This window comes from Aulonocara stuartgranti (genome assembly GCF_965226115.1).
Source record: "Aulonocara stuartgranti genome assembly, chromosome: 15".
NCBI lineage: Eukaryota > Metazoa > Chordata > Actinopteri > Cichliformes > Cichlidae > Aulonocara > Aulonocara stuartgranti.
The window spans coordinates 14,830,967-14,951,683 of record NC_138951.1 but is presented as its reverse complement, the minus strand read 5'-3'; the positions used below and the strand labels follow the sequence as shown (position 1 = coordinate 14,951,683).

At 40.1% G+C, this 120,717-nt stretch overlaps 8 protein-coding genes and 1 long non-coding RNA gene across 13 annotated transcripts; 3 read left to right on the top strand and 6 right to left on the bottom strand.

Annotated features, from left to right (window-relative positions):
• Positions 1-676: 676 nt before the first annotated feature.
• slc35b2 (solute carrier family 35 member B2) lies at positions 677-6,327 on the bottom strand. Its single transcript, XM_082506634.1, has 4 exons — positions 6,014-6,327; positions 3,921-4,108; positions 3,662-3,822; positions 677-2,636 (listed from the first exon to the last, which is right to left on the bottom strand). The coding sequence occupies exons 1-4, from the start codon at positions 6,031-6,033 to the stop codon at positions 1,704-1,706; spliced, it is 1,302 nt and encodes a 433-aa protein (XP_082362760.1). The 5' UTR covers positions 6,034-6,327; the 3' UTR covers positions 677-1,703.
• Positions 6,328-9,955: 3,628 nt separating this feature from the next.
• nfkbie (nuclear factor of kappa light polypeptide gene enhancer in B-cells inhibitor, epsilon) lies at positions 9,956-18,454 on the bottom strand. Its single transcript, XM_082506810.1, has 6 exons — positions 17,600-18,454; positions 14,382-14,484; positions 12,833-13,043; positions 12,419-12,507; positions 11,397-11,645; positions 9,956-10,824 (listed from the first exon to the last, which is right to left on the bottom strand). The coding sequence occupies exons 1-6, from the start codon at positions 17,920-17,922 to the stop codon at positions 10,756-10,758; spliced, it is 1,044 nt and encodes a 347-aa protein (XP_082362936.1). The 5' UTR covers positions 17,923-18,454; the 3' UTR covers positions 9,956-10,755.
• A 5,268-nt stretch (positions 18,455-23,722) lies between these two features.
• tmem151ba (transmembrane protein 151Ba) lies at positions 23,723-30,211 on the top strand. Its single transcript, XM_082505149.1, has 2 exons — positions 23,723-24,398; positions 26,564-30,211. Exons 1-2 carry the CDS (start codon positions 24,309-24,311, stop codon positions 28,004-28,006), a joined length of 1,533 nt encoding a protein of 510 aa, XP_082361275.1. The 5' UTR covers positions 23,723-24,308; the 3' UTR covers positions 28,007-30,211.
• A 90-nt stretch (positions 30,212-30,301) lies between these two features.
• drc5 (dynein regulatory complex subunit 5) lies at positions 30,302-38,301 on the bottom strand. The gene is made up of 5 exons (XM_082505150.1): positions 38,253-38,301; positions 36,740-36,870; positions 36,082-36,650; positions 34,456-34,905; positions 30,302-32,640 (listed from the first exon to the last, which is right to left on the bottom strand). The coding sequence occupies exons 2-5, from the start codon at positions 36,834-36,836 to the stop codon at positions 32,461-32,463; spliced, it is 1,296 nt and encodes a 431-aa protein (XP_082361276.1). The 5' UTR covers positions 36,837-36,870; positions 38,253-38,301; the 3' UTR covers positions 30,302-32,460.
• Positions 38,302-41,972: 3,671 nt separating this feature from the next.
• rnf8 (ring finger protein 8, E3 ubiquitin protein ligase) lies at positions 41,973-48,756 on the bottom strand. Of its 2 annotated transcripts, none has more exons than XM_082504870.1 (10): positions 48,519-48,756; positions 48,172-48,300; positions 45,622-46,076; positions 45,309-45,516; positions 44,250-44,312; positions 44,047-44,136; positions 43,849-43,956; positions 43,524-43,728; positions 43,366-43,401; positions 41,973-42,395 (listed from the first exon to the last, which is right to left on the bottom strand). In XM_082504870.1, exons 1-10 carry the CDS (start codon positions 48,642-48,644, stop codon positions 42,187-42,189), a joined length of 1,629 nt encoding a protein of 542 aa, XP_082360996.1. In that variant the 5' UTR covers positions 48,645-48,756; the 3' UTR covers positions 41,973-42,186. The 2 variants fall into 2 exon arrangements, with proteins under 2 accessions (XP_082360996.1, XP_082360997.1); XM_082504871.1 differs by having other exon boundaries at positions 42,322-42,395; positions 43,517-43,728; positions 48,519-48,755.
• Positions 48,757-49,725: 969 nt separating this feature from the next.
• Positions 49,726-59,754, top strand: aida (axin interactor, dorsalization associated). 2 transcript variants are annotated; one of them, XM_082504718.1, is made up of 11 exons: positions 49,726-50,095; positions 50,832-50,898; positions 50,985-51,038; positions 52,527-52,581; positions 52,927-52,990; positions 53,294-53,397; positions 53,558-53,569; positions 56,042-56,164; positions 56,328-56,450; positions 57,313-57,430; positions 57,527-59,754. In XM_082504718.1, the coding sequence occupies exons 1-11, from the start codon at positions 49,989-49,991 to the stop codon at positions 57,624-57,626; spliced, it is 927 nt and encodes a 308-aa protein (XP_082360844.1). In that variant the 5' UTR covers positions 49,726-49,988; the 3' UTR covers positions 57,627-59,754. The 2 variants fall into 2 exon arrangements, with proteins under 2 accessions (XP_082360844.1, XP_082360845.1); XM_082504719.1 differs by lacking the exon at positions 53,558-53,569 and having other exon boundaries at positions 49,731-50,095.
• Positions 59,755-61,080: 1,326 nt separating this feature from the next.
• mia3 (MIA SH3 domain ER export factor 3) lies at positions 61,081-82,494 on the bottom strand. 2 transcript variants are annotated; one of them, XM_082504639.1, is made up of 28 exons: positions 82,298-82,494; positions 80,158-80,291; positions 79,989-80,075; positions 76,945-79,897; positions 74,984-75,292; positions 74,110-74,240; positions 68,988-69,119; positions 68,748-68,769; positions 68,570-68,658; positions 68,401-68,478; positions 68,170-68,280; positions 68,013-68,084; positions 67,808-67,912; positions 67,590-67,712; positions 67,396-67,483; positions 67,235-67,299; positions 67,043-67,133; positions 66,740-66,878; positions 66,384-66,546; positions 66,239-66,274; positions 66,064-66,131; positions 65,639-65,724; positions 65,262-65,375; positions 64,656-64,715; positions 64,523-64,569; positions 64,341-64,409; positions 63,524-63,902; positions 61,081-61,848 (listed from the first exon to the last, which is right to left on the bottom strand). In XM_082504639.1, the coding sequence occupies exons 1-28, from the start codon at positions 82,416-82,418 to the stop codon at positions 61,589-61,591; spliced, it is 6,132 nt and encodes a 2,043-aa protein (XP_082360765.1). In that variant the 5' UTR covers positions 82,419-82,494; the 3' UTR covers positions 61,081-61,588. The 2 variants fall into 2 exon arrangements, with proteins under 2 accessions (XP_082360765.1, XP_082360766.1); XM_082504640.1 differs by lacking the exon at positions 64,341-64,409.
• A 1,792-nt stretch (positions 82,495-84,286) lies between these two features.
• Positions 84,287-90,802, top strand: taf1a (TATA box binding protein (TBP)-associated factor, RNA polymerase I, A). Of its 2 annotated transcripts, none has more exons than XM_082506632.1 (11): positions 84,287-84,548; positions 85,983-86,156; positions 86,463-86,626; positions 86,727-86,840; positions 86,935-87,133; positions 87,362-87,483; positions 88,394-88,552; positions 88,853-88,919; positions 89,140-89,263; positions 89,356-89,510; positions 90,046-90,802. In XM_082506632.1, exons 2-11 carry the CDS (start codon positions 86,030-86,032, stop codon positions 90,126-90,128), a joined length of 1,314 nt encoding a protein of 437 aa, XP_082362758.1. In that variant the 5' UTR covers positions 84,287-84,548; positions 85,983-86,029; the 3' UTR covers positions 90,129-90,802. The 2 variants fall into 2 exon arrangements, with proteins under 2 accessions (XP_082362758.1, XP_082362757.1); XM_082506631.1 differs by having other exon boundaries at positions 84,287-84,552.
• Positions 90,803-90,958: 156 nt separating this feature from the next.
• LOC309689929 lies at positions 90,959-118,999 on the bottom strand. Its single transcript, XR_014271559.1, has 6 exons — positions 118,674-118,999; positions 118,340-118,596; positions 118,119-118,155; positions 114,374-114,435; positions 92,975-93,039; positions 90,959-92,277 (listed from the first exon to the last, which is right to left on the bottom strand). It is a non-coding gene; the product is annotated as an uncharacterized lncRNA (long non-coding RNA).
• Positions 119,000-120,717: the final 1,718 nt, after the last annotated feature.

The following is a 120,717-nucleotide window of genomic DNA, read 5'->3' as shown; positions in this document are numbered from 1 at the left end:
TCGCTTCCGCTTCTCCTTTTCAGGGTCGCGGGGGGCGCTGGAGCCTATCCCAGCTGTCATAGGGCGAAAGGCGGGGTACACCCTGGACAGGTCGCCAGTCTGTCGCAGGGCTAACACATAGGGACAGACAACCACTCACACTCACATTCACTCGCACATTCACACCTAGTGACAATTTAGATTAATCAATTAACCTATCCCCACAAGCTGCATGTCTTTGGACGGTGGGAGGAAGCCGGAGTACCCGGAGAGAACCCACGCAAACACGGGGAGAACATGCAAACTCCACACAGAAAGACCCCGGCCTGATGGAGGAATTGAACTCAGGACCTTCTTGCTGTGCGGCAACAGTGCTAACCACCGTGCCACCGTGCTGGTTTTACCCAATTTGATAAAAAATGATAGCTTCAAAGAAATTGCTCATTTACACAAAAAATGGAGTGTATTAGATAAAAATGATTCAAACCATTGCAATGAACTCCCTGTAAATACCAGGTTCTAAGATTGTGGTCAATGCCATTGAATGTCGGGCTGAGGCCAAACAGGAAAAATGATAGGTGACGTCCAATAACTCTTTGGCGACATGGCTGGTTCAATTTCTCCAGATGTTACTACCTTCTTTTCAGTCTCCTCTGGTTAAATAAAAACAATGTAAACATCACTGCAAAACACTTGATAGTATTAAGTTATTTTAATATTAATCCAGTTACCAGAGGAAATAGTAGAATGATAAAAACAAGGTACCAGTTACATTGCATTTCCCTTGTATGCACTCCATTCTGCAAACTGACCCCTGGGTCTACAGTATCTTCACATCATTTGTGACAGCAATGAGGCATCAGAATCATCCATTCAGTGTTCCCCAAACATTCACATCAAAGCAGTCCTTTTACAAAAGTACACAACTGACAAGTTGGCTTGAAAAAACTGATTTAAGATATATATATATATATATATATATATATATATATATATATATATATATATATATATATATATATATACACACACACATTTTTTTTTGCCCAAAGTTCAAAACATTAAGTAAAACATAGTGTGGAGAAAAAATTCTAAAACAACCCACAGCAGCATCTGATTCTTTCATTATGACCCAGAATTTTGTCTACCTGAACCCTAACTGATGCTAGCCTATGTGACATGTTAATATATTTTAAATTAAACTAAAATGTATGCAACATGTTTTGACACCATCTTAAGCCACATAAAGACCCCTGCTCTCCAACACAATAGGTTGATAGATAAACATCTGGCTGCTGCGACTGAAGGATAACCCAACAAATGGTGCCATTAGCCTGGATAAAGTTAAATAAGGGACAATATCAGTAACGCTTGGGAAATAATGCCTAGCTATTAAACTCGTACATTTTCCATGGTCATAGAAACCCTAAACTGGATGCATGGGCAACGTATGGAGGTTTAAGGAAAAAAAAAAGATAACAAAGAGCTGAAGAGGCAGTTTGCAGGCACTCAAAACTTCTCTGACCTAACGAATCACATGAACCCCTTGGGGGTACCTTGGTGTAAGAGTAAAAACTGCAGAATCCCTTTCTGTACCATTGCTAATAAAAATAAAATTAAAAAGAACTGAACGGTAAAAAAAAAATTAATAAAAGAAAGAAAGATGCACACAAATAGACAAATAGCACCACAGAAAACGTGGTCTTAGTTCCCAGTTTGGAGCGCTACACCTTCTGTGCAAGCGGCTGCGCTCCCCGCCGACCTGACTTCATACGGCTACGTGCATACACCCGTAGGAAAAGTGCCAGGAACACTACAACGACACCAAAGCCACCTACTAAGGTAACAGTGTGACCGTAAAGGAAACACGAGAGAAGAATGGCGAAAGCTTGCCGTAAGGTCATAATAATGGTGAAGACGGCAGCACCAAACTGGCTGATAGTGTAAAAGATGAAGAGCTGACCGCATGCCGAGCACACGGACAGCAGCACGGCATGAAAGGCAAACTCGGAGTGGCGGGTCATGAAACCCAACGACTCAAAGAAGGCACCCTGCTCCAGCAGCGACCCGACGGTGAAGAGGCAGGAGAACAGGTTGACTCCAAACATCATCTGCACTGATGACATTTTGTACTTGAACAGGTTGTCCTGCCAGTTGGAGGTAAAGCTGTCGAAGACGATGTAGCCGATGAGGATGATGACCCCGCTGAAAGTGGTGACGGTGGATGGATGTTTGTCGGTTGTGCTTGAGAGCAAAAACATGCTGACGCCAACCGAGATCAGCACAGCAGTGAAGTACTCCCAGTATTCGTAGCTTTTATGGGACACGATCTTGCCCATGAGCATGACAGGAATGACTTTGGAGGCCTTGGCCAGGACTTGAGTGGGGAAACTGATGAACTTGAGGGCCTCGTACTGGCACCAACTGCTCAGGATGTTGGAGAGCGAGGCGAAGGAGTACTTGTACATGGGTGCTCCATGGCGAGGCTGCTTGAACATGACGCACCAGATGCCTGACACAGTCAGAGCAAGGATACGGTTCATGAAGACCAAGAACTGCGAGTCCTTAAATTTCTCTCCCTCCTGATTTGTAGTTGCGGCTCCGTAAGAACGAGTCATCACCCTCTCCTGGAGGACTCCCCATGTCAAATATGAAACCTAAGATAAGAAAAGAAGTTTATTCTTAACACTGAGTTAAATCACTTTATCAAATAAGAGCGTTAAAAGAGTTATTTCAGGTGGTGTGAATTCTGACCCCAGTTTCTGCCACTGTAGTATTAAAAGCAGGAATCACACTACTACTACTCAAACCCTTTACTCTTTTTACATTTAACCGTGTTACTGTCAACGGCTGAATTAAATCCATCATTTCCCCTATTATAAACTCACTGCCTGTATATTGAAAGGAAAGCGGAAGTATTCAGGCCCTTTACTGAGTACTTAGCTGAAGCTTTGAAGTTTTGTACACCTCGTTTTTGGAAATGTTTTGCCATTCTTGACTGCAGAGTATCTAAAGCGCTATCACAATGGAAGATGAGTGTCAGAAATTTGAGATCTCACCAGCGATGTATGTTTCTGTTTGAGAAGGGGGTTCAACTGTGCCGCTCAAGAGTTATCCCAAAGCCACTCCAGTGTTGTTTTAAAGTCACTCAGACAACACTGGAGTGGGCTTACGGTCACTCTGTTTTTAAACAAAGAGGAGAGCCTATCTGAGCTATCACTGGGTGAGAGGCGGGCACACCCTAAGCAGCCATCCCCGGTCGCCAGTCTAATTCAACACAAGTGAAATTTATGGTCGAGCAGGTGTGGCGTGTTTGCGATCTGCTTTAATCTGAGGATGTCCGGTCTGCCTGTAGTGAGCTCTGTTATCAATGAAGGCAGAGAACAAAGTATCCAGTACGACTGGTCTGTGACGACATTACCATCATGCCGCCTTTAAAAAAAAAAAAAAAAAAAAGAATTATACAACCTTCACTCCTTGAACAAATCTTGTAAATAACTAATTTGTCTGCATGGATCAGTACCTTTATTGCTGTACTGCACTGTGCTGGATGTTGCTCTAAATACAGTATCGACAAACAGTGGCATACTTCAACCTCCAAACATTGGGTCCTCAGAAATAGGACATAATGTGGTAGCATTAGCATATGCAATTAATGACTGAAGGTTTTGGGGGAGGATACCTGAAGTCCGGCAGCGCAAAAGATTAACTTTAACGCCTGTTTGAGTGTTGAACCCGAATCAGCCTCATTCCTGCTTGCTGCAGACGTGTCATCCAACAAGCTGGTCTTGGCCTCGTTTCCAAACACGCAGGTCTTTATGAGAGGAAAGCAAAACCCACTCCCTAAATAAACGTGAGAAAGACAAAAGCCCAAGGAGTTTTAGATCAGCAGCTTTCGTGCATTTAAAAATAAGACAGTAAAATTCTCTCAAAACCCGAACCTGTTTCTGCATAATTGGTGCGCTTGAAATAGCTAATGAGGAGGTAGCCAGGGATGATAATGGTTGAGTATCCCAGCATGTTGACGAGAAAGCGGAAGAGCCAGACATCGTGCCAGCCATCCAGCAGCGAAGGCTCTTCTGCAGTCACAGCGGAAGGGAACAGGAGCAACACGAGTGCAGGCCAAATCCTACAGGGTGACACAAAACTACCAATCAGGCTACATAACAGAAACAATATCAATGAGAGTCTGCTGGTGATTACAGCTTATACACATAAACAAGACAGCTTACATTACTTTCTATTTTAACAAGGCTGATGATAAATATTAAATGAACAATACACAAATGTTGTTTATGTCTGCTCATTTAAGCATCTAAAATTAAAGCTAATTTGTGAGCATTGCAATGGTTATTCAATTTTCACGCACTTTCATTAAAATCTAATCAATCCTCTACACGGAGTAGCGATTCTTAGCAAAAATGAAAACATGCCCGTAAAATGACATATGTGACCTTGTCCCCAATCACAGTTTGGGTGAAGGTTTGATTAAACTGACGAATACTGCAGAAGAAAACACCATCACATTATGCATCTTCACAATATCTTTAATTAATTATCTTTCCCTGATCTGTCTGTCTGTAGGTGGATCTGTCTATTTACAGATCCACCTATATGACGGAACCACTACACCCTTATTCTCCAAACTGGGTTATCAAGTCCTCAAATATCTCCCTTTCTCTGAAACTAAGGGGGATTCTGCCTTCCTTCCAGACCTGAGCTCCAAAACTATGGGGCAACTTACCACTATCGGTGCATTTAACTCTGTAGCATCCTGTAAAAAAGCAGCTTTCTCTTGAAAATAGTTATAAACTTAACTTGCTATCTTTTAAATGCAGTTTGTAGCATGTTAAAACATTTTAAAAAAAATAAATAGGGCAGTTTTTTCAGAAAACCTCCTCCAGAGCCATAAATCCCACCTTAAAACTTTTTTCCAAGCTAATAACATAATAATAAAGCATCAAGCATAGTGTAGTCTGGTTGTGGCTACAGCATGAGAGCACTGGATGATGAAATGAGCTGATGGAATCAGTTAAAACAACCAACTTGCTAACTGAGCCGTGAAGACATCAGATGTTCTTCATCACCCATTCCCACAAACAGCTTAAGTGTTACTAATGACTAAAGGACACCTGTGGTGAAACTCAGGCTTCCTGTGAAAAGGTGTGTTCCTTGCCGACAACAGCACTGAGATGTATCCCATTTGGAGTGAGGCAGGGCCTCCTCCTGTGGGGGCCTGTGAGCCCGGCTAACACAGAGCCTCTTTGTGTTGGGACTCTGCAGCGCCCTGGTCAGCCAATAGCCTACTGCAGGGAGACCTGGGCCCTGAACAAGAAGCTTATTACATGAAGGAATGCACTGCACCAGACAAGCCATCCTACATGCTGCTACGCCATAGACACACAAACAGAGAAAATGAGCACTTGTTTAGATTGACGTGTGCACATATATGTACCACTAAAACTGGAGCAACAGGTCTTCATTACAATAACGGAACTGTTTCTCCCAAGTTGCTAAAAAAAAAAAAAAAAAAAAAGGCTGGTGGGGTAGATGTAGAAAGTGTAGAGTGGAAAAACACCAATACTTGTACCAGTATTAGGTATTTTTCAATAGGTGTTGGAACCATTTATTAAACCTTTAATGAATGCACACATAACTCTTGGGCTAGTTGCAGTAAACTGACTTAGATATGAAACATATTTCAACATATTTGCCTGCAGACAGACACGCCCACTATCAAACGGCCGTAGACTGTACAGAAAAAGCGGACTCTCTCTCTCGCTCGCTATAAAACTAAATTAACCCAATTATGGTAAAGGCTGGCAAACGAAAGGGTGTTTAGGTCGGACCGTTAGTTGCTAAATTAGTGTAAGCTAATACCAGTTCCGTAGGCTGCTTACAGCTTCAAAAATCTGCCCCCGTAAGGCTGCATCACAGAAAGGTTCACCGTGAGCTGAATGAGCCCATACCTCAAACTCATCTTCAGCGTGACACATTTTCCCAGTTAGCTACACTTCTGTCTGAAAAATATTACCTCCGTGAGAAAGAAGGCATTTTCCCTGCACTCCGTGGCCGACACCCGGCGTAGCACACACGCCGACAGACTCAAGCGTCCCCGCTGTGACACACCATGAAGCCCCGTGGGTCCGCCAGGTGAAAAATGACTAAATAATGAGATGCTGTTTTCTTTCAGGCTAGTCGCCTTTAGATCAGAGGTCTTCGACTTTTCCTCAATAGCCGATGTGTTCACTTTAGCAGGAAAGGCCACCTCCTCTTTACTCAGCAGCATCACCACAGGATGCTGGCGAGAGATAACGGCGCCCTCCCGGCGGCCCTGACCCCTGTCGGTGTGGAGGAGGAACTGCAGAGCTGTTGGGCTATGACGTGCACAGACAGCAGGGCACTGAGTGGGCCCACCATAGCCCTGTGATCAACTATTGTGATTGGAATGCCATGAATTTTCACCATGGTGATCTTTTGTCCAGTATATCCACCATCTCTCCTGCGCACATGTCCAAACCACCTGAGCCTCGCCTCTCTTTGTCTCCAAAAGGCCCAACCTAAGCTGTCAGTCTGATCTACTCATTTCTAATCCTGTCCATCCTGGTTACGCCCATCTTCAGCTCTGCCACTTCCAGCTCAGCCTTCTTTTTATCAGTGCTGCTGTCTACATCATCGTCTTGTAAACTTTCATACTATTGCTGCTGACACTTATCCTGAGCCAATCCTCAGCCCTGACACTCATTTACACTCACTCCACCTTGCTTGCACTCTCTCCTGCACTTCTCTTGTGCATTGTCCTTTGCTTTGGATGGTTAACTCCAGAAGTAATTAAACTCACTTCCACACTCTTGCCTTTCTTTCCCCCTCTCCTCTTTGGCCAACAGTAGCACAAGTTTCTCAACCAATCTAATATTGAAATCTTCTTTGGGCCAAGATTTTACACCAGATGGTGGAAGCTATAGTTTGGAAGTATTCTACTCTATACTCCGTGTTATTCATTTTAAAGCTTGACATACATACTATTTGTCACATTTTAAAGTATAAATATACCATATCTATAAGATGGCACATGAGCCTGAAATAATTATCTGCTCTAGTTAAAGAAATACCTAAATTTGGACCAAAACATATCATATTTGTGGTGTAAATGTAAATGCATAACATAAGAAAATTAACAATTCAAAGATTCAGATCTTTGAAAATGAATCAAACAAACAAACAGGGGGAAAAAAAGATTAAAATGTAAAGATACAGGTCTTTACTTTGATGCCAGTGCTTCCCACTGCTCAGTGTCTGAAAATCTTCATAGTCTAAACTTTTAAGCTGTTGTTGTGTTTCTTAATTTGGCTTTTCCCCCCCTGCTCATAGAGATGACTGTCTGGATGACATTCCTTATTTTTATTGATATGTAAGTAAATACAAATAAATGCAAAAGCAGCAAACAGATCTTCTCTTCTTTACATGTAATGACTCATTTCTGCCGTTTCTTGGAAACATGAAGCATCGCATATAAGACGTGACATACCGTTTTTATATGTATATATAAGAAAAAATGATTAAAATGTAAAGATATATATAGTTTTTGAAGAGTTCCAGTATAAAAGACAGTAAACAAGGCCCAGACAACCAAGACATCCACTCTATGCATCTCTGAAGAAGGTTAAGCTGTGCTGGAAAGCCTTATGCATGAGGCATTTCAAATGAATCCTACTTCATAAACACGTGCACAGTAAAGCACTTCCTTCATGCCAGTGAGTGAGCATCGAAATAGGCTGCTGTCATTGTTGCTGATAAACACATCTGAGCTGCTTCTTCAACGACGCCACAGTGCCTGCCGTACCCCTGACTCACTTCTAAAACAGGTCACCAGTAAGGAATTCCTTTTATTTTCACGCAGGGGAATGTGTGCCCTCGTTCCACTACACCTCAGTAGTAATTCCTCCAACGTTTGTCTCGTCTTTGTTTCCTTCTGACTGCAAAAGTGAAGAGAGACATTCCGTCATAAAAACAAATTCAATACAGCAGCTAATCATTAACTAAACCAAGATATTACAGCGAAACCGTATTTCAAGATATCACATAATAGCAGCTGATATATTTATCTGAATAATATCCCACGTAGGCTATGTCCACATAGGTGGATGTCTGCAAGAATGGAAATTCCGGCATTCCATTAGAAAGAAATGTTATTTCCAGGAGTATTAGTCAGACCTGATGAGATAATTGACCTGCTGAGTGTATTACGCATACTATCATCATAGATGTTGATTGAGAAGGATCGCACAGAGCGGAATACATGACTTGAACAAACCATTTTTAAAACCTTTTGCAGCACTAGCATGGTCTTTACTGTACATAACACAACAGTATCAGTTTTCCAGATTACACTTGAATGGAGAAGTAGACTGGTATAGTTTCATAACTCTGTTCTAGCTACTGACCACAGAGGTTTGTCGGTTTGGTAGCTGTTGCCATAAGTTTTGTTTGTGCACATGTGATAATGAAAGATGAGAAAATCCCATAAAATTAACTGTTATATTCAATATAAAACTTGAGTTGTGCTTTGCAACCATACAGCTAATTTGACCAGGAAATAGATAAAGACAAATCTGCAGCTACTGCTTCTGCTGTCATGTTTACCTGGTCAAAGGAAAGTAATTTTGTAATTGCCAGGTAGTTAGTCAGGTCAATATACCTGTATGAACATGAAGTGAACCTGTTCTGCGGTGGGTAATGTGTTTATAATAGAAATCCAACCAACTGGAATTTCCACAGTTCCACCGGTCATTGTACTGTAAGACCCACAAGGAAGAAGCCACTTACAGGAAAACAAAAATAAACCATGTTTCCAGTCAGCTGATTTTTTGCTGTTAGGAGCATTCCTGTACAACATAACATTTAATCATCTCATCTTTACTTTCATTTAAGTGGAAGCTAAAATATATCTGCATCACCTGTCTCTGTGCGTATTTGAAACACCTTCTTTTGAGGCTTTCAACAACTTGGAATTGCACATGTAAGACCGTTGGTAAACCGTGTCAGGCTTGTGCACGTGCACACATTAGATAGAGATGCATGCTTGAGTAAGATAGGACACCCTCTTTCAATTCTACGGTTTTACATATGAGGAGATTTTAAAAAATCCAGTTTTTAATCAGGTTTTAAATTAGGTAAACAGCAACACGTGGCATACTGGCAGCATGTGAGAAATTCGGTATTCCCCATGATTCCATAACTTGTAGAAGCATTTTTGTTTCCATTTCACTATCACCCGCTCACATCGTTACGGAGGAATTTTGCCTCTCCCTTTTTACAACGTTGCCTCAGGAGGTCTGTGGGGATTCGTTTAGGCCCCGCCTAGGCATTTGGCAGGTTCAGGTCTGGACTTTGACTCAGCCATTGCACTCCCTTGATTCTTTTCTGTTGTAGATTTGCTGCTGCGCTTGAGATCATTGTCCTGAATAAGCTTTAACCGCTGAAAAGATGGTGTCATGTTCGGCTCTAGAATACTTTGGTAAACAGAGGATTTTACAAGTGACTCAGTGAGTGCAAAACAAACTCAAATCATGACTCCTCCACCACTGTGCTTGACAGCTGGTCTGCACAGTTGTGAAGAAATGGCTGTATAATCCTTCCCAGATTTGTCCTCCTCTGTCATCATGTTAACACACACCCTAAGGTTTCAGAGCAGCAAATTACCAAAGCTTCTATTTTCATAGAGGTGCTTACACTTGCCCGTGCTACTTGATTGGCTGCTGTTTATCTATTTAGTTCCTAAAGACGTCAGACTGTACTTAGTTTTTCCACACATAAATAATGAAACCGTGCCACATTTTGTAGTTTATCTGAAGCTGTATTCAGCTAATTTTAAGATCTGATTAGTTTTTTTATTAAGTGCTGATATGTAAAACCTTCAAAATTAAACACGTACTTTACCATGACTGTTTTTGCAATTAAAAAAAGACAACATTCATGAATTTCCTGTCTTTTTATTACAAAATAAATGAACTCTTAACTAGACAGGCCAGTGTAATTACACAAAGAACAGTTTCTGCTGATGAAAGCTAGGTTGAGATAAATAGTTTCACTATTCCAAGCAAAAAACAAAAACTACAAATCAAAAAGATCAAGCTGCATTTCCTGTTATATACATTACATTTTTAACCACTTGTCACTTTTTTTTTAGCAAAAGCAGAGATGAGAATAGTTTGTTTTTTGCAGGATTTACATTTTTTTAAATATCTGTTCACACCTCTGATTGCATTCTTCCAAAAATCTCTTTTATGCACTACAGTGAAAGGCCACATTTTCAGAGTTAAAAACAAAATTTAAAAAATGAAAACTTACTTCAATTTCAATGCAAAGTCACTGATAAAGTTTGAGAAACCGAAACTATGCATTTTGCATACTCTATTTGTAGCCACTGAAACCAGGTCAAAATGATAAAGAGGTAGATTTTTTTTGTGGGCACTGAACAGGTTTAGAGACAGTCTGGTACTCACAGTGAGGTGGGGTTTTACAGCTGAGTACAACCATCTCCAGAGGCATGCAGAAAGAAGCAAAATAACCAAGCTTGTAAAATCTTTCAATTAAGCGGTACTACTCTGTTTAATCAGAGCGAAGTGAGATTTATACTGTGCACATACTTGTCTAAGCATATGTATACTAATCAACAATGTTAGCTCAAAATATAGGTTTTTAAAATTTTTATTTATATGAGCTGCAGTGAGGCTCCAGACAATTAGAGGACTGTTGTTCAGCCCGTGACTCAGCTCAAAACTTCACGCCAACCAACGACCTTCCAGAGATCTGGATGTCATCAAAAGGAAATAGAGCCAGAATCTGAAAGACAAGAACAAGAAGCAGGTCAAACTTTACTGATCCTTAAATAATGATTAGAAAAAATACCAGAGAACAGCATTTATACAAGCGCTGCCGTACAGATGACTTATCCCTTATCTAAATGTCTTTCTAGGAAACCCAGAACTAAGCAGAGCATTTAGAGCACAAGAGGTCAAAATTGAAACCATGAATAGTGTTTGTCTGTGAGCTTCATACAAACTGGAGTAAAATAAATGAAAACAAATGAACCAAATCCACTTCTGCTGTGACTACTCTGCTTTTTAAAAGAGTACCAGGTCCCCTGCTTGTATGCTTTGGTAGGTTATTCTGAACTGGTAGGTTAGTGATGTTAAACCACTTAAAGAGTAAACGAAGAATGAGTTCAGTCAGGCAGTAGGAGGAGGCTTGACAGATTAGGTTTGTGCGTTGAGTTAGTGCACAGTTACCACTGAAAGTCTGCAAAACATACATATTGCTGGTTTTGTTTTGTGGGGTTTTTTTTAAAACAGGATTTAAGTCTTATTATTTAAACTATGTACAACAGTGCATTTCAACCCTTAATATTTGCTTACATCATCATTGCCGTCAGCCAAATCCAACGCCGTCTCGTCCTCCATGTTTCGCAGCATTTTGTCGGCGCCATTCTGACAGAGGATGGTGGCGATGGTGGCGTCCTGTCTCCCCACCGCAAGATGCAGGGGTGTGCAGCCATTAAACATTGCAGCGTCCACGTTGGCTCGGCTGCCGAGCAGCAGCTTCACAGATGTGATGTCATGCAGCTCCACAGCGAGGTGAAGAGGCGTTTTGCCGCTGGTTCCTTCCTACGAGGGGAGCGGACGAAGAAAAGCGATGAGAAATTCCACAAAAAGGGCAGAAATTCATAATGAAATTTAAACAGTTTCACAGTTTTATTTTTGCAATTCCACATTCTTGAAATCAGCTAGTAAAAAGGTCAAAGTACATTCTAATTAGAATAATGAATAATTCAATACATCGGACGTGAGGCAGACTGATATGTTAGGCCACTGATTTAAACTAAGAGGAATGTCTGGGGTGGTTTCGGGACTGCCACGTTCCCTACCATCAATAGAAAGTTAAGAGCGGCCGGCTAGTCTGACCTAATCATATCTCAAATCTAATTATGTCTCACTGAATCCTGCAGGAAGCCCCGAGCTCAGCTCATATCACTATCAGCATTGCACAGGTGCAGCTGATTTATGATAGGAACGCAACATAAGGTCCCGATGTGGTAAACACAGTTTAAACAGGACGTATGTGATTATAAATGCAGACATATGACTGGATTAAACAAGTACGGAAAGCCCTCTTAGGGGAAAAAAATAAATAAAGACTGCAGCTTTGCTTCCACAAAAACAAACTCTTCATCCGGTCCTTCAACCTTTTCCTTTTCAGTGTTATGAGTTGAAGTCTGCAAGTGGAGCTGCACTGTTTGTGATCATTTCAGGCTGAATTACACGAGTGCAAAAAAGGCTTTCTGTTTAGTGTGAATTCTGCCTTTATGCAAAACTTAATTACACAAATACAGCTCATATGGTGCATTGACTTGGGGGGGGGGGGGAATCCACAGACTAACCTGTATATTCAGATCTGCGCCCTTTTTGATCAGGAGCTTCATAATTTCATGTTGCCTGTTCAGTGCAGCCAAGTGAAGACAGCCAAGACCTGAAATTACAAATGTTGTCTGAAATCTGCAATGTGGAGCTCACTTTTAGGTCAAACAGTTTTTACAAACTTCAAGCAGAATACAGACCAACACTGTATCGATACAACACAAAACATGTTCTACATCAATGCTAAATGTGGGCGTTATTTCTTCTGCTACTGTCCAAGAAAATCCTCATGTATCTTTTAGGAGGACATCAGGGAAAGACAAGCTAGTTAAATATTTCTGCGACATTAAAATGTAAAACAAAAACAACTTTTGACTTTAATGCATAAAAACTCGCATAAACAGATTTAGTAGCAGCCATGACTGTTTTCCCCTCACCTCTCCAGTTCTGGGTCTCGAGGACCGGAGCCAACTTGCTGGGAGAAACGTCTTTGGTCATCTCGGTTGCACACTCTAACTGCCCGTGCTGGCAGGCCACGTGGAGCGCCGTGTTCCCGTCCTGGTCCTGCAGCTCTATGCTGACCTGTTTCTCCATCAGACACTGCACCACCTCTCTCAGGTTTAGGTAGGTGGCGAGGTGCAAAGGGCTCTGAGGAACAAAACAAAAACTTTACCTGTGTGTCTCTGGTCAATATAAACAAAAACACGTCAGAAGTTCATATTTAAGTTGAGATGTTAAATAATCTACTAAAATGTTGAGTTGATATTAAGCAAAGACACACAAAAAAAATACTAGCTGTCCATTGATTCATCAAACATACTGACAATAACAGGTTGATGGTGGTCTTATATATTTCTTCAGCTGTTGTCCTTATACCCTGTCACTTCTCCTTCACAGCTGCAGCTTCCCTGTATTTCCAAGAATGCTCTTATCCTCATTTCTAACTCCTCATTATTATTTTTGGACTCTAGTAGAGTAGCTTAGCATGAATGATGATTCTGAGCGTTAGAGTAATCCAAAGCTTCACTAAAATTTCGGCTCATTGAGATTACCGACCTCATTATACCAAACTTTTGCCATGTTTAATGTGAGCACCCATTACTGAAGTGGTATAAATATGAGAGGAAATAGGTAAAAGTCTAATAGTTCCCTTTGAAAATCCCCAGAGCGCAGGCCTGTACCTGCTGCATTCAGGTACAAGTGAGGAAAACCCTTTCCGAGAAATTGAGTTTTATCTTTAATCCACAACAAGTGATGCGGTTACTCTGCACTGTGGTTTACTGAGACTGCTGTAGGTGTAGAGTATGATAGTGCTGTCTCTCCCTCCCTTTTTTTTTTTATGTGTTTTGCAATTTTTTGTGTTATCAGAATTTTGCTGCGAGACTGTACTCACAGGACCACGTGTTAAAATATGGCAAAAATCCCTAATCCATTTGTTTTCCTTTTCCTTCAGAAATGAAGATGCATTTTTATTTTAAACCCCCTGGGTTGCAAACAAATTTCTTCTTGGTAATGTGTCCAAATGTGAAATCTTAGAATGACTACTAAGAGGAAATTAGGAAACCAAAAGAGCCCAGCACAGAGCTAACTGAGTCACTACGTGAAGTGCTGAGTCTCAACTTCATATGTTTCCTTTTGACAGTTCTGCAAGTTCAAGTTAAGTCTCTGGTCGGACTTCTTGAAGGACTGGAACAACTCCTCCACCCACATCCACACAAGGATACACTCCACAGCTCCCTGTGGTTCTATTTCTACATGAAGTAGAGGAGGGGAGTTTCCATTCAAAGTCCCTTATGAGTTAACACTGGAACCACCCACAGTGACGTCCCGAGTGAGGACGGACTGCAAATAAAGAGGAACAAGAGTTCTCTGGAAGTACAGAGATATAAATAAAGCCACCGCTTCCACAATCAAGGTGCAGATGAGGAAGTATTTGTGGATTAAAAAATTCCAGCAGAAGCAACTTGTAGGACCTGTTGTACCTACCTGATATAAATTATTTTGGATGTCCAGGACTTCTGTTGGGAATATCTGTATCAACTCCTTAGCAAGTGGTGATATTTCGTGGATAATTGCTAAGTGCAGGATTCTACGGGAGTGAGAAAGAAAAAGAGAAGATGAACATTAACCGTTACGTCTGGAAAAATCTGCAGCCCTACTTTATCTCAAATTGAGCAACTTACCCCCCCTCAAAAAAAAAAAAAAGCAGTGCTGTGAATTTCAACAAATGTTGCCTAACAATTTTCCTCGGTATTCATTTCAAGAGACTACCTCGAAATGTAACACTTAGTGGGCTGAATGGCAAGACTGAGTCGTTGGGGTATTGAGCAATACAAAAAAATTCTAGACAGCACAGCAAGGTGCTGGTGGTTTAAAAAAAAAAAAAAAAAAAAAAAAAAATCAAACATCTGTGAGCAGATATAATCGCACAGGCTTCAGTTTAAACGCTTACAGCAAAAGACAAAACAAAACAAAAAGCACGCCACCCAAAAAAACACAGTGGGAAGTTGTAGCAAACAAATGTGTGCGCAAAGCAGGAAATGGAACTGAGCATTAGTGCTTAATTTAGACTCAACAGCAACATAGCGAGGGCCCCATCTGGAAAAGGGATCTTAACAGATTAAAATCAAAGTTTGAGGCTTCAAGTTCTTTAAACTCACTGCTGAGTCCAAATTCTGCGGACATCAGGTTTTATCTTACGGGCTTGAAGCGTTGATGTTTTACTGCTGCACGATTCGCCGCAGCAGTTACTTCTCTGTTAGTTTAGCAGCGAGACGTTCTGCTTTCAGAGTAAATGTCATTTAACCCAAAGCTGGACGCCGCGGGCTGCTTCAGACGCAGACAGAGTGGGATCAAAAGTTCCCACGACGTCTCGCTGTACACTCAGCTTTGAACACTTACAGTGCCACATGTCTAATTATACAAAGTAGTAAACAACGTGGCATTTATCGATTTGTTAAATGGTAAATTTGGTTACTTTATTTCAAAAGACCCACACCAAAGGGGGGGAAAAAAGAATTCAGTTTTATTTAGTCACAAATTTAAAATATCAGCGTTTCAAAAACTAATGTGCAGCGGTAGCGATAATACAGCTGCTTTTTTAAAGTGATCAGTTATTGAAATCTATAAGGATTAATCATGCAACTGAACATTTTGTTTGCAGCTACTGACACTGAGAAACAAAGAAAAAAAAAAGATAAAGTACCTGCATAAGGTTTATTTTAAAAAGGTGACAATATTTTACGCTTATTTTTGGCACAAAACAAGGGGAAAAAAGCATTTCTTGTAGTTACTGCCATAAATACATAAAACGTATTACTACTTTACTATTATCAACACCGATTAAGCATATAAGTTGGCTTTTTTTCCCCACTGAATTAAATATCTTTGGGCTGTTTGAGAAGAAGCAATGAGGAAACAGATGTGGGGCATTTCTCACTGTGAGTAAATTAGGAAGGCTGCAGGTGACAAAGTGCATGATTCCTTGTGCATTTCTAGGAATGTAAAATTCCCAAAAACTGTAGAGAAAATGAAAATAAATGTAAAAATACAAAGCTGCTTGTGAGTGTTAATCCATCGCTCGAGTACCCCAGTAATGGTTAAGATGAGAGGATACTGCACGAGAAGCCACATTACATTTTTGTGATGCTTAAATGTCAGCTACGTCTGCAGACTGATGGAGCTGCACTGACATAAACCTGTCAGCAAATGTCTTTGTGTGAAAGGGACTTCCTGGTTTGAGTAAGACTTGAATGAATAAGAACTTTAAAAAAAAATCCCACAGGGGAAAATTAGTGTTTGCATGATTCTGTCAGTCGAAGCAATGCACTGTGGTGTGTTTCAGGTGTTTTTTTCCCCCTCCACCAGGTATCTATAGTTAGGGTGTGAGAATGAAACCATGTGGCCCCAACAATCAGCAAGCGGAAATGAAAAGAGGTCAGAGACACAACAACACTTGCGCAGTGTGATGTGACTACATCAGGATCACACCGGCTGGTCGTGGCTGCAGGATTCATTAAATCGGTCTGCTGGTTGATGACGCTGCAACTCTAGATGAGTGGGTCACATAAGAAACAAGAAGGTCTGCATGGGCTGATAAGATTGTGTGTGTGTGTGTGGAGGTTGAGGTGTTTAGATTGTGTGCAAAAGTTTCACTGACTCAAATTGAGAAATGAAGAGCAGCGAAAAGCCGCTCAGTTGCAAATGATTTTTTTAGCTGTCTGGAAGAAGGAAGGGGGAAGAAAGTAAAAAAAAAAAAAAAAAAAAAAAAGCAAGGGGGAAAGAAAGAAGCCTGTGAGGAATGAAAACATGCGTACACACTGTCCTGTCCTGATCAACAAGTTTCTTGGATGAAAAGCGGGCCACACAGCTACCTCACAGCATGTGCTTTGTCTGTGCTGCATGGGGGAAGTCCAGACCTATCTGTTTCACTTCTGTTTTCTGACTGAGAGTCGACAACTCAATGGAGACCGGTCACATATGCGACAAGGACAAAGTTCATTATAAAAGTCTGCAGTATCACACTCTTATGAAATCCCCTTTAAAACCTGTATCGCCATGGGAAAAACTGTGCCTGAAATTTAATGTGATTTACAGACTCCAGCTGCAGTAGAAATGCCATTCATGACGATTTTAAGTTCATCAGCTTACAGCAGACTTAAAAAAAAAAAAAAAAAAAGAAGAAGAAGAAAAAAAAAAGTGAGAAGCTACTACCCTGCTCAAAATTAAACCAGCAACTATTCTGGTAACCTTTAAATTATTCTGTGCAATATTTAGAACAAATACACAAAAAGATTTCTAATTACAGGTCACCAATTATAAAAAAATATATACTTTTTTTCTTGTTTTAAATCATTTTGAATCGTACATTGTCTAATAAATCCCCATCACTACATATCAGGCAGTGATCCAATTAAAACTAATGTGGTGGCATTAATGTACAAATCACTAGATAATGGAAATGATAATCATAAAGAGCTTTGCAAACTAACTGTAGGATATTGCCAACCATATCAACTAAGGATAAAAATCACGGGTGCCAAAAAAGCTGGTGAAACCTCTAAGAGAGAAACAGTTAAAATGCAAAAAGGTTTGTATTCACCCACCAGTGTGCAGCAGCATTCCTTTCAGCAAATATTCTAGCAAGATGAGCAAGAATTTTTTATTTTTGATGGAAATTAAATGAATAACAATTAAAAACCTACGTGTCTCCATCCTCTGTAATAGTTGTAAGCAAGTTCTCCTCCTGCTCCTGCTCAGAGAGTTCAGAGCTCTGTACTTGCTGGTTGCTGCTGGAAATCGTGCAGCCCTCCACTATATCCGACAGGCTCTCTACCGTGAGAGACGAGGAACCGTAGGCTGAGTCCAGCCATTCCTCCCCGCCGGAGAACTTGTCCCTCGGCCCGCTGAGGTCATTGCTCGGCCCCCGGGGCTCCTCCGACTTCACTATGGAGCGGTACGAATCAATGCCTGAGTCTGTGCGGTTATCCTCCGGCAAGTGTTCTTTAGTACAGTCATGGCTCGCCATGGTAGTGCTGCTGTGGTGATGATGATGGTGGCCTCGCTGGGTTTCCCCCTCCCGCCTTCCCCGAGGATTTAAAGGCTTCCTGCGGGCGCTGTAGCCGCTCGGTGCTCGGTGATGTGACCGGACAGCCCGGTGACACCTGTGATAACCGCCGCACCGTCTTCGTGAAACCAGAGGAACGAGCCGCTGCGTATCATGCCATTAACCGACAACACTGTGCCCTCTGTGTAGGAAGAGGCGTTCACTTTTTACCGATTTAACGCGTTTTAAAAAGTTTCGAAAACATGGTGTATCGGGTTTAAAACGAGTGAAACGAGACACTAACGACTACCCGTCGACTAAATATCCGGTAAATGCGTGAGCTCCAGGCGGAGAGCATATGAGCAATGAAAGGCGAGAAGGGGAAGAGCTGACATGTGAAAGGCAAAGCTGTTTTTGTCACGCGGGGGAATCCCCAGTGGCGTGATCGAACGCACACACACAGTATGTTCCCTCGCGAACACGCGCGCGCAGAAACGCCGGAGAGTCGGGTGTGAGAGCGGAATTACTTTGTGATTATCAAAATAAAAGCACACTATCTAAGGCTTTGTATATATATATATATATATATATATATATATATATATATATATATATATACATACCCATTGATGACTTTCCATTTCGTGTCTTCTCATTTTTTTTTGTTAAGTTCATTTATTAATAATATAGCCACAAATCACAACAGCAGTCTCCTCAAGTGGTGTAGAGTAAGGTAAAGACCCTGCAATAATACAGGGTAAACCCCAAAATTAAAACAACCTCCCTGGGCAAGCACTTGATGACATTGGGAATTAAAAAAAACTCCCCTTTAAAAGAAAGAAACCAGGCTCATGGAGGAACAGTCATCTGCAACCATCTTCTGAGAGCGAGCGGAGGAAGACGGGACAAAAGACTAAATACTATGGAAGAGCGTCAGAGATTAGTAGTAACTAATGATTAAATGCAAAATGGAGTGTGAGTACATAATGAGTGAAAAAGATGAGTGAAGAAGAAATACTTAGTGTATGGGAAGCCCCCAGCAGCCTAGGACTATTGCAGCATAACTAAGGGGGGATTCAGGGTCACCTGATCCAAAAGAGTGCCTGTCTCCTGAATCCAAACTGGGAGCTGGTTCCACAGAAGTGTAGCCTGAAACCCGACGGCTCTGCCTCTCATTCTACTTTTAAATATCCTTGGAACCACAATTAAACCTGCAGTCTGAGAGCAAAGTGCTCTATTAGGATGACATGGTAACAGTTCGCAGGCTTCTGACTAACTCTTACTGGAATTTATTTTCAGGGGCATGTCCAGAGGGGGACATAGGGTGACATCTGCCCCCCCCCCCCCCCCCCTCAAAAGAAATGACTGCTTGTTAATCTTGCAGTGCTAAACATAGATAAGACCTGTTGTCTAATGTAATCATGATATCTACAATCACGAGGTCTGGGTAGTGGCTGAAAGAATGAGATTGTGGAAGAAGTTCAGTAATTTGGGAGGGATTTGGAGATCAAAGTGATAAACACATTAATAAAAAATAAGGAAACGACTAATAACTATTATTTTTAAAAATGATAATGATTCTGAAGAAGGACGATTCTGTATAATCTTCATTTTCCATTAAGTGCACTTTGATGCCTCGCTGCACAGTCACAGTGGAAAAACCCCAAAAGTCAAGGGGATAAGGAGGAGTACAATCAGTAGCTTTTCCCACACCCTCTCCTTTTCCCCCATCGGTCTTTATCTAAGAGTAAAGTTGAACTATTAAACTCCAGCTTCCCTCAAATGACTTCAGTAAGCTCATCATTCATTTCTGACTGTCGGCAGTGTCAGGAGAATCCCCGCTCATGGGTTTTTGCAAAGTTGAAATACCTTTAATGCAGATTAGTGTCTATTCACATCATCCAGTGCAAATTTCACTTTGTGGCTAACATGAATACATCTTTAGGCTAAGAAATATGAAACATGATATTCGCTTACACAAAGAGTCTGTCATATAACATCATTTATATTAGGGCATAGAGCTACACCAGCCTCAAATTGTATTTACTTCTGATCAAATATTCTGATTTCCAGCCTCCCCTCTTCCACCCAACCTGCCCTGTTATTCTTCTATCCTGTTCCACCCCATTAACGATTCCTGGAAACACCCCTGTTGCGCGATATGGCAGCCTCGCTTCTGTCAGTCTGCCCCAGGGCAGCTGTGGCTACAACCGTAGCTTGCCTCCACCAGTGTGTGAATGTGAGAGTGAATGAATAGTGGCATTGTAAAGCGCTTTGGGTGCCTTGAAAAGCGCTATATAAATCCAATCCATTATTATTATTATATCAACATTCAATGAGGCCAACAAACGCGCAAAATAAGAAATATACAAAATGCTTAATAACAATACCCCCCCCCCCACACACACACACACACACACTATGAAATCAACCTTGTCTAGTGTGCTAATAAAAAAACAGTAAATATATAATCAAATAAATGAACTGTGTTGGTTTGCATTTCCAATTTTTGATGTTTAAGTCTCAGTTGTTCTGAGAACCTTAGTCTTCACTGTGTACCACAGCTGCAGGGATACTGAAAGCAGCAACATCACATACAATAACGAAAAATGAAACAATAGAATCAAAAAACCAAACAACTTGTTTATGTGATTATTCCCCGCTTGAGTTGTGTGATTATTACTGCCTCTGAATGATGCATGAGCCCATGCACACTTTCATAAACAGCATTAAATGAACTGCTTTAACAAAACAATTACTCAACTGTCAATAAAACCAATTAAGTATGCAAAATCTGACCACAGAACTAAAACTTGCTAACACAATGACATGTTCCTTTAAGCCCTTTTGGAGCATATGCAGGCCTCACATCTTCACAACTTGTAATCCTGGTGACACCCTGTGCAATACGATTTACCACAGAGGCTCCAAATACTTTGGAAGGTATGCTTGTCTCTACATGGACTAATTACATCACCACAATAGCATGTGTGCAACATGCACTTATCAAACTTCACATGTGTGCAGTAGATATCAAAATAAAGTTTGACCGCGGGTGTTATCTGAAGCATAGAAAGGAAGGAAGTTCTATTATTTTTGTTTGAAAGACGCCATATAAAGTAACCTTCATTTACAAGATCAACACAAAGCCCATTTGTGTTTATTTATGATTTTTTTTATAAATAAACCTGTTGGCCTATTCATTAGGTGAGATAGTTGAGCTTATCAGTCTGAGTCTGTCTGCGTCAAAACAATCACTCGGAACTGTGCAAGGTGCACTCATGAAACCTTATTGATGTGTATTTGGTATCAAAACAGCGGGGGAGTTCAAAGCTGAGCGTGGTTCAGAGCACAATCACAGTAAAGTGTGATAATCTAAGTATGGGATCTAAGTCTGACTTACATAGAAGTATCAAATCTCATTAATGTACTCATTCAGAACACAACAAGCATCCCACTGTGATACTCCGTTCATCTGGCTTTTATTTTTGAAGTCCACAGCGGAAGTCTCGGTTTTCAGGCTTGTCACTGGTAGCAACAATAAACCACAAGCACATTATTATTCATTGAGCTTTAGTCCTTTTTCTAAGAAGCTGCAAAACCAGAGCTTGGTTTATAGAAAACTCATTTTGCTGGATTTAAAAGTGAGGAGACATTAAACATGAGCAGCTACTGATATGTGCTGAGGGGTCCTGTCTGTAGCAGCAGGAGCTCACAGTGTCAGTCTGTAGTTGTTTTGCATGCTTTTGGGATTGATGCAGTCAAATAAACAGAAGAAAATATTCAGAGCTTTTCTTTTTTAATCATCTGTATTTTTACTTTTACTTTTTTGAGACGCTTCCTGTGGTTTGGCCTTTAGAGGGCTCACTTACACAGCTGCTTCTGTACTTTAATGGGAGGGGGGTAGGTCCATGATGAAAACAGTCTACAACATAAAACAATGCTGACTGTTAGAGGGAAGCATTTAGTGCTGTTAAGAGTTACCATCTGTTTTTCTCTACTGTTGTGTTTACTTTTTCCACTTTACACCAGGAGTCCAGTCCAATGTCCATACTGTGCTCTGTGATAAACACAGGCCGGTGTTCCAGGATCATACAGGAAAGTGTTCTTGTTTAAATAGGGCTGTGCACAACAAAAGCAAGGATAAATATTCAGTTTTCCCTACTTGGTCTTCTTATGGTCTCTTCTTTCACAAAAAACAATGAAATAATGACAAACGCTTTGGGGCAATTCTGTCTTTTTGCCCTCTTCTCCTTATTCACAGCATTAAGTAAACCATATCTCAGCTTAAACTTGAACTTTTGTACTCTTTTTCTTTTTGTCTGAAAGCTATATTTGGTGGAGTGGTGAGATTAATTTGCTAAGAATTTAAAATACAACTTTATTGTGGAATCATCACATGTTCTTTAGGAAGTTTATTTGAAATGAAAAGTGGAATCATCCAATCACATGACAGCAACTCAGTGCATTTAGGCATGCTGACATTGTCAAGATGACCAGCTGAAAATCAAACTGAGCATCAGAATGGGGAAGAAAGGTGAATTAAGTGACCTTGAAAATTGTATGTTTGTTGGTGCCAGATGTGCTGATGTGAGTATTTCAGAAACTGCTGGGATTTTCCCATGCAACTATCTCTATGATTTACAGAGAAGAAAATGAGAAAATATGCTTTGAGCAGCAGTTCACTGGGTGGAACTGCCTTGTTGATGTCAAAGGTCAGAGGAGAATGGGGAGACTGCTTTGCACTGACAGGAAGGCAACAGTAACTCAAAAAAATCACTCGTTATAACCAAAGTATGCAGAAGAGCATCTCTGAATCCACAGGACATAGAACCACGAAGCCGATGGTCTAGAGCAGCACAAGACCACACCGGATGCCCACTCTAGTCAGCTTAGAACAGGAAACTGAGTGTATAATTCACACAGGCTGAACAAAACCGGACAACAGAAGATTGGAAAAATTTTGGCTGCTTTGATCGATTTCTGCTGTGACACTTGGATGACAAGAACTCGACATAAACAACATGAAGGCATGGATCTATCCTGCCTTGCATATAGAGTTCAGGCTGCTAATGGCGTGGGCCACTTTTGGCCACTTGAGCGTCACTTAAACATCACAGCATGTAGCCGATTGTGTCCATCCCTTTATGACTACAGTGAAATTATTTTCTAATGGCTCCTTCCTGTGATAAAAGCTATTAAAGTCTGACCAAAGTGTCTAACTAAAACACTTTTCATCGCAAACGCTGTCTCGTGTTTCATCTTGTACAGCATGTCTTCAAACTGTGGTGGTGTCCAGGGTGGAAGAGAGGGACCCAAATGCAGCACACATAGGCAGACTAAAACGAAAGAGAGACATTTATTGACCCATATAAAGTCCAAATGGATAGATCCAGGGAATATCCAATATACACAAACAATACATAACAAAAACCCACAGAAATAAAACAGCTGCAAAAAAAGGAAACATGACCTGGGAATTATATTTGCATTATATTATCTGATGATTAGGCCCCTACTCATAAGATGTGGTTAGCTTTTGGGGAGTCCCATTTAACAAATGGCTATCTTGTCTATTATGTTGGAATTTGTATTTTTGATTGATTTGTGAATAAACTAAACTAAACTAAACTAAACTAAACTAAACTAAACTAAACTAAACTAAACTAAACCCTTTGACAAAAAGAAACAAAGCCAAACAAGCCAAAAAATCATACCATCTGAGGAGCATCACAGGTGGCTTATTTAATTTCATAACGAATTTAAACCCTACGTGAGCTTTTACTATTACTGTTTTTCAAAGAACTTGCTTAAATACAGATCAGAATAAAGATCTCTGCTGAGAGGAGCCACCCCCTCCTCAGCAGCGGCAGCAGCAGCGCCCCTCTGTGCTGTTGTGAGTTACGTGGACACGTACGTGCGTGTTATTTACATCGTGGTGTCGGGCTGGCTGCTCGCATGTGCCGCTGCCCGTCTCCTTTGTCCTGCTTCACAGCTTCACTGGGTGTCATGGGCTCTGCCTGCAGGGAGAGGAGCTTTGTCACTTCCCTCATCACACTGGATCCCTCGCCGCAGCAGTCCTCATCACCATCACCATCGCATCGCGAGAAGAGTCACAGCCTCTCAGTCTTCTTCGGAGGCACAATGACCGCGTTCCCGTAGGCTACACCATGCGAAGTGTGCCCACCTGAAACAGGCTGGGGATGCAGCATCCTTTGAGCCCTTCTGTTTGGGTTCCTGCTGCACTGGTTTCCTGCGGATGATGCGCGGAGGAGTTCGCGGCGTGTTTATGTCTCACTCTGCTTTGGAAAGCCCCCATCCCATCAGGAGATCCATGCACCACCGGTCTTTGTGTTGTTGTTATTACCATGTCCCCAGCATCGGCTGCAACGGCAAGTGAAAGCGCCACCGCCACCACCACCGTCCCCGAGGAGGAGACGGAAAGCCCCCGGGAAGAGGTAAGAATTGTTTGCAGTAAATTAAGGCTTTTGAGTAGTGTGGCATGTTTAAGTGACAGGCTGCCTTTGTGCATGCTCACTGTAATAATCTCACGGTAATAATCATTTGGCTTTTTTTTTTTTTAGATTCTGATTTAAGTGTTTGCACAGCACTTAAAGCGCTTTATTTGCCTATTATACGAACCCATGCGCGCACTCGAGCGTGTGAACGCCATGATTACGCTCCTGTGTCCTCCGGGCAGGCTTCCAAAATTAGGTTTAAGAATCTATCACGGTCCAATCAGGTACACGAAAGTGTTAAAACAAAAAAACTTACTTTGCTCATATCTTTCCAGAAGATATTGAAAGTCACGCAGCATTTAAAAGACATCTTGACGTTACTAGGGCTGGGAGAAGTGAGATGTTGTATGGGGGGGGGGGGGGGGGGGGGGGGGGGGGGAGTCTGTAAATTTCCCTTAAGGGAAAAACTAAAACAGATTTGGAAACATAAGGACTCAACAGCAGTTTTCCTGAATTAAACTATAACACCCAATTCCTCTCCTTCTTCTCCAGTCTTCCCCTACATGCACACATGCTGGGCAAGTTACATATCCATTACACAAGAGAGTCTTTTTATATAACCTAGCTGGTCTTATTATGTCAAGAGAAAGTGTCCATGACTGCGAGAGGCACTAAAGGCACCACGGCAGCCTCCTGAATGTGAAGACTGTACAGATTTGAACCTTCTTGAAACTGTTTTTCCTTTTAACAATAGCCACTTTCATATTAAAATCTATGACTCCTATGAGTGCAAACTGTAAAATTACATTAGGATATAAGCACGTAAGGTGGCGTGCTGAAGTGATTCTCAGTTGTTGCTTTCATGCAAAGGGAATTTTCACTAAATACAAAACAACACTGAAACCAAATATTAAAAAATGATACAAGAGCCTTCAGCTAACTGTACACAGAAGACTTTTAGAGCTGTTTCATACAATAACTGCCTTAAATATAAATGTAACTCACTAAAATTAAATATGGATTCTCCTTTCATATTTTAGGACCAGCGCAAGGTTTTTCTAACACATTTTTAATCAGATTGTAACATGCAGAGATGCATTTGCTTTGCAGGCACATAATCAGAACGATATCTCCTACTGCACAACTGTTCATCATTAACCTCGAGCCTGTAAAATGTAACACTGGCCACAAAATGTGCCACGTAGTATTGATTGTAATTTTCGAACGTGGCCAGAATGCTGGTGAGCGAGCACTCCTCCTGCAGGAGGTTTATCTCAGTGGGGAATTTCACTGTTAATCCCTTTTGCTCTGTGGGGTGTAGCCTTGGGTTGGCAGTGTGCTTGAAGACCATGTGACCAAGGTCGGGAAGTTAATTATGATGTAAGAACATTGATTATTTATGCTCGTCTATCACTCGAAGAGCACAGAGCTGACATGTCGAGTTCAATAAATCAGCGCTGTGATAGAGCAGATGCTTTTTTTTTTTTAAATGTGGTGTTTAGAGGCGACCTATAGATCAAAATCTAGACATTTACAGTCTAATCTGAAGTGTTAGAAGTGAGGTCTGTCATGCAAATTTTTTTTGAATGAATTTAGTGATAATCTTCCCCTTCCTGGGACTTTTGAATCTCTGCCAGGTTTTGTGTGGCTGTGCTCCTGCAGGGCGTAACCAGCTCTCGAGCTCTTTGATGCAGCCGCTGGGGCTTGCTGTGCCCCGAGGAGATAAAGGATGGCACCATCTAAATGCTGCCCAAGTCAGACTACAGCCTTTTTTTCTGCCTGTCTGCCTAAATGTTTTTGACTCTTTAAAATCATATCAGTTCTTTCAAGTCTTCAACTCTCACGTGACAACAGGATTTCTTTTACATTTTAATGGTAATAATGAAGGAATCGTCTGATTATAACATGCACAGAGCAAGAAATGAGCAGTTGGCTCTTGGCTCATGCATAAACTATGCAAAAGCACTTGCAACGAAGAATATTTCCTTAAATATTTTATACACATGAGCCGCTGCTCCTTAACTTTTTGCCTACAGGTATTTAGGTTGTGTTCATCAATGCCACATTAAAATGTGCCATTCATTTAAATCTTCAGGTATAGGTTACTCCTTCTTATATTATTATGTTAATACCTGTGTTTGTAATCATTTTTTTCTCTTTTGCAGCAACAGCCTCAGAAACAGTCTCTGGCTAAGTCCTTGTGTCAGGAAACTCACTGGAAATGCCTGCTGCTGTCACTGCTGATGTACGGCTGTGTCGGGGTGATGGCCTGGTGCCAGGTGACAGAGGTCACACGCCTCACCTTCAATAGCGCCTACAAGGGAAACTCTATGATGTACCATGACAGTCCCTGCTCCAATGGCTACATCTACATCCCCCTGGCCTTCCTGGTCATGCTCTATGTGGTCTACCTGGTCGAATGCTGGCACTGCTACACCAGGAATGAGCTGCAGTACAAGGTTGATGTGGACAGCGTGACGGAGCGCATACAGCGCATGCAGCAGGCTACGCCTTGCATCTGGTGGAAGGCCATCAGCTATCACTATGTCAGGAGAACGCGACAGGTGACACGTTACCGTAATGGAGATGCCTACACCACTACACAGGTCTACCATGAGAGAGTAAACACCCACGTAGCCGAGGCGGAGTTTGACTACGGTAACTGCGGGGTTAAGGACATCTCGAAGAACCTGCTGGGCCTGGATGGTTTCCCCATCACCAAGCTGAGGTTCACCAAGTGCTTTAGCTTTGCCAATGTGGAGTCTGAAAACTCCTACCTGAACCAGCGGGCCAGGTTCTTTACAGAAAACGAGGGCCTTGATGATTACATGGAGGCACGTGAGGGGATGCACCTGAAGAATGTCGACTTTAAGGAGTATATGATTGCCTTTTCTGACCCTGATCACCTTCCATGGTATGCTTCCAACTCCACCTTCTGGGTAGCGGCTGCTTTCACCTTGTCCTGGCCTATGAGGGTGCTGACAGAGTATCGTACTTCCTGTGTGCACTACCATGTGGAGAAGCTGTTCGGCTTTGACTATGTGCCAGTAACGCCATCTGACGAGCGGGTGTATTGCAGACACATCCCACGGGTCAACACAATTGACAGCACAGAGCTCGAGTGGCACATCCGCTCCAACCAGCAGCTAGTGCCCAGCTACTCTGAGGCGGTTCTCATGGACCTGGCCCAGCTCTCAGGGAGCTGTAATAGCTACTCCTTATCCGGAGGCTACGGCAGCTACAGGCAGAACTGCGAACGCTGCCACCGTGCCATAAGCAGCTCCTCCATCTTCTCCCGAAGCGCCCTCAGCATCTGCAACACTGGGAGCCCCCGCATCCCGTTCAGCGCCAGCCGCTTCTCGCTGGGTCGGCTGTACGGCTCCAGGCGGAGCTGCCTGTGGAGGAGCAGCGGGAGCCTGAATGAGCAGTCGTGTCCCACAGAGAGCACGCGCTGTCTGTCAGGCCAACAGGCCAGTGAGGAGAACCCTCCAGCCTATCAGGACGCGCTGTACTTCCCAGTGCTCATCGTGCATCGCAACGAAGGCTGCCTCAACCACGACCACCGCTCGCTGCACAGAAATGGCTCCTGTGTAGAAACTTCACTCTGATGACACGAGCTAAGGCCAAGGAAACTCTTCATACATGGACTCTTGTGTCTCTTTAACACAGAGATTTAAAAAAAAAAAAAAGAGCATTCTCTGAGTTACCACAACAAAGGATTTGTTAACATTTCTAAACATACTGTCACCTGACACAACAGCAATTACAACAAAGTATGTGTGTGGAATTTATCACTCAATACATCAGGGAAAAACAGACCCGATGAGACTGTTGTTTAAAATACAGCGAGGCTTTAAAGGATACTGCCAAAGTGTCATGTGCAGCCCTAAAGAGTCTGTTGAGATTCAGATAACCAATGAAAATCAAGGGCCATCCCATCCTAGTGTAAATGCCATATTTACAGATCTTAGTCACAGACAATTTACAAAGATATGAGTAACATTTCCCGGTATATGAAGCCTGAAATGGGCTTTGACTCAGCAGCAAATGAAAAAATTAAATGGATGCCAAACGAGAAATGGAACGCAAAGATAAGCAACCTTGTCAAAACACACTAACGAGACTAAGTAGTTTTGCTGAAACCAAACACCCTAACCCTCTCATGGCTCTTATCAAAGTGAAGTCAGTACAGTCGACAAATACAGAAATCTGCATGTTAACACATTTTGATCCTGGATGATTTAATGTCTCCATTCAAAGTTAATGCTCATGGAAATCCATTCAAAGAGAAAAAAACTGAAAATAAATGTGCGGATAAAACATTCAGTCAGCTGATATGTGCTTGGCTGCAATGACATTAAACTCCATGGCTCGCCAAATATAGCACAGGAGGAGTTTGAATAATTTAGCAGACGAGGGCTGAAGGACACGAGGATTTAAAACTGATTCATAAACACTTCTTTAAACTGTTCAAACTGTACATTTTGTAAAGCAGTAAAAAATACCCTCACTGCACTGCTGAGAAATCAGTGTCAACTCCGCCAGTTTAAAATCTTAAAGATCCATTTAGGTTCGTGTTGGGCAATATTTTCATTGAGCCTACCTCTTTATTTAAGTGCCTAGCATCAACCGTTACTGACAAGCACAAGCTGCAATGACTTCTCATCTCATCTCACTATCCTCCCATTAAAACAAGCAGAAGAACACATCAAGGTTATTGAAAACATAGGCAAAAATCCACAAGTTTGTAAGAATCAGACACAAAATGCTTTTCAGATTTCTTTTTCACATTACTCACACAGCCAGCCCTGTGCTGCTGCTGCTGCTGATGCATATCAGAGAGACAGCTAGAGAGCTGGCCATCGAAAACACTCGAAATAGGCAGAGGCCTGGATTCACTACTGATAGTGTCAGATTTAATTATATAAAAGGATTACTTTAAAACACTAAAACCTACTTCCTCTCAGCTGAGTGCATGCGGTATCTGATGGGAAATTTACTTTTGCAGCCAAGAACCGAAGCAGTGTTTAATGCAAACAGTGACAAAAGCCACTCCCCGCAGCACAACCCATCGCTCAAAGTTTGGTTTATTTCTTCCAGCACTCCTTAATATTTTTGGACAGTCATTTAGCCACTTGAAGGAATGGAGGTTAAGCATAGAGGACGTCCATAACGACGGATATACATGGATCATACTGCCATTACGGCCATCACTGAATACTATGAACCTCACCTGCGTTTAGACATTTGGTGTTGAGATTTGCCTTCCCGATAAAGTGATCAATCAGCCATACTCATTACATTCCATGTGTGTTGTTGTGTTTGGAGCTGTGGACTGAGACACAACCCCCTCATAACAGGCTGAGTCACGTTTAACTAACAATTTTAACCTGTTTTCACAACTCAAGGTCATCTATGCAACCTCACCCCAAACTCAGGATAGTATTCAGGTCAACGATTCTGCTTGCAACAACATCCCGATAATCACTCATGTTCTCATCTGCACATAAAGAAGGCGGAGGTGCAGATGCAAACATCTCCAGTCATTGAGTTTCACTTCTGCACTCGCTATTCATAAATCCATCACTTAGTCTGTGTGTAAAGGTCCGGTAAACTGCAACGTTTTAAAGTTGATTTTTGCTAAAATTGATTCCACCATGAAACACAAGAAAAATGCGGTATCTTAGCATGAAAAAGAGGTTATTACCAGAGAAATCTTCCACTAGAAAAAACATCTGCATTATCAAAGAAAACAAAACAACTCTTCAGAATAATACGTCTCATATTACCGCTCTAACAACTTAATGCGGTGGGTTATGAACAGCTTCAGGCTCCTGTATTCAAGATGCTAACACCAAAATCTCACCTGAAATCTTGAGATAGGGGGACATTTATGACAAGTGTTTGAAATAAATTAGTTTAATCACAGAAAAACTGAAGTGTACAAATGGCAAGTTATTATTTTAGGCTCTCTATACATCTTCAGTGGTTCCAGTGTGTATGTTAAACTATTCACAGAACAGATGTCAGTGATCTGAGCTAAAATGGCTGGGAATCAATTGAGCTAACAAGTTAATTTTTAGCCCATTCAGATTCTTTACTTATTTTGTAGCTGTGAAGGACTGGATCACAACCGAGCTCGTGCTGGTCAGAAGTCAGAGACTCAAGTGGACTTGCATGACTCAGAGGACAACACAAATAACAGCATGCAGTCTCCACAGGGCATTTAAATGTACCGAAATGTCTTTTTTGTTATGTTAATCAAAATATAGGAGGATGCACCGGATGTCAATGCTAAAGTCACTGTGCCACTCTGAAATCATCACAATCTCTCCTTCATCATCATCATCAAGCCTCTCAGGTGGCTTCACTGTGATATTCATACATAGTCCCATGTAAGAATAGAAAAATGTGTTTACCCGTGAAATGTTTACGCAGCAACAGAAACAAGCTATTTGACCGATTACAATCTGACTGAAAGTTTTAAAGCTATACACTTTTCCTCTATAGATGACTGTTAGAATAACATTTCTGCAAAGAAAGCAGCTATAGCCGTTATCATGTCTTATGAGGTAGATTAGGCTCGTACGATGATTTGTATTCTTTCACTCAATGATGCTTTGGGCCTCATCTTTTATACTTCCATAAATCTGTGGATTTTTAACATTGTAGAGCAGGATGGCTTTGTACTGTAAATAAATAGAGACAGGAGTGTAGAATGTCAGTCGATGTGGATATTGTGTGCACACATGCACACAAACACACACTTAACTGGAGCAGGGACAGATTTGATGTGTTGCTATTAAATGGAGAGAAGCAGAACAGTCCCCCTAAAAAGGCTGTTTTGGGATGGTTTTGTTTCCCTTTAAACACGTTTTTAATCATTTTAGAATACTTTTTTAAAAATACAAATGCTGTTGGTGTGATTTGACTGCTTTGGGATAAGGTATATCTAAGCATAAACATATGCTTAGTGATTACTAAGGATCTAAATATAATAAATCAGTATTCTGTCATAGATTTTTCTGCTTTTTGGCTAAATTAGTCCAGAATAACCTCTCTTCAAATGGCTCTGGAGACTGATTTGTGATTTTAGGTGTGACACCTGTGACATACACCTGATTCATGGCTATGACTGTAAATTACATCTGACTGATAATTTTGTTGCCGCCTAGTTCAAGAGTTACACTATTTACCAGTAGATTATAGGTAAAAATAAAACAATGCAAGTCTGTATGTATTCCAACACCATCACGACGTTGCCTTGATGTTACATAAGGACTGAATACCAAACATGTGTATCAAAGTAGAACAAAAAACTCAATAAACTGAAATGCTCACTAAAATATCTGGTCTATTTGTTTAAAAATACACAACAGACATGCCAGAAAGACTATGATCACTGATCTGAGGTCAACTGATGCAACCAGTGTTGCATGTTTGTCAGCCAAAGGAAACTTTTGATACTGTCAACAAGTGTAGTAAATAGAACAGAAGCAACAGTGTGCTGGTCCATCCCCTCGGTCCCAAGCTCATTGGTTCCTGTTGCTTCATAATCAAAACAGGACATATTTTTCACACTTACTCATTGTCTAAAAAGTCTCAGCTGGAAGATTTCTGGAAATGTTACTCGAACTGGAGTAAATGTGAGTTGTGATGTTGTGATCCCTCCCCCTGCTGGCTACGCAAAGTAGGTAGATCCCGATATAAACTTTGCTCAACTTGCAGGAGACTGTTTGAAACAACAACTAATGACAGCGCAGGATACCCATGATTGATACATGACCTGGTCTGCCAGCAACCAATCATCTGCTTCAATCATTATGAATTAAGTAGATATCAGACAACTCATTTGAGATAGTTTAAAGATCTTAATGACACATCATATCCTGCATTTTTCTTACGTTAGAATTAATGTAGGGCTCACTTACATCTGTTGTGTTTTAGACCAAATTTGGTTGAATTTTGCTGCATATTTTCGTTTATTGTGGTTTTAGATGAATACGTTCATCTATTGCAAAGACAGACAGCTGATAAAGATGGGTTTATATTATAAAAACCATCAGTTGGCATTCTCAGTATTCTTCTCTCTTGGGTTTGTTTCTTGTTTTCTAAACTGGTTGTTCCAAACCATTTGGTTAATGACGGAAACTCTCCGCTCTTCGATGTCTGTCAGGTGGATATTGCATTCTGTCACACTGGTGTTGTGAGACATCGCCTCCTCCAAAGCGTTCCCTCCAACCTGCACAAATGCAAACATACACACACCTAAAAGCTCTGCTGATGGCCTCAATAACCTTGAAAAACATCTCACTGCTAACCTTGCAGTTCGAAATACGGCACACTTTATAAGCTCCCCTTTGCTGCTGCTACCAGTCTTTTGCTGTTTTTTGTAAAACAGGCATTTCTATTTCTGAAACCAAGGTCAAAAATATTGATGGTACTGCATGTTGGATTTCTGCTATGTGGGTGATTTTTGATCCTCCGCAGTGTATTCCAGTCAGAGATACAATATGCAGTTAAAATCCGAAGAAGAGAGAGCATGAGAAGGGGGAATTCAGATCTACCTCTCTTGGGGAAACAACACTTACTCAGTTTTCCATTATTACATGTTTTCCCACACATATCTATGAATAATTGAAAATCCTAGTACTTTACAGCTGCTCTGTTGACTTCACTATGCTGTGTCTGCACAGGCGTTAGCATGCTTTGAGAGTTTTTCAAAATGAACCAGCATTCCAAAGCTGACAAATTTAACAAGAAGAAGTAATAAGTGGTTACAGTGAAACCATAACTTAAAATAACAATTTCACTCTTCCTCTCTGTCAGTTAATTTTTGACAGTTTTTAATCTGCATGGCTTTCGGGATAACAGCAAACCTATCTATCTATCTATCTATCTATCTATCTATCTATTATTATTATTATTATTATTATTATTATTAATAATAATAATAATATCTTTGCAACTACAAATTATTTTCTTTCTTTTTTTTTAAAATCAATTATCAGTTTTATTAACTTATTGATATACTGTTTATGAGCCATGTTGACTAAATTAAAATAGGTTCTTTGGTCTAAACAGCAGTCAAAACTAATTAAAGAAGAAATAATATCACAGAATAAAAAAACGCATACACTTTAGTAGCTCGGACAGATGGATGTTTTCAACGCTATCCTTAATTGTTGCTGAGTAAAGTTCTAATAAATGAATAATCAGTTAATTATTTTACACATGAAATTACATGAAACGATATGATGTGGTCTTTACAAGCCTACGATGGCAATAGCCTCCTACATGGCATAGAGGACCTAGAGGGCGAGATGAAGAGAAGGGCACTATGCAAATAAAATCATTTTGCATCTACTTCTAGACAATAAGAAGAAATGTATCAACTGAATGTCTGAATTTAAAGGAAACTATTCAAATGTCTTACTTCTTATGCAAAGACGCCCAATTTGTCCATAAAATGTTATGTTTGTTAATGGTCTTTTAAGGATTCACTTTCTTGGTGGCACTTGCTTCCAGATTCAAAATACAACGTAGTTAAATCAAAAGAGAAACTTGGATGTGCATGTGAAAAGAAGGAAAGTTTTGAAGTCTAGCCTTGAAATTAAAGAGTGTGTCTGTCGCCTGATACACTATATTGCCAAGTCTTCAAGATATGAAGGGGCATGGTCATTCAGGACTTTGTATGTAATTTGTATGTGCGGACAAGGATTTTAAATTCACTTCTGGATTGAATTAACTAACAAGGCAGAAACACAATCTTTCTATTCCTGTTAGTGCTTTCTTGAATATAGGGCTGTAGGGTTTTAATGTAGATTTTATCTTTGTCAACGCAAATTTCATAGGATGGTTAGGGTGCGGAATTTATACATTTTGGATAAAATGTATTCTGCAGTCCGGAGGAATGCAATCCGTTTTCTTTCAATAATAAAACAGCCACATAATAAGGAATTACAATAGACTTCTTTTTCAGCATCTTTCTGAGACAGCATGTTTCTAATTTTAGCAGTTTTCCTTGCTGCGAAAAGTAGACTTATTTCTCTCTTACCTCACCCAGTGTGTTGCAGGAGAGATTGATGCTCTTCAGGGTGTTATTCTGTGCTAACATACTAGACAGGGAAAGCACAGTAAGCCAAGTTACCCCATTGGCTCCCAGTTGCAGGTGAAGTAGGGTTTTGTTGTTCAACAAGGCCTTACAAATAGCCTGACCACCCTCATCCTTCAGACGGTTCAGACATAGATTGAGGGACACAAGAGTTGTGTTCTTGGACAAGGCATGAGCTATAGCCTTGGCCCCAGGGCCGCCAATATTGTTGTCATACAGGTTAAGGATCTCCAGCTTGCTCTTTGTGAGCAATTTGCCGATGGCTCTGGCTCCGCTGTCTCCAATCACGTTGTGAGAAAAATCTAGAGTGCGCAGGGAGGGGTGGTCTAAAAGGTACTTCACCAACAAACGACACTTTTTATCTTCAAGGTGGCTTAGATGGAGCCTAAAGAGCTGAGGAAACAGTAAGAACCTGTGATGGGTCTTTCCAAGCAACACACAAAAAATAACATGCTTACACATCAGCACCACACGATCAGATAAGTAATGTTTTATGGGTAAACATTGAAAAATTAATCAGGACACCCTCAGAATATGCTTGCCTTCATTTTTAGTGCTACAGGCTCTCAAAGTACAAAGTGGATGCTGGAAATTTGGCACTTTTTAGATCGGATTAAAATTTATTTTTTGGGGGGGATGTACCATCATAGCATTGTGTTTCTGTTGGATAAGTAGAAGAAAAACGGATGGAATAGATGTTCGGATAGACTTAAAAACTGACTATCCATACATACATCCATACATAAAAACAGTTAAAAACTATAATAAGATCAAATTTTTATCAGCTTTTTTGTTCAGCAAAATTTCTTCTATAATCAACTTTGAGCATCAGTATTGGAATATGAAATAGATAGAACTTGGTTATTCAGTCAGAAGAGTAGCAGCTCTGAGTAGAGCTGCTACTCTTCCACATTGAAAGTCCAGGTCAGGGGCTTCTGGCATCTGATTAGGATACCTAATGGATGCAGGTAAGGTATTTAGGTGTGCACTAGTAGAAGAAGGTGCCAGGGCAGACCCATTACTCACATGAGAGATTACATCTCTTGGCCTGCTTAAGAATGCCTTGGTGTCCGCCCAGATGAGCTCTGAGCGTCTCTGCTAAGACTTCTGCCCCCCGCAGCCAGAACCCAGATAAAAATTAATGGATAGATTGCAAGTATTAAAATATTACAATATTACACAAAATACATTTTTGCATTTTTTTTCTGCAGAACTCTTGACATATCCTTTGATGTTGATGCTCAAAGTTGGTCACAGAAAAACAACTGCAATGAGCAACAAGTAGATTTTGACTCCTGAGTGCAACACTTGTCCTGGGTTTTAAAACTGATATTTTGCTGTAGCTTTTTGAGCTTTTTTGTTCCAAAAATATCCTGCAGCTATCCTGCAGCATCAAAATGCTGGAAAACAAAATAAGGTGCCAAATTTCAACCCAATCCCACTCCTGTTATTTGAGGGCTTGAAAAAACGTACATAGAATGGGGATTTATTTCTGCACGAAGTCGGGCGGGAGCTTTTTTCACATAGGATATCTGGAATGGGTACTATGTAATTTAATGCAATACTTACCTTTAATGTCTTACAGGACTTAAGTGCCTTGGCAAGGGACTCACAGTCCCGGTTGGTCATCTCAAACATGCTCCATTCAAAGTTCATACCACATGATTTGACTTTGTACACCAAGTGCAGCTCTTCCAGGTTTGTAAGCTTGTCAAGCAAGATCCTAAAGTCAAAGTGGTCCATACCAGATTTATCATCATCATTTGCAAGTGTCAGCTCTGATGCTTGCTCCTCATCCTCCGTCTGCGGCTCCTTGACAGGTGGCAGAAGCTGAGCAATGTTTAGCTTCTTGATGTGGTCTTTACAAAGCGTGACCATGTCTAGAACTGTCTTTGGCTCTGTTATGCCTGGAACGAAAAGTTCAATGATGTTCTCCAGCTGCCTTTCAAAAAACATTCGTTTCCAGCTTTCGCCGTAATTAGAGACGTCACAAACTTTCCACTTCTGCTCACAGCATCGCTTCCAGTAAACGCCATCTGGGAAAACATTGGCTGCGAAATGCAGAGGCAGGGAAAGGGACACTCTGTTCTGAATGAAGTCCTTCTCACTGGATGTAAGCTCTTCATATATTGGCCTTTCTGCAACAGGTATACATTTTGCAATTAAGTTCCAGCTTTATTACAAGTGAGATTATAAACTTGTGGATAATAGCGATACTAAAAACCACCTTCAAAGTTGTTCACTATGCACTGGAGAGAGAGGTTTGACAAACTGGACACTGTAGCCAGTGACCAGTCTAGATATTCAGCAATGATCCTCCTCATGTTACTGCAATCTTCACTTTGGATAAGATTAGCCCTGGAGGATAAAGAGAGGCATTATAGTATAGAGATACGGCACTTAAGTGAAATGTATGGGGAAAATACAGTGCTGTATTTGACCCCTTCCTTATTTCTAACTTTTTTTGCATATTTGTAACATTTACATATTTTGGAACATCAAACTAAGTTTAACATTAGACAAAGATAGCCTGAGTAAATACAAAATGTAGTTTTTAAATGATCATTTCATTTATTAAGGGAAAAAGCTATTTAAATCTATCTGGCCCATCACCTTACAAATAGCCTGGTGATGTGAAAAATCTAATACCTGGTTATGCAACCCTTGGAAGCAAGAACTATAATGAAGCATTTGCAGTAACTGGCAATGAGTCTTTCACATCAGTGTGGATAAATTTGGACCCTAATTTTGGATGAATATTTTCCCAAAAGTCTTGGGGATCATCAAGGTATTTTTTGGCAAACGCGAGACGAGCCTTTGTGTCGTTTTTGTTAGCGGGGGTTTTCTCCTTGGAACTCTTGGAATGAGTCGTCACTGTCCTCTTGGAGTAACTTTGCTATGGCGGCAACTCCTGGGAAGGTTCATCGCCATTCCGAGTTTTGTCTATTTGTGGATAATGGCTCTCACCGTGGTTTGTTGGAGTCCCAAAGCCTTAGAAACTGCTTTGTCATTGACTGATAGATCTCAATGACTTTGTTTCTCAACAGCTTTTTTCAACCGTGGCATGGTGTGTTACTTTTTGTGGTCTTTTAGTCTACTACAATGATCACTGCAGTGATCAGTCCTGGGTGTGAATAGAAAATTGAACTCAGCTTTCTGAAAATGTGGTTAAAATAATAATTTAACAAACGGGGTGGCAGGCAGGCCAGGTAGGTTCAAATAGCTTTCCCCCCTAAATAAAATAATAATTTATGAACTGCATCAGCTTAATTTAAATTCAGTTAACGAACTCACTTACTTTGATTACATTTTGCGATTACGTGCAGTTTTTATTTCCTAACAATGTTCGAATAAAGTTATTACAGTAATTTTACAAAATAAGTGCCAGAAGTGGACTAAAAAAATAAATAAATAAATAATGAATAATAAAAAAGAATAAGTCAATAAATAAATCACACATTTAAAATTTCCTTCATAGACAGATATTATATTTTCAATTGTAGTTATATGGTGAGTCTAAGTAGCTCAGCTATTGGGCTATTGAGTTGCTTTTGAAGTTGGGCAGAAGTTGCTAGCTTCTGACCAATACGGTATCTTACATAGTTAGCTTAAGAGCATGTAGTCCCACCACTGTTATAGCTATCGAATAAAAACTTCTTCACGGAGCTATTTAATATTTGTTTTATGTCATTCAGTTAGATATACACAGCCTAATCCTTGTCGTATACATGCTAACATACCTGCAGTACTGGTTTAGGGTTCATCTGTTCCCATGGGAACGGAACGCAGTGAGTTTACTTTAACGTCTCTGGGAAATTTGAGTTTTTACTCTGAATGTTGACCGATACCTCGATGTACGTATAAACGTAATGTTTATACTGTTTACTGCTGTGTTTAGGAGACAAAAAAAATAAATACAAAATTTAGTAAGACACATGGAAATACGCATTTCACATGGAAATCATTTTCATTTTTGTGAGTCACCGGTTCGGGAAAACAAATTTCCGAGTTTCATGAAATGAAACAGTTTTTCTTAAATACACAAGACAGACAATGACAAGCTATAGTATTACTACTACCACTACTACTACTACTAATATTAATATTAATAATAATAACAATGAGCTGTAGAAAGAGAAGAAGAGTACAATCATAAGTTGCTTAATTTGGGAATCAAAGCTACCTGGAACAAATCGCATGTTTAAATAACATCCAGTATTTATACAACCACAGCTTTATTTTCACAGAGAAACGAGTGCTTTGTGTTTAGGTTTGCATCTGAGGAAGCAGTGATCATGCTGTGAAACACTCAGATGCCACCAAACTGCCAGATGGACCTTGGGTCTGGACCATGGGCCTTTTGGAAAAGAGCACACTGGAGTGGATCCATCTGTCTCACAAGCAACACAAAACAGGCGCAAGGCTACTGTGTAGGAGGTGAGAAATCTGTAAATACCACCTTAAGAGATTCATGGTTGTTATTAAGCAAAACATCATTTAAGGCCAAGTTATTTTACATGGATAGAGATGGAGTCACAAATTTTAGAGTCGGCTGTAGGAGCTAATTGCACTGAGAGAATGAGATGTTTGAATTTGACACCACTGTTATCACATAAGCCACAAATTACACTTAGAGCATTTTTTCATAGTCTGAAAAGCATTGTAGCATAGTAAAGACGGAACGAGAGTGTGTAGACTTGCTGCTTTGATGCAGTGGAAAGATGTAACACTTAATTTCATACATTTGTGTGAATCTTTGCTTTAAAGTGCCCGAATCAAATACCAAGTAGATGCAGGATAAATTTGTTCCTTGAATTAATCATCTGTGGACTTCATCAGCTTTCATCAGTTGTGTAACATTCAAGCATGGATGAAAGCAGGTACATGATGCTGCAATCCTGACTCTGCTCCCCATATGCTTGGGCAGAGAGAGCGTGACTGAGTAACAGTTAGATAGCTGTTACTGGCATCGTGAGGTTGCTTCCAGGAGTCGGATGGCGGCTCGGATGGAGGAACGAGAGGCTCCAACTGTAGCCCCAAGGCAGTCCATCACTGTCGTCCTCGTGTAACGCGGTCCGACAGACACACGCGTCCCTCGTACTCCGGCTTTAATGGACTGGCGTGACATCAGGCATCCACAGCACAGAAGGCAAACTCACTCTGTGGGCTGCTGTCCCAGTGCTCTCTGTGGAGTGAATCACAGTGTTCGAAGGGAGGGGTTGTCACTGCACCACATAAGAGGTGCACATGTTTACTGATCAAAGTGGCATCTCTGATGTTTTGGCATGAAGCAAACAAGAGAAATGGGAAAAACCAACCAGCTATTCAACCCTACTGTTTGCCAGAGGTATCGAATCAGAAGATGCAAAAGAAAGAATAACATGCCTGGGTACTTTTACTTTCTGGCAATGTAAGTATTTTATTTTTAAGATATAATAATAATTAATTTAAGAATGTGTGAATATTTACATTGGAATCTACCTTTTCCCCCCTAACAAATAGTGCAGCGCGGCAGGATATTTGCTTATACATCTTCCTGAATAATTGCTGTTTCTCAGGGATAATAAGTGATTTAGTTCAGGAGCATTAGATAGATGAAGTGATTATAGTGCAATTAAGACCTCAACCAAAGCCAGGCCATGGAGTTAACACAGGATCAAAGCTGTCTGTCTGCAGTCTGAGGACTGTGTGCATTAGCACCGGAGCAGCCGGTGCCATCTCTCTTTCATTTTCTTTCAGATCCCAAGGAGCTGTTGCATTAGTTACCAGGCAACAGAGCGTGTGTCTAATTACTAAAGGATAGAAGGATTTAGCAAAATAAAGTGCTTCTTTCCAAGATGGAAATCTATTTTTAAATGTGACGCCCACCGCTGGTAGATTTAGAAGTGTAACATTGTGAAGTAACTCATGATCTCATGATCTTTTTCAGATGACAGCTCTAATGGTCAAGGGGCATGATGACAATAAAGCCTTTTGGAAGTGGTGCCCTTTAAATATTGCCCTGTACGCTTCAACAGCCCATGTAAACATCCTAATTTTAAAAAAAGAAACATAATCTCAGCAACTATGAATCATGCGAAGCTACTGAAAATTCCCACACTATGTTAAGACTTGAAGTCATTCAGTTGTTTGTTTATATGAGGCTGAAGCAGTGAGAGCTGAGGTAAACTGTGGAGTGCTGCCAGACTTTTCTGCAAGCCTCCCAGCTCCACAGCCTGTCTGCAAGGCAGGGCGACTCCCAGGTGACTCAGGGCATGAATTGAAGGCAGGGAGCCACAGAAAACAAATGACAGTATGTCGTTTTAAAAACATGTTGCCTTTATTTTTTCTAACACACTGAGACTTGTTAATTTTGTTAACCTATTAAATGCAGGAGGATGTTTTCCAACTGAAGAACAAAAAGCTTAATGGATTTATGCTAGGTAACCAGCATTGATGTGCTTTTACCTCTTTTTCTTTTAATGGAAAAACAAACTGAACCAACAAAGCTGACGAAGGAGATTATGTTTGATCTCAACACTTCTATATAAGATTCAGTTTACTGGGGTTCAGTTAGCAGATCTTCTCCTGATTTCTAATCCCTGACTCACAGCCAGAAACCATGGCAGGCTATAATAAATGAGAGTAGCTCTGGTGTTACTATTACAGCATTACCACATTATAAACTGTGCTGCAGCCCATCAGCATAGAAATATTTCATCATAGGAGATTTATATCCATCCGTATATATCCATTCTCTTCCCCTTATCCAATTCAGGGTCACAGGGGGCTGGACTCTATCCCACTTGAAAGGCAGGGTCCTGATAGGTTGTCAGCCAATCCTGAGACTAACATAGAGAGACAGACCACCATTCACAGTCAGCCAATTAAGATAACATGCATTTCTTTGGACAGGGGGAAGAAGCCGGAGTACCCATAAAGAAGCCAGGCAGGCACAGAGGGACCATACAAGATGGATTTTTTTAAATAACTTAATAACTCCACAGTATTTTTTGTCATTATGTTGTGAAGTTTTTTGTTTGTTTTTTTTAAATCTGAATGCTCCATCTGCCTATCACTTTGCTGCTGGACCACCTGAATTTCCCCAATGAGGGACAATAAGGGATATTTCTATTCTAATCTAATTAAACATCCCTTTTCCAAAGCATAAAAGAGCCACTAGATCCCCTTTTTCTGCCTTTATCTGCTTTTGATAACACAATCATTGTCTGGTCATAAGGGACTGATGTTGCTGTGGTACCAGCAACATCAGTTTAAACACATTGTTTGAACTGTGAGGCTGTTTGCGAATGTAACTTAACACCAAGGTGGCGACTTTCAAAACACAGCAGAATTTTTAGTTACCTGGGCCAGTAAATGTTAAAGAAGTAAAACGTGTATCACCAAACACACGCAGGATTTCTGTGCCACTGACAAAAGTTTGAATTCCCAGGTTTACTTGAAATATAAGGAAACAGAAATTGAACTTGAAATGCATATGAATAAACTTTATTCATTTAGTTGAAAATAAAGACAACACAAATGATTATTTTACAAAAAATAACTAAACATAAACCTCCCTGGACCAAACTTTGCATCCTCTATCCTAAATGTCCCGGGAACATTCCATGGAAAAGCGAAACTCAACAGCAGAAAAGTCTAATTCCATATTACAGCCCAGAGGAGAAAAAGGGGCTAATCCTCATCTTCATCAGAACTGTCATCAGAGTATCCGCTGTACGGAGAGCTGGACTCCAAATGGATGCTACTGTCCGTGTCCACAGACAACACGGAGCTGAGGCTGCTATCTATGGACACCATGCTGCTATCGCTGTTGCTGTCGCTGTTGCTGTTGCTGCTACTGTCATCATCGGGGATCACCATCACCTCTGCAGATTCAGCTGCTGTGAAACACAAAAAGGCAAAAAGTTGCATTTTGCAAACATTTCACGAGGGACTCTCAAGCTCTTTGTCAAACTTTAAAAAGATGAGATCAGCATTGCTCTGTCTTTCAAATTGGAAACAAATCTGATGAAAACTAAAACCACCAACATCAGGACCAGACGATGCTCATTTTCACCACCACTATACCGCACATTAATACACTAACTCAACTATACATAATGTTGTAGCTCCTTCTGTAGGAAAGCTCAATTTTTTTGCAATTTTAATACAGAGAAAATGCTTCATTGTGCTGCCATCTTGTGTTTGAAAAATCCACCTCTCCTCATCACAACCCCACCTGGTGCTATAGGGTGATGATTTGGGGTTGTTTTAGAGCTACGGGACCTGGACACCCTGCAGTCTTTGAGTCGACCATGAATCCTCCGTGTACCAAGGCAATCGAGAGTGAAATATGAAGCCATTTTTTGACAGCTAATGCTTGGCTGAAACTGAGTCATGCAACAAGCAATGATCACAAGCACAGCAGCAAACTACAACAAACTGTATCTGAAAAAGAACAATTAAGGTGCAATAGCCCAAAGTCCAAACCTAAACAACTGAAATGTTACAGTGGGACATTAAGAGAGTTTTGGATAAACAAATACCCACGAACCTCAATAAACTTAACAACACTGTAAAGAACAGTGGGTCAAAATTCCTCCACAACGTGAGAGACTTAAAGTCTTACAGAAAATGGTTACTTCAAGTTATTGCTGCTAAATGACTACAAGCTATAAGCTACTGAATCATGGGGTACACTTAGTTTTTCATAGGACTGAACAAAGTTTTATTTTTCACTATGAACTAAAATGTGACATCAGCATATAAATCCACAGACACCCACAGATGACACACTACTGAACTCCTCCCTGTTGAATAACCCGACCGACTCAACAGCATCAAAGAAACATTTCACTGCTTTCCACTGACCTGATCTGATGACTTCATGGTCAACAGCTCGCTTATCTGAAACAAGGAAAACTTACTCTGAGTGGTTTGTGTTTGTAAGTGAAAGCAGACGTCATAATGCCACGCATGCATCTCTGACTGTATTTGATGTAGGACACCACTGTTAACGCACCTCTCACCTTTCCTCTCAGAGATGAGGGTCTGCCGCCTCGCCTTCATGTCCAGGCTCAGGTTTTCCACCATACGGTCGATGCAGTTGTCCAGCGCCAGACAGCGGGTCTGAGACTGGATGGCCTGCCGGCAGATGGGACACTCATCTTTCTTTTTGCGCCACTGATTGATGCAGTAACAGCAGAAGCTATGAGCGCAGTTCAGAATGACGGCCTGCAGGGGATCAACCAAGGTGATGACAGTTAGAGGCGTCTAGTATACAAATCAGCTCAAACACAAAACAACGTATAATAAGTTTCATAATAATTGCTTTTAAACTGTAATCAGCTCTACCTCAATGAAGAGCTCTGAGCAGATGATGCACTGAAGCTCATTCTCCAGCACTTCGGTCACTTGTGTAACTACTTCCTCTTTTTGGGCTCTTGCCTTTTCCTTTTCCTCCTGTAACAGATGAAATGGAGTGAAGCCTCGAAAGCAAAAGCAGGTGGAAATATGTGAAGGGAAAAAAATAAATGCATTAATTAAATATACCTTTGTCACCTCCAACTCCTTGTTTTTGGCCAAGAGAATCTCTTCAAAGCCTTGTCGGGAGAGCGCAAGTTCACCTATCACTTTCTTTTGCTAAGGATTTGTGGAAAACAAATTCACATATTAAAATGTATTCTGCTTTACCAAAATGCAAGCACTCTAAATAATAACAGCTACTGCACACAAATTAGTTTGATCCGACATACTTCTTGCAGGGCCTCTTCAAGCTGCTTTTTTAAAAGCTCCTCTTGTTGCTGCGTTTTCTGCTCCTACAAGCATAAAAGGGTGAAAGAGAATATTTTGAGTTTTGCAATTATTTATGCAAAAATTGTATTCTTTGGATTATAGGTGCAAAAGTATTGGGCCTACACTGCTTAATCTTTGGTATTTGTGAAAGAATGGACCTTTCAAGAGAGCTCACTGAATTTGAGTGTGGTGCTATTGCAACAAGTCAAGTTGGATTTATTTGTACAGCACCATTCAGACACGAGGAAATTCAGAGCACTTTGCAGAGGAATAGAAAGACACATAACCCCCCAATATGAATGCATACTCACATACAATCATGATAAAATATAATAACACTAATAACAGTGGGAAAAACATCCAAGACTAGTTTTTGTCCATCTGCTGTAGAACTGCTCATCACCATGAAACATGCTGAAAGCGTATCAGCATATCATCCCAATATCTGTGCATCTACTTTCACACAGAGGCTGTATTTACTCTCTATGTGAGCGTAGAGGCCTCTATGTTCCTCAATGGATATGCCTCCACAGACCATCATGAACGCAACACCAAATCAGTTGTGCTAAACAATGTTACAGGCAGCACAACATTTTCCAGTGTCTATCATTCGTGCTTTGGGTGAACTGCTCTCATCCGTGAAAAGGAGAGACCTACCAGTTCTGGTATTCTATAGCTAATCCCAATCGGGCACCACAGCGCAGGGCAGTGAGCACAGCCCTCAGCGGAGGACGTCAGCCCCTCAGGCCACCCTTATGAGTCTGTTTCTGACTGTTTGGTCAGAGACACTCACACCAGAGGCCTGCTGGCTGTCAAATAACTAAAATTTAATGACAGATTTGATTTAAAATAGCATCTTACAAAGCAGTGCCAATCAAGCATGAACTGTCACTTGTAGGAGCTTTAAAAAAAAAAAAAAGTAACAACAAGACAACAAACAGAGGCTATTTTTAAAATGGGTGCTAATGAAGGAACTCCTGTACATAAAAGACACTACAACAAAACAAAAAACAACTCACCTCTAGCAGCCTTTTAGTCTCACTAAAAGACTTCTCTAATGTCTCCATCCTGTGCATTTTAGCTCTGAGTGTATCTAGTTGACCCCGCAGCTCCCTGACCTGCTCCTCTCTGAGCGGGTCAGCCTGTCGGGGCTCCCCCTCCAGGGAGGCGACCTGCCTCTGGGTGTTATCCACCTGCTCCCTTAAGAGCAGAATGTTCTGACTGTACCTGCAGACAATAAACAAGGAAAATAAAACTTCAGAGTAGTATTTTTCACTCATTCTTTTATTACTGGGTACATTTGTTTCTTATCTTGCTGTTACTCTGGCTTACATTTGCAAGTTGTCAAAGTCACGGGTAGCACTGGAGCCATCTGAAGGTCGTTCTGCTTGACGGTCATCTCTGCCAGGTCTGGTTCCCTCTGGCTTTATGTGACTGAGTCGCTGCTGACCTTTTAGCGGAGATAAAGGGCAGGGCACTGCCAAGGACTTGTCTGCAGAAGAGCAGCGGTAGAGTTTGGGCTTCGAGGTAGATGGCTCCACTTCTTCCATGGTCAATTTCCTCTTGGGCTTCTTGGATATGTGGGCAGATTTTGAAGTTACTCGCTCTACCAGTTTCTTTGCCAGGAAGCGTTTAATGTCTCTGAGGGGCTTCTGGACGACGACATAGTCAAACTCTGCTTTGTTTCCAATTACAGGAACTCCGAGCTGTATGGAGTCTCCGAGCCTGACCGGATGGGCTTCATCGGAAGGCAGACGAGTTCCATTCACCCAAACACCATTAAGACTCTGAGGGAAAAAAACAGAACCAAAATAATACTCTGGTACAGAAACATATTTAAAACTGAATTAACTTGAGAATTTAAATGTACTTTAAAGTCACAAATGCCCAAACTTAAGCTCAGACATATTGCCATTTGCTGGAAATAACAGGACTGTAAAAAGGCATCTATGGATAAATACAAACTCATCACACGGCTGAAAGGCCACACATGCAAATATTAAGTGACCCACTAAATTTCATGGACTTTGTAGCATCTGGTATGACCCAGAGCCGTATCCCAGCTGGGAGACAGGAGTCATTTTCATGTGGTGGCATGACAGAGGTGGTCGACAGATGTCACGAAGGTACCGTGGATTGTTTGTAGTTCATGTGTCTTGTACGGGATGTTCGCACAACAAGCCTACACTAGTTAAACATCCTGTCTCCAAGACATTTACACATGGTGGAGAGTAAACTGTTTAAGGATATTTCCTCACACCGAAACAATTTCAGGAGCCGTCTCAGCAGGTGATTCCACTCCTTCGTGTCCAGGACACTGAAACTCTTTTCAAACATGCAACATTTTACAATGATGTCATTCTGCCGTTCAGACTGTAGGTCATGTCCACGTTAACGTTCCCCACCACAGCTTCATTCAGAGACACATACAAAAGGGATGGGCGACAGAGCAGTTACTAATTTTTGTACATGAGATTACCAAAGACTACATAGTTGAGTTCAGAAAGCAAAATGAAAGCAAGTATGAAAGACAGAGATTTATTCATGAACTGCACGCGGATAGGCTGAGGCTGAAATGGAACAAACCGACAGGTGTTACAACCGAGAGCTTACAGAGAGAAATTTTGGACTTTTTAAGCAGATCCCAGATAAAGACACTGAAATGAACCCATAACTGGAACTGGTATTTTTCCATTGTATTGTACACCAGGATGTGTTGCATAAGTCAGTGCTAAAAATGAACACATTACTGATGCTTGTTGCACTTTTGATTCCCTACTGCAGAGAACTTCGAGTCAGTATCAGCGCTGGATTTGAATTCTTCTCTCAAAAAGGAGAACTTTCAACACATAAGGAGGCATGCACAGAAGATGTTGGTCCTCTTTGAATCTAACTTCATACGTAAACAGACATTCTTATTAATGAAGTTTATCAAATCCCACCTTAGTGCTGACAGTGAACCGGACTTTAACACACTTGTTAAAGGCCAAAACAGACTAGATTTCATTCACGAGTAAGGAAGAAAAAGACAAAACTGCAGATGAAGAAATTTACACTACAAGTAAAATACCATAGCATGGAAAGTTTGCATAAGGATGCACACTGTCTTAACAATCTTTGGGGAAATGTTCATTAAATAGTAATGATAAAATATTGGCAGTTTAACTTAATCTATTTCACATTTTCAATGCCTAACATCTAATGTGATTTGATGTTGCTGTTGAAGGTCCTGAACCTTTGGCCTTCTGCATTTTAGTATACCTCAGAACATAAAACAGTATATGATTAGTATGGTATTGATGTTCACCTTTCATCTCATGTTTCTAGAGTTATAAGGGTTTGAAACTTTTGCTATTTGTGTATGTATAATTTGTGGTATCTGTTGCACAGTTTGACTTGTTGCAATACTTATTTTGCCGTTATTATATAAAGATGTGCGTGACAGATAAATACCACGAAAAGATTTACAGAATAACATAAACTTCCTACAACACAAATGGGCAAAATTGGCATTCCCTGACATCCTTTTTTTGTGATGAACACATAAATACATAGAAAAGTTGACAATGCTGATGCTCAAGTGTATTTATGGCTTTATGTCACAGTAAACCAGACTGACTCAAAACTTCACCAAATGCCAACATAATACTGGTGGGTTTTAAAACATGAACCCATTCTTAGCTTTTAGATATTCGCACACTAATTGGGTTTGGCATAATTTAGTAATATGCGCATCATGTTTTAATTTCGTGTGGCTCTATTTATTTTATCCACGTCAGCATGCCTCCCTTAGAGAAAGTGCTGCCCATCCCTGCACAGGACTTGTACCAAAGACCTCTAGCACAGCTGTAAAATATATTTCACAATAAAGCTCGTTGTCACCTTCTTGTCTGTCACTGTCCAGTGGCCGTCTTCACTTTGCCTGAAAGTGCAGTGCAGTCTGGAGATCATTAGGGGACAGGTGGGAGAGAGTAGTTGGTAGGTTACATCCACACCACGTCCAATGGTGATCTGCACAGCCAAAAATAAACATGTTAGTTAGCTCCAGTCTGCATCTCCGGTTTTATAAAAACGGACAGGGACACTCTTCAGCTTAAAACACTTCTTAATTATTAACCATAAATTGGGGGTAATGTTCCCCCAACATGTAAACTGGAATCTGCCGTGAACTTCAGCAAGCTTCATGTTAGTATAAATATAGCACGTTAGCTAACATTAGCAAGCTGCACCTCTGTGTTTTCGAACAAGCGAAGCCAGTCTGAGTTCCTCCCGACTCTCATCAGACAAAAAACCTCCGAGTCCGGATATTCATCGTCTTCAGCCGCACAGCAATCCGCCGCCGTCTCTTTATCCATCTTATCTCATTCTGTCAGCGGCCAAGTCGTCCGAAAGGACACCACTAGCTGCGCTGTTTCAGCTCCTCCGCCACATCCCGACATACTGGGAGAAACCGGAAGACATTTCGATTTCTTTCAAAATAAAGGCCACAGATGTGCTTCAACGCTCATCTTTGGACAGCCCATGAATCACTTGGATCCCTCTAAAATCATTTAGTTGTTTTTTTTTATTAATTCAAAATTTATTCAGCTTTTGCAGACCCAAAGTAGAAATATTACGGTGTCCATGAACATATTACAGTAGGGAGAAAACAAGACGTAGAGTTTTACGTGCGGGAAACGTTTCGTCACTCATTCAAGTAACTTCTATCTTAGCTGACTGCAGGTTTCATTCTAAACAGTGTATTCACATAATGCGAATATACTGTTTATAGAGTTGCTAATAAGGTCTAGGATTTCATTGCCTGCATGACTGAGCAACCATCAAGACAAATAAATAAATAAATAAATAAATAAATAAATAAATAAATAAATGAAATAACACTTTTAAATTTTATAATAAAAGGTAATCATGTGGACCCTGTTAGTGTTGTAATAACACATGTTTAACTTGAAACCTTTTAATTATTCCTACATATAATAAGTTTGTGTTCGTTAGCTTGCATTTTGTATTGCCTTAAGACACTGTAGACGTCTATGATTTCTCTTGTTTTGATCGCTTGGTAAGCACATTGAGTATAAGTGTAAAGAATGGTGCAATATAAATAAAACAGTCACAATCATATTGTATTTTATTATAAATATTATTTGGGGGGTTTTCGTTGGAGCTTGTGTTTACTGTTTTTTAAAATTCAAAACAGTGTAGTGAAAGATCCTTATACCTAAAAAGAAAAGAAAAAAATAAAATAAAAAGTGGAGAATACATAAAAAAACAAAACAACCCCAAACAGCCAAACATGAACACTGTTACTTTGCAGTATTTTAACTGTAGTACTGCTTCATAGCTGTTGCTGGTGTATACAGTTGTTAAAAATCCCTGCACCTTTAAATAAAATAGCTCTTCTTTCTCCCCGCAGCACTCAAACCTCAAACGCGCCGCGGTGCTCTTCGCCCATTCGGGCGACCCCGAGTCCCGAAACGCGCGCACCCCGAGCTCCAGGCGGGACTTCCTTTCTCCTGCGGATGCGCTGATATTAGGGTGAGCAGGCAGAAAGGGCTTGGTCGGAGTGTCACCGGTCTATCCGCGCGCCTCTGGACAGCAGATGACCTGGCCGACGACTCCGCTGCAGCTGAAGCCCCGTAGATGAATCTCCTCCTCGGCTATGCTGCCCTGAGAGCGCCGCGAGTATCCGCCCCGCCAACATGTCTGATGTCAACAAGACTATTCAGAAATGGCACGCCAGTTTTAAGAAAGGCACAGACTTTGACTCGTGGGGACAATTAGTGGAGGCTATAGATGAGTACCAAATGTAAGTTGCATTCAACATGTGTGTCCTGTGTGTCCACAGCGCTGGTTTAACCCGAACGCAGTCCGGGCGCTGTGCTTCTTCTTCTTCTTCTTTTTTTTAAAAAATTATTATTTTTCCCTTCTCTGGGTCGCCTGTCCCTAAAATCTGCGGGGAAACATGTAGGAGACAGTAGGTGCAAGAAGTTAGCCCGTGTGCTGTCAGTCAGCTCTCGGAGCAGTAAATAAACCCTACCATCCATGACGTGATGTGGCAGTTGTTGCAGTGGGGAGCAGATGTGTTGCCTGATGCATCCTAGCTCTGTCCACAGCAGCACTTTAGAGTTTAAGGGAGAGTCCGTCCATGTAGCCTGTCATGGAAAATCGGTCGGAGCTGCGAGCAGTCTGTTTCATTATGTGTCATGCAATGCAGAAACGGGCCAGTATTCCTCAGAGTGTTGGGAAACAGTCAGCCACACCCTCTCATTGTTATGGGTGGGTTTCATCTGCTGAGTGAGGAATGGTTTCTGCTTCTCAGACCAGATCTTTGTCTTTGCAATTTCCTTAAAATGCGCCCAGCTTCTCTCCCAGTTAATAGTTTATTTAAAACTGCACTAACAATGCAAAAATCTAGATCACTGCAGCGGCTTCTACTGTCCGCAGGGGGGCGCACAGACACACACCTTACCTTATAGGAGTCTTGCAGGGTCTTGCAGTGAATCATTAACGCGTCTGACTGTGTTTCATGTGGGTTCGTTTAGTTTGGCAAGACAACTGCAAAAAGAAGTCCAGTCAGCAAATTCATCAGACTTCACCGAAGAGCAGAAGGTAATCATTACATCCGCCTGCAGCTTCTGCACCGGAGTGCCTGTCACTTTACTTAAACTAACGAGTGTTTTTTTTTTCTTTTAAAGAAAACTCTGGCAAAGATTGCAACATGTCTGGAGATGAGAAGTGCCAGTTTGCAGGTTTGTATAGGAGTCTGCGTGATTAGTAGCTACAAAAAGGAGGCCGTATCCAGGTTTTCAGAGATGCTGAGGTCATCGTTATTATATAAAAGTAAAATTTGAGCATCGGCAGTTTTACTTATGCATATAACACTTTTGAAAGTGGTCTTGAGCAATAGTTTTCCAGGCTTTCTGAAGGTCTTTCAAAGTTTGTCTTTGGACATTGGCCAATGGTCAGGTCCACTCCTTGTACCTGACCATTTCCAAAGGGAAGTTTTTCCTTGTTAAGTCACTTAACACTAACCAGTGACTCATTCAAGCATAAAAAGGCACCTAATTCAAGGGGTAAAACGGTCTTGTATCTACACATAACAGGCAACTTAGCAAATAAATGATTTAAAATGTTATCTTTAGACACTTTGAGTTTTAAAAGGCATAAAATTGTGATTGTTGGACTAAGTGATTCCCAAAGAGCTATAACTGAAAAGGTGTCCTTAAAATAAGATAAGGAAAAGTGTCAAGTATAGAAGAAAAGAAGTGAGAGGCCTAAAATACAAAACAGTACTTCAAAGCCTTAAGAAACCAGAAAAAATCCATCAAAAACCTGACACATGGACCTGAGAGATCCATCTGACCCTTCAGCTGAGCCATGTACTGTTCAACAAAGCCTCATCAGAAATGGTCTCAGTGGAAGGGTGGCTGTCAGGAAGGCGTTCTTAAGGAAAGGAAACGGGGAGGAAAGGCTGAGGGATGCCAAATTAAACAAGAACTGGACTCGAAATCAGTGCCAAAAGGTTTTATGGAGTGATGAATCCAAGTTTGACATTTTTGGTTCAAATCATCATCGGTAAGTATAGAAGGGGTCAGGAGAGAGGTGTAGCGGTGGGTGTCTACACCCATCTGTAAAACCTTGTAATGATTTGGGGCTGCGTTTCTGCCAGTGTGCATTAGGGATCTTGTTAAAATCGATGGAATAAGAACACAGAAAAGTACAATCAGATTCTGGTCCGTCCAGAAAGTGTTTGATAATGGCGTTATTTTTCTGCCCAAACACACTGCCAATGCAGGAAAAGTATTCCTGAATAGAGAAACACACAAAGAGTCACTGTCAGTCGTGGATTGACCTCCCCTGAGCCTGAACCTCAACATTAATGTGAGATAAGTGTGAGATCGTCTCACATTGAACAGAAGACGACCAACTTCCAAGAAAGAGCTGTAAATGTCATTCAAGAAGCCTGGAGAGCTGTTTCTGAAGACTACCTAAAGAAACCATAAGAAAGCTTGACTAAGAGACGTCAGTTCATGATGAATAAAAGTGATCATAAATCTTGGCTTTCAAGCTCGTTAGAGTTGTTTTTGCCTTGTATGCTGTATGTTTACACACTTTTCTATTTCCCATTATGAATAAATTAGGGGTGGCTCAAGACTTTTGCACAGCGCTGCAAAAAATTACATTTTTTCCTGAGGAAAAACAAATACTGAACATATCTTTTGTCTGGGTTTCTTCAGTGCACTCAGTCAAAGGAAGAGTTCAACTTAGAAGACCTGAAGAAACTGGAAACCAGTAAGTGTATGACTGGGTTTTTTCCTGGCTCGAAATGGGCCTCTAAGGGGCGACTCTGCAGAAAAACATGATTGATGTGTGTACAGTAAAGGTGCTGAAACTGTGTGGCCTTATTTGACAGAACTCTACATGCATTTCTGGGCATTTTGCAAACAAATGTTTATTACACTTTAGTAAATGAAAGACGAATTTAAAATGTTGATCTGGTGATTTTTCTTTTTTCCTTTTGCTCTGGCCTGTGGAAACAATTTCTCTATGAAGGAAAAACACTGATGGACAATTTACTGGATATTCTGACATGTTTTAATAGTGATATAATCAACCTAACTCCTTTTTCTTCAACAGTAATTAGAAATGTACTCACCTACAACAAAGAGTTTCCATTCGATGTTCAGCCGGTGCCGTTAAGGTAAAAATCCATCACTGGTGTTATTACTGCTTTGGGCTCGTGCTGCATGTGTCATTGTCTCTCAACATTACTGGATTTACAGATTTTTGTGAATTAATACAATAAAAGAATAACTAATAGATCAACATGAGTCATGTAATCACACACAAGCGTTGATAATTTTATCTTCAGGTCTCTAAAAAAAAAGTGTGTCTGTGAAGGGGGGCACACGCTTTAAATATTTTCCTTACAGGGATATGTAAACTTTATCAGTCCAATGAATCAGGTGTTTTGGGGGGGCGGGTTTGTGTTCCTTGCCATCAGGAAAATCTTTGCTCCAGGTGAAGAGGAGAACCTCGAGCTGGAAGAGGAGGAGGATGCCACAGCGGGAGCAGGTTCAACAGAAGCTTTTCCGCCACGGGCTCCTGGTGCGTTACACCTGTTTATCACCCGCTTGAGTTCACATGTCATTGTTACATGTTGTCGTGTTTTGGAGGATCATCTGACCGTGTGTGTTTGCTTTTTTTTTTTGTCTTTTCTGTTGGTGCCGTGCATGGCTTCACCGCTCATTCCCGCCTGCTTCATTAGCAGCTTTGCAAGGTACAGCTTATGAATGAAAGGCGTTTGAATCTGTCCTCTATTGCATGACTGTGAATAATCCTGCCTCATTCAGAGTTAATTTTAGAACTAGATGCGTATATGTGACTGGAAGGTGAAGTTAATGATTCACTCTTTCACCAACAGAAAGCTTTTCCACTGATCAAGGTAGCCTGATTCCATCAGCTTTGGCCAAACAGATTTTTTTTCAGAGCTCATTTATTAAAATCAGAAATATTTCCTTTATTAGAGTTAAGTACTTTATGGTAAATGTGATGATTTGGCTCTGAGATCATTTCTGTCCTCAGAGGATGTGTTATACCCAACCTAACATCTCCTTGTTCCATCATCATTCCAAAGTGAGGTTTCGAAAACTCTAAATATACAGTTGTGGTCAGACGTTTATACATAGTCATCATGGGCATAAATGTCATGGTAATTTTGGGCTTTTAATAATTTCTTTGACCTGTTATTTTTCCAGGGTGGATGGATTGTACAGCATGCAGCTTTAGTGACTTTAAAAAAGCAAGATTTGCTTGCACAAATTTTTATTTATTTGGTATTTTGTCGAATCCACACAGGGTCCATGCACCTGCAATGACATTTTGTTAAATGTCCCTTAAGTTGCACCTTAAGCAGACGCTTTTGGTAACCACCAAGAAGTTTCTGGCATAATTCTAATTGGATATTTGAACACTCTTCTCAGCAGAATTAGTAGAGTTTATTTAAATTGCTTGATTTCCTGGAGGAGAGCTGGCTTTTAAGCGTAGTCCAAAAATAGGGAAGTTTATTTTAAGGGCTTAATGTTAGCCTGCTTCCCATTTTCCTAGTTTTGATTTGCATTTGGGAACATTGTCCTGTTGGAACACCCAACTGTGACAAAGTTTCAACCGTCTAGCTGCTGATTTGAGGTTAGATGGAAGGATTTGGAGGCCCTAGCGCGTGATGCTCGACAGTCGGTACAATTTTCTTTGGTTTGAAAGCCTCACCGTTACGACCCCAAACATACCTCTTGTCATTGTGGCCAAATAACTCAATCTCTGTCTCGTCTGACCATAACAGTTTTCTCCAGAAGGCATTTGGCTTGTTCATGTGGTGCAAATTTCAGTTGTGGGTTTTGGAGCAGGAGCTTCTTTCTTGGTCAGCATCGTCTCAGTCTATGATGATTGTGTCACCGTGGACAGAGATGCTGGTGTTTCAGACGTTTCCAGTTCATGTGAAGTTTGCGCCTCATTGGTTCCTGGTTTTAAGTTGTTTGATCCAGGAATCTGCAGTTGTTTAGAAATTTCTCCAAGAGACCTTCTTAACTTGATCAATCTAATGAGTCCCGTCAAACAAATCTTTGTTTTATGCCGGCAAAGATTTTCTGCTAGTTGTAGTCAATAACAACTGCTAACGAGAAGTTAGAAGGCCTCAGCCTTGCTAAGTTAAAAGACATTGTTGATTGTATGCGGACGTATGTATAGATTTGAGCCTGTTTGTATACCTTTGACCCTATGGAGATGAGAAAAAAATGCAAAATATATTAAAACTTGTGTTATTAAAGCTGTATGCTGCACTATTATTCTATCCTGGAAAAAACAGTTCACAGAAACTATTAAAAAGCCAAAAAACTACCACGGCATTCATGCCCATGATGAGTGTGTGAGAGTCATTGATGACCTTTTCTAAAAGTGTTCACATAGGATGCTGCGAAATTTGATCCAACAGAAAAGAAGCACAATAAATTCTGTGTCCAATTTAATCATAATGAAACCAAAAGTACGTGAGATTCTCGGGATGGGGGCGAATAGAGGAACCCATATTTTTGTGCTTACAATAGCTCAAACTATATATAAATGTGAGTAATGTACAAGGAGCAGCAGACTTCTTGGCTCAAATCCCAGCAATTACTTGCAGCCCCAATTTTAAATGAGCCTTAACTTTGATTTAAGTAGTCACAAGGGCTTAAAACACATGTGCAGGACTGCCAGTCAGATCCATTAAACTCCACAGTGTACGGTGGGAAACTTTGCCCCCAAATTAGGGTCAAAACGACAACATAATTTGGTCACGTGTTTCCTATTTCCACTGTTGATTGGCTCGTTGGCTGTGTTGTATTCCCTTCTGTTTTAATGTGTCTTTATCTTCTTTCAGATGATGGTTTTTGGTTCACAGCTACAGCTTTGATATTTTTTTGGTTCACTTTATTTCCTCTCGCCAGCTTTGTTTCCTGCTGTAGTTCAAACTTTATTTAGCTAAAGAGATTTAAACCTCTGTAAACTAACTTTTTACTGGCAAACTGCCTGTAGACAAAGCCCCAAAGACAGATATCCATCAGGAAGTGATAGGGACTTAAAGGAGAATGGATTAAACGCATCATTCCTATGGATTGATCAAAATGTGTAAAACTGGTTTGCCAAAATCCCCAACTTGAAACCAGTTTTTAAAACCAGTTCTAACTGCTAATATCTTCTGACCTTTGTCCTTTTATAGGTACCTTGTTACCACGGCTACCCTCAGAGCCTGGGATGACGCTACTTACAATAAGGATTGAAAAAATTGGGTTAAAGGACGCCGGACAGTGCATTGATCCTTACATGACCATCAGTGTCAAAGGTACAGATCCCACAGTGCACGCCTTCAGCAGGCTGGCCTGGAGTTGCTTTTATAACCTTCACAGCTGCTGCTTTCAGATTGGACACACCCTCTTTTCAGCTGTACTCCCACGCTCTCTGTCCCCTGTACATGAAAACCTCTCCGCCTTTTCCTGTGGCTGCAGATGTAAACGGTGTCGATCTGAACCCGGTGCAGGATACCCCCGTGGCCACCAGAAAGGAAGACACGTACATTCACTTCAGTGTGGACGTGGAGGTCCAGAGACATGTGGAGAAATTACCAAAAGGTAGTCCCCGCCACACGCTGGGTTCACAGCATGCCAAGTAATTTGTGTGATTTTTTTTTTTTTTTTTTTTTTTTTTTTTTTTTTTTGCTCAGCGTTCTCCGAGTAGAGGCAAGAGAGCTCCTGCGGGGAGGAGCGGACGACTAGAAAATAAACCTGCAGTGAAAATAAAGCTGTTTTTACACATAAACAAAAACTCCAGGCAGTCCTTCTCACATGTAGCAGATATAAAGAGATGTCTGTGTAGTTTGTGCAGGAGCCAGGAAAGAAGACCACTTGCTGGCTATGAATTCTCCACACTTTACTATTAGTTAATGGTTAATTATTACTGCATAGGTGGCACCTATGTGACCTATGTGGCACCTAAGTTAATTCAATTCAATTAATTTCAGTTCTATTTATATAACGCCAAATCACAACGGCGCCTAAGAGCGCTTTATATTGTAAGGTAAAGACCCCAACCATCAAACGCCCCCCTTTGAACAAGCACTTGGCGACAGTGGGAAGAAAAAACTCACTTTTAACAGGAAGAAACCTCACGCACAACCAAGCCCAGGAAGAGACAGCAACCTGCTGCAAATTTAGAAATATTGTCACCTAGGATTTTGAAATTGATACCATGGATGTATCGCTTAAAAAAATCTCATGCAAGTTCTTATCTCAGTTAACTCGATCTCAAGGTCAGAGGTTATGTTTTCTGAAAATCTTGTGAATGCGATAACTTGGGAACAAGGGGAATTTGAAATTGATACAATAGGTGTATCCCTCTGGCCAGCACCAGTATTTTTCCTGATTTAATGTGACTATTAAACATATTCTCTCATATCCTCCTTTAACATTTGAGGTACGTTTACATTTTTTCCAGGAGCAGCTATCTTCTTTGAATTCAAGCACTACAAACCCAAAAAGAGGTTCACCAGCACAAAGTGTTTTGCCTTCATGGAAATGGACGAGATCAAACCCGGGCCGATCGTAATTGAGCTGTGAGTCTCACCGTCCAATGAGCGTTTTCCAGCGTGAACTGGAGAAAAATCTTCTCTCGATTGTGGAGTGAAAACTGCTCCTGTGTTTCATTTCAGGTACAAGAAGCCCACGGACTTTAAGAGGAAGAAACTGCAGCTTCTCACAAAGAAACCACTTTATCTCCATCTTCATCAGACGTTACACAAAGACAGCTAAGTCGGACCACGCTTCGAACCTTCGAAGGCCTCTCTCACATCCACATCCAGCAAAATGTGGTGTTCCCCCTCATCGCATCAAGCAATACTAAAAAAACAACAACAAAAAACCTGTGGTATTTATTTTTTATTTTTTCCATGAGTATTTGAAGAAAGTAAAGTGAACAGAGCTGGATTCCTGTCGCATCAGCTCACACTCAGATTTTAAAGTCTTTGATTTTGTTGTGAAGTGTAGGAAATACCAAGTTTTCCAGAATCCAGAAGTAGCATGTTCAAACCACCTCATTTCAGTCTTCCGTAGCTCACTGATTTTTTTTCTTTTTTTCGGGGGGTCAGGAAGAGGCCGTGAGCATCTGCATCTGAATCCTTCAATGTTCAGTTTAGACTTTTAAGTTCGGCAAACCAAGGAAGACATGAAATAAATTAAAGACAAAACAGCGACAGCTTGTTCCATTGAGCCACAAAAGAAGTGCTTTTTGTAATCCGGGTGTATTTATGAAGTCCGGAGTGCACTACAATAATAAACTTTTATCATTTTTAGTTATGAACGGTTCATAATCACACATCTAAAACAGGTATAACAGACGCAAGAGAGACGAGTCCTGACGTTTCCTCATTTTGTCTTAAAACTAGTGAATTAACAGAAATTTAAAGGGGCACTAACCTGACAAAGAATCTGTTTACTGCCTGTCGCAGACTCTGTCTCACAGTTTTGTTTCCTGCTTTAACATTTACAGTTCCTGACATTTAGCAGCTTTGAATTAAAGGTGGCTTATTTTGCACAGATTCAGCTGCCGCCAGCTCACTAAGTAACATGTTGTAAGTTTCCCCGCTCAAAATGTCAAACTGTATCTGTTTAAACTTACACTCACTGGACACTTTATTAGGCTATATCTTCTTTTCTTTTTTTTTTCAACTGCACATCCACGATGCAAATGCCTGTGAGTTGTTCCACCACATCCTAAAGGTGCTCTGCTGGATTGAGGTCTAAGGACTGGAGAGGCCATTTGAGTGCAGTAAACCTGTTGTCATGTTCGAGAAAGCAGTTTGAGATGGTTTAAGTTTTGCGATCTGGTGTGGTATCCTGCTGGAAGCAGCCATTAGTAGATGGGAACACTGGTCATAAAGGGATAGACGTGGTCAGCGACAATACTCAGGTAGGCTGTGGTGTTTAAACAATGCTCAGTTGGTACCAAGGGGCCCAAAGCATGCCATTCCATTCACCAGCATTTGAACCAGTGTACCTAACGAAGTGCAAGTCATGCAAGAATTGTGCCATCGGAAGTAAACGTGCATATCATTTGAAAAGTACATTTTTAATTTTCATTTGTAATTAAACACTAAGCAAACTCAGTCTGCACTTCATACTGGTTTAGTGAGTAGTCACATTCAGGTTTATAATGACTCAAGTGGGGCCATCACAGGTAACATCTTCAATTTAATCAATGTTTTTTTCTTTTTAAACTTGTAGCACATGTAAAGTGATACTGGTTTTAAAAAAAAAAACGGTTGGGTTTTTCAGAAAAAATCACAAAGGGAGACGTTTAATGTCCCTATAAATCTGACAGTGGCCACGTGTCAGCGTGGATTTAGAAACATAGAGGGAAAGAGATGCAGCACGGTCTGCATACTGTGGAAGTGTCTCGCCATGAAGCGGATGTTTAGCACCGGTTTCCGATACGCAGTGTTGGATCACATGCTGTCGTAACCACACAGAGGGTTTTAATCCACTGTTACGTTGCAGATTTCGTGTTGGCTCTGTGTGAATGGGATTACGTTCAGAACTGTTCTCATGCGCTTGTGCTCTTCTTTTTATTCTAGAGACCTCTTTCTTTTCTCGAGCTTTTCACATCTTTCTTTCCATTTTGACTCTATAGATGTTCTTCACTAAAACGTCTTGTAATTTTTGATTTTTAGATTTTATTTTTGTAATGTCACAAAAAAAATCTGGACTGTAAATTAACTGTAAGATACACTAACTGATGAATATACAGTAACCGTGTGTATGTGTGAAGTGCTCTGATGTGGCAGGAGTGAGAACTGTGGAGTGTTTTCGTTTTGGCAGAATGAAGGAAATTGTATCAAACATTTACGGCGTGTTTAATTTCTAATAAACTACAAATGAGGCAGTGTGTTGATTTATTTGAACTGATATTTTTCGAGTGAGGAAAAGTTTATACATTAATATACTGAAATAGAAAAGTTAATATCAAGAAGTGATGCTATTAAGTATTTCAAACTCTACGAATAAAAATGTTTAATGTGAAGATGATGTAAAGACAGAAAATTGAGTTATAATTAGCACAGATCAGCACGGACGTATGACTTTATGTAGCCGAGGTATCGTGTTTTGCTTCTTTAACATTTTGTCAGATTTACAAACCAAAAAAAAAAAAGGAAACAGGAAGGTTCCTGGTTCAAATCCCCTGCTTTGGCCAGGGTACTTTCTGTGCAGGTTACCTCTGGGTATTCCAGCTTCCTGAATATTCGGGTAAATGTGGTTTGTAAGATGGTGGTCAGTAACACCATATCCAAGAATTTCCACCAAAAAGCCAACACCACAATGTTACTACCACTGACATCAATGGCTTTAGGAGGGGCTACTTGGAGAAATCTACCACCGAGTGCCAGATCCAGCCCACAAGACACCCTAGTTTCTATCACATAGCATACAATCCTCAGAGCACAAAGGCAGAAGTGGCCCAAAGCCAGCGCTGAATCCGAGATGAAGCATGAATGAGAGTCTCCTAGGACAGTGAGAAGCAGTGTTGTGTATTTACTCCTTACACATTCTTTTGGTAGTGGAGTAAGCGGAAAAAGACTGAAAACTCACATGAACTCCCACTCGAGCATAAAAAAACGTCTTGGGAAGTCTGAGAAACTTTTGTTGCACAGGTGGCCAACTTATTGACGTCATACTCAGACACACGGCGGGTCAAAGTAAATATTTGGTTAACTAAGAGACGTTTTTGATTAATGGAGCAAATTCACGTATTTCAAATAATTTTTTTCCCCTCATTTTTAATTTGAATTATGGCATTCTGTTCTAACACTTTCCCTCCACATAGAGGGACCTGGATTAGCTACAAAAGTTACATTTTAGCTGTAAACCAGAAAAAGAAACCCCAGGTAATTAAATAACAAAAACTGTCATCATCACTCTGAGCAATAAAAATGCAAACACATTGTCTCTGTACGTTTTCACATTCTGACTTAAAAGCACATTAACATGTTGGTGGAACGACTTCCCAGCTCAGCAAATCAGATTAACCGAGCAGCTTTTTTGTCCTTGTCCCACCAACAGCACAATCACTGAGCAGTAGACAGCAAATACGAAACAGCAGCTTTCGGACCAACATGTCTGTATAACAGCACAGATGTACGCCTTATTTCTTCACATATATTCTTCATCGCACACCCTACAAAAAACATCCTCAGTATTAACGTACCACACACAGCTTTTATATTCTTTATTAATAAAAGTTCTACCAACATAGTAAAATAAGTTATACATCTGGCCGTCAAATTACACATTTGCTTTGAAATTTGTACGTAAAGCAAGAGCTTTGGGAAAAATCATGGTATTCCTGAAATGCTAGAAGCTAAACCTCCCTCCTGTTTCTCAATTTTAAAAAACAATTTCCACAGGAAATGACATTTTTAAAAAAAAAAACTGCCCCTTTAAAAATCATAGCTATATAATTTTCTTAAAGATCAACACAAATGAAAATCTGGCATAAAACGAAGTGTTATTGCACAGGCTGTTTAGAAAAGTGGCAACCCTTTCAGCTCACATTTCAGACATAACTGATCATTCTTTAATCTGCGGGCCTCGCTGTAAGAACATTTGCATCTGGACTATGAAAATAATCATGATCTTTGTTTGTACTGGATCTGGGTTGTTATTGTGACAGGTTTAGTTAACGGGGGTGTTTGAGTCCTCTGCCATAGCTGGTGGCATATTTAAGGCTTGACCATTTCTGGCCTGGCTGAGTCCTGAGGGGCCTCCTGCTTCATGTGCAGGTCTTGTCTGGGGACGCTGTGAGCGGCTACAGAGTTCTGGAGGGCATCGGGTGCAGGCGGGCCATAAGCATCACCAGGATGTGCTGGATGAGGCGGGGCACCTAGAGGCAGGTCCACAGGTTGGCCAGGGTGGTCACGTGGTAATGGGAAGCGCATGTCAGGAGGGAAGGGTGGACGAGGTCCCATGGGCCCACGGACACCTAAACAGGAAAATCGCAGGGAAATGATGGTCACACAGACAAAAAAGACCAAAGACCAGGTCTGTACTTCTTTCAGGAAATAAAGAAGCCTTTGCCTTCTTCTGCCTCAGGGTCTTCTTACACAGACTTTAGTAGCCCAAGTAGATGAACAGGGACCAGAATATATTCTGCAACTCAATTTTTTTCTTTTCATTTTTAAATCAGCACCAAATTAGCATCTGCATTTCATTTACTTGTGGACAATCCCCTCCCACCTATTCTGAAAGTTCAGCTACTGCTGACCAGCTCGCCCCGGCCCTTCCTGTTTCATGTTAGTCAGCCAGGATGAAAACCACAGCAGCAGATTATGTTATTTGCCATTTTTAGAAGGGAAGCATAAAGTTGGCATTATTTAATAAGAGATAAGCATTGTGTATGTTCATCTCGTAAGTCCAAGGAACCCCTCAGCTGCTACAAACAGAATCTAAATCTGCCAAAAGCTGAGTATTAGAAAGCCAGAATGCCACCTTAAACTAGTTAAAACCGAAGAGTTGATAAGGCGAACTATATGAATGGCTTCCCTGATCAGTTTATTATATATTTTTTAAGTCCAAGTAAGATTGGCTTGTATGACTAGAAATTAATGGTGGCAAATGTGAGAAAATGTCATGTATAAACATTAAAAAAAATATATATATATATTTTTTTGTTAAAGCCGTAACTCCTCTCATCATGTGGTACACTGCACTACTTTCTGCTCATTTACCATCATGCTATTATCCGCTTTGTTTATGAATGGCTGCTCTTCATCAAATTTTAAGCATTGCAAGCGGCTACAAATGGAGTCCATTTCCGGGCTTTACCATAACACTGCCTCTACGTCAATCTATCTGGACTCACTCAACTCCACTGTGAATCATGTCTAATAGCTTGCTGCTCTTCTTCTGCATGATGAATTGGAATCTGAAGAATACTAAAGATGATGACAACAGACTGTCTGTTGGCAGTTCAACTGATCTAAGTATGTCCCAGAGTTTGTGTTTTACTAGAAATGACAGTTTTCCAATTCTATTTTACTAGTATTAAGCAAAGTCGTATAGATGAGTTTGTCCTGTAAAGAGACTCATCCACCTCTCAAATGGCTGAAGTCATGACAGAGAGCATCTTTAGCGTGGTTTTCAACAGCTGGGGACATCATCTCAAAGATATGTCCACTGCAATCATGAATTCATGAACTGAAACATCTTGAAATGTGTTATTTTGGACTAGAAATTAAATCTTTTTGATTTAATCTTTATTTGACCTTATGGACAAAAGCCATTTTTAGTTTCCTATTTGCGCGTTATTTTTTTTAATTTATTTCATTTTTATTCTGACGGTCCTGTTGAGTAATGTTGAAAATATATTTGATTATTTTCAAATTCATGCTTCCTGGGTCATTGTAATTTGTTGAGGGAAGTGGAGATAAGAGTTATGGAAATAATTGTTGACTAATCAAAGAAAAATTGGCAGCTTAGTCGACTACATAAATAAACGTTAGTTACAGCCCTACTCAGTACAACTATAACATTTTAGTGAACTTTTCCCATTTTGGCTAAAACTAAAATGAGAAAGTCTGGCATATAAAGAGGTCCACATCAGGTTTATATGGACCTAAAAATATAGTGTTATAAATATAACAAAAAGTTGAACGTACCCTGTGGAGGAGGCATCGGTCCAAAGTGATGAGGTGGAGGGGGACGGAATTGCGGTGGGAGCGGACCCCGGGGATCAATGCCTGGGCCAGGGCCTTGCCTGGGGGGAATTGCAAGTCCATTGGGGGGTCCAAACTCTCCTCCCATTGGTCCAGGCAGGGGCATACCTGGGTGTCCATTAGCTGGTAGGGGAGGACCTTGAAGAAGAGGAGGGCCAGGTGGGAGGTGATATGGGCCAGGTCGCGGTGGTCTGTAAGCTATGGGTGGTGGCAGACGGCCAGGAGGGAGCATTGGATCATAGGGTGCAGGACCAGGTGGAGGTCCGTGGACCATGGGTCCAGGTGAGTCCCTGATTGGTGATGCTATGAAGGATCCTGGACCCTGGAAAACAAACAAACATGACAATTTGAAGTGACAACTTTCATGAGAGTATAGATGGGCTAACACTTTGTCATGCAGTGAAGTGATCCAGAAACCACACAGTGCATTTAGCCAGGGTTTAATCACATGACCACTAACCACACACCATGGTTATTTGGATTAAAAACAAGCCACTTTCATAGCATCTTGATATATGACACACATACTCTGCAATTTTTCATAACCCCAGTATTTTCAAGACACATTTTTGAGTTGCTGTTTCTTTCAGTGCAGTGAGATGAAAAACACACTAAGCCTAAAAAAATGTTTAGTCAGCCCCAGAGAAAAAGAAGAGCCTTTGATCCCCTTCCAAATCCAAATCCAGCTTAAGGGAAGAGGATGTGGAGTGCTTCCAAACACCTTCACACCAACACCTGGACTGACAGCATCTGTACTCACTGCCTCTGGATTCTCTGTGGTGACCTCAGCCTTAGTCTCTGTTTTTATCTGTGGATCTACTGCTTGCGTCTGTTTCAGATTAGGACAAACAGTGGAAATGCAGCAGGAGCTCTAAGTCTACACATGAAAGGAGAGATGGTATCACATAAAAATGGGTTTGATATGATTAAAAAGAAACTTACAGATGCATCCAAGTTGGCTGGAGATGAGCTACGTGGGCCCATCATGTCTGAAAGAGGGGAAACAGTACTGCATTAATAACAGGTTCAAAATAAACACAAAACCTTCGAAATGCACAAACTGCAGAGGACATACCCATCCCAGAGATGTGTTTTTCAGGGTAACGACCATGGGGATCTGATGGAGGGCGAGGACCTGAGGGTAGAAAAACACAAAACTATGAATAACCAAAACTCCATGGAGCCCCTTCGCAGGGAAAACACAGCCGCAACACACAGAGTAAGAGGAAACAAAGAGACTGTACACCCTAGGAAAAAAAATAAAAAAATAAATCAGAGGTACAAAAAAAAACAAAAAAAAAAAACCCCCAAACCCTTGCATTTAAATGAAATCATCTTTGATTTCTAAGAATAACTTATTCACACATACACATACAAATTCAGAAAATCTTCTTCCACAATCTAATCTTGTTTTTAATGAAATAAAAGCAAAAGCACATTTCAACAGAAACAAGCAAATGATCCAACTGGAAGGGGAGGGAGGGTGAAAATAAGAGCTGGTACCCGAAGGAATCAGGATGCAATACACACTAGGAAAAAACATAAAAGGAAAACTTGAGGTGAGAGAGCTGAAAAGAAAAATAAAGTCAGGAGGGAAAGAGGAGAGAGATGAGGTTGTAACGGAGAGTGATGTTCCACTTGGGTAAAAAGGAAGTGGGGGAAGCAATCCACTTGGACTCACCAAACGGGTCAATTCTCCGTGCAACTGGGGCAGAAGGAGGACGCCTGGGACCCTCAATCATTATAGGTGGGGATGGTGCACCCCCACTCACAGGAGAGGGCCCGTATGAGTCACCTGTTACAATTGAACCGTCAATTTACCAAAAGAAAAGAACTGCAGCTGACAAAACAACACAAGTCATGCAATAAAGAGGGTCACTTCAGGGTCTCCAAGAAAAATCAAGCACATGAACAGGACAAATACACAATCAGAACACATATGAGGCAAAACTGGAGCCCCCCTGCCCCGCAACAGAAAACAGTATTATCTTCAGTGGTTCTTCGGGATGACAGCTGAGCTGATGGAAATAAAACAGAGGGTGAGATGTGCCTGCTTACCTTGGCGAGGGCCTGCAGGCTGACCAGAGTTTGGTCTGAAGAGAGGAGCGCGGCGCTCATTGAGCTGAGAGGTGAGTACAGCCAATCTGTGAATAGGAAGAAAAACAGCTCAGATGCAGTTAAACTGGGCTGTGACTTACGGCAATTTTAATTATCTGATGAAAATGTAACAGAGCCAGTGGTGACGTCATTAAATTATTTCACAGTTTGTCCAAAAAAAACAAAAACAAACAATCAATAGCCTCCAATCTATTCAGCCTGAAGTCACATTAAGCAGTAATAGGAACAGCTATGATGTGAGGTAACGACTAAACATTTTCAGGCTTTCGCAACTTCCTGTATAGAAACAGCCTCATTATGAGTAACAAACAAAATTTCTGATACTCCAGAACAACAAGGAAGCTTTAACAACTGCCAAAACTCACTTTTCACGAAGCTTCGATGATTCGAGCTTCTCTTGGTTTAGAGCTCGCTCTGCATTACGAGCGTTCACCTGCAGGCAGCACAAAGAAGCAGAGTAATGCTTTAGCTCAATACTAATCTTACGCAGACCGAATAAATTATTTATCGCATCTGTAAATAAACGGTGTGGAAACATACCCAGTTTGAGTGAGTTTTGTTCTCCTGCTCTTTGATCTAAAGAAAGAAAATCCCATTCAGCCGAGATTCAGATTGGAGTAATGTTTTTATTTTGTTGGCTAATCTGAAAACGTTAAGATAAAAAACAAACAAACACACAGTCTACCTGCTCTTTGTAGACTTCCTCAGTCTTCTTCATCTGGTCCTCCATCTCATTAATGCGCTGCCTTAAAATTTTAACCTGCTCCTCAGCTTCAACAGCTTTCCCTCCAACCTCCGACAGCAGATTCTCTTTGCTGCGCCGCTCCAGCTCCTCCTTCGTTAATTTCCTGTGTGCGCAGAGAAACACAGTAACTCCCAGTCCTTCTACAAATCACAACTGATGAGAGGTTTCACTTACTCATCATCATCATTCATGGTGTAAAGACAGCAAGTAAAATTTACAACTACAAAAATACAGAAGACTTTCAGACATTCACGACAGGAAGTAACAATTTCGAATCTGCTGAAGACTTCACTTACTGCTGCAGGGCATTTTCCTTCTGCTGATACATTTCGACCATGATTTCGTTTTTCTGCTGGAGGATCTTGAACTGGTTTTCAATGTGGCTCTTCTCACTTTTCAGGGTTGAGATTGCATGTTCAAGCTCCTGGTGTTGCTCTGTTTTAAAATAAAACAAAGAGGAGTTTAGTAGGATGCAGATACCCAACTGAATTACACAACTTCTTAACCCTTGTGTTGTCCTTGGGTCAAAAATGACCCCTAGGTGTATGGCAAACAAGTGTATGGGAATCCCGAGGACATTAAACAAATTCACAATGTACCTTCCATTGCCTTCCTGGACTTCTCTTCATTCAGTAGTTTTGTCATGAAGCGATCCCGCTCTTCTTCAACTACAGCAAGAGTGGTCTGAACCTGTAGGGAAAAATACAGGAAAATGCAATAACATTTAGAAACCGAACAATCCTCTATAAACTAAAATATAATAAGCTTTACAACATCTGTTGATATCTCACCCTAGAAACATCCATCATCTGTTTGATTCTGTTCTTTACGGCCGTCTTCTTGTCTGTAAGAGACACTGAAAGAACAACAAAACACTATATTATTAAACAGTGGTTAATAAAACTACTCGCCGTATTTCATCCATAAATATTCTGATAAACTACAAACTTACCAGGTGCTACTTCACCATTGGCCAAAACTTTGGTGTCACCTTTTTGTAAATCACAAGCTTCCAGGTCAGACAGAAGTTCAGACAGCACCTGAAGTGGACATATTGTGCAAGAATGAGACAATTTCATAAATAAATAAATAAATAATAACAAAAATCAGGAAGAGTTATGACAGTAGTTAGTGAAAAAAAATGACCTCCACATTGTGATCTTTGAGCACCACAGAGTCCTCCAGTTCTTTCTGGGACTTCTGATAGACTTTAATCTTCTCATTAAGCTCTGTGTGTTTTTCCTCCCAGCTTTTAATGGTGACCTTCAGCTGTTAGAAGAGGCAGGGTAAAAAGCATAAATTAAATCTGATTAGGCATTCAGATTAATGACAATATAAAAGAGAAATATCCATATCTGTCTTACTGTTTTGTTCTCGTCCTTTAACGCAGCAAACTCTTTTTCAAGACATTTTTGTTGAACGTTTCGGGCATCTTCCCGAATCTTGGCTTCATCCAGGAGAACAGTAGTCTATGGATGAAAGAAAACAGTTTATGAGATAAATTAAAGCTAAAAGGTCACAGTAACACTACAGAGTTTGCAAAAAAAAATATCCCAAAAGGATTTGTACCTTAGAGAGCGCTTCCTGAATCTTTTTCCTGTTAGCTTGTAGCTTCTCGTTTAACTTCTCTAATTTCTCAATCTGTTAAAAATAAATAAATAATTGCAGCATGAATCAGTGAAAAGAACGCAAATAACAACGAGCAGAAAGCAAATGAAACACTTACTCTGGTTTCATTTTGGAGAGTGTTTGCCCGCTCTTCCTCCAGTAGCTGTGCGTATTTGTCCTTTTCCTCGGCCATCTGTTTATTCAATGTTTCAGCCTGTAAGACTTTACTCTGCAAACAGTAAAGAAAAAAAAATTAACGACAACCCTTCAACAAATAACTGAGTGTCAACAAAGATTCAACCCGGTTACGTAAGACTAAATACATATGAGAAAGACTCTTACTGCTTACCTCTAGCTCTTGCATCTTTTTCACTGTACAACTAACAGTTTCCTTTGACTGTTTTTGATTTTCTTTCAGTTGTTCAGTCTTTTACAAAAAGAAGAAAACATGAATCAGATGTGTTTTGTTTGTTTTTGTATAGGAGAAACTCAACAACATTTCTCTTTCTGGGGCTCACCTGTTTCTGGAGTTCAGCCATTTTGGCGAGAGCTTCATCCTTTTCCTTTTTGTGCACCTGGATTTGCTCTCTGAGTCTTTTTTCATCCACTTTTCCCATTACACAAAGCACACAATCAATGAGGCCGTACACATATGCATTTTGTCATGTTGTGCAAAAATTATAACTGAAAACTTACCGAGGTACTCTTTCTTCTTTATCTTTAAAAATAAAATTAAAAAAATCAATTTTAAATCTTACAGTGTATAATATCATCCAACAATGACCTAAATATGGAAGATTTTATACTGTGTATAACTCAATCCAATGGGAGTATAACCCAGGGGGATACAAAGCCTTATTAAATCAAAGCTCATACAAATAATATTGGCATTTTACAGGCACCAAATAAACAGAGCAGCAATATCACAACACTTACTGCCAGCACAGTCCTCCAGAAGAAGAGGGTGAAGGTCAATACTCCAACCAAAGCAGTGATGACAACAGCTTGCCAAGGACAGCCAAACAAAGTTTCTCCTGGCTTCCACTCTTCTGGCAGCAATGAAATCATCTGAAGAGACAAAAAAAAAAAAAAACAACCCCACAACCACAGCTTTAACTCTGGAGAACGAAATTAAACTGGAAACAGATGGTTAAACTAGCACTATGCAATTCAATTATATCGATTTCTAGTTACAAACACAGCTTTCAAAAGTGGTGAAAAGAAGATTGAAAAAGAAATTGATTGAAAATTATTTTCATAGTGATGCTCTTATTTTGTCTTATAACTTGATTGCACTTTTCCTTTCATATTCTCATTTTGCCTATCACAACATCACTTTTTCCTCTCAGTAAAAGCTTAAGTTCAGGCTATTGCATGAATACTTTGGTTTACAAAAATGTTTGTTTTTTTTATTTAGCTCAAAGACACTTAATTAAAAAGAGACAAGAGAGTTACCATGTTTCAAAATGTATCAAAAATAATTATGACTATAAATCTGGCTGCAAAATAAACAAAAAAGCCCAATGGAAAAACAAACTAGACAATATACAATAAAAACACTGCAGAAGCTCTGATTAAACATCAAATTAAATCTACCGTTAGACTAACACACTGTGCATACATTTACCAAACTATGACACATCAGTAAAGAGTCATCTGTAACTCAAATAAGCACTCATTACAACCAAGATTAGCAAGAAGAGCATCTCTGTCCCACAACGAATCTTAAGGCTGAAAGGCTACTGCAGCAGCAGAAGTGCCACTCTTGTAAGCTAGAACAGGAAACTAATGATATGACTGACATGGGCTCAGCAGGATTGGACAACAGAAAACTGGAAAACATTGCCAAGCCCCCAAGTATTTATCTAATAAAGTGGCAGCTGAGTGTATGTGATAAAGGACACAGGATCGATATAAAAACACAAAAAGATTAGTCTACACTCTCAGTTTAGTCACCAAAATAATTCTGTTGGTTATTTATTAACATAAAAATAACGTGTTTTTCTACATTGTTCTATACATACATTTTGAAGTGATGTAGCATTTCATACATTACTTGATTAGGGAGCAATTCATACTACAAGCTTTTCTCTTTCACAAGCTAGGTGGGTTTCACTTTATAGTTAAACTAGCTTCATTTATGCCCAGTCATACCAAACCGAGCATATTAGTCCAATCACAAAGAAACCTTTGAACTCCCCATGAGACAACAGTAGCAAACACATACATGCTCTCACTCCGTGGCTCTAATAAAATACAGGGATTACAGCTGCCTTAATACTAATGGCAAATATTAAAAGCCTCTCTTCAATTTACTGCTTTTCAGTTCTAAATGTTCAATACAAATTCAACAAAGGCTGGGCTGTAAGAAAAGTTAGATAGCAATGAAAAGGGCACAGGACAGTGAAAGGTCTTCAATCAAATATACAAGACCCGGTCGACTGCTGCTAATGCTAAAGGCAAGTTTGGTGAGTAGATTTAGGACAAGGAACCGTCCAAGTCATTATCCATCAGCCACCTGCTAATTAACACGTCATGGTTAACCTCACAGGCCGTGACAGCGTAAATAATAATATTCATATAGGTGTCAGTCTGGCTTTTTTTTTTTTTTTAATACTGTAATGAATACTTACATGTTGCAGTTCCTTCACAAAAACTACATATGTGTTCTCCGGTTCCATGACAGGCAGGGATAATGTCTCCCTCTCCATTCTCGTGTTTAAAAACAAGAATGGAACTAGCCAGATGCTAGTTTGACAGGTATCAGCTAGCTGCCTAGCACGTTAGCTATTCACAAAGTAACTGTATCGTTAAGCAAACGCTCGTTATTCAGGAGCGTTAATGTCTCCCGCGTATGAAAGACAAATAAGCGGTCGTTAGACAAATGGACAACGTAAAATAGTGGAGATAGGAGTTGGTAACAACGACTTGCTAACGGTAATTAAAGATCACCCGTCAAATCCCATTCACAGCAGTTATCGTGAAGCGACGGTCGTTAGCAGAGTTGGTGGTTCTGATTATGGATAACGACTGTAGCGACCAAAAAAGGCTACACTAACTCAACAACACATTATCTGCCTGTACATGCCACAATAAGGCCGTTAGCCCCAGCAGCCAGCTCAGCACCGGCTGTGTCGAACTTCAGCCTGTACCGCGACAGTCAACAAGGCAGGGGGAGGGCCGGAGGGGGCGTTCAGGGAAAACTGGAAATTTGAGTTCTCACATAATGCACCACACTTTCAGAGCAGTAAGACCGACGTCTATGTAGGGCGACCAGAAGTGTACCCACACGATTTTAATCCTCTGTCCCACATTTTGGCTGGCTGAACAAAAGTCTCTAAAGTCATGCAAGTCTCCAGCTCCCCAAAAACTATATGTGGGGAAAAGAGTTTATTCATGCGGAACAATGTGGGATAGTGGAATGCAACATTGCAATTTTTGGTATCTATTCAATATTATATACAGTATAAAGTATACTATTATATAAAGTATATACAGACCCAGCTTTGCCTGCGTCAGTACTTTTAAGAGCCGCATGTAATGATTTATGAGGTGAATCTGAATACGTTTTTATGACAAATAATTGTGAGTTTTGCATTAATTGGTCAACAAATCACAAGTGCACCTTTGACTGTTTTTCCCACTTTTTGTCTTTTTTTTGAAGCGCTGGAATTTAAATGTGCCCTCCTGGCAACCGCTTTCTGTCAACCCCTGTTATTTTAAATGTGCTTAATAAATAAAAATGACTTGATAGTGAACCAAAAAGGGTTCTTATACTATACTTAAATTACTTAAATATTTTCATGTTCAGGATATATTTTTTCAGTTTCAGTAAAATTTAAGTGTTAAATTGAGTGACATCAGAACCAATTACGGCAGAACTGGAAGAAGGAAGATGAGCGAAGTGTGGACAGGGCTGTGGGGATGCTTGAACAGACATGCTTACTGTTTGATGTAACTGAAGCGACATGCTCAGAGGAGATAAACTAAAGGATCAATCCTATCACACAAGTATTGATCAGATACCAGTACCAACGCCGGTATCTATATAATCAATATTTAGATCGATCCATCCCCTCCTATTTTCAGAGCAGCAAGACAACAGTCTGTGACGTCTGCCCCAAATATTGCGACAATGCCCTACATTTTGGCTGGCTCTACAAAAGTCCTCGCCAGTGATTCTTATAAAACAAACTTATAAACAAAACAGTGGATCATCTGCCTCCATTTCACCCTATTCCTTGAATTCTACTCTATCACACCAACCCTCTGATATCCTGCTGAGCATCTTGGTCACTTCCAATAAAATCTGAGCATCTTTAACTCTGTCATCTCCAGCTGAGGCTCCTGTTTTTGTTTTTTTTTATTATTAGTGATGAGCATAGATGGAAACTGAAGTTCATAATTGGTCCTATGGAACAGTTTTCTGTACATGCTTCCAACAGCTGTCATTGCAGTTGCTGTCTTTTCAGCTTTTCTGTCTGCTAATCATCTTTGGGTTTTAGCAGGGATGCATCCAAGTTCTCTTTGAGTTGTTTTATTCTGACACAAGTCCATTTTTGTAAATTAGAGTCATTTAAAATGCGGGACACTGTCTCGATATAAAAATGCTGTACAGTCTCACACTCCTGATGACACTAGTCTCACAAGAAACATTTTGGTTTAAAAATTGATGAGCTGAACTATGAATGCTTCCTTGCTGAAAGTACTTTCATGCTTTCAGCTGTTCCCTTATTTCCCAAGACGTTGCCACACAGGAGGGAACCACATGTTGATTTGTTACAGATACTACACCGGATGCCCTTCCCACTAGCTTGTGACCCCTGAGGATAGCTTTGTGTCTCCTCCCAGTCTTGAAACAGTGATCTTATGAACCATTCGCTCTTTGAATGCCTCCCAACTAAAATCCCCAAATTATTACCACAGAGATAAGAGGTGGAAATTTTAACAGTTACAGTGATGCAAACAGGAAATGCAAGACTGCACAAAGACTGCCACATAGGACCATAAAAAAAATTAAATTCCTCTTTATGTCTATTCTATAGTAATTGAGTTGAACTAAATTAGAGTAAATCAAAGTTTATTTGTGATTGACCTGATCAATGCCAAACCTGTAACCTGCACAGTATGTGTGTATTCATGTTTTAATTTAGATCAAAATCCCTCTCGGCACTGGCAACACGTCCCACAGAGTCTTCGCAAACAAACCCCTTTCATCACATTTAGTTTGCCCGGATCTGGTTACCCTAGCAACATAAAATATGGTGCGTAACTATATCAGAGAGGCCAATACTTTTCTGGACTGTGTACTGCTCATTTACGAGTAATATTTCTAAGCCACTCTAAGTTCAAATAAAATAGTAAATTTTGGTAGGGATGGGAAGCTCGAAACAGACGTTTCGACACTGTGTCAAGCCTCCGAAGCCGAGATGTTTTGAAAATCTGCTCTGAAACGTGGTTCAAATGTTTTGGGTTTTGCTGGAGGTGCCAAGCTGTTGTTCTTCCACGTGATAACGAGGCCTCTGTATGTTAAATGAGTAAATTGTTTCTTCAGACTTCAATCATCCAATCTAATAAACCACGCCAAAAAGAGTCAATAGCAGCATACTCAAGTATAGTATGTAGTATGTCCCTATGAACTATGAGTGATGTTAGGATGTCCTGGGATAGCATTAAAAAGTATATAATAAGTTTTTTCTTTCCTACTTCCTTTAAAGAAGCCATCAAGGGAACATTTGTTTATTCATTTTTCTGTGCGGCACTCAAACCAGCAACAGATATTCAGCATACGCAGACAGAGGAGATGATAGAGAACTAATTTGTTTAACTTGTTCCTTAAAAATCTGCATGTTTGTGCTTCTTCCCTGCACATGACAGAGAAAGATCAGAAAAATCGGACATTATTTTGACGTTTTTAATTGTCAGATCATCGAGACTGATTACAGATTTAGATTCATTTGGATGTTGCTGAAATATTTCACAAATTAGATTAGTGAATTAGATTAGTGGTGAATCTAATGTATACAGGATGTGGTGTATGCAATGGTTTTACACTTACCACAGTGCTCCACTCTGCAGTTTTATTCGTGATCATTGCAAGGATGCAGCCCGTGTAAACAAGCCCTGTTGAGAATAACCCCACTTCTTCTTCGTGCACTTCGGACACTGGTTCCATGGAGTCCATAGACCCTTGTCAAACAGAATTTAACAGTTAGTAAGTCTGTTTGTTATTGCTGGATTATGTAAAGCTCTTCTATAACAGAATATAGTTAAATATCAACATAAAGGCAAAACCATATGTAACTAATATAGTGTAACTTTAATATGATAAAACCAGAGGAAGCTTAATGTGACTGATTTGCTGACCTCAAGATTATCCTATTTTATTGTAGCCAAAGTCCAAAATTCTCATAATGTGTTTACATGTTCTAAATATTTCACAAAAGCAATGATATTTTAATAATGGATTGCATTTGTATAGCGCTTTTCGAGACCCTCAAAGCGGTTTACAATTTCACTATTCATTCACTCTCACACACTGGTGGAGGCAAGCTACGGTTGTAGCCACAGCTGCCCTGGGGCAGACTGACAGAAGCAAGGCTGCCATATCGCGTCATTGGCCCCTCTGGGCATCACCAGTAGGCGGCAGGTGAAGTGTCTTGCCCAAGGACACAACGACGAGACCGGCAACCTTCCGGTTACAAGACGAACTGACATCTCTTTGAGCCATGATCGCCCCATTTTATTAGGAATCAAACATTTATGCTCCTTTTTTGTGACCATGGCACACTAAGGTTCAAGGCACAATTTCAATGGGGAACCTGTATTACTATTTACACCACACAGCCTCTTTGTAATCTTACATATTATAACTGTTGGTGGAAACCTGCAATTTAATTCCATTACACCATTGCTCTAAAGACATTACTAACCTGAGGGTGAGTGTTCAACCTCAACACCAAGGCCCATGTCGAAGGCATTTTCCAGGGTGGCTTGAGGCACCTTTTGCATCTCATCAGATGTGCTGAAGCTCAGCGGATTGTCTTTGTTTTTATTAAAGTGTCCACCATCTTCCTCCACACTAACGTCCGGTCTAACCAGCTGTTCCTCTTCAACCTCAGCTGGCTTTTCTTCAGGATCCGTTATTGTCAGGTTGTCATCGCTCTCGGCCTTTGGTATTTTGTCCAATTCTTCCTCAGCAATGTGTAGCACATCTTCTTTAACATTTAATTCCTGTTCATCTGAGATGGAAACATAGGGGAAAACCCAATAATGCTTAAATTTAAGATTAAACATTTTAAATCTAGAACTAGCCTCTAGATTGCATGACATCTGCAGAGCAAAGACAAATTCATTATCATGAAAATCCATTTTGGCTTTGTGAAAAAAGAATTATTCAAGTGAAATGCATTAGTAATATGAAATATAGTTATTTTTAACATTACAAGAAAGGGTTAGAGTTATTCTGAAATTCTAATCTCTTATGGATTTTCATAAACCCTTTCCTATGTCAACTCTCAAGATAAAGAAACACATTATGTCTCTTCACTATCAGCATGCAGCTGAGCTGTCCTTGTGGCCCACTGAAGAGCCAAAATACCCAGCGCCATCACTGGACAGTCACGTTACCAGTCTCCTAAAAGATTGACTAAGACTAATGTGTTTTCAGACCTCCTCAAATAGAAGTACATCAACAAATAGATAGGGATAACTCCAGAAAATCCACTACAGTGACCATCTGCTTGATGCTTAAGCTATACCTAAATTGGTATATTGAGTGAAAATGAAACCATCCATCCATCCATCCATTTGCTTCCGCTTATCCTTTTCAGGGTCACGGGGGGCGCTGGAGCCTATCCCAGCTGTCATAGGGTAAGAGACGGGGTACACCCTGGACAGGTCGCCAGTCTGTCGCAGGGCGAACACATAGACATAGACAACCATTCGCACTCACATTCACTCGCACATTTACACCTAATGGCAATTTGGATTATCCAATTAACCTATCCCCACAAGCTGCATGTCTTTGGACGGTGGGAGGAAGCCGGAGTACCCGGAGGGAACCCACGCAAACACGGGGAGAACATGCAAACTCCACACAGAAAGACTGTGGGGGAATTGAACTCAGGACCTTCTTGCTGTGCGGCAACAGTGCTAACCACCGTGCTGCCCAAAAATGAAACCATTGGTTCAGAAAAACAAAACAGCAAACAAAGTGAGAGAAAAGATAGAAAGTTTAGAATAGTTTCTCCTCTGTTATTGTTGTAAAATAGCTTTAAGAGTGTTTTTTCTGGATTGGAGTTTGAATAAAATAAGCAATTTGAGGTAAGTTCACTAAACTCTTGGGCCTTTTTGCTATTTTTTTACCTTTTAAAAAGTAATTTATTTAATTTTCTGTAATGAAATTATGAACATTTCCTTTTAATTTAGGTCAGAGTCTTATGTCACTGTGTTCACTGATAGTCAACATATCTAAAATTTCACCTCAAAAGTTGATTTGACTAGCTGACTACACTGAAAAAACCTAGGGGGAAGTTTCTGATGTCAAAGAGAACGAGAAGAAAACATGTTTTTCTTTCCCTTTGTGACCATAATTAATTGTTGTTAGGATGGTAAGAAAAGCAGGAAATCCTATCTCAACGGCTCCATTACTGTTGGGTGTGAACTGAACTCCCTTTTAGCGTGATGACGACACTATCTATTTATCTGGAAACAAGATGCTGGATATCTGCTTAGTCACAGTATCAAATTCTGCATTCACTTTGATTATAAACTGATGCAATGAACATATTTAATAGCACAACTGTCAATGTTTAAAGCAGAATAAGCAACCACAGAGACGTGTAAGCCTTTTTGTACTCAAGATACTTCAAATAATACAGATCAAACCCACCTTTCTCAGTGTCTGATGACAGTTCTAGTGCTAAAGGCGTGCTGTCACTGGCTGTTGAATATTTTTGCCGCAGGCTGAAAGCCAGCTCCTGAAAGTCGTCCAGTATTTCTGTTTCTTCATCCAAATTACTTGGGTCCATATGGTGATCATAGTCGTGTTTAGTGTCCCGGCTATCAAGCATCTTCTCAATCTCGTCCAAGATAGTGTTCTCAGAGGCTTCCAAGATGCCTTCGAGCGCATTTTCAATGTCCTCTGTAGTACCCGTCTGTGACTGACGGGTAGCCTGAAACTCTATGTCCAGATCCATGAACATGGCCTCCAGTTTGAAGAGATTTTTTAGACCCAGAAGCTTTTGGACCTTCTCCATCTTCTCCTCTGTGAAGTGGTCCCACAGCAGAGTCAATCTCATTACGCTTTCGCTGTATTCTGGCTCTGGAGGTGACACGGTAGGTGGACTTGTTTCAGGCAAGGTTTTGTCTGACTGCGAGAACAAAAGCGCGTTTTCATCTTCAAGTAATTCTTCTCTCTCTTCATCGTTCCCCTCCTCCGCATCTGGAGTCTCATCTTCTTCCATCATCTCCCTTGTATGTAATGCATCCTGAATCTCTGGCTCATCAACAGGTGATTCTGCTCGACTGTTATTACTTCCTAAATCTGTCATTGAATCATCAGGTATCTGATTAGGCAGGCTGTCATTTACTATGTTATCATCATCTCTGAGGTCTGAGTCACTGGACCTCTCATTAGCGGACAAGTCGAGGTGTTTTTCACTTTCGGTCATGTTTTCTTTTTCATCCACTGCACTGTCTAATTTCTGCTCTGCAGCAGTAATACTGTCTGGTATTGCTGCCTTATCCTCAGTGACATCTGGATCTTTGTGCACCTCCTGCTCATCTTTGTCTTCAGTGGCCTCTGAATCCTTGGGCACCTCCTGCTCGTCTTTGTCTTCAGTGGCCTCTGAATCCTTGGGCACCTCCTGCTCGTCTTTGTCTTCAGTAATCTCTGAATCCTTGGGCTCCTCCTGCTCATCTTTGTCTTCAGTGGCCTCTGAATCCTTGGGCACCTCCTGCTCGTCTTTGTCTTCAGTAATCTCTGAATCCTTGGGAACCTCCTGCTCGTCTTTGTCTTCAGTAATCTCTGAATCCTTGGGAACCTCCTGCTCGTCTTTGTCTTCAGTGGCTTCATGTGTGGTTTTTATATGTGTTACTTCAGCCTCATGGTTGTCTAAATTATTATCTTGTGGCAGTGGCTCCGTGGATATTCTCATCCCCTCTGTTAGATGCTCTATTTGATCCTCTGCTGATTTTTTGGTTTCATCCTGAGCTTCCTTATGTCCAGTAACTTCTACATCATTTTCATTCTTATCAGACAAAACTTTCTCTGAGTCACTGGTGCCTTCATTCACATCAGAATTATCAGATGTAGAATTCAAAGAATCTTGAAGAACTGGCTCCATGTTCTCTGGGTCCTCTGGGGATTTTACCAAGAGTGATTCATCATGGGTTTTTACATCCTCTTCCTCCTCGTCTTCCTCGTCCTCATCTTCCTCTTCATTCACTTTTTTTGCTGACATGTCTACTCCAGTGACAGCTGAAAACACAGCGTCTCCGAGTGATGTCCACATATTCTTCTCCTCTGCTGTCTTTGGTCTATCCTCAGGTGTCAATGGCAGACTTTCAGGATTTCTAGGAGACTCCGGTGTTGGAGTGTTAGAGGATTCTCCTGAAAAAGACAGCAGTGGCATTTCCTCTTTAGTATCACTATCATTTTTGGGCTGATCTTTCACATCCTCACTGTCGTCTTCTGGATTTGGTGTAACTTTCTTGGTGCTTTCTTCATCTGTTACAACAGCATCAAAAGTTGTCCCAAGGGTAGTTTTTAACTTAGAGATTGGCACTCGCTCATCATCATCTTCCTCTTGTTCTGAATTCACTTCTTGTGTGGTTATGTCTACTCCAGTGACAGCTGAAAACACAGCATCTCCGAGTGATGTCCACACGTTCTTCTCCTCTGCTGTCTTTGGTTTATCCTCAGGTGTCGCCAGTGGAGTTTCAGGCTTTTTAATAGAGTCAGATGCTGGAGTGTTGACGGATTCTTCTGAAAAACACAGCAGTGGAGTTTCCTCTTTAGTATCACTATTATTTTCGGGATGGTCTTCCACATCTTCACTGTCCTCCTCTGTATATGGGGTAACTTTCTTGGTGGTGTCTTCATCTGTGATCACAGCATCGAAAGTTGTCCCAAGGGTCGTTTTTAACTTGGGGATTTCCACAGATGGTTGAGTATTGATGGAGTCTTCTGAAAAAGAGAACAGTGGAGTTTCTTCTTTAACATTAGTGCCACTTTCTGGATGGTTTTCCACGTCTACACTCTCCTCCTCTTCTTCATAAGGGGTAATTTTCTCGGTGATTTCTTCATCGGTGACGATGGCATCAAAAGTTGAACCAATGGTAGTTTTCAACTCAGGGATTTGAACTCCTTCAGAAGATGAGACTGGTTCGCTTTCTGAAACAAAATCATCTTTGGGCACAGACTCCACTTCCGATTTTGCGGGTGTATCTTTGGTTTCACTCTTTTCTGACAAGTTTTCAGGGACAGACTCTGGTACATGTTTTTCCTTAACCTCTTCAGCTTCTGTAGCATCACGTGCAACTTCTGCATTGGACTCCATTGTGTTTTGTAAAGGTGTTTCAGCTGACTGATCAAGAACGGCTGAAGAGGCACTTTGATCATCAGGGGCTTTATGAAGCTCCTCCAAGTTATCATGATGCTCAGTTTGTTTTTCACTCTGAGCTACTTCTTCTCTTGTTTCTATTGCTTCTGCTGCTTGGACTTGGTAAGATGTTTTGTTGTTTTCGCTATCATTCTCCCCTGCTGACAAGCCAAGGAGCAAATCTACATCATAATTATCAAACTTGTCAAATCCAGTGTCAAAACAGACAAAATCTGTTTCCTGAGAAGAGATAAAAAAAAAAAAAATTAAAAATTACATCTTACTATCTGTGGTATCCACAAGTGGATTATCTTCTTATATATTTCCATACCTCAGCTGGAACTTCATATTCGTTATCAGTATAAATGTGGTTAACTGCCAGAAGGTCTTTTGGGAAATAGCCAAAGTGGCTTCCAACCTATTGCGAGAGAACATGTTCAGGATTTTAACTACACAAATTAAATCCAGAGCTCAATAAATATGTGCTATAGTATACTTACATTTCCGGCCCATATGTCAGGTCTTCTTCCTGACAGCTTGTAATATACATAGATGGTTTCAGATTTCTTGAAAGACAAGAACCGACAATCAGGTCCTGAGAAATCATTCACAGCTTTCCCCCGACACAGCAGCACTGAAAAAAACAAAACAAAAAACAAAGGGTAAGAATGACTTATTCAAAGATTTTATTTGTTTTGGGTGGCTGGCCTCTCCCTTAGAGATAGGGTGAGAAGTTCGGCCATCCGGGAGGGGCTCAGAGTAGAGCAGCTGCTGCTCCACATCGAAAGGAGCCAGCTGAGGTGGTTCGGGCATCTGACAAGGATGCCCCCTGGGCGCCTCCTGGGTGAGGTGTTCCAGGCATGTCCCACCGGGAGGAGGCCCCGGGGCAGACCCAGGACACGCTGGAGAGATTATATCTCTCGGCTTGCCTGGGAACGCCTTGGTATTCCCCCGGATAAGCTGGAGGAGGTGGCTGGGGAGAGGGAGGTCTGGGCCTCTTTGCTTAGGCTGCTGCCCCCGCGACCCGGCCCCGGACAAAGCGGATGAAAATGGATGGATGGATGGATATTTGTTTTGGGCTTAGTTCAAGTCACCTCACACCAAGAAGCTGAGTTTGAATCCACTGCAGGCTAAGGCCGCTGTGTGGTGCTTTCATATTGTCCGGTGAGTTTTCTAGAAACTACTTCCTGACGACAGAAACCCCCAGGTTTATTTGCATCGCAGGCTAGAATCGAATCAGCAATCTTTTGCTTGACAAGCCAACATGTAAAGCACTTGGTGATTCTATATTGGCCATAAGTGTGAATGGTTCGTCAGGCCTCCGATAGACCATCTAGAATGGACTGCACCCCAAATATGACCCTGAATTGGATATGCAGAAGAAACTGGGTGGATGGGTTCTTGGATGCACCAGATGTAAAACATCGGGCTAAAGCTGATGTTTATACAAAGCATTCGACCCTTAGCTGAAACCAGTAATTTTGGTTTGTTGTCATTTCCTACAGCCTGTTGTGTCAGAGAAACAAAGACATCTTAACATAAACAATAACTAATACTTACAGCTGAATGTGCATATCAGTCAACAAGAGGGATGATAGCATACATGGTCAGTAATTCTTGTACTTATCTGTCGGCAGTTTTCTTCTGTTATGTTGTTAGGTATTTATTCCACACATCTCACTGGACAACTACATTTTAACTACAACATACTTAACTGATGTAAAGCTAAATAACAGAAATGTATGCTGCCACTTTAACAACACGTGCATTAGAAAAATAAGCCCAAAACTGATGCACAAAAAGCAGAAAAGGTGAAGCTTTAACTATGATTCAAGTATTAGCTACTAACCACTGTCTTAAATTTTGTATTTCACTCAGACTTCTTTCTGAGTGGCTGAGTTTCAGCTCTGACTTGTGTTTTATGAGTTACAGTGTGTGATATTTACTGTTTTATGAGTCAAAATTAGCTCCCCCTGATGATAAGTCAACAATAAAAATACGTTCTTATCACCTATAGATGACTTTGCGGTTGTGGTTAACAATTGCTAAATGAATATTCTGTATTGTAAGTAAAACTGCTGCGTGTCCTTTATTAAGTCTTGCACTGAATGTAGAGGTTAAGAGTCAGGAGGCAGGGTAAAAATGTAAACTTTGCTAGCTAGAAGCGTTACAGAAGCATATTGATTTGTGGCAAAGCAGCCCAATCCCACAAATCCACATGAGAGTGAGGCAAATGTGGCTGAACACTATAAACACCCTGGCTTTAACTTCACCTATCACCTTTACCCCGAACATTAGCAGAGCGAGCCGGCCGGTGGCTAATTAGCTGCTAACCTTAGCTTCCACTATCCGGGAGCGAGGCAGGCCGAAGCTGACAGGCACCCAGCCAACATGCGCTGCATCGAAACCAGTAATCCTACCCAGCCAAATGATTAATGTTAATGTTTGCTTGTCCTGTTTTCACTGGGCATCACACAGGTAAACAGCATCACAACAATTGCAAGAGGAGATCAAGGTCGCAAATATCGACCGGCAACAGGTCAAGAGATAACGGCAGTTTATGGCTGTAGTATCGGGATGGTGCGAAGACGCATCAGAGAAGCCCCCCTGAGATAATAGTTGGAAAGCCAGCGGACTTACTGCTGCACTCCTTATCGGCGCATCTCTTAATGTCGGAGAACCTTCTCTCCAGGGCTGCGGCTGACATAAAGTTAAATAAAAGTAATAAAAAGCCCTGTCGGTAAACGTGTTTTGCTGCCATGCTGGCAGTTTCTGTTGACTGGATTGACTCCGCTGCTGCTGCTGGAGCATGAGCACTGGGCAGCAGGAGCCGACACGTCAGCACAGCAGATCCGGCTGGGTGTAGGCTCAGGATCGCTTTTCACAGGATGCATGATTGGATGTGTCTGCTTCATGTGGCCGTGGTGGGGGAAAAAAACAACACCAAAAAAAAAAAGAAAAGAAAAGAAAAAATGAAGCAGATGCAGTCATAAATTAGGCTTATCATTTAGTCTAGTGCATGTGCAAAAGGGTTTCCTTATCATGCATACTTGACTATTGGGCATATTTGACTACTACAGTGGAAAGACAACCAAAATGGTATATGAATAACTAATGCATAAATGCTTTTGATTTATCGTTTAGCACGAAATGACCGTCATAAAAAGTTAACTGATGTGTCTCAGTTAACTTTGCATATGTGCGCTTAGGAGCAGTATCTGTGCCGTGATTAATGAGGATGATCCTGCATTGCAGTTGTGCTTTACACTTTATTGCCGGCTGGGAAAATCATGTACATCACTGCTTTGTATATGCTGAATATCTCTGTAGTAGTTTTCTTTTTTTTAAATATACAAATATATCTGCTGTGGATTGCTCCTTCATATTGGTGTCTTGATAACTTGCCCTCATCTTACTATCTTAATGGATTCCATTGTTTGCCTTTGGCAGGGATGTTTCCAAGATCTTTTAAATAGGCTGGCACAGAGAGGGTAAAAAACAAAGGCGGTGTTGCCCATTGGAAATCTATTATTTGAAAAGAAATAAATAAATAGAGTGGAGAGAACACTGGGCATGATTTTCAGGCTCATGTGAATCCCTCTGCCCTCATAAAAATGGCATCTTATTATATTTTTATTATGAGCATTTATTTAACCGATGATGGAAATTAATGAGATTAACAGCAAACCTGTGCAATGACAGGGAGAAGATGTAAACACCACACAAAAGAGCCCTGCCAGGTTTTTAGTAGCACTAACCACTGAGCCTCTTTGCTGATGAAAAGTGGCACTACACAAGATCCTGATAATTGTTTTCTACTAAGTAACTATTCTGAAAAGAGGTAAAAGAAAAATTTAGACCCCGTATAATATAGTTATAATACTACCCTTATGGGTTGCCATAGTGGATCATCTGGCTCCATCTAATCCTGTCCCTTACATCCTCCTCTGTCACCCTTTGCATGTCCTCCCTCACTACATTCACTTGTCACTCACTACATCACTTGTCCAGCATATCTGCCCCTCCTCTGCACATGTCCAAACCATCTCAACCTTGTCCCTTTAACTTTGTCTAGAGTCTCCCAATGAAATATGAACATTTTCAACTCTGCAACCTTCAGCTCTGCCTCCTGTCTTTTTGTCAGGACCAACATCTCCTAACCATACATCATAGCAGATCTCACTAACATATTCTAAACCTGCCGTTTTACTCTTGCTGCTATCCTTCTGAGTGAAAGATAATAAGGAACTAAATCTTTAAAATAAATGGTGTGGAGTAAAAAGTTCAGTATTTCATAGCTAAATATTTTTGGAGTAATGGTAAAAAAAAACAAAACAAACAAAAATAAACAAAAAAAACCCGTGAATAACATGAGCTATGTAAAAAGTGACAAAATAATGTATTTTATACACTGCCAATGTTTAATATAAATAAAAGCGTAGAGAAAGTAAAGTGGAGAGGGTAAACAATGCTGATTTGTGTCTAGGGTTTCTTATCCTTGTTTTTCCTATTTTTTTCTTGAACGCAGCATTTTATAGAAACACAAAAGCGGAAATATCTGTAAACAGGAGTCAGTTTTGTAAGGTTTCTTCGCTTCAATTCAGAGGAGGAAGGAGAAAAGTATTTGCCCCGCCCTTTCCGGGTACAGCAGCCAATGGCAGCGTAGCTTCCTACTGTACTTCCTTAGGTACTAAAGCATGGCGGTCAAAAACAATGTGTGGAAGTCACAGTAATCAACAGCATAGCAATCCGTTGCATTATATTAATTTTCAAGATTAACAACAGCAATGCTCGTTGGATAGGACGTTAGCTCTCTGATGCAGGTAGCTGTTAACATCGGTACGGAGGATAAACAATTTTCTCCAGAAAAGTCTGAGCAAACTTAAAACTGGTGGGTAAGTCAGAAGAAAACAGACCGTTTCTTTGTTGCTTTTGTGGAAAAATGTTCATTTCTTGATATCTTAAAACTTAAAGTTGTAGTTTTTCGCTGGCCTCTAAATAAGCCGTTGTGAAGAAAGCTAGTGAGTTAGCATCAAATACAGCTGCAAAGAATAGCTCTGCACTAACAAGACTGTAATAACACTGGTATATCCCATGTGTAGATGTCCAAAGTTTTATCAATTGCACATTGCCAACTCTAGTATAAAGTGACCAATTATATTATGAAAGCTTTTGAAGCGGTCTTGCTCTAATACACATCACTGAACTATTGGCAAGCACACCTGTTTAAATGCAGTACTGTGCAAATATTTCAGCCTCTACTAAGTATTGAATACTTTTATTTTGTCCGTTACCTTCTCAGGAAGTTAATACCCAGACACAAGTAAAGTCCTAAAGTGAGTGTTTTTGTCTTTAAAACAGCAGTAATGCTTCTATTTTCTCATACCCAACGTTTTTAAGCTACTGGGTAGGTTGTTCCAAACATTTCTATAGTGGATTCAAGCTGCCTGATTTGATCTTGTGTCTGTATGCAAGCCGAGATTGACTGCTTTTTTTTCTTTCTTTCAAAAAGGACTCTGGCAATATACAGTGCTTAACAAATTTATTAGGGTTTATGCCACAGCCACCCTAAATGATATTTATTTTCTGATTAAGATGTCAAATTACAGTTATTACTACTTCTGTTTACTTCCTAACCAGAAGAAAATAGCTCAGCTCAACTTTGGGTATACAAAGTGAATTCAGCTTGTTATTTGACTAATAAATAACAAATGTACTTTTTAGTTTAAACAAGTTTTTGATAATTTCTAACATTTTTTTTCTCTCTCTTTTTTTTTTTTACAACATAATTAATTAAGCACTGCATGTTTGGAGTAATTATCATGTTGCACAATAAATTTGGGAGCCATCAGATACCTTTCTGTATGTGGATGAGAATCCAAAGTATCTAAGATTTTTGCATGATATGGTTTGGTGTAGCATTGTGCAGGCAAAATACTAACCCCAAGTTGCTCTCCGGCGCATCCATCAGCGTATGAATGCTTGTGAAGTTTAGATAGAAAGCACTTACAGGGAAAGACCATAGAAAAAGTGTTTGTGTGAATGGGTGAATGAGGCAAGTTGTGTAAAGCATTTTGAGTGCTCAGATAGAGTAGTAGTGCTATGTAAGAACCAGTTCATTTACCATTTTGATAGACAATTTTTAGTGCAGTAGCACTGTGGTGTAATTGGAATTTGTTGTCATGCATATCTTTAAATAAGTTTTCATGAAACAGTGACACTAATGGTGCCTGTTTTTGATTGCTTTGTCTTATATAATAATACGTACCTTTTAAAAAGGAAGAAAAATACATTTATGTATTTGTTACTAATTTTCTTCTTGCAGATGAGCCGATTAAAGTATCCTGACTGAGTCTAACTGCTGTGCTGATTATGGATGACTTAGAAAGAGAGCTGGAGCCTCACATTGACTTAGAGAATGACTCTGACTCCTCAGAGGACAACTCTTCAAAAGGAGAGAAGAAATCAAAGTTCCCTCTGGTTAAACCCATTTATGGAGGTGGGTTGTACAGAATTTCCATAAATAAATTTTTCTGTTAGACAGCAGAGGACATATTAGATGCAAGACTTATTGCTCACTGATCAATGTATGGTACACTGTTTGCCGGCTTCTACATAGTCCTGGATTTTACATTATAGAAAAGTTTAGTCAGCGGTAATTAAGAAATAATTTCTTCACTTTAATGTGAAATACAAATATTTTATTTCTTTATTAAAACAAATTTAAAAGGTATCAAAAATGTTTCTATCAGCCTCACAAATCCAATGTTGTCTGAGGTTTGGAACTCATACCTTTCATCTTCAGATCAGACTCAACAGAATGGGTTTCGCCGGACCACCAGCATGTGTCGGGAGCGCATCAGAGAAGCCATGCTGCACCACAGATGGGAGGAGGCAGCAGAATATATGGTGTACTACCCCCAAATTTTAGAAGACAGAAATCTTTTCACAGCGCAGCCATCTAAGGAGGTAGATTTTATTAGAATTAATAAAGACTTGTTTAAACACTCAGCTTTAAACACTGCATTCATTTTCATCCTTGACCTTAATGCTCTCTTTGAAATTTCAGTTTATTTGGAGAACTGCCACTGAGATCTTTCACCATCATCCCAACTCAACAATGGAAGATTACAACACCATCTATGAGCGAATGAAGCATTCGGGATTTAGACATTACCTAATGGTACTTCAACTAATAAAAGTGGCCGCAGTGTAGTTTTCATGTGAATCTGCATATTTTTTTTTTCTTATGAGGTGTTGTCATTTTGTGTTTCTAGATTTCTCTGGAACATTCCTTCCACCTCCTGCTCCACCAGCAGATTGAAGATGCAAAGCGGCATCTTGCTAGCGCTGAGAGTTGGAGGCACGGGAAAGAGACAGCAGCTCAGATTCAGAATATTAAACTGATCCAGGCGTACAGGGGCCTGCTGGATTATATCATCTGGTGTGACAAAAAGTCCACACGCTCCAGCAGCGGTAAGGCAACGTGCAGCATAACAGCCCAGAACATGCATTATTTAGGTTTCTCAGTAAGATGCGTGTAGGAGGCTCGTGTGAAGTCACACTGCCACCTACAGGTCAGACATGGGAACTGCGTGTTTGACAGAGCAGTTTAAATTCATTATGTTGGGGAAAAATGTGTTTGTGTGTGAAAACCTGTCTGTCTGGGCTCACATCTTTGATGTTTGGTGCTCTCTTTTTCAGATTATTATGAATCTGATTCCAATCAAACCATGCAAAACTACTTCAGGCAAGCGTCAGTGAATCTTGAGGAGATTTTGAAAAATCCAGGCGTCTGGGATTGTTTCATACTGAGATATGTTGAGGTAAACACTCATTCCTTCCTTCGTTTCCTTCATCCGTCCATTTTTTTTCTGCTTATCCAATTCAGGATCACAGGGGCGCTGAAGCCTATCATGATGTATTTATGACTGTGTTTTTGTTACCTCTCTTGTGAAGCACTTTGTGACATCTGTCTGTGAAAAGTGCTATATAAATAACCTTTTACTTTCTTACTGAAGAAGCTTTTCGGATGAGAGGTGAAACATCTTCAAGCAACTTAAAGAAGTCCAGATGCTTTTCTTTCCCTGCTCCTTAGACTACGATGACCTGGATGACTTAGAACCTCCACAGACATACTTACTTACTAATCACACTGTGAAATACGAGAGCTTATGGATGCTACCAGCATCCATGTTTGACCAGCTTTGCATTTTCCTACAAAATAAGCTGTAAGGCATTCTCTGGTGGACGTTAGGTGCACTCTGACATGCTAACATAACATCCATAACAAGATGGATCAAGGACATTGTGGGGAAATCTGGAGCTACAGTTGAAAAACAAAGCAGACAGTTTTGACTTTTTCTCCTTGGCTCTGGACCAGAGCTTTGATATCAGTGACATAGCCCAGTTAGTTCTCTTTACATGGGATAAAAAAGAGTTTAAGATTACGGAGGAGCTAGCAGCAGCGCACTCAGTGAAACCAGGGCGAGATTTGTTCACTGACGTAACCACATGGTTGGATAGACAATCAATAGGTCTCCAAACCTGAGAGGAAAAATGTTGGTATTCTGAAGTGGATACAAGATAAAGTGTTTGAAATACACCTGTGAGTGGAGTTGGTACTTTAGCCTCTTTCTGTTTGTCACATGTTGCCCTGTTTATAGGTTTGTTGTTGTTTAGTGTAAGGAAAATATTAGCATTGATTACATGACCGTTGTTTTATTTTTTTGGCAGATGCTCGAGTTTTATGAGCATCATAAGGAGGCTCTGCAAGTCCTGAATGACTATGCGTATGACAGCAATTTCCCACCCAATCCCAATGCGCATGTCTACCTCTACCAGTATTTAAAGCGACAAGGTGCTTCGGAGAAGAGACTGATGAAAGTGTTGAAGGTAAAGCTGCATATGAAACTCACTGTAACTAATTACTATTTCAATCAGTGCTTTAAAGATGTCTCAAAAAATGGAATTTAAATTGGAATCTAGGTGTTCAAATGGTATTAATGATTAATATTTTATAGTTTGTGTATTTGTGTATTGAGGGAAAACTGGAGTGATCCCTGTTAAACTTCACACTGAATAAGGTTTTAAATTGGCTGTTACTAGATTTAAAGCTATGTGGACAAAAATGAAAAGACACACTGTATCCAGTTCAGTTTCAAAAGCTTAAAATGTCCTTTTGTTTTGCTGTAGGTCCTCCATGCATTGGTCCCCAGCCATGAGTTGATGCTGGAGTATAGCTCTCTCCTGCTTCAGTCGGGTAAAAGGGAATTAAATATGGATTTAAATGTCTATCGTTGGCCAAATAAAGTTCAGTCTTGCTGCAAAATCGATGATAGTAAATGTATAGAAAAGTTATTTACAGCTAGCTGTTCTGTTTTGACAGTACTAAATAGGTAATGTTAATTCCTTTGTTTGATTTTCTCCAAATCATTCTTTCTCTCTTGTAATAAAAAAATATATGATTTTTGCTCTTTAAGAGAAACAAAGTGACACCCAGAAAGCTTTGGGAGTTGTCCTGGAAATGCTGGACTTCAATTGCTGGGGGAGCAACCTGGAAGTGTGGATCCGTTTAAAGGCAGTGATCCAAAAGCTTCAAAATCAGTATGTGCATTTTTTTTTAAGTTATATTTTTAATTCAGCTTGAAACAGATGATACTTTATTATTGTTTCTTACTGTTGTGTAATGTTAACAGAGTAGACTGGGAGAACATTGTCTGTGAAAAGATGGCTGAAAGAAAAGACTGGTGGCTTGCGCTGCACTTGACGAGCTTCCATGCCACGAAAGACTCAAAGGAGAACCCCGAGCTTTTTGAAGTGAAAGCTTCGCTGACAAAAATCCTTTTCCCAGGTTGGTTTGTGTTCATTTTAGTGGAATTAATTCTGAAAATGATGTCTTGACATAGATCTCATGACTAATTAGTCATTTTTCTAATTTAATCACAGTTTTTAAAGGAAAAATGAAAAAAGCAATCTTGCTCAGTTTTCTAAAATGTTAATATTTTCTGCTTTTGTTAGTTACTGCGATAGTGGCTTAAATAGTTTACAGTTTTGGATTGCCAGGTAGTTGTGTGAATAATTACTGGCAAATGTTGAGTATAATAGCAACAAAAAACGACAAAATGTTTTGGTGCAAAATGAGATTATCAAGCATGCCGACACTGTCACTATAATCTGCTATAAATGTTGCAATAGGACAAAGTCAGTGTACTATCACTCTGCTATCCCCCCCACATTCTGCTCAATAAAATGTTTTATATTATGTAAAACAGCAGCAACTTTGTCATGTTTTACTGCAAATGTCTCCCATTGCTGCTAAAAGCTCACAGTAAAAGCTGTACATTTACTCTCTGTCTTCTTGTATTTTGTGTATTTTCTTTTCACAGACCGACCACTGAAGTACAGCGTGAATGGCTCACAGGTGAAGGGCAAAGCTGAGACAAAGAAAAGAAAAGGAAGAAGATATTAAAGCTCCATTTTGTTAAATGTTAACTAAAGGTCCTCCGGCAGTCTGTGACGTTCCCAAAATCGTGAGCAAATTGTGCCTAGATTTACTTTCTCCACTGTGTGGAGCTCTTGTTCTGCATTTTTGCACTGGGTATCTGGAGGGTATGATCACCTAATTTTGAAAAGTGTACCTCTGACTGTTAGTGTTCATGTCCGATTTATGGTTTCTATGAACATTGTTTTATTCTGACCTCAGCAAACCTTTGAGTGTTAAATTCATAAGCGTTAGTAGTGTATGTATTATGCACAGAGCTCAGAGGAGTTTCTCTCTGACAGCTTTGTTGACGTGTCAGAAGACCCATCATCACAAACCTTTGAGCAGCGTGTTGTGAGGACGTTTAAGGAAGACAGACTCGCTGGCAGGTGGTTGCTGCTACACTCTTCCGTTTTTTTAGTCGTTTAATGCAAAAGTGTGTTGAGTTTGCTTATAATTGACTTGTGTTTATATTTACACCCATACAACGAATTCATCCACGTCAACCTTTTCATATCAAAAGGCTCCACTTAAACTCCTAGTGCTTCATTTTTTCTATTCTCTGTCTATAAAGATAAATACTTCTGTTCCTATGAATCTAGTATCAGGGCATGTTTCTGGCCTTCAAATCCTGGCGTTGCTCTTGACTCCTTTGCACTGAACCATGAAATAAACTCTTGCATTCAGCAGCATGCCAATTTAATAAGTGAAAGTGTTTGTAATGATTCTGTTTCGGCTTGCCACAGCGTTGGCCATGCAGCAGCTCAGTCAGCCGTACTGTATATGTGTGTTGCTTTGCAGTCATTACATAAACCAGAGCCCAAAGCACTTGCCTAACCACAGGAGCAGCTGCAGAACGGATCTGGGAATACGTAAGACATGTTGTTCGAAAATTCAAAACTCGGGCAGTAGCAAGGAGAATCAAGTCAGTAAACGTTCACTTCTTTGGTCTCTGTCCTGTTTGTGACCTCTTTAAAGCTTCCCCCCCCCAGTGTTTTTCAAATTTTTTTTAATCTACGCAGATGTTCACAGCTGAAGCAGTCATTTTTCTGCCTTGGAGACGCTCTGTAGGGACTTTGGTTGAAGGTTAAAAGGGCAGTTTTCTTTTTTTTTGTCCAGGGATCGAATTGTTCACCAACAAATCATTTTTCTCATCTGTTCTCATGCACCTGGTGTCTTCTGACTTTAATTTCTCCTTAAATCTTAGCAGCTGGAGCAGTCCCAACTTAGGGATCATCTAGAGTAACAAACAGAAAGCATCCTTATGACCAATTCATAAGCAGCTGCGAGAGTCTGAGGCGACTGTTCAAAACACTGTTATTAAAACCTGCAGCTTTGCTCCCTGCACTGTTTCTGTGTGCTTTGCCAAGACAGGAAGCTCAGTACAGATAAAACCATCATCAAAATATTGTCATTTTATTGTGACGTGTTACACACCAGCATATAAACTGTGGATGATTATTTTATGGATGAAGTATCCAAGAGGAAATTCCTGTTTAAGGCTAAATCAACCACTTAAATCCCACACCCGGAGCTTAATAAGGATGCACTGGCCCAGTACTGATATACAAAATAATAATTTGGCTGATCCAATGCAATTTATTTTATTTTCTTATAGTAATGTATCCCTCTCCCCCCTGGGAAAAAGTCAATGTTTATTATAATAATAACTGAATTTAAAACTCTCCATGCCCTATTCTTTTTTTTTAACATTTACCCAAAACAATTTATATAACCACAACATTTCCACCACCTTCAGTAAATGGCATATTTACTGATATTTACTTATTTTACAGTAACTTAAACACAAGCGTCTGAAGCATTTTTACAAGGGAAAATATTCAATTACAATTTCAAAGTTTTTTTTAACACGTTCTCACATTTTATTCTACAAGCGTGTACATTTTGCAACATTTTTACCATAAATAAAGCTGATATCGATGTTCAGATGCTATACCCATAAATCTGTAGTTCTTGCAAAACATCACATATTTCCAAGAATGCAGTCCTAATTATCCAGTGTGATGAATATGCAGGGTGATGAGGTCAAGGCGCCAAGTAGCTCTAGACTGAGATTTCTAATACAGTGAAGTGGTTGTACCAGGTGGCTGATTTCTGTCTTTACTTGTAATCAGGCCTGAAAACAAACACACTGATTATTATTCTTTGAAACGCTGGAGGGGAGTTCATGCTCTTTTCCAACTTATTTTCCCAGTCATTTCAACAAAATTAGAATGATTCAAGCAACAGTAGATACATTAATGTTAAACAGTCTGAAATATCACAGAATTATGCTCGCTGATCACTAGATATTTGGACGTTTTGTGGTATAACTCCGTTCAGCTTTAAAAACAAATTACTTCACAATTTTATTGAACAGTATTTGTTTCTAGCTCTGTAAAGATTTGAATTTAGCCTAATTTCAAGCAATTCACCTTCATCCACTGAGCAATGTTCTGTTGATTGGAGGCCTAACAGACATCTAAATGGTACAGACACTCAGCTGTGTACAAAATGCAACTTAAACGTTAATTATTTTTTTGTGGGGAATTTCAAAATTATAATTAATAGGGAAGTAATGCAACTGGATTAGCAACGATGTGACATGTGAGTACTTAGAAGCCTCTCAGCAGTGCTCTGACTGACCTGCAGAGGTTCCAAGGAAGCTTTGTTAACAATGAATTACAGTAACCCCAATGTGATGAAATAAAAGCATGAAAAACAATTTCTAGATCAGAGCATGGCAACGGCAATATTCCTTAAATGATAAAAAATAAGAGCAAACCAGAGGTTTTAATGTGAGTATCCTAAGTGAAAACTGAGTTAAAAGTTACCTGTAGGTTCCTGATAGAAGATATAGCAAAAGTGGCAAAGGAACCTGGAGTTTCCAATACCAAATCTGTGAGAGACACAAACAAGGATATCTATTATTTTCTTAAGTTGTAAAATAATGTTATCCATCAAACTTTTAAAAGTGTCTAAGCACCTTTGCAAGATCCGAAGCTCAGAAATATCCATCCACTGTCTTCCACATATTCTCAGGGTTGTGGGGGAGCTGGTGCCTATCCCAGCTATCATAGGGTGGCTGCTTAGAAATATCTTAAAACTAAACGGAATGTGTTGAAACTGAATGTCACCTGCTTAGCAGTGCATAGCAGTTCTTAAAAATGTCCAAAATGTCCTGAAGAGGGAGCAGATATAAACAGCAGAAAAAGTAGAGGCCCTAGAACAGAACCGGATGAGGACTTGAACTTACAAGCAGCAATAGAAAAGTAACAAAGTTTTTTATGGGTAAGATTTTCCAATACTGGTGTTAATGTAGACTTCAGCGTTATTTAAGCCAAATAACATCATGTAAACCAGTGTTAATTTCGTTGACTAATAATTTTTGTCATATTTTTCATCAATTGCTTTTTCTTTTTTTTTTTTCAGTGAAAGCAAGAGGATAACTAAATCAAAGTGAATGCATGAGTACAAAAACTATGATGAAAGGTACTGACACTTTCGTCAACTAATAAAAATTAAATGAAAACATTCTGGAGAGACGATCCAATCAGAACCAATTAGGTTGTGTAGAAAGGCGGCACAAGCTCGGAAGTCCTCCAGTCAGAAGCAGTCTGTCTGCGGTAAGGTTAGACACGCACAGTTTGATCTGGGTGGGAGGGTTCTGCTAACACGCTTGCTCCCTGTTTCTCATGAAAAATACAACCAAATGTCAGTGCTTGGGAAGAAGGCAAGAGCAGACACATGGACACATTTCACGTTTGATATCAAGGAAAATGAAACGCTTTCTAAATCATGGAGCAACTCACACTGGTAAAACCACGGCAAACTTTAACACTTTATATTTTATTCAACTGAATCAACTTTAGATTTAGTCTACTATGATCTTATGATATTTAGTCGATTGAAACTAAAAGAAAACTAAATGATGTTCTAGTCAAAAGACTACGACTGCAACTAAATCAAAAAAATTTACAATCAAAGTTAGCGCTGATGTAAACACAATCATTCAGTACACGTTGGCTTAGTGGCTGTTGATGTAAATGAAATCACATTTGAAGAATAATGGTAGGAGGAGGAAGTAAGTATAGAGCTACTGGCCGCTGAGCAGCTCCACCAGTTCTACCAGCTCCACCAGTTCTCAGCCTACATGAAGCAATGATGTATGTTCATCTGGGAGTGCACTCCAAGGCTGCTGCGACAAATGGTACTGTAAAATCTATCAGGTAAAATAAAATTAAAAAAAATCCTGTCTCCATAGGTTCTTCTGATGACTCTAACAGACCCATTAAAACCTCGTTTAGCCCTGAGAGAAATTTAATGACGTCTTTGGCCTAACCCCACTGTGAACTGACAAGCATAATAACTGTTTGCGTAATTAATCATCCACGCAGGTTGCAGGCTGAATCTATTTGCTTCTGGGACAAATACACACAAACGGCGCTCAGAGAGATGTTTTAATTTTGTGCTTGACATCTAAAGGCCTTGGATGGTTCTTTGCTGTGTGTGGCTGACATTGAGTTTTCCCATCTCGTACAGCCTCGCTCCCTGCTCTACAAAAGCTACACACACAATTGCACATACGCACACACTGCATTGGGTGACTCAGAGTCTCGCTTGGTTGGTCTTCAGGGCTCTGAGGATTTGTAACTTAAAATCCAGACTTGCACAGTGACAGTGTAACATCTCAGTAACCCTGCAAAACATTTCAAGTATGGAAAGGGCTTGGAAGTGGAGCAAAAGAGGGAGATGGAGGGAGAAAGCTCGATAATTCGGCCATGCAATTTGGACTTAACATACTGATGTGTTCACCAGTGCTGCGTGCTACAAGCAGGAAGGAGATAAAACGAAGTAAACGCTGTGGTTCAAAATACGACAGAAGATCAAACTAAGAAATTAAAGGGGAATACAAATCAGCTCATGAATAAAAAGATTTAAAGATTATGTTTGTGCGTTTTACGCCTTTATTTAAGGGTGACAGCGAAGGAAGAGAAAATGGAAAGTAAAAGAATGACCTCGGGGACTACAGATCCTCAAATGGCCTGTAAAGCACCATGGTTAAATACTCAACTTTGCACCAGAAATGTTCAGAATTGTTCAGAAACAAAACAGAGGATATAAACTAAAATCTACAGTAAAAATAACTCATTAAATATACTTTTAAAGCAGTCCCATAGTCTATAATTAAAACCTAAACACTGACCCACCTCTATAGGGTACATGAGCAATTTGAGCATGAACAACCTACTTACCTACTTTAAACCACATGATAAATCTGGTAACAGTCATACATGCATATTACACTTATAAAGAAATGGGGCAACAGTTACGAAAGTACAGAAATATCTGTTTGAGACTGCGTAGTATACAAAAGAGGAGCAACACTTCGTCAGGGTACAGAAAAGGATTAATGAACTCACCACATACTCGGACAGTTAGGATCACTGACTGTGAGCACAGAATATCTCCCAACACATTTACATTTGTTTTGCAATTTTCAAGTGAGCTCATGCTTTAAAGCTAGCATCACAAGCTGATGAATGCCCTTCTTTTAGTTCCAAAGTAACACATGATAGGTAATTCCCAAAGACTGACTTGCACTCATCCATTCCAAAATCAGTCATGCTACCACGATCGCTGTTGATACAGTAAAGCTATTCTTAAGTGAATAATTCATATGATCATGGTCGTTACTGCAAAAACTGAATGGCTTACTGTTACAACTAGAAGTAAAATGATGTCACACGAATTCAGCTGAGGAGGCACAGTGACCTTTCTGTAATGTCGATGCTGGTGGTACAAAACATAGTTTTATTTCTGTAGCTTTTTTCCACATTAATGTTTCAGTTTATGATTATTAGACGTGTGTGCTGAGTGACTCTTGCAGAAAGAGGTGGATACAGTCCTAGCTGTTTGTGAGGCTTTGCCACAGATAATTTGATTGTACGACCTGTTGTTTGGTTAATTGTACTGACACCCCCATTCACAAAGTCTGTGCTCCAATTTTGGTTAGTGATGCTTAGCACTAATTAACAGGTGTCTGTGTGATGCACCTGTAGGGTCTTTGGATGCACCTTAGTAAGACCTCGGTCACACAGGTCTAGAGACTGGTCTACAACTTGCTGGTACCCTGCAGTCACTTGCAAAAAGTTGTATTCTCTAACCTGTTGAAAAGCTGTGCCATACAGCTGAGGGAACTTTTACTTTGCATCTAACGATTTTCATTTCCGGTTTGCGTTGCACTTTTCTAAGCTTCACCATCGCTTCACTACCGCCGTTTTTGGAAACAAGTTGGCCTCATGCATGCAAACTACTGGTGACCGTGGGATCCTGCTATTGGCCAAAGCAATCGCAATGAGGATACCAGCGCTGTGTAGTGGTGTATAGATTCTTGTGACCAATTTCACATGAGCAACCACCAGCAACTGGTTGCACAATACTTTTATCTTTATCTCAGCAGCCTTTGTACCCATGCATGCAATCTATGCTACTCTCCCATATGGAAAAGATATATATAAATCTTATAAAGTTTGTATCTGTCTTGTGTGAAACTTGTATGAAAAGCATATAAGAGTGAAAACAGATATAAGATCCCTTGAAAAATTATATAATGAAACGTGTATGTTTTGGATACTTACTAAAACAATGTATGAAAGTAATGAGAAAGTGGCCACTTTCATGAGTAATCACATATAAGATTTTACTATTTCTTTTCCATATGGGCTGCTACAGAGTCAGTGCTGTGCTGACTTTAAATCCTCTCATGATGAACTGCTCTGTAGCAGAATAGCCGGTGTATTCCAGACTTAAGATGGCCCATTTGAACAGCATGATAACAAGAGTGTTTCGACACACTCGCCATACATTCAGATATTTAGACAAAAATTGCTTGAGGGGAGGCAAGTCTTGTGGAACTTGTGGAGAGAAAAAGGGCAAAAAAAAAAAAGATTCCCAAAATATCCTCCCTGTTCTGTCTGTGAAGTTGAAAGTGACAACTGCAATACCTTTGTTCTCTGAGTGCAGCTGCAAAAATAGCTTTCAATAATGTATTAGGAGAATAAAAACTGTGAGCTGATTTCTGGGGAGAAGGCGCTCAGCTCTGTGTATGTGCCAAGACCAAGAGCTTTCTCTGCTGTGCACAGACTGTGAGAAAAGATCAGGCTGGTGAACACAAACTGATCCTCTTGACTTCTAAGATTGCTCTACTTATCCAGCTGGGAATAAAATCTTGGCCTTGGAATAAACAGCTTATTCCTATACATATATTAATGTCTGATCTCAGCGAACAATTGCTCAAATGGGATAAATTGAGCTTATTTCTGAAATTTTGTGTGTGTATAGAGTTATGTGGACAACTGCTGTTTTCCCATCTGAGCAGAACAGCAATGTAATGACTCCAAAATGCAAAGTGCCTTGACCAGCAGAGCATTCACCTGAGGCTATGAAGGTTTAATTTCTTGTGTGCCTCAGTGTGATAAGTGGTAGTCCAAATGTTGTGACTTTCCTTCAAGCTCTGCAGAGGCTGGCCAACTGGAGCACAAACGGGTGGGGAAAAAAACTCCTGAGTGATCAGAAATGTGAAAAAGAGAGCACAACTGAATTCCAGGCGGGCATCAATTATTAAGCCATGGAAGACAGCTGTGACAATATATCTTTATTGCATCTAGAAAGAAGGGAATATTTTAACAAACCACACACAACTATGAATCTGCTATAAATCTAAACCAGTGTGTCAAACCTGTTTTAGTTTATGGGCCATATACAACTCAATTTGATCTCAAGTAGAATGAACTAGAAAACCTATTACACGATGACCTACAAAAAAAAAAAAAAACCTCCCAATCATGCCCTTTCTTCTTAAGGAATAAAAATATAGTCTGAAAACCTTTGAATTTAATCCACCATCAATCGGCAAAGCTGATGAGAAACAGCTGAAGATGTCTTTAGAAAAAATTCACCAATTTCGCCTTCGTTTTTCCCAGTTCAAAGTCTACCATCATAACTTAAGGAAATGTGTCAGAGTGGGTCCTTGAATTAACCTTTCTTACTTTGCTTTGCTATGGCAGGCCATATCAAAAATGCTGATAATAATTGAGGCCCCTGGTTTAGATTAAATAATCAGTTTTTCTGGTTGATATACATTCCAACGGATGACATCAAGTGCCAGACTTAAATAACACCATACAGATTGTTCTACCTGTAGATTGTAGGTTTTCACATCATAACTAAATATGTTGCGTTCTACCTGATGGGTTTGTGATCAAACCCTATCGAGTGTTTGCTGTGAGTAAGTTAAGTTTCAGCCTACAGCAGGTCTGCTGGTGCTGTGCCTAAAAATGCAGTCCCACATATGCTGTAACAACCTATAAGGTCTTTCCAGAGCCACAGATTACTTCATGTAACTGTGTTTTCTCTGAATACTCCAAATAGTATTACTTATTATGAAGAGACAAAACCTTACCTTATAATACAGCATTCTGGCAGCAGCATATGAACCCATCACAGTAGGAGAAACACACATTAAAATGAATAATATTCATTTAGCAGCCACAGTTTTAAGATCCTGGTATTGTTCATGCGTTGACATTATAAAACCTGTGCCTATGTTTTTTTTTTTGTTTCATGTTTTCCTTTCTTGATTTTTATGGTATTACTGTTATTGTAACCAAATGAATTTGTGACCCATTTAATTTTAGAAACGTCTAGTATACTCCAAATCATACTTTCTTGCTTGAGAGACATAAATTCAGTCCTGCATCAGGTCGCTCCATGTACTTGTAGCACACTGTTTGAACCTTTTAACTGCTGTTTCAAAGTTTAGCTTCAATTTTTTTTATTTGAGAGGTCTCAAATGGAAGAATCTGTGAGTAAAGCATCTGGAAGATCAAATAAGATCTTTTCCATATGTGGGCATCTTTTGTGAGTCTTTAAATGACAATCTTTTAATTTATGCCCCTTTCTTGTCCTTCTGATGAGTGTTGTGGCTAAACTGAAAAGGATAATGACTCTGGATTTCAGTAAACATGTAATCTTCGATTTTTACCACCCATTATGTTTCTTTTTTTCTCAAGTATAAGAAAACATAATGAATATTTATATTACTTCAGTGGTGATGTCATCAAGGTGATATCATCCACCAACACAGCCAAACACAAATTTATCAAGCCTGCAGCTTGCAGCTGAGGCACGCTTCCCACACAGTGCATTCCCCCGAAACTCTACAGGTGTAAACTCAAGGTAGGCTGAATAGTCCTTTGAAATAATTTTCCAGAAACTAACCTGTCAGCTGCGTATGCCACAATGACTCATGTAGGTGTATATGTGCCCACTGACTCACGTTGCCCCCATTCATCTATAATTCTGTGTAAGTACAATGAGCAATGAACAAACAACAAGCTCAACCTGACCCAAAGAAGCCTTGTTTGTTAGTGTACCCAGACTGCATAGATGGTCTTTGTGTGGTTGGAAATACAACAAAGCCTGCTGCGTTTCGAATGAATGTGGGAGACAGAGCGTGTGGCCTGTCTGTCTCTTTGCATTTCCTCCTTTACTCATCATTGTTTGAAACAACACTTCCGTTGCCCCCCACACACACATCTGGATGGTTGTTAATGGAGATAATGTGGTTGATTTTTTTCCAGATTATGCAACAGTGACATCAGTTAAAATTTGTCATTTAGATATTTATTGCGGTGACGAGTTATTAAATGCATTAGTAAGAAAAAAACCCCCAAAAAAACCCCCCAACTATAAGCAAATATATGAAAACTGTGGAAATACATCCATTAAAGCTGTTCAGGGCTTTCTAATTTGAACCATAAATTACATAATTTGTGTGGACAACATGTCATCATATCCTGCTCTTGAACAGAAATAATACTAAAATGCTGGTGACGTTATTTTTAGTAAGTCAGTGGGGACAAAGTAGGAAAACTCCAGGTCTGAAAAATGGAGTTCAGTGCAGTTCCTCTAATGACCTATTGCGACTGTCTTCAAAACCAAGCTATAGACTCTGACACTGAAATTGTTTATAACATGTTTATAGATTTGGTCTGTAATGTTAACTTCCACCGTCATACGGACTGTACTGTGATTAACCTGTTTGGCTTTTGCAGTTTTGGAGCATGAAATTTTCCATAACAATTTTCCATGTGTATGGATGCAGCTTACTAATCAACCTCAATACAGTCTCTTCTAGCTCCAAATAAAAAAAAAGAAAGAAATGTAGATGAACCAAGTGTTGACAGTGAGGCTTGAAAAATCCAGAGTACAGATGGCTGCAACAAGTCAACTAAACTTTTAGCGTTGCTGCCTTTGCTAGTCCACCACCAGGAATACTAGTCCATACTAGTTTTTCAGCATTGTTCTGACACAGCATTTTTCTGATTTTAGAGTTTAAGAATGCGGTCTTACATATTTGTTTAAAATGCACATTGAAGCACATGTCCCAGTCATAAATGACCATGAAAGATTTCTCACAGTGTTGAAGTTAGTGCTGGGCGATATGGCCTAAAATCCATATCGCGATATAACTTGAAGCACGTGCTGTAACGATATATATCGCGATATATTATTTTCTTCTGCATAACATACTTTCCACACTATAAGGCACACTTAACCCTTGTATGGTGTTCAGGTCTGTGAGACCCGTGTTCAGTTTTTTTCAAAAGAAAAATTAAACAATTAATTATTTTTTCACGTGTAAATGTGTTGTGTCTTTCCACTCACTCCACTTGATTATAACTGATTTATTTATAACATTTTATATAAAAGAAAAACGAGAAGCACATTAATTTGTAAATGTGATCTAACAAAGGTAAAGGGAAAAAATTAACCATGTTTGCTGTTCATATGTCTTGTAATTGGGATGAAGTAAACATCTGTTGAGTAATTTAACATAAAATTGTTTGATAGTGTTAATTTGGAAAGCCAAAACTCTAGCGGGTCCACCAGACCCATGAACACTGGCTGAGTAACAAAAATACGAACACCACACAAGGGTTAAAATCCTTTAATTTTCTCAAAAATCAAGAGTGTGCCTTATGTATGAATTCTGGTTGTGCTTACTGACCTCGAACCGATTTGGGCGTGCAGAAATCTGTTAAAAAATGTTTTAGTACAACTTTGGTAAGCCGTACTGCTTGATGGATTGTCAGACCATTATGGCTGCCGTAATGAGGAGCTTCATGGAGTAATCTGGGTCCAAAACTCCGTTATCTTCAGGTCCCAAAGTCAAACAAACACTGAGAGTTAAAAACGGTCGAAATTCTTTCATCTTTAATAAAATGATCAGCGTTGCTGCTTTACCAGGTGTAACAATTAAGTTTAACATCCAGGCGTCCATGAAAACAGAATTTATTCAATTTAACGGAGTTAGAAGTTAACAGGAAGTTAGCTCGCTAGTTTCCACCTAAACATGACATACCATGTTCTGACTGAGAGATTTTTGAAACGAATTAAAACGTACAGCTCTGCTATCACTTCCAATATAAATGAAGACAGAAGACTAAACAGCAGTGGCGTTTGCAGGGTTACTGAAGTGGGCCTACCTGGTATATAATGTTGTGCTACGTGATTGCTAGCGACACAGCTATGTTAGCATAACATTAGCACAGTGAAGCTGGAGGATGAACGCCAACTTTTTTCCACTCGATAAAAGTTAACGTGGGGGGTTCTGGTGGTCAGGGACAAATGCAGCCGCATAGCAGGATGCTATACACGGGCCAAACTTCAGTCAGGAGAACAACTAAGATTATTCATCCACAATACAAGGTTAGTTATTAATATACTGCAACAACATGGGAATAGAACAGCTGCGAGAGAACTCAACATTAATGAATCAATGTTACAGAAGTGGAGGAAGCGCAGTTTTTGGCTTTCCCCATATTTCAAAAGTGCTTTATCTCTTTGCTATGACTGTCGCCCTGCATAATTTGCAGATGATAACGGTTGTAACCGCTGCGATGCTTTCGACCAAAACAGGCGCAGCTTGATGACATCATCAACATGCGCTATCGCGGTAGAGCGATACTTGTTGGTCGTGTCCAAATTCATGGGCTGCATCCTCCTGAGGCCGCATTTGTAGACCAATTATGTCACAGCGACGCGCCGAAGGCTGTCCAAATTCGTAGACTCCTCCGAATGCAGCCGACAAATGCGTCCTCCTTTTCCCCGAATTTGAAGAATGGATCGGGTGTGTCCTTCGTGGCCCACCATATCCCAGAATTCATAGCGTGGCCCAGCCAAACTCCAGTTTCCAACAATGGCGGCCGCTACTAAGTTTTAAAATTACTCATACTAATCTTTCTGGGTCACAAAATAAACTTTTAACATATTTTAGGCGAGAAAGTAGCTATGTAAACATCAAATATCTGCTCGGTTTATCAAGATATCACATATTTGCAAACGTGCTTCGACGTTTTCGGAGACGTCTGCTACCCACCAGCTCGATAGCTAGCCGGGAGCTTGAGGGTCACTGAAGCCGCCGAGAACGGCACAACTCCCGGCACGTCATTTTCAGATCACCACGGACTTTCGCTACTCGGGTTAAACGTAATATATAAGTCACTTAGACAACCTAAAAATGTTATTGTTGGGCTTTTTTCAGTGTTTTGTTTGTTCGTGAGTAAATCGGTTTGGCTGAGATTAAAGTTATTAGATTAGATTAGATAAAATTAAACTTTATTAACCCTGGGTGGGTTCCTCCTTGGTTTTTACACAGCTGACTAAACGTCAAACAGAAAACTGAAACAGAAGTGTGAGACGGTCGACAATTTACGCCAGTGTCCTGTTATATTTTAGATAGCAAGGAGCAGACGGCAGAGTTTATTAAACTCCACCGAGACGGCGGTGACGCTAATCAGAAGGGAGGACCGTCCAATTTCCCCAGCCGTTTACTTTCCGGCCTACCCGACCTTCTGAGGACCCGGCCCACATAGACCGCAAAGGCCGGGTCCTCAGGAGGATGGAGTCCATGAATTTGGACATGGGCTGCAGTCAAAATCTTTATCGTTGGCCAAATTTATATAGTTTATATCGTATATCGTTTATATCGCCCACCCCTAGTTGAAGTGGTAATCCCATCCAGAGTAGATATCGGGTTAGACGCTATGTTTCTAATTGGCCAATTGGTGTGTGTCATCTGACTTTGTGGATATATAAAGCTGGGTGTCACCTGTATAGAAATGAAAATCTATGCTATGGTTTCTAATAATACTGCCTGAAGGAAACATGTAGAATGTAAACAGAAATGGTCCCAGGACAGAACCCTGTGGAACTCCACAAATAACCTTATTGTGTGAAAAAGACATATGTACATGAACAAACTGTAGTCTATGAAATAAATATGGCTGGTGTGCTTTAAATGGTGCAGTGGGAAGCTGTTATTGCGCGATGCAAGCTCTAGAACAAAATATATATATAAGGACCTTTTCTCTATTGCGATATTCTGCAGTACTTTGATGTCTCTCTCTCTCTTTAAAAAAAAAAAAGTAAACAAAAGAACAGTTGTATGTCAGTTTTATCACAATAAACTGGAATATAACCAAGAAACCAAGGCAACTGTGACTCCCACTGCTAAGGTTACCCAAACTGATCTGGCACTGTGGGTGTTTGCAATTTCATGCATGGCGCAAACTGCTACGCATTTCAGCAACATCTAAAACATGGTTTGATTAACAATAAATGTGATATATGGTTTTATATTTGTCCTAAACTATGAACCAAATATATGTTTCGACAATTTTCTTCAGGTTTTCTCTCTTTTAGACAAGTCTAATTTTTTCTCTCTGTTGTTTAAAAGACTAGCAAATTAGGAACATCCATAATCCTAAAATGGAACTCACCCACCACATTTTTGACTGTCTTTGGTGGGTGTTTGCTGTGTATGAGTCATTTTCTACATAAAAACGATTGCTGACTGGTTATCTGTCAATACCAATGAGCTACTTTCAATTTATAGATTATGTGCTCTTTTAGCTTACTTAACAAGGGACAGGAAGGAAGTGGTGTCTCAATAGCATGTCTCCACCCACGGTCATTGCTGTGCAGATTGTGGTTGCAGTGACATGATCAGCAGGACAAGACAGACGCCCATTTTCACAATATTTAACACGACTGCAGGGGTGAAAATGACCAGCTATTGGCTTTTTTTATTTATTTTACAACCCAGAGATAGAATTTGACTTGTACCATCATGATGTTTACGTTTGTTTCTTCCCAGCTTAATGACTTGCAAAGAGATTTTTTACACATACATTAATATTAACACTCTAATACCACTTCCAGTAGTATTTTTTTCCTCAAATATTACTAGAACAAACTCCTTTTCATCTTGTACGATCATGAGGTTTACATTTGTTTCTTGGTTTTATTTTTTGATGAACATCAAATGGTGGCCTACTGTGCACTGTACCTGTGATGGTCATGTTAAAGATAACTTCTCTTACTGAAGTGTAACAACCTTGTCTGAATCTGAGTGTTTACAGCAGTAAACTATAGCCAGAGCTTTCGTCTCACAGGGATTGCTTGTACACACACTGACCCAATTATTTAAAAACTATTCGGTTTGAGCATCCACTTTTATAAGAGTAGATGTTGGGCTGAAAATATTTAGCATAATATGATCCCTTTAAAAATATCATTACAACACAAAGCTGAAGTCTGAGTACAGAGTGAGGAAAGATATTTCTTATTTTGCATCTTCAATAAAACGTTTAGTATGTCAGATCTTTTTTTTTTTTTTTTAATTCTTACCCATGTCCTTTTGTCTTAATGGATATCTTGGTGCTGTTTTGTATATTTCTTGTCAGCAAATTCCAAGAATAGCAGAACAAGAGCAAAACAAACAACAGGTTTGTCCATCTGTTAACACATCAAGATTGTGGCGCACAGCCCCACAGTCCATTTGTTCCTCCTGAAAACTAATTTAAAAAGCTGTTCGCAGAACTCACAAGTTCTCCTCAAATGGGAGTAAATACTCTGTGTTCTAGTTAAACACATTCTCAGAACACAAAGAGAGTGTACCACATGTAGGCTGCAGATAAACTGCCTATGTCTGTGATAATGAAGGAACAACTAACCCAGTCTAATAGTGTTTCTGATTCATTTGGAGCTCTGTGACACAGAGATATAAATAAGACATGCTTTAAAATGGCCAGTTTAATGTTAGTTGTGGTCTTTCACTGTGTTCAATAGTAAGAAAAAGTAAAAGTAAAATTCTGCCTTTATGTTTGTTCACGGTAAGGCAATCAATTCAAGCTTTGTAAACTCCACTGAATCTGTCTGCTAGTAAATTTTCATTGCCTGACCTCACTCAAAACTGTGTGCTCCTTCTTTTGTATTCAAAAAGCTCTGATGGTGTGTTATAGGCTGACATTTCACCGCTAGCCTTTCTCTACGCTGGCCTTTAAATTTGCTGTTTGTGTGTCTTTGTCCTGTGTTTAAGTGTGTGTTAGGTCAGATTAACAAATGGTAAGGCCGGTGGCAGCCTGAATAAAAGCATTAACCAAGGGACAATGGGAGCGTGAGACTAAGCCCTTTCACAACCTGTCTGACAGCTTGTAGCGTTGATGTCATCCTCTGACTCAGGCTGTTACCACCGCCGCTGTCACCCTGGACGCTCGGATGCATGACATCACCAAATGACACATATCACTCTCCACTACTGCCTCTCTGCTTTCATTTCTCTCCCTTTGTCTCTCTGTCTCCAGTCATTTGCATACTCATCAGCTTTCCTGCATTGTAGGCTTCCACTTTGTCAGACTGTGAACAAAGGGAGAGCAAGAAAGGACATCATTAGTTTCCCAAGGAGACTCGGATAAAGGCAGAGAAAACACAAGAACAAAGATAGCAGCGGCTTCTGATGTGCTCCCAGGAGGATATTTTTTAAAAATCGAGTACATGATCTTTTAAAAGTGCTTACCGAAGGAGGCTGCAGGTTGCAGAATAAAGTCATTATTACAATTTGATATTTCACAAAAGGAACAGTAAATAAGTTACGGTAAATGTTTGAGTTCATTGCCTTAAATCCCACATGTGGTGGACTAGAAGGGTATTCATACCAAGACAAATAGACCATTTCACAATATTCTCCTTTAACGATGTTCCTCTTTGCTACCAAGTTATATGAAGTTTGGCTTAGTTTTTGACTAATCCTACATATGCTGATAGACAGAAAAATGTTAAAATCAAATCAGTAATCAGCCAATCACATGGCAGCAACTCAATTCATTGAAACATGTAAAAATTGTCAATATGACCAGTTGAAATTCAAACCGAGCATCAGAATTGGGAAGAAAGGTGGTTTAAGTGACTTTGACTGCGGCTGTTGGGGTTGTTGGTGTCGATATGGACCAAAATCTCTGAGAAATGTTTCCAGTACCATAATACCAAGCTGTGCCTAAGAAAGCTCCTAGTATGTATATTTCACACAGACTACATAGCAACAGCTGAGCGCTAGCCTAACAATTTTCAACATTATTTAAACAGGAATTTAAATTCTTGGGATGAAGAATATCTTAAGTGTCAAGGACCAAGATAGGCAGGATAAACCAAGCTTGTTTTTTTATGATGGGAGTGCGACCATGGCAGAGAGCATTCTTGGGAAGAACATACAGAAATGGCCTTGTTAAAAAAAACACTTGAGTCACATATTATTGTAATGCTTAATTGGAAATGACGAGGAATGGTCATTTTAGACAACCAGCTCAGAGAGTGTATACCAAGAAGGCCAATGCTGTGTCTCATAATTCGAAAAATATTTATCTGCAACAAAATGTACAAGATTCATCCTTGGTTCAGTTTTTACCTCTCCACCAAGTTTCATGAAATTCTGTCACACAGGTTCTTTGTAATCTTATTGATAGTGACACAGGCAGACACATGTGTCACTGAAAGTACCTCCTCTGTGGTAAAGGAACTAAAACAAGAAAGAGTCACCAAAGCTCAAAGTCCAATAACCAGACACAGACAGCTTCTTTATCAGTGGACTGAGTTTACTCAGTAGCCATCACATGATGTAAGCATGGTCATGGGATCATGTGGGGAAACCCATCTTTAAAGATAGCTTTTAGTGGAGATATCATGCTCAAAGGTAAAAGTCATCCATTGATCAGATGTGGTCAGGAAACCCAGAATAACTTCTTTAAAAGGGTCTTTGGCTAACAAGGCTAACACAAAAACAAAGACAAATTAACAAATTACATGCATTATTTTCAGCAACTTAGCCAGTGCGTGAGTTTTTTCCCATCTTTCACTCTTTAAAAGTCAGTAACGCCCAGGTCACTGCATGTTTTCATAACAGAAGATACCTGACACCAGAATCTTTACTAGTGGAACTACTTGCTGTACTGGTTCAGTGTATGCAAAGCATTTGTGATGATGTCAGTGTCATGTATCGAGCTGATAAAAGAGGAAACTTCACCACATGCAAATAAATTTTCCTACCTGGCTGGAGGATAACGCATCCCAATTCTTTCCTACAGGAGCGCTTTGGGACACAGTGTATGTAACCTTTCTTATATTTACCAAGAGTCTGACGGTCACATTATGACTGAAAACGCAATAATCCTCTTTTATTTTTTTTTAAGTGTTAGTCTCACAAGAAAGTCATTTACCTGGTTAGAAGATCCCCCAAATTCATTGGAAATCCAGAATTCATGAGTACACGAGTATCTATTCTACGGGTTTGTACTTCACACTTGTGTAATTTTTCTGTGAACTAGGATTGTTTTGAATTTGCCCGTAGGTGTTTGCCTTAAACTCAAATTTTAGATAAGCTCTGAGAAGCTTTTTGCCTTCAAAATAGTTTTTCAGTGTCATACCTCTAACACATAAAGAACTGTGCTGTTTTTAAATTTTAGGCCTTTTAGATGATTTGATTCTTATCTTACCAAGAATACTAGAAGGCATCTGATTGATTTAAAATTCTCTCCTTAACCTGAAAACAACACATAGAGTCACACTCATAACGAAACGTCTTCAGACACAAGATGATGTGTCATGTCAAGTTTCATGCCATGATATATATTTCTCAGTAGATCCGATTTTTTGTTTGCTGTTGAAGTTCATGACTTTAAAAACCAATTGGGTGCAGAGGTCTGAATTTATTTTGGATTTCCTCTAATCCACACAAGGTCAGAAATAACCATACAAATAACAATACACCGCCACTAATGTGTACACTTGATTAAATTGATGATCCTGGAATCTGCAGTTCTTTAAAAATGGTAAGGGATTGGTTCTTATATAGCGCTTTACCACTCAAGCCAACATGTTTCATTTATCTACTCACACCAGCACTTTTTTCTATGCTTTTTCTAGCTAAGTGCTTTCTATCTGATAGTGATGCATCAGAGAGCAACTTGGGTTTGCCCAAGGATACACTGTCATGCAGACTGGAACAGCCAGGAATCGAATCACCAACCTTCCAATTAGTAGATGACTTTCTGAGCTACAGCCACCCCAAATGGGCCATTAAACTTCCAAAATGGTTGACCTCAACCCTACATGAAAATTTGTGGGCTAAGCTTAAAAGCCAGGTCTTTGGCAACAATTCAATTCAATTTAAATGCTTGTCGATAGCTACTAAAAGCATCTGGTTGAGGTGCAACTATCTAAGGGACATTTAACCAAATATCATATATTTGATCCTGTATGTATGTCTTTGACCCTGTGGGCATTAGAGAAAATCCAAAATAAATACACACTTGTGCACCCACTTCTCCTTTTTAAAGCGATTAGATATGCTGAACAACAAATCCACACTGCAAAAAGAACAGTTCAAAGAAATCATAAAAGCCCCAAATTACCATGACATGCCCACGATGAGTGGATCTAACTTCTGATCCCTACTGTACATATAACAGTTTTGATTTAAATCTAAAATCGAGTTAAAATGCAAACTTCCATTTGTTTTTGGCTAACTACCTTAAACAGCACAAAATCAGCGGTGACATCATTTCGCTGCGCTCTGTATGAACGTAATTGGTGAATAAAAAACGATCCGTGGCATGTTTATGAAAGCTTCCTCGCTTTAACTGTCAGTGCATCATTCTGCATAGTGAAGCTCAAACATCCAAGAGAATTAACAATGTCCTGAGGAAAATACAAAAACAAAGTTCAGCGCTTGTTTACTTCTCACTGAACATTTAATATTCATTAGCCTACTCAGGAAAGGTTTTGCATATGCTATTCTATACACCTGGTATCTGGCAAGTTTTTCCCAGCAAAATCACCCTCAGTCACACAGGAAGTGGAGCATTTTACATTTCTGACAGCTGCAACAGCTTGTGTAGAATAAAAGAGGCAAGATGGGCAGTTAACATGAGCTGTATGTATAAGTGAGCCTGGAGAGACAAAGAAATTAATACTAGAAACTCACAGAATATCACTTTCTGTTTGTTGCAGTAATCGTCTAGAGCTGGGGGGGCAGCTGCAAAGAGAGGCTAAAGCTCAACCTCCTCTTAAGAGCTAAAAGGGCCTGGCTCCCACAGAGCCATGCAGCAGGTGACCTCCCCTGTCCTGGAAACAGTTGCTATTTAGACACGATGAGCAGCGGGCGCAGAGAGTCATTGTTATTTATATTGTCTTATCCTTTTGGTCGAGGGCAGCGAGTGCATCCGATAAGTTTCTCCACTTGAAGGTCAAGACTGAGAAGTTTGGTTTATAACCTTTGAGAGGACACGGACGTTTATTAAACACACGCTCACTGAGGGTGATGGGTATAAATATCAGGGAACATTATGCAAAACCCCCAGCCGTGTAAATCCATCCATGTGTATGATACGCTTCCATCCTGGGTTAAGGTCACAATTAAATTGGGATCCCACTGCAGGCAGAATGACAGTATTTGCTATTATTGAGAAAGCATGACCAATACTTTATATTACACATAAAGAACTACAGTGTATCGGAGACAGTGAGGTTCCCTCCTTGAAAATACAGATTATAAGCATGAGTGTGTATGCGAGCAAGTGAGAGCAAATGTTTAAATTTTTCTGATTGTTAACTAAACAATATTTGGTAGTTGCTAAGTGACCATGAGGATGAGTCACCCTTCCTCAGGCGGAGGGACATGCCAGCTTGAATGAATAATACTGAGCAGACTAGCCCAACTCAGAGAAAATAGGGCTGTTATGAGTTTGGTGATGGAGCTGTTATTGTTCGGTGTAAACTATACCTCTTCTGGTAATCCGTCACAGTGACGGCCCTCCTCACTCAGGCAACACTTTCAGGAGAAATTTATTATTTTATTTTCACTGCATGCAGTCATCGGCTAATTCAGTACTTCTCAGCCTTCAGCTGGAACTCCCCTCAGAGGTGGGCATCACAAGATGACTTATGAAATGTGTTATAAATGTATTTCTAATTATAATTTAAACACGCTGACACAGTGAGCTTGGTTATTTTGGGGATTTAATGTGTTTAATTTCTGTCATTGTTAACTAAACCAACACATCACTCTGGGATAATATCTCATTTAAGTGTTTCTTTTTAATTAAAGTTGAATACATTTTAATAAAATGGTAAATGGCCTGTATTTATATAGCGCTTTTCTAGTCCCTAAGGACCCCAAAGCGCTTTACATATCCAGTCATCCACCCATTCACACACAGGTGATGGCAAGCTACATTGTAGCCACAGCCACCCTGGGGCGCACTGACAGAGGCGAGGCTGCCGGACACTGGCGCCACCGGGCCCTCTGACCACCACCAGTAGGCAACGGGTGAAGTGTCTTGCCCAAGGACACAACGACCAAGACTGTCCAAGCCGGGGCTCGAACCGGCAACCTTCCGATTACAAGGCGAACTCCTAACTCTTGAGCCACGAGTTAGGAGTTCTGATGAAAATAGCACGCAGTGGATATATTTGAAATGGCACAAATGCTGAAAGAGGGTTTCAGAAGACAAAAACTTGTCTGCAAACACTCAAATGTGCGGAAGCTTGTTTCTGCCACCGACTAGGATTTTTTTCCCCTCGATTTGCAGAGGTAAATTGAAATTTAATGTAATCTTTCTGAATTTTTAGTCATTTCTTTTTTCAGAAGTTTGAGTTAGTAAGTCAAAATTTTATACAATAACCTGAAATTCTGACCTACCTTTATTTTGAAAGCAAATGTCCCCTGTTTCCAGTTTCTCAGTATTTATATTTAGTCTATCTGGTTGTTAAGTGATGACGCGACGAATCCTACTTCCGGGCCTAAAGTAGTCTGCGTTTAATATGGCTTTTGTGTTGTTAACATGTTTAATGTTATGTATTTTCTTCTATTTAATCTCAAAAAGCTCCTAAAACAGTCAGTGATCACTGTTGACCTCCCTCGGCTTTTATTATCGCTAATCATTTATTTAAGCTCAGTTTTTAAAACCTTAGGATGTAACTACAGCCCAGCCCATGCAGCAGTATATGAATGACTAACCTCGTATTGAGGATGGATTATCTCAGTTGTTCTCCTGGCTGAAGTTTGGTCCTTTTACAGCATCCTGCCATGCGATTACATTTGTTCCTGACCACCGAGAACACTCACGTTAACTTTTATCGAGTGGAAAAAAAAGTTAGCTTGTTTATATTATGCTAACATAGCTGTGTCGCTAGCGGTCGCGTAGCACATCATTATATACCAGCTAACCAAACTTCAGTAACCCTACAAACGTCACTGCTGTTTAGTTTTCTGTCTTCATTTATGTTGGAAGTGATAACAGAGCTGTACGTTTTAATTTGTTTCCAAAACCCCGCAGTCAGGACATGCTATATTGTATTTAGATAGAAGCTAGCGAGCTAACTTCCTGCTAACTTCTAACTCCGTTAAATGTCATAAATTCCGTTTTCATGGATGCCTGGATGTTAAACTCAATTGTTACACCTGGTAGAGCAGAACGCTGATCATTTTATTAAAGATGAAAGACTTTAGACAGTTTTTCAACTCTCAGTAATGCCATAGTGATCGTTTGATATATGGACCTGCAGCGGAGTTTAGGCCCAGACACGGCTAGTGATGTCAGACTTAATAACCAGATAGCTGCAAGTCTCCAGCACGTTAAGTGCAAACAACTACTTCAAGTTATTTTCTCAGTAATGTGAGTAAGTAGGATTAATTTTTCAGATAATTACCTCAGATCTTTACTTATGGGTGGAGAAAGCCCCAAAACGTTTTACAGTTTTGTCTGGCAAAACACAGTGTCTGGCAAAAAAGATTTGCCAGACATTTTGAGTTATTTTCTCAGATGTTTAAGTTCATGAGTGAAAATTTTGATTCATGAGTGCAAGTATAAGTATTTAAAAATGAGTGAGCTAAGCATCAATATCATGGTCCCTGTTTTCTGCTGGGTTTATTGCGCCCCTTTGTGTCTCTGCTTTTCTCCACCCACCGTCCTCTCTCTAGCTTCATGCACAGTGCTAGTGTTAATTACTTAGTTAGTTACAGTCATGTACTCCCTCTTTTTTTGCGAGGATTCCTGTGTCCTGCATTTAGATTACCTCTCCAGACGAGCTTCTAACAATAAATTCAAAGAAGACATTAGTTAAACTGTTGGCACCGATTTGCAGTTGGAGCGAAACATCTTACAGAAGAGGCAAAGAAGCAGTAGTTGATGTGAAACAGTGAAAGAGCCTGTCAAAACTCAATTACAGTGGGAAATGAGAAAAACCCTGACATTTCAGTTTGACTGAATCAAGCCAAAGTGTCTGGTTTAAGTTTGACTTCTTAAAGCAGCAGGAGTCATTTAGGCTAGAAGATGTATTCTTTTAAAGTTCAAACATTAAACCCGAATGTATTTGTCGAGTTAAATAACAGGCACTCAAATTGTTTTAAATGTCACTCAGTTCATGTGTTAATTTCTGTCATGTCATCATCGGACGTCCTATCAGCTTCAAACTGGTGGGTGAAATCTGATTTTATGCTGGCCAAGTGACGACTAACAGTTCACCTCAGCTCTAAAATGTGTTTACCAGTGTTGGCTACCCTGTTGTATCACTGATCTTATCACACACAAGTATTTTAGGATTTTCTCAGTGCGTGAGGTTGCTAAACTAAAATACACGCTGAATTGTGAAACTCCTGTTTGTCACATACTGTCAGTTTGTACAAAAGTTTAGACAGGAAACCGAATTTCCATCCAGCAAAATCCAAAAGTAAACAAAGGCAGTCACGGCGTGACAGTATTTCCGAGGGAGGCGCCATAATGCATCGACAGCCTGGGCTGACAGTTTTCTTTTTCTTTCTTTCTTTCTTTTTGTTTTTTGTTTTTGTTGGACCCTCGAAGCTCAGACAGTTCGTGCAATGATAGTCACACAGCCTTAACGATGAGCAGAGAGTGATTTTGGAAAGCCGGCGTCGGTGCTTGGTTAGCATCTTGCTCATTCAATTAAACTGTCTAATGAAGCTAATGAAAACGATTTCCAGTGACGGTGAGAGTCATAATTGGCCCATTAAGCTTAAAGAGGTAAGATATGTTTGAGGCTGCGTGTTGTTTGCGTTGCAGCCTAATGGAAGAGAAGCTGATAAATATGCACAAAGTGAAGAAGCATATAGGTTGACAGGCTGTTGAATCTTTGGCAGTGTCCCTGCTTGCCATTGCTGGACATGTTGCTTTTCAAGCTGTTGAGTCTGCAGTAAGCCCATCTGTGCCATTCCCTGTTAGAAACCATCAGTAGCAAAAATTTTCCATTTATTAAATGCTCAGCATTAAAAGAGGAATAAAGTTAATAGCCAGATGGGATGAAATACTAGAGGGAGAGGCCAGCGTTTTGCATGTTAAAGACTAAAAAACAGCAATTAGTAAATGGGCTAATTTGTAATTTAAACACTTCTCTCTCGTGTCTTTGCTAAATGAATGCATGTGTGAGAAGTGTCTTCCAAGGTTACATAAGGTTGAGATCTTCCTGTTTAGCGCTAAATGTGTCTCTGAGTCTGCACCTTGCTGAAGACAGGAAGTGGTTTGGGTCTTTCATCTGGGCCAGTGAATACCGCACCTCGATCAGTCACATTTTCCATGCTGAGTGTCAAAAAAAAAAGGCCTAACCACTTCACTGTGTTTGAGATCAAAGTTTGACATTATCTCACAACAGATACACGAAGCCACACACTGTCATGTTTTCCATGGTGTGACATTTATGAAAGGAAGGCAGTTTATTATAATCCAGTTCAAGATCTCACAAAAGAGAGAAAATGGTTGCCACATTAGCTTATCGTCCTGCTGAGCATTCAAAACGGAATAGAAAAAAACAAATCTCACCGCGTCATTGACATCATCAGAGGCAGCAGCAGCAGCAGCAGCATCCACCTGCTGCCAGTTTCCTATGACAACAGGTTTGAGAGATTAGAGATATTGATTTAACTGTGTAAAAGTAAAAAGACGGATGCTGTAAGCAGCATAGAAAATGTCTATGAAATGATGAAAATGAATGACTTGGACAGATGTAAAAGCAAAAACCTGAAGGCTAAATGCTATCAGTGACTGTGGGAGGTTGTATTGAACTTTTCTATAAGTGGTTTTTGCAACAGAAAGATTTTTCGAGAGCGTAATTACATCACAACTATCAAAAATGCAGCTAAAGAGACATTTCTCAAAAACCGCTGGATGTGATGAACTGCAGTAGCTTTGGTGATCCTAAAGAGTTTCTGCCTGGGGTCATCATGGAACCTGAATTTTAATTTAATGAAGCTATGACCCTATACCTATTAACTTTGAAGCAAAAGCTACACTGTCGTCAGATGATGTCTGATCATCTTCAGTCAAAACCTCAAGCATCCAGTTTTCCCACGACCCTGTACAAACCTGTGGTAAACTAAGTACACTCCCAATTCAGTGTCAGCTATAACATAAAGTAATTGTTTTTTATATGACTTATCAGTCACACCATTGTGAAGGAGTGTTAGTCCACTCCACTTTGGTGATGTTACTTGAGTTCATTGAGGTTTCCACAGCATTTTGATGTGGTTGAGTTTCAGACTTTGGCTGACCATTGGAACAGCTTGAGCCTTTCCTTTTTCAGTCATTCTGTTGTTGCTTAAGATCTTTGTCCTGCTGCATGACCCGATTTCAGCAAAACGTTAGCTGTTGGGCAGTTAGCCTCACATTTGACTTCAGCATACTTTGGCATACAGAGGAGTTTGTGGTTGACTTTGATTGCAAGGTGTCCAGGTCACGTGGAACTGAGTGTGACATTTGGTACGAGGTATTTGCCCTGATATGCTGTGTGTGGTTTCCTCCAAACATGGCGTTGAGAAAAGACATTGTTCCAGAAGTCTTGTGATTTGCTCATTTGCAACTTTGCAAACCTAAGCCATGCTGTCATCATCTTTTCAGCAACTCCCCCCAACAAGCCACACTTGTTAAAGAACATTTTAAATTTAACATGGTAACTGAGGCCTGAAGAGTCTAGGATATAGCTCTTGATTTTTGTTTTGCAGTTTTCTGAGCACTGCATAGTATGACCTTGAGAAATTGTGTCAACACACACTTGAGTTCTCCAGACCAACAAATTCCCAAAACTTCATCTAGAGGTGCTCAAACTTACTCATGCCGATGCTCAATTAAACAAGTGCATTTGATTTTTTGTTACTAATGCTCTCAGTTCTCATTGAAGCAGTAAGGGTGTTTTTCACACGATTCTATGCAGAGCTGTGAAAAGCTAAGTACACCCTTACAAGGATCAAACAAAGACTATAATTGGTCAATATACAGGAAGTACAAACACAAACCAGAAAGCCCTTACCTACAGATTCTGTATTAATGTACATCAGCTCACACGCATCCATTTATCAGACTACGAAAAAGTATAATAAAAACAACACTTCCCTCGTGTCTGCAGCTGTCTGCACACACACACTCACAAATCAGTATAATAAAGTTAAAATCAGTGCAGTTTTTGATGTATTTTTTTCAGTTTGGTTTTAAAATAGTTTAATCTCAAGTCTATTTTTCATTAGTTTCAGTGGTAGTTTCATGCTTTACTACATATTGTATTGGTGGTATTTGCCAGAGGTAAGATTTAGAATATTTAGTACAGATATGAAAATATCGACAACTTGATTCACTGTGATTTACATACCTCAGTCCTAATAAACTGTGTTTCCTCAGATTTGTCCTTTCACTTAGTTTTCTAGTTTAGTTTTTTCACACTTTGTTTTAGCATTTAGTTTAGCTTAGTGAGGTGTTATATCTACAGAGCTGCTGATGTGAATTTTGACACATCTTTTGACACGTTTGTCATATTTAACATAAAGGGGAAATGTTTTTATACGAGCATTTATGCAGTGCCGTATCTGATCGTTGCAGTTTGAGCATGAGCAAACTTTTTCCTGGTTTGGTTAACTACTCAGAACACTCAAAAGAAAGGCAGATTATGGTCTTGGTGAAATTCACAGAAAGTCTAGAGGCGACTAAAACCACAGTCTACTGTATCTTTTAGATAAAATTTACCTATTGTGCTTACAGTGATTATTTGTACATACGATGACTTCAGGGTTTCAATTATCACATGAGCATCCACCATATTACTCTGCACACACAAACACATACACACACAACTTTATTGCATATGCATACTTTGCTTGTTCAGGGTTTGACCTCGTTTTGCCTTCAGAACTGGAAAAATTCGTCATGGTACAGTTTCAACAAAATACTGAAAACATTCTCAAGAATTAATTAATCAATTCTGATGCTCGGTTTGAACTTCAGCTGGTTGTCTTGACCATGTCTACATGCTTAAGTGTACTGAGCTGCTGACATGGGACTAGTTAATTAGATATTTGCATGAAAAGTTAAAAACTAAAGACTTAATAAAACATGGGCAATGAGAATACATATATATTCTCTGATATGTTCCACAAATACTTGCCACTCTTTCTAAAACAATATAAAAACAACTCTGGGACCAATTTTATCTACTTGAAAACATATTCAGAAAAATACGTGTGTTAAAAAAAAAGGCAAAGGTAACATTAAGATGTTTAGCTTCAGAAATCTGTCATTTGAAATCTTTCATTCTTCAGCTGAATAAACTGGGTGTTTCTAGGAACCAACATTCTTTCCCCTTAGCCTGCCAGCATCTAAAATCTACTTCGCTACATGCCATTATCAGAAGCTCCTGATCATAAACACTTTTAGGAAATCGCTTTTGAACATTTGATGATATAGATTTGGTTCCTGGTAATTCGTTGCAGCTGCTTGATCATGTAAACAGTTAGTGTTGGTGTAGACCGAAAAACTCTGACAGAATCTTGGTGTCAGCTTGACATGATGTACGTGACTTGACCAGTTATGTAAATTTAACCGGCAGAACTGGTTAAATTTACATAACTGGTCAAGTCACGTACATCGTGTGTCTGACTTCCCACCAGAAGTTGTTCCTAAAATGTTGTTCCAAGCTCCTGTTTCTCATTTAACATCTTATTTTAATACCAGTAAAATGTGACTGGCCTTCATTAGCTCTTCTTGTTATACTTTCACCCAGTTTTTTAAAGATTTTTTAAGCCCCCTTTCTGTTTGTGGTTGTCGTTACAGTGAATAAATCATTAATGGATAAGAATCCAAGCACCCAAAGTGCCCACATATTTTGCACGGCTCTCTAAACTTTATGTAGCTCTTATTTTAGATACTACGACCATGTAAATGTCAGCATTACAAACTTACTTGCTGGCATTGCCTTGCTTATGAGCTTCATGAGAAAGCAAATTTCAGGCAGTCTAGTGGGTCTTTTAATGATTTCTTTTGCTTTTAAAGGAAAACTCCTTCAGTCCATTTCTTCAATTTACTTAGAAAAACTCGGTATTCCCAGAACCATCTCAATATCTTTCTAAACCACACATATATATATGTTGATGTAAAAAAAAAAAAATTCAGGGATTCTTAATACTGTCTATTCTTGTTTTATTATTTCACTACCAGGGATCTGCTATTAATAAACATGGATGTTCTGCCAACCCGCCCTGTATAAATGAAGGGTAGATAAAATAGCAGATAGTTTTAATCTTACCAGGTGTTGATAAGCAGTCTGAGTGTACCGGCTTGTTCTGTGAGAAATACACAAATGATTCAGTAGTACATATCTGCTAAAAACAAGTTAGTGTGATAAACCATTTTATTTCATCTTCACACATTGCTTTGCTAAACAGAGTGCTTACATTACCATAATATTATAGTATGATACCAATAAAATGGTCTTCTGAGTTTGGCCTGGGGTGCTGGTTCACTTACACTTAAACACAGTGAAACAGGAGTCTGTCACAACGGGACTGAACGGACTCACGTGCAGGCTCTAGGTCTTGAAAGCACAAGAGTCTTTATTACAATACACCAGGTGATCTATTTACAAAGGTGAGGGGAAAGCCGGGCTCCGGGGGTCCACACACGAATGGGAAAGACGCCGAAAGTCACACACTCATTCCGTCCACCCCTCACGCGCCTCTTCATACTCCAATCACTCAGGTAACACAGGGGTTGGTCCAGGGAATCTGTACACAGAGACACGAAGGGATTATAAAGGCAAATCGCTGAAAAAACACAATAGAGGTAACTGAGCTGGGATTACACTGAGGGTCGGCAACGATCCAGCAACGAGAAACGCAGAGCTGCCATCTTATAAAGGAGCTGGAACACTCTCGTGATGAGCCACAGGTGCGTGATCGCGACCAGGTGCGTGGGCCAAGGGCAGGAGCCCACAGGTGAGCTCCGCCCAGGCAGAGGGAGGAGGAAAAGAGGGGAAGGGAGAGAGCAGGAACAAAAAAGAAAATAAAAACATATGTAGCCATACTGAGCCGACCGGGTAGGCACAGGGACCCTGACAGAGTCACTGGGAAGCCAATCAGCTTTGATCATCTGCATCCATTTATAAATAACTGTACAGACTGCTAATAATAGAAATGATAATACATGCTCTGCGTTGTTTCAGGTTGCCAGCGAGGATAAATAGAGTGCTCAGATTATATTTGGGGTTCGAAGCCAACGAGACCCTTCCACCACAACATAGGTCCCCGTCGTTCAGGGGCTGCGCAGCCAGCCAACTTGGCACTTGCTTAACAACACTCCTGCCAAAGACACCTACTTATTGCCACCAATAATACTGCCACCCCATTCTGCATACAGGTCACTTGTGTTGCGTTACACAAGAAGGTTAATCTCTTTTATTCTGCTGTGTTTTAGCACTGAAGTTCAGTCTATCTGTGGTCTGATCCAGGGAAAATTACATTTATAGGTGATCACATTGAAAGTATACTATTACATACTTAGTAGATCAATCTGGAGCCTTCATGTAGCATCACACAAAGGAGTGTTACTATTGCTAAATATTCGTTATATAATTTATGTCTACATATAGGTTTTCTAGGATCAAATTCAGGTACATACCAAGGAAACCAAGTTTAAAACTACATGTATTTTAAGACACTTATAATTTAAGGCACTTTAGACTTGGCCTGATTTTTTTAGACCCCTATTCCTTTTTTTATTTAGAGTCTATTAACCTACAAATGTTCTCATTCATTGCATTCATTGTAAAGAGTATGTTTCACCTGTGTCCCTTTTGGTAACCTTTACCCCTGAAAACATGTTCACCTAATTCATAAATGGCTTGAGATTCAGTTACAGTTCAAGCATTTCGTGTTTGAAAGGAGAGTTGCTCAACAATCTCAAGCTTTAATGTCAACTGCGTGAGTCCATGAGTGGGTGAGTGGAGATATTCACCTGTCAGAGCCCAAAGGAGGAGTTTGGAAAGGTTAGAAAAGGGTGAATGGAATAAGGACTGGGTCTGCTATCTTTAAACATCTGCCCACACTAGTAAGTTGGTTTAACTTGATTTTAGCGATATGTTGGATGGCTTTTTTTTTTTTTATATCCTTTGAGTTATGTTCAGATGTTGTACATCTGGATTTAAATTTCTGTATCAGACTCCCTGTTAGATCATGACTTATGGTTATAGGGCTGTTAAATATAGCTACCTCTGAGTAAGGGAGGGTTGTAAGGAAGATGATCATATGCTGTTGGAGAACACGGGAACTTGAAAGGCAGGGGTGTTCCAATCTGTAGAACAAGAATGAGCAATTAAGTGTAATTATTAGGGTGGGTGGGTATTAGTATTATAGTATTATATACTGGTATAAGACATGAGAATATCCTTTGAAGACATTTCTTTTAGAAAAACTGGTCCCCAGAGTTACAGAAAGATAAACAAAATATGTTAGATGAGTGTACATAACCCCTTAAGTATAGCACCAACAGTACTTAGGACACATAAACAGCTCTAGGATATTTGATTACAAAGGCAAGAAATAATTGTGTGGACATTTAAGATGGTTTTTGAGTTATCCCCTAAGCTAAGTCGGCCATTTTGGAGCACTGTAGGGATGTAAAATTATTAAATGTAATGGCTGTTCTCAGAAGACTTGAGGTCAGACACTTTTTACACAGCAATCTGAATTTAAATGATGATTAGTTGAGTCAGAAAAACTGTGGACACGATTTAGTACTGTGGTTACTCACCACAGAATTGTGTGCCCTACCTCAGTGATGTAAAGCGAGCCTGAGTAAAGACCAAAGAGCAAATTAGAGGAGTCACTGGAGCTTCTTAACATTTCTTA

Excerpts from the sequence above, each read along its gene's own strand:
- aida (XM_082504718.1), top strand. The coding sequence starts at position 49,989 with ATGTCTGATGTCAACAAGACTATTCAGAAATGGCACGCCAGTTTTAAG. Across the intron at positions 50,096-50,831 it reads GCTATAGATGAGTACCAAAT|TTTGGCAAGACAACTGCAAA; the intron begins GTAAGTTGCATT and ends GGGTTCGTTTAG. Across the intron at positions 52,991-53,293 it reads GTTCAGCCGGTGCCGTTAAG|GAAAATCTTTGCTCCAGGTG; the intron begins GTAAAAATCCAT and ends CCTTGCCATCAG.
- mia3 (XM_082504639.1), bottom strand. The coding sequence starts at position 82,418 with ATGGCAGCAAAACACGTTTACCGACAGGGCTTTTTATTACTTTTATTT. Across the intron at positions 80,076-80,157 it reads CTGACATATGGGCCGGAAAT|GTTGGAAGCCACTTTGGCTA; the intron begins GTAAGTATACTA and ends CTCTCGCAATAG. Across the intron at positions 68,770-68,987 it reads TCTGGAGGACTGTGCTGGCA|ATAAAGAAGAAAGAGTACCT; the intron begins GTAAGTGTTGTG and ends TTATTTTTAAAG.
- rnf8 (XM_082504870.1), bottom strand. The coding sequence starts at position 48,644 with ATGGATAAAGAGACGGCGGCGGATTGCTGTGCGGCTGAAGACGATGAA. Across the intron at positions 45,517-45,621 it reads GACTTTGACAACTTGCAAAT|GTACAGTCAGAACATTCTGC; the intron begins GTAAGCCAGAGT and ends TATTGTCTGCAG. Across the intron at positions 44,137-44,249 it reads TTGAAGAGGCCCTGCAAGAA|CAAAAGAAAGTGATAGGTGA; the intron begins GTATGTCGGATC and ends ACAAATCCTTAG.
- taf1a (XM_082506632.1), top strand. The coding sequence starts at position 86,030 with ATGGATGACTTAGAAAGAGAGCTGGAGCCTCACATTGACTTAGAGAAT. Across the intron at positions 87,134-87,361 it reads GTCCACACGCTCCAGCAGCG|ATTATTATGAATCTGATTCC; the intron begins GTAAGGCAACGT and ends TCTCTTTTTCAG. Across the intron at positions 88,553-88,852 it reads GACTGATGAAAGTGTTGAAG|GTCCTCCATGCATTGGTCCC; the intron begins GTAAAGCTGCAT and ends GTTTTGCTGTAG.
- slc35b2 (XM_082506634.1), bottom strand. The coding sequence starts at position 6,033 with ATGCCTTCTTTCTCACGGAG. Across the intron at positions 4,109-6,013 it reads ATGCCTTCTTTCTCACGGAG|GATTTGGCCTGCACTCGTGT; the intron begins GTAATATTTTTC and ends GTCACCCTGTAG. Across the intron at positions 3,823-3,920 it reads CACCAATTATGCAGAAACAG|GGAGTGGGTTTTGCTTTCCT; the intron begins GTTCGGGTTTTG and ends ACGTTTATTTAG.
- tmem151ba (XM_082505149.1), top strand. The coding sequence starts at position 24,309 with ATGTCCCCAGCATCGGCTGCAACGGCAAGTGAAAGCGCCACCGCCACC. Across the intron at positions 24,399-26,563 it reads CGGAAAGCCCCCGGGAAGAG|CAACAGCCTCAGAAACAGTC; the intron begins GTAAGAATTGTT and ends TCTCTTTTGCAG.
- nfkbie (XM_082506810.1), bottom strand. The coding sequence starts at position 17,922 with ATGGCGAGCCATGACTGTACTAAAGAACACTTGCCGGAGGATAACCGC. Across the intron at positions 13,044-14,381 it reads TCCAAAATAATTTATATCAG|AGCCCTTTGCACCTCGCCAC; the intron begins GTAGGTACAACA and ends TTTGTTCCTCAG. Across the intron at positions 12,508-12,832 it reads CGAGACCCAGAACTGGAGAG|GTCTTGGCTGTCTTCACTTG; the intron begins GTGAGGGGAAAA and ends TTGTAATTTCAG.
- drc5 (XM_082505150.1), bottom strand. The coding sequence starts at position 36,836 with ATGAGGAGGATCATTGCTGAATATCTAGACTGGTCACTGGCTACAGTG. Across the intron at positions 36,651-36,739 it reads CATAGTGAACAACTTTGAAG|AAAGGCCAATATATGAAGAG; the intron begins GTGGTTTTTAGT and ends TACCTGTTGCAG. Across the intron at positions 32,641-34,455 it reads CCTGCAACACACTGGGTGAG|GTTGGAGGGAACGCTTTGGA; the intron begins GTAAGAGAGAAA and ends GCATTTGTGCAG.